Here is a 144,179-nt window from a genome sequence, read left to right on the forward strand (position 1 = left end):
TCACTGCCAAAAAACCATCCCCACCACCATACCACACCACACCACACCACAACCTCCATCGCCACACACCACCACCACCACCACCACCAATATCACTGCCAAAACTACCATCCCCACCACCATACCACACCACCACACCACACCACACCACCACACCAGCACCATAAATCTCTGCCACCTCCACCTGGCTAAAATTTGTCGTGGATATTACAAAACCTTAGATTAATTCCACTCTTGTTGCCTTCTCATGTGCGCCATTTTGTCATGTAAACGCGTTGTATCGACACGCTTCATGTACGTTTTTTGTTTCTGTACATTATTCACGTACACGGACTTGAATTCTGAGATGCACACACGCACACGAACACAGGCGCTCAGAAATACACACACATACACAGAGGAACATACACATGGTAAGAAATATACACACATACGCTTTGAAATACACACACATACATAGACGAACATACACATGGTAAGAAATATACACACATATGCATTGAAATACACACATACACAAACGAACATACACACGCTAAGAAATGTACACACACACTGACGTACATACACACGCTAATATACACACATACGCTTATTAATACACACATACACAGAAGAACATACACACGCTAAGTAATATACACACATACACACAGAACGTACATAAACACGCACAGAAATATACAGACATACAGAGACGAACATACACATACGCTCAAAAGTACAGACACATACACAGACGAACATACACACGCTACGAAATATACACACATACACACACGAACTACACACGGTCAGAAATGTACACACATACTCAGACGAACATACACAAGTTCAAAAATACACTCACATACGTACATACATATTTATCTATCTGTCTTTCTACCTATCTTTATCTATTACTATGACGAATTCTGATATTATTATACACCCGGACGAACACACACACACACACACACACACACACACACACACACACACACACACACACACACACACACACACACACACACGGTCAAAAATACACACCCATTTACGTACACATACACATCTATCTATCTATCTATCTTTGTATCTATCCATCCTCCCTCCTATCTATATACCTATCTGTCTGTCTGTCTGTCTACCTATCCACCCACCCATCTATCTATCTGCCCACTCATCTATTTATCTATCTACCACAACGCCTACCACTATCATAGCAACCACAACAACTACCACAACCATCAGAACCACTCTAACCACCACTACCTACCACAACTACCACAACAGGCTCTGACGAGGAGCTTGCACGTGATGGCGCAGTGGGTGGAGCAGCTGCGGCGTCCATCCGGGAGCAAAATCTATATATTTCCCTGCACCTAGCCGTGGGAAGGGCCCTGGTTCGATCCTGGTGAGGTGGCGCCTGAACAATGCCTATAGGACTGTCCCACGGAAATATTTGCATACATACGGTCTATGGGTCTGCTCGGCCAGATAGACGGAGGTTAAGGGACAACAACAACTACCACAACTACCACCACATTTGCAACCACTCTATAAACAACCACAACCAGTCACTGCTACTACACAACAACCATTACCACAAAAACAACTCCCCATCACAACTACCACTATCCACCACGCCAACCACCACAACCACAACTACCACTATCCTCCACTACCACTACTCCTCCCACCAAAACAACTACCACCACCAATACTACCCCCTACAACTACCACAACCACCACTCCTAGCACCACAACTACCACATCCACCACTCCTAGCACCACAACTACCACATCCACCATTCCTAGCACCACACTACCATAACCACCACGCCTAGCACTACAACTACCACATCCACCACTCCTAGTACCACAACTACCACATCCACCATTCCTAGCACCACAACTACCACCACCACCACTCCTAGCACCATAACTACCACCAGTCCTAGCACCACAACTACCACCAGGTCAACCACAACAACTACGACTACCACCACCACCACCACAACCACCACAAACTAAAACTACCACCACTAGCACAAGATTAGTCCTGAGGTGGAGACGGGCCGAGCGACAGGACAATACCTTCATATAATCTCACGCTGCGGACCTTCCCAAACTGCTCCATAAACACACTATTTTTAACCATTTTCGCGGGAATAGTAGTGAAAAATAGTAGTAATATGTAATAACGGGAAAAATGGGGAATGGGTTATGGGTACTTGGTGAGGGAAAGAGTGTGGAATTATGGCTCATCTTGGTGTGATGTGATGGGTGAAAGACATGTTAAGCAGAAATATATACTGGTGCGTGAGACTGTGACGCAGTGATGATGATGATGATAGTAGTTGTAGTGGTAGTAGTAGTAGTTATAGTAGTAGTAGTAGTAGTAGTAAAAGGATAATAATAATAATTAATAATAATAATGATAATAATAATAATAATAATAATAAAATAATAATAACAACAACAGTAGTAGTAATAATAATAGTAGTAGTAGTAGTAGTAGTAGTAGTAGTAGCAGTAGTAGTAGTAGTAGTAGCAGCAGCAGCAGCAGCAGCAGTAGTAGTAGTAGTAGTAGCAGTAGTAGTAGTAGTAAAATAATATAATAATAATAATAATAATAATAATAATAATAATAATAATAATAATGACAATAATAATAATAATAACAATAATAATAATAATAATAATAATAATCTACCCATCATCCAGTCCATTTTTGCCCCATCAGTAGCGTAGGGACCAGGGGTTAGGTGGCTCAGTACTGAAATTTAAAGATGAGTGTGACCAGTTTTCGTCCCTGAGTAGCATTATGTGAGCAATAAACCTCAACCAACCCTCAGATATCAGCCTTTTTCTACCCCACCCCACTGGAGCGCTTAACCTACTAAATCACCAGGCGTCATTTGGTTATATGGTTACCACCCAGCGTAATAAATGATTTTCTGGTTTACAGGACATTATTTTATTCTCATTCAATGTAGAGTTACCAGAAGACAGCTCTCTCTCTCTCTCTCTCTCTCCATGCTCCTGTAAAGCTGCATGTCGTGTTTATATGCTGTACTATAAACATTATGATAGTGGTAGTTATGGTGAACGGATAGTGGTAATTGTGGTAGCTGCGATTGTGGTAGAGGCAATGGTAATGATAGTGGTAATGATTGTGATATACTTCCTTCACTTTAAATTGGCCCAGATTTTCGTCCTTTCCCAGCTTATTTCATGTAGCTCAGTAGCAGTAAAAGACAATGCTACGGCTCCGCACCCTTCCCATAGCTCTTCTTCTTGACTAGCATCATATTCTAGTGCTATTTTATTTATTACACCTCTGTATTCGAGATGGAGAGATGTCAATTTTAGGCCAAGTTAGAGTGAAAAGAGTATAGCCATGGTTAAGGAGAGTATTCGTAAGCTAAAACGTACAGAGATGAGACTGGTTAGATGGATGTGTAGTGCGTCCTTGAATGACAAGCCTGGGGGAGTTCAAGAGAGCGACTGAAGAGCTGAGGGGAAAAAAGGGACTTGAATGTACTAGTGTTGTGATGAGAAGGGGTAGACTGAGATGGTGGTTGACAACTGGGTACGGAGGATGAGAGGTGTGAACGTTGAGGGTAGAGTTGTGAAAGAGTTGAGAGGAAGAAAGAGACTTTAATGTACTAGTGTTGTGATGAAAAAGGATAGACTGAGATGAAGGATAACAACTGGGTGCGGAGGGTGAGAGGTGTGTACGTTGAGGGTAGAGTTTTGAAAGAGCTGAGAGGAAGAAAGGGACTTGAACGTATTAGTGTTGTGATGAGAAGGGGTAAACTGAGATGGAGGACGACAACTGGGTGCGGAGGGTGAGAAGTGTGAACGCTGAGGGTAGAGTTGAGAGAGGTAGACCGAACAAGACTTGGGATGAGGTGATACAGTGTGGCCTCAGGGTTAAGGGACTGAATAAGGTGGCTGCCAGAGATCGAGCAGCGTGTACAACCACTATTAAATGACCAAGGCCTACGAGTGCATGTTGGAGCCTTTATAAACGAAGCGACGAAGTGATTTTATGATGCTTATTGTGGACTTCATTAACTCTTACAGCCCTATAGTGTGATTCGCATTTACACTTCTACCTGTACAAGATTCTATTTGATTTTGGGTGGGATTCCGGTCAGGGGCTTTCACTGTTTGAGATCTTCCCTAATTTGAATAAAATCGTCTGGTGGCGGCAAGTACATAGAGAGAGAGAGAGAGAGAGAGAGAGAGAGAGAGAGAGAGAGAGAGAGAGAGTAATAACCCTTCCCCACGAGCATTATTAACCCCTTTTAGCTATGTACAGACGGTTTGCCTCAGCTTAGGGGTTTATTTCGATCTGGATGGATTAAATAAAGCAAATAAAACCTCAAATAAAACCTTCAACAACCACTTTACTATTACTCATCCTGCCAAATTTTAACAGATAGTCTGGTAGTTGTTTGAGTAAAGTCATGTGGAGGGGATGGAGAGTGAGAGACTGACTAGGAGAGTGTGTGAGTAAGGTGGAGGGGGAGGCCCAAAGATGAGATGGAGGGATGGAGAATGAGAGACTGACTAGGAGAGTACATATGAGTGAGATGGAGGGGGAGACTAAGGATGAGATGGAGGGATGGAGAATAAGAGACTGACAAGAAGAGTGTATATGAGTGAGGTAGAGGGGAAGACCAAGGATGAGATGGAAGGATGGAGAATGAGAGATTGACTAGGAGAGTGTGTGTGAGTGAGGTTGAGGGGGAGGCCAAGGATGAGATGGAGGGAGGGAGAATGAGAGGCTGACTAGGAGAGTGATGGAAGTGAGGTGGAGGGGGAGAGGGGCAGAGGGAGACCAAGGATGAGATAAAGGGATGGAGTGGAGTGATATATGAAAGGGTGAGGTGTGTGAGTTGGATATGAGTGCAGTCCTGGTATGGTAGTTGTGGTGGTAGCGATGATAGTTGTGGTTGTAGTTGTGGGTGGTAGTTGTGGTGGTATTGATGGCAGTTGTGGTGGTAGTTGTGGGTGGTAGTTAAGGTGGTAGTGAATGGTAGCTCTGGTAGTTGTAAATGGTAGTTGTGGTAGTACTGAACTGTAGCTGTTGTAGTAATGGCAGAATGGCAGTGGTGGTAGTTGTGTATGGTGCGTATGGTAGTTAAGGTGGTAGTAGTGGTAGTGGTGGTAGTTACAGTGGTAGTTGTTGGTTGAAGCGGTGGTCGTTGTAAGTAGGTGTGGTAATTGTGGTAGAGTTGTTGGTGGTAGTGGTAAGTTGTGGTAGTAGTTATGATGGTAGTGATGGTAGCTACTGCAAGGAGAGAAAAGACAAGAAGAAAAATCTAAAAATGGTGAGGTGAGGCAGAGAGTGTGAAGGTATGCGAGGAGAAAAGAAGGAGGGAGGCAGGAGGAAGGAATGCAGGCAGGATGGCAGGCAGGAAGGCAGGCAGGCAGGAAGACAGGCAAGCAAGAAGGCAGGCAGAAAGACAGGCAAGCAAGAAGGCAGGCAGAGAGACAGCAAGCAAGAAGGCAGGCTGAGAGACAAGTAGGTAGGCAGACAGGCAGGAGGGTAGGCAGGAGGGCAGGTAGACAGGCAGAGAGGTAGGTAGGTAAGCAAGCAAGAAGGCAGGCAGAAAGACAGGCAAGCAAGAAGGCAGGCTGAGAGACAGGTAGGTAGGCAGACAGGCAGGAGGGTAGACAGGAGGGCAGGACAGGCAGAGAGGTAGGTACGTAGGCAGACAGGTTGACTGGCAAGCAAGGCAAAGAAAAGGGAAGGAAGGAGAGAGATAAAAATGAAAAATGAAGTTAGAATGACAAGTAGAATGAATAAAAGAAGCAAGTAAAATGGCAAAGGAAGCAGAAGTAGAATTAGAACAGTAGATTTGTCAAGAACGAGACCAGAAAGAAAATTTGGAAGGGTAGAAGGAAGTAGACACACACAGGAAAAAAAAAATGAAAATAATATGGCAGCAAAACGTAGTGAAATATAATAAGTAGAAAATAAATGACAAGAAGGCGAAAATGAAACAAAAATTATGTTATTATTATTATTATTATTATTAAGACCTCCACATTCTGTAGAGTTCTTATTGATACTGTAGATATTATTATTATTATTTTTTTGGGAGGGGGGATAATCTAGAAAGCTGGCATTCCAAGACCGTTTGAGATAGAGACTTGAAATTGTCAGGAGTGATGTATCTTAGTTGCAGGTTTCATTTGGCACATTTTTTCCCCTAGCACTAACGCCGCACTAGCTCCCTCTATGTTATTTTTTCAGTTTTTGCTCTCCTGTGCAGCTAAAACTACTTAACCGAATGCTTTGCAAATGGTGCAGTATGCAGTGGTCACCATTATTAGTGTACCTGGGTATTGTTGCAGTATGTAGTGGCCAACATATACTAGTGCGCCAGGGTATACTAGTGCACCAGGGTATACTAGTGCACCAAGGTATACTAGTGCACCAGGGTATACTAGTGCACCTGGGTATACTAGTGCACCTGGGTATACTACTGCACCAGGGTATACTATAGTCTATTTGATTGACCCGTGCAGCTGAGACGTATGCGGCGAGCAGGGTGTGTTTGATTCGCGGCTGCTGATTGGTCGCCAATGATATCATTGAAGTAAATGCAGGCATGTCCTGTAGTGCAACATGCGGACGTGGAAGTACACCGTGGGTGGATGCAGTGCAACATGCGGACGTGGGAGTACACCGTGGGTGGATATTATAGTGCAACATGCGGACGTAGGTGTACACCGTGGGTGGATATTATAGTACAACATGCGGACGTAGGTGTACACCGTGGGTGGATATTATAGTGCAACATGCGGACGTAGGTGTACACCGTGGGTGGATGCAGTGCAACATGCGGACGTGGAGGTACACCGTGGGTGGATAATTTATTTCAAACGTCACTCATTGTTTTTTGAAACTTTATAATCAACTTTAATTTCCTTTGATAACAGTAAACTTTACAGCTAATTTTGACCTCGTCAGCTTCGGAAATTTTTCCATATTTAATGTGGCAGCTTGTACTGAAGGCAGTAAAAAAATATAAATGTATATATGTTAAAATTAGAAGAGGTGTAGATTTAAACCAGCGGCGGCCAATCAGCAGCCGCGATTCAAACACACCCTACTCGGCTCATGCACCTCAGCTGCACAGGTCAATCAAATAGACTACAGTGCACAAGGGTATACTAGTGCACCGCGGTATAACAGTGCACCAGGGTATACTAGTGCACCAGGGTATACTAGTACACCAGGGTATACTAGTGCACCTGGGTATACTAGTGCACCAGGGTATACCCGTGCACCAGGGTATACTAGTGCACCTGGGTATACTAGTGCACCAGAGTATACTAGTGCACCAGAGTATACTAGTGCACCAGGGTATACCAGTGCACCAGGGTATACTAGTGCACCAGGGTATACTAGTGCACCAAGGTATACTAGTGCACCTGGGTATACTAGTGCACCAGGGTATACTAGTGCACCTAGGTATATCAGTGCACCAGGGTATACTAGTGCACCAGGGTATACTAGTGCACCAAGGTATACTAGTGCACCTGGGTATACTAGTGCACCAGGGTATACTAGTGCACCAGGGTATACTAGTGCACCTAGGTATACTAGTGCACCTGGTATACTACTGCACCAGGGTATACTAGTGCACCTGGGTATGCTAGTGCACCAGGGTATACTAGTGCACCTGGGTATACTAGTGCACCAGGGTATACTAGTGCACCAGGGCATACTAGTGCACCTGGGTATACTAGTGCACCTGGGTATACTACTGCACCAGGGTATACTATAGTCTATTTGATTGACCCGTGCAGCTGAGACGTATGCGGCGAGCAGGGTGTGTTTGATTCGCGGCTGCTGATTGGTCGCCAATGATATCATTGAAGTAAATGCAGGCATGTCCTGTAGTACAACATGCGGACGTGGAAGTACACCGTGGGTGGATGCAGTGCAACATGCGGACGTGGGAGTACACCGTAGGTGGATCTTATAGTGCAACATGCGGACGTAGGTGTACACCGTGGGTGGATATTATAGTACAACATGCGGACGTAGGTGTACACCGTGGGTGGATATTATAGTGCAACATGCGGACGTAGGTGTACACCGTGGGTGGATATTATAGTGCAACATGCGGACGTAGGTGTACACCGTGGGTGGATGCAGTGAAACATGCGGACGTGGAGGTACACCGTAGGTGGCTAATTTATTTCAAACGTCACTCATTGTTTTTTGAAACTTTATAATCAACTTTAATTTTCTTTGATAACAGTAAACTTTACAGCTAATTTTGACCTCGTCAGCTTCGGAAATTTTTCCATATTTAATGTGGCAGCTTGTACTGAAGGCAGTAAAAAAATATAAATGTATATATGTTAAAATTAGAAGAGGTGTAGATTTAAACCAGCGGCGGCCAATCAGCAGCCGCGATTCAAACACACCCTACTCGGCTCATGGACCTCAGCTGCACAGGTCAATCAAATAGACTATTGTGCACAAGGGTATACTAGTGCACCGCGGTATAACAGTGCACCAGGGTATACTAGTGCACCAGGGTATACTAGTACACCAGGGTATACTAGTGCACCTGGGTATACTAGTGCACCAGGGTATACCCGTGCACCAGGGTATACTAGTGCACCTGGGTATACTAGTGCACAAGAGTATACTAGTGCACCAGAGTATACTAGTGCACCAGGGTATACCAGTGCACCAGGGTATACTAGTGCATCTGGGTATACTAGTGCACCAGGGTATACTAGTGCATCTGGGTATATGGGTATACTAGTGCACCCGGGTATACTAGTGCACCTGGGTACTGATACTGACATCCAGCAAATACTTCTGAGATATTGAGGAAAATCACACTTCCTCCAGAGCAGCGATGGCAGCAACACCTGTTCTCTCCACGCCTTCTACACCCGCCTCGGCCTTCGACCCGTTGAGGGGGGCCACCACAGTCAGGGAGCAGTCACCACGAGCCGTAACCATCACAGGGACTGTGAAGTGGTACAACGTGAAGGCGGGGTACGGATTCATCCGGCGCCAGGACACCGGCGCCGATGTATTCGTGCACAGCCTGGGGATCGTTGCACCTGCTTCACCAAGTCTTCAGCGCTCGTTAGGCGAGGGCGAGACGGTGGTGTTCACTCTCCACCAGACACCGAAGGGTCCTGAGGCCAGGGACGTCACCGGGCCGGGAGGTGCAGCCGTGCAGGGCTCTGCCCATGCACGGCGGCGCCCCACGGCCCGAGGGCGCCGGCCCAAGGATCGACGATGTACTGGGGAGATTGACACCATCGTCAGCATGTGCATCGCGACGGCGAGTGCTTTCTGTGGCGGTGACAAGGATGCGTTGCTTATTCTCCTCCCCCAGATCTTTGAGATGAATGGCCTTCCGCGCCTTGTCATCCCCCAGAGCTTCGCCCGTGGTGCACGGCCAGCCCCTCGTCAGGAGCATCGTGCCTCCAAGCTGCAGCCTTCCCAACCCCACACAACACCGCGGAAAAGGCTGCAGCTCGATGCTCCTTTGAACCAACGGACTGCCTCTATCGCCACCACTCCTGCTCAACCCATGGAGACCTCCACCACCACCACCGACAGCCACGGGGAGCCTCCTACACCCCCGCCACAGCGTGCAGCCGACCAGCCTGACCACCAAACTACCACCACGCCACCCTGTGCTTCTCCACCGACACCCAGGAGAGCACAGAGGAAGCGCAAGGCTACCGAGACTGACACCTCCCAGGCAGCTACTTCCGGTTCGACGCCACCGACAGACGACTCACGTACTGACGCTGACCCCACAACTGACATCACCGACTTCAATGACAAGTTAAACGACTACATAGCCAATAACACCGACCAGCTTATCAACAAAGTCCAAAAGAACCTCCGGCTAAGCCGGAACATGGACCTATTTAACTCTCTCACTCAGCAGTTTCCTCTGGACCACCGTTAACTCCGACACTCCACCGACTGGGCTAATATATGGCCCGGCCTGCACTACGGGTGCAGGAAATCTAGGAAAGGAAAGGAAAAAGGAGGAAAATCAAAATGGCCGCCTCATGCCTGAAAGTGCTAAATTGGAAAGTATTTGGCCGACTTTGACCAAACTCGGTGTAAATGTAGGTCATGTGTGAACATGATTTGCATAGTATGAATGACCTTGGCCTTGATCTCAAGGTCGCAGGTCAAGATTCGTAAAAAATTCTGAGCCATACCAAAAGTCCTTCATATTAGGTCTACAATATCAAGAATATTTTCGTCTGGAATGAGGAGTTCTTTGAATATTGCTTCAGCAATTTCAGAAATCTAGTAATTATCATTATTATTATTATTATTATTGGTGTTATTGTATTAGTAGTTATTGTTGTAGTTGTAGTAGTAGTGGTAGTAGTAGTAGTGGTAGTAGTAGTTGTTGTTGTTGTTGTTGTTGGTGGTGGTGTAGTTGTAGTAGTAGTAGTAGTTGTTGTTGTTGTTGTTGGTGGTGGTGTAGTTGTAGTAGTAGTAGTAGTTGTTGTTGTTGTTGTTTCTTGACTCCAGTGTCTAGTCGAGCAGGCCTGTCAACCGCAGGTAAGTAACTGCACCAATTTGGTCGTCCCATAGCTTCCCTACTCCGCTGATGTGTGTGGGTCTTAGGCCCGTATTCTCGTCGGTTGAGGAAGCTCCCTAACATCTTTTCCTATGCAATTTACTTTATTTATTACATCTACTGTCCTCTTCTGTTTTGCATACTCGTAAATCCTTCTAATATCGCCATACTCTACATGAATAACGCACAACAGGATATCAGCCACCCATATCTGAAAACCAATAGCTGAGGAACAGGTGTTAGGGAGCTTCCTTTATGTGTGTTATGCTGTGTGGGTCTCCTCTAGAGGCTGGGTACGTGTCATATGTGAAAGAAATATTAAATCGTAAGAGTCTGGAAGAGAGAGAGAGAGAGAGAGAGAGAGAGAGAGAGAGAGAGAGAGAGAGAGAGAGAGAGAGAGAGAGAGAGGAAAAAGCAAAACAGTTTCAAGTAAAAAAATCCAGGACATAACTAGCAGCATAATTCCACCTTACAAAGAAGAGAAATTAAAGTAAGAGAAAGAAAAGAATCTAGTATAAATACAACAATATCTATCTATCTATCTATTGCTAGACGCCATAATCCTGTAAGGGGTGGCCATTTGACTTTGAGTTATTTGTTTTATAGGAAGGGGCACTAACCCTCCACCAACCCACTTATTGACACGTAGGGAGCACGTATGGTGTGGTTATATGGTTACTACCCAGCGCTATAAATGGTTTCTTGGCTTACAGGAAACCATTTGGCTCGTCACTCAATGTAAAGACACCTGTAAAGGAAAGACACCTGTAAAGGAAAGAAAAGCAATAAGAAGTGACAGGAAAGATGGAAGAAATAGGAAGAGAGGAGGGTAGGCACAGAAAAAGAATGATAAAGACTAAGGAAGAAGTAGGCAGCACTACATCAAGTGAGTGGATGATGGTATATCTTAAAAAATCTTAATTAAATCTTACAACAGCACAGAAATTAACACAAAATTGGAGAGACAGAATTCTCCACTTTGTAACCCCGACTGTAACAGATCTTCTACGTTATGTAAACTGGAATTAATCTGGGGTGGGGAAAAATGGTGATGCATGGTGCGAGTTGCTCTGAAGTTGAGTTGGACGCGCTGATCTTACGAGAGGATTGTGGTGGTGGTACTTGTGGTGGTGGTGGTGGTGGTGGTGGTGGTAGTAGTAGTAGTAGTAGTAGAAATAGTAATAATATAATAATAATAATAATAATAATAATAGTAGTAGTAGTAGTAGTAGTAGTAGTAGTAGTAGCAGCAGATGATGATGATGATGATGATAATGATGATGAAGAAATAGCGATGGTGGTGGTGGTAGTAGTAGTAGAAGTAGTAGTAGTAATGGTAGTAGTAGTAGTAGCAGTAGTAGTAGTAGCAGTAGCAGAAATAGCAATAGCAGTATCTACAACCCTAAGCTAATCAGAACGTGAACCCAGTGGACTGCAGGCTGAAATTCCCCTCCTCCTGCAGTCCACTATCGTCCTTTCTGAGGATAGTGAGGGAGTTGAGGGACGTGTGTATATCCAGGCAGCTCCACCGCCTAGTCATATCGGTGCCACCACGTGAAGGCCTCTGTCTTCACCATCATGGAAGGATAAAAGAGAAGTACAGATGTATTCAAAAGTTCTTGGTACAGAGGCTTTGTAGATGGAAGGGAAAAATGCTTAAGTAACAGGACAGTATGATTACTATTAAAATTTCTTCTCGTCTTCGTGGTGGAGAGGGAGGCCTTCACGTGGTGGCACTGATATAAATGGGTGGTGGAGCTGCCTGGTCATACAAAAGTCCCTCACTTCCCTCCCTATCCCCCAAAAGGACAATGGTGGACTGCAGGAGGAGGACAACTTCAGCCTGCAGTCCACTGGGTTTACATTTCAGATGAACTAAGATTTATTTCTACTACTAACATTATACTACTACTACTACTACTGCTATTACTACTACTACCACCGCTACTACTACTACTACTACAACAGCTACTACTATTACTACCACTACTACTACTACTACTACTACTACTACTACTAACTACTACTACTACTACTACTACTACTACCACTACTACTACTACTACTATTACTATCCACGTCTTCTCTCCTATTACAGCTAATGTCAGTCGATTTTATTTTGCTGAGAGTGAGAAAAGAAACTTGAAATTGTAACTACTGGTACCATCTCTCTCTCTCTCTCTCTCTCTCTCTCTCTCTCTCTCTCTCTCTCTCTCTCCCTTGTTTCCTTCCCTTTCTCTTTTCTTTCCTCTCTCTGTAATAGTCAATAACAATGCTTTGAATTATAATTATGAATAAAACTTTAAATAATCAAAAGCTAAGCAGTATCATTAATCACTAGGAGAATCTATGAAACCTAGAGGCTCAAGGCAAGCGAACACACACACACACACACACACACACACACACACACACACACACACACACACACACACACACACACACACACACACACACATACATATATGCTGTACATAGTTACATACACACATATACATATGCATAGATGCATACATACATACATACGCACGCACGCACACTCACACACACACACACACACACACACACACACACACACACACACACACACACACACGCACACACACACACACACACACAAACTAGCCCCCCAAAGATTTCTGTAACATTACCATAGTTAGCCCTATAATCGTTTTCTTTAACAACGCATGGTGAGGAGGCAGGGTGAGGTAGGAGAGTGAGCAGGCAGGATGAGCAGGAAGAGTGAGGCAGGCAGGGGTGAGGCAGGCAGGGGTGAGGCAGGCAGGGGTGAGCAAGCAAGGGTTAGCAGGCAGGGGTAAGGCAGGCAGGGATGAGGCAGGTAGGGTGAGGCAGGCAGGGGTGAGGCAGCAGGGTGAGGAAGCAAGGGTTAGCAGGAAGGGTGAGGCAGGCAGCGTGAGGCAGGCAGAGGTAAGGCAGGCAGGGTGAGCAGGCAGGGTGAGGCAGGCAGAAGTAGTAGGCAGGGTGCGGCAGGCAGGGATGAGACAGACAGGGTGAGGCAGGCAGGGGTGAGGCAGGCAGAGGTGAGGCAACAAGGGTGAGGCAGTGAGAGAGGACAACACACATACCTTTCAAGTAGCTTAGAAATCTCTTTCTCTCTCTCTCTCTCTCTCTCAGCTTTTCGTATTTTGGTTCTACTTTTTATTTTTTGAAGAGTGAGTGAGAGAGAGAGAGAGAGAGAGAGAGAGAGAGAGAGAGAGAGAGAGACGGACATAAGACAAAGGAAAGACGATAAGGAGTAATGAAATTAAAGTTTATTAACAGATAACAAAGATGATAAATATTTGAGAGAAAAAATAGATAAAAAAGACAATAAATAAAGGAATAAAAATGAGAAATAAATAAATAACTAAATAAAATAACTAAATAAAATAACTAAATAAAATAAGTAAAATAAAATAATGAAATAGAATAAAATAAGAAATAAAAAAGTAAAAAAATTAAATAAAATGAAATAAACTAAAAATAACAAATAAACGAAAATAGAAAAGAATTAAATAAAACAAAGTAAATAAAATAAGTAAAAAAAAAAAAAAAAAGGAAACGAAGGAGCGGAGATAGAAGAGAGTTGATTGAATAAAAGAAATATACAAAAGAAAAAGAATTTAAAATAGGGAGGGAAGGGAGAGGAAGGAGGGATCAAAGAAGGGAAGGAAGTAAATAGAAGAACAAGAAGAATGAGGAGGAGGAGGAGGAGAGGAAGAAGAGGAATAATAATAATATTAATAATAATAATAATAATAATAATGATAATAATACTGTAATAATAATATGAAGAAGAAGAAGAAGAAGAATGAAAAAGGGAATAAAGGAAGAACGAAGATATAAAAGGGAAAGAAGAAGAGGAGGAAGGAGAGGAAGAGGAGGAGGAGAAGGAGGAGGATAAAAAAGAGGGAAGGAAGAGGGATAATAGGAGGCGGAGGTGAAGAAAAAAAAAAGAATAAGAAGCGGAGGTGGAGGAGGAAGAGAAGGAGGAGGAGGAGGAAGAGGAGGAGAAGAAGGAGAAGAAGAAGGAGGAGGAGGAGGAGGAGGAGGAGAAGGAGGAGGAGGATGGGTAATTAAGGCGACCTGGATTGATCTTAATTGTATCTCAAGGAACAGGTGAAGGAGGGAGGAGGAAGGGAGGGAGGGAAGGTAGGAAGGAAGGAAGGAAGGAAGGAATGAAGGAACGAACTAACGAAGGAGGAGGTGCAAGTAAGTAAAAAGGAAAGATTGGTAAGGAAGGAAAGAAGGAGGAAGAGGTATTGGGAAGTAAGGTAGGAAGAGGTTGGGAAGGAAGGAAAGAAGGAAGGAAGGAAACAGGAGGAAGAATAAGATGGGAAGGAAGGAAGGAGGAGGAAGAACGGGATGGGAAGGAGGGAAGAAGGAAAGGAAGGACGTGCACAGTACAAAGGAGTAACAAAGGAAAACAAACAATAACAGACCAACAATTTTTCTTATGACAAGGGGGAATATAACTAAGGAATCTATTAAATAAGTTAAAGACAAGGATAGTAAAGTGAGAAGAGAAGAAGGAGGCAGGAAGGCAGTGAAGAAAGAAAACACAGGCATAGAGGAAGCAGAAATTCTTTAATGTGTGTAACAAGGCAGTCCATGAGATTTTTAAAAGTTACACAAATATCTATACTCCTTTTGGATTTATTTGGCGAATTTTGGCCACTCTCATAACGTCAAAATTAAGTCCTAGTTGCATGATATTTGATGAGGCTCAATTATGGGCTAGAAATGCGTCTCCTTGGTTATTATCAAAATTTATCTTCCAAACCGACCTCACTTGTCCATGAACTGAGCTATAAGGCGCCAAGGATCATCGCCATATTACTATATATATATATATATATATATATATATATATATATATATATATATATATTGTATATATATATATATATATATATATATATATATATATATATATATATATATATATATATATATATATATATAAACAATGTGAGTGAAGGATACTAAAAAGGTGGGCTCTCTCTCACCCACAGCTCCCTCCGGTTCATTCTTGGCAAAAAAAAAATAGATGAATAGATAGATGGATAGATAGATAGACAGATAGATAAATAGATAGATAGATATGATCGCTGGAAACACAATATGGAAATTTTTACTAGGAAAAGGGATGGAAACAATTATTATTCAGTTTGTCCTCTTCCTTATCTCTATTTGCTTATTCATTTCTCTCTCTCTCTCTCTCTCTCCATTCGCCATTCCCTTCTCTTTTTCCATTTCTGTTTTCCAGTTTCTTCTTCCCACTCCCATTTCGCTTCTCTTCCTGTGTATTTTCTTCCCACTCTCTCTCTCTCTCTCTCTCTCTCTCCTTTTCCGTTTCTCCCACTTTTCATTTTTCTTCTCCCATTTCGCTTCTCTCCTGTGAGTTTCCTTGCCATTCTCTCTCTCTCTCTCTCTCTCCCTCAATTCCCCCTCCTTCCATTCCTATTCACTCCATCTCCATTTTTCCCACCAACAACAGGCAGGATGGTGTGCGTCGGAGGCTATCCTGGGTTTAGAACACAGGTGCGTCCCGCGTGGAAAAGTCCGTCCTGGGGGAAAAATAGAGCCTTTAGCCTCCCTCATCCCTCTTGCCTAACTGGCCTTTGAGTGGGATTAAGACAGGACGGAGTGGATGAGAGAGAGAGAGAGAGAGAGAGAGAGAGAGAGAGAGAGAGAGAGAGAGAGAGAGAGAGAGAGAGAGAGGAAAGAAAATCAGGAGGGAGAAAGGACGAGGGTGGGGGTGTGAGAGAGCGTTTTAAAATGTGGAGAGAGAGAGAGAGAGAGAGAGAGAGAGAGAGAGAGAGAGAGAGCAGGAAAAAAGAAAATCAGAGGAGGGAGAAAGGAAAAGGATGAGTGTGGGAGACGTGTAAAAATGTGTCTGTAGGAAGAAAAGAAAACGGAATAACTGATAAAAAACTATAAAACAATAGACCCAACTAAAACTTAATATTTAATTGTATTTGGACGTGGAATTTTTAAGATATGAGGAAGAGAGAAGGAAAATTAAACACATGATAAAGAAAAGACATTCTCGTCGGTTTTGGAAGCTCCCTAACACCTTTTCCTTAGCAATTTATTTTTGGATATCGATGATTAATATCCTTTTGTGCGATATTTATGCAGAGTATGGCGAAGTTTGGATCTATGTAGCAATGAAGAGGACAGTAAGGCGTAATTAAAAAAGAAATCGCTTAGGAGAAGGTGTTAGGGAGCTTCATTAACCAACCAAAATACGGGCCTTGGAAAAAAGTCATAGAACATGGTCTCAGGGATAAGGGGCATAATAGAGGCTGCTAGAGATCGAGCAGTGTGGGAAGCCGCCATTAGGTGACCAAGGCCGACACATAAAAGTTCTGACCCGCTCCCGCCCTCGTCCAGTAGGGCCGCTTTCCCTGTTCATCTTAAAATATCCTAAAATTACTATCCCTCCATCATCAATGCTGAAATGTAACAATTGATTAACACTAGAACATGGTGCTAGTCACGAAGAAGAGCTGTGAAGATGACATACAGCCTTAGTATTGTCTTTTTCCTGCCACTGAGCTGGGTGAAATAAGTTGCAAAAAGAAGAATATCTGGGCCAAGTTAAAATGAATGATCTATAGAAGGAGTATGGCAAAACTTCCTCTCACACCCACCCGCACCAGCAAACATTTAGTGTGGACGGGCCTTTATATTAAGAGATTTCGTTTATCTGAAATCTCTCTCTCTCTCTCTCTCTCTTCTCTGTTTGACCTTTCTACTGTATCCTATAAGCCCCAAACCTGACATTTTCTTTTCTTTCTCTGTTCTTTTCCCGTTTCCTACTTTCTTTTCCTTTCTCTCTCCTTTTTTTTTTTTTTTTAGATGGACTATATAGAGAGACAAAGATATAGATGTGGATGGGTAGACAGACAGATAGATAGATGGGCTAAGAAAGAGAGAGAGAGAGAGAGAGAGAGAGAGAGAGAGAGAGAGAGAGAGAGATGGGGGATTAAACGATGACATAACGTTTATTTGACTATGGAACGTATGTTCAGTGTAATCCCAATCCCTCCCTCCCCCTCCTCTCTCTCTCTCTCTCTCTCTCTCTCTGTCCAATTTCCCCTTTTTCAATCCATTTTTTTTTCCTTTTTTCCCTCCCGCTTCGATTCCTTCATTGAATTTCCTAGTTTTTTATTATTTTTTGTTTCCATGTAAGGTATTATCTGTTGAAAAAGTAAAAATAAAAAATAAGAGGCACGCTCGTTGACCATGCAACCTGCGTCGAGCCATGAAATCGGCAATGTGGGAAGAAATGGACGTGGTGAATGATGGGATGGACAGGATGGGCTGGGATAGGAAATTGTGCCCTGTGAAATGGTGTTCTGGACTGATATTTTGAGTACGATGAAGGTTTACCTGAAAATACTCCCCAGGAAAGTACTGGGGGCTGTAGAAGAGGCGTAGAAAATAAAGAAATGGGTGGGATGGGCTGGTATTGTGATGGGGGTGGGGAGGGGCCATGATGGTTGATGATTTGTGTACATAGAAGGTTTATTTCAAAGTATCAGTCGGCAACAAGAACAAGATAAGCTTGCTTTGCTCTCATACGTCTTACAACGTAGGCAAAAAGTCTGAGCTATTGTAGCAATGTTATATATAATATGAAAATGATATGTGATTTCAAGAAATCTCTCTCTCTCTCTCTCTCTCTCTCTCTCTCTCTCTCTCTCTCTGTGGATTGGAATGTTGTAGAATGCGCCTTATAAATTATCACCGGGAATTAAAAAGTTTTCCTCTCGTAAATGAATAATAACTAAAACGATTCTGCTTCTTCTCTGCGGCAAATCATATTAAAACCTAATTGTACTGAAGAACTAGGTGCCGTTGTCAAATGCGCCTTGTTTATACCTTTAGTTCTGGCGGCGGCCGACAGGTGGAGCTCGTGAGGTTGTTGTCAAAGTTTAAATCTACTGTTTACGTCTGATGCGCTATTTAATGCTCTTTAACTCCACCGAGAAGTGTAAATATACATGTGTTTCCACTTTCAGCAGCATCAATAACATGCCACAATGAGCCACATAGAGGAGTGCACCAAGACCAAATCCGTGTTGAAGGTTCTGGGACCAATAGCGAACCAGGTGAGGGAAAAGTTGTTTAGTGACTACTCCGTGTTTGGTATTAATTATGCGCTTAGTTATCATGGTGTTTGGCAATTCTGGGCTTTTAAACACCCAGCGCAACAGCAGGTTAAAGGACAGTTATAGTAAAATGCTGAATTGGTTATATGATAAATTAGTGGCTGAATATACAGTACAGTATATATCACAACCAGATTATAACCAATTAAAGTTGGAAGTAGTCCTGAATTTTTAATCAATTCAGTAGTGTGCTTACCCCACTCACTGTGAAAAGTCTCCCTTGAGATGAATGGTAGTCATTGGTCTGATAGCTAAAATAAAAGAAGGGCAAACTAGGAAAGCTCATATTCACAGATGTTGAAATGTTTGGTCAATTTTTACATGTTGCCTTTATCCGAATTTTTCATCCAACCTGAGTGTTTCCTGTTGTTTTGGTGTGATTCGATCGATTTTGACCTTTGTTTCTATCACAAGTTGCTAGTTTTTGTTGAACGCCACTAGCGACTTCCAGTGGAAAGGACCAGTCCAAGTCAACAAAAATCACACCAAAAACAACAGAAAACACTCAGGTTGGATGCCTGTTATCACCTGAAACATATTTTTTTGCAGTTCTTCCCCCTCCCTCCAAGAATACTGGGGGACCTGTGGGAAACCGGGGTGTTGGGTGGGGAAAAAACGCAAAAGTGAGTGATTTCTTACTGGAACTGATATCAAAATCAAACGAAAAACACTAAAATCCTTCAGAAAAAAATAATTTTAAGCTTCTTAGGGAGTTCGTGTTTCCTAACTGGGGGGCTTTGCCCCCCCAGACCCCCCAACCCTGGCCGTGCTTCCTAACTGGGGGGCTTTGCCCTCCAGACCCCCCATGACATTAACCAAACCTCATCTAACCTAACCTAACCGGGTGTAAATAAGAAATAATGCATTTACCTAGCAGTTTACAGTTCCTCGTCTGCATCTGAAGAGTCGTCTGTAACTGTAACGGCAACTGGTGACGGGCGGCAGTGCGACACTTTCTGATCCTCACGTAAAATGAGACTTTTGCCTTGATTTGGGTACTTTGTTCCTGTTGAAGGTAAAACACCATGTGATCACACAAAGACAACAGTTTTATCTTCTTGCTGGTAGAACTGTGAAATAGCAGTGAAGTAATAAATTTTGAAGGCTTCCCAGTCTATGGTTGGAGATGAACCGACTTTCAAATCTTGCGAGCCCTAGCATGGGGCATTTGAAATTCTGCTTTGTGATTGGCTGATTCATGTGCCACGCATGCGCTTTATCCACCCACGCGCATAACAGTAAACACGCACCAACGAACACACACAATTGTCTGACCACGGCAGGGAAAATCTCTCTCTCCCATAGAAAATAATAAATGTAATAAATTGCATAACTCATCAACGGTTGAATTAAGATGGAAGTGTCATAGAAGAAAAAATGCATAGAATTGCGTAAAGTATAAGGTGAGTTAGCCAATTTTGTTGTCAGTGAGTTGGGTGTAAGTACGAAATAATACCACCTATCTGTGATTGTGATTGGTGGAAGTAAATCGCGTGTAACTCGTTTATTATCAAATTGTGAGAGAAATGCCATAGAAGAAAGGATTCTTAGAATGACCAATTCTACTAGAAAATGTTAACGAAAAGTCGAAAATCGGATGAGGGCAACGTGTAAAATTTGACCAAAATTTTATAGCTGGGATTATGTTATTGCGTAATCTCCCAGACTGTTTGGCTGGCAGACCCATCAATTGCAGGCATGCAATTACTCCTACAGGGCTGTTAAGTGCAGTGAACTGATGTTCCCTGCAGTGGATAGCACCTTGGCAGAACAAGGTGTGGGAAAATGTGGAGCTTAGGTTCCTGGATGGACTCCATATTTGAGTCTGTGTTTAGTTAGCAGGGGCACCATAGTAGGCTCCATGTCATCCTGTTATTTGGTGGTGTGGTGATCACCCAGCATTATATTTTAATGGTTTCCTGGATTTCAGGAAACCATTGGGATTATCATTCATTGTAGAATCACTTTGAAATGAAAAGAAGATTAATGAAAGTAACAAGGAGGATGGAAGAAGTAGAAAGAGAGGAGGGCAGACTCAGAAAAAAATGATAAAGGTGACAGAAGAAGTTAAGTACAATAGCAAGTGAGTGGATGATGGTTGCCACTGCCTACCACCAGCAAGGATTCAGTAAATTCATCATAGAATAGCAAATTAATTTATAGAGTAATACCCAAATCCATCAGAAAAAACTATTGTGATCCTGGAGTGAGGACCAAAGAATGTTTCTTTTGTGGTTAGGGTATTTCTGATTTGTTGCTGCTTCCTTTTTTCTTTTTTCTTATACCCGGTAACTGTTTTGTTCATATTCCTGAATATATGTTTCTATTTCTTTCATCCCTTTTCTGTAGTTCGTCCTTTCTGCTTGTTCCTGATTATTCATATCTCCATTTTCTTTTTCTTTAGCTATTCTCTTTTGCTTATTAACCATCCACAACTTCCCATTTTCTTATTCTTTAACTATTTCCTTTTGCTGATTTCCAATTCATAGCTCGTTTTTATTTTAGTTTTCATTTATAACAGCTCCAGCATACGTCAGTACTTTGGCCTTGATCACCTAATAACGTCTGTCCGTGCAGCTTTATCTCTAGCAGTCTCTCATTTCATTTTTTCCCTTTCAGGTGGTTGAACTGAGAGGGCGTCAAGGAGTAGAGTGTGATGCTTCAACAATACTCAAACTCCTCAAGCTGTGCAACACACTGAGGGAGTATTGCCTGCTTCTTCCTGCCCGGTTGGCTGAACATGCGAAGATCCTTGGTGATGAGAACCTGGGAGCAGCGGCGAAACGGGGTGAACGAAGACTGGGGAGGGTGGCAGATGCCCTCACTGATGCTACTCGAGATTTGTATGTGAGTAGTACCATAGTACAGTACACAACTTAGTACCATACTGAATACACTTAGTCCTTGTAAATCGCGGCAATTTGGGTCTGGACCACTGCTGTGATTTACGAATTCCGTGATTTTCGAATAATAACTCTTATGTGGAAAGTTAATTTGGGTCTGGACTTTGGCCAACCCGCCCCCACATCACCCTACCGACACCTATCTAGGCCCTATCAAACACACACATACAAATTCAGGAATATTCAGTGCATGTATTAAATAGAAATAAGCCATGTTCAGGTATCTCACCTTAATCCTATGACGAAATTGCTTAAGTGAATGGAGTGGGGTGGTGTTGGGAAGAACTTAGAACCTCTCAGCACTTGTTCTTCCCAAACTCTTTCACCAGCACTTGTTCTTCCCAAACTCTTTCACCAGCTTTGAAAACTTCTCTTCCCTCTCAACATGATGAATGAGCTCCAAACGTTGACTGTACAACAGCTGCAGCAGCTTCCTGACGCCATACTGCTTAGAGCGCTTCATTGGGGGGTCGGGAGGGGCCATGGCAGGTAGGAGGCGGGGGAAAGTTGCACAAAAAAGTCAGGTAACTCTTGTACTCCACGGTGACGGTCTGTAGTGTGTGGACTGGTGGGACAACAACAACAACAACATGGCGGCATTAGTACCCGGTATGCACATATGCCACCAGGGACGCACGCTGATTGGTTGTTGGGTCGTTATTTTCAGTTTGAATGCCGCGGTTTACGGTTCTCCTTGGAAAAGGCCCACTTGGGTGCCTAGATCCGCGATTTTCATGACTTATCAGTGATTTAAGGTTGCCGGCAGTCTGACGGCCACCTAGCTGTGATTTATGAACACGCGATTTACGAGGATTGAGTGTAATTGCTTTACCTTCACCTGACCAAATTTTTGTCCTTTTGCAGCTTAATTCATGCAGCTGAGTGGCAGAAAAAGACAATATTACAGCTCTGCCTCCTTTCCATAACACTTCTTCATTACTGCAATCATATTCTAATGTCTGTGTATTCTAACAAAGTATTAAACATGGAGAGGTGGCAATTTTACCCCAAGTTAGTGTAGGATGGGCATTTTAGGTGTCTGTTGAAGTCCTAGGTTCAGGAATTTGAACCTGGTGGACAGCAGGCTAAAGTTACCCTTCCTCTGCAATACTCCATCCTTTTTTGGGGGAATAGAAAGGGAGTTGAGGTACATCTGCATACCTGGGCAGTAGAGTCATCAGATTATGTTGGTGTGACTATGTAAAGGTGTCCCTCTCCAGCACCTGTATATGGGTAAAGGAAGGATATAAGTGAATATTATTGCTGTTACTTCATCCTTTATTTTTTCAAACAGAAGCCTAAAGGACATGATGCAAAGCTACCAGGTACTCAACCATTACAGATGACAAAAAGCCACTAGGGCCAAGCCAGGTGATGGATGCTCTGAATGATGCTAACTGAGATATTTCTGTGAATACCATAAACTACAGACCTAGAGAACAAGGCCCTAAAAAGAGTCACAAGCTGCACAGCTACTACACCTACAGACCACCTGCACCAAGAAACCAAAGTCTTCAAAGTTAAGGATCATCTAGACATGAGAGGCACACAAATTCTTGCCACAGCCTCCACAGACCCACACCATCCACTGCAGTACATGGCAGCACATCGACACACACCAAGGAACATCAAAACAACACCCAGTACATAGTATTATACACAAATAGTGTCATCTCTACCCTCTTGCCTGCCTCAAACCAGTTTCCAGAAGCATATCCATTCTCATATCAGTTGCCGCTCCATTAAGTCTCTCAAAGACAACACACAGCTGCATGCACGGCTCCCTGATATCCACATTTCTGAATCCTACCTCCCTTGTGAGGACAGGGTCCACCTGGCCAGGCTGAGATGTGGGCATCATCCAACCCTCTTGAGTTATCAGAAGAGGCTAGATGACTCCATTGCTGATGCCTGTCCAGGATGCAACACAGCACCCCATACTATTAAGCTAATTGTGGAAGACTGCATTGCACACAATCACTGATGCCAACAACACAATTTACGCTCCTTGAGAGCTCTATGGAAAGCCTGGTCTTGGCCGCGGCCTTCCTTAGGGACTCAAGGCTGTTCGGTCAGACTGTCTAGGGAACAGCTACTACTACTACAAAGTAAGGAATGTAGCATAACATGCAGGTAATTATAATGACATAATGGTACTAGACCATGGCATTTATAAATGATGTGTGGTCTTACATAGCCACTTAACGATGTTCATGTGAGAAGGGTAAGGGAGGAATGGAAAGCTGTTTGTTATCAATACCATTTTGATTCAGTCTGGAACTAAAATATGGGATTTGAAAAGTTCAAAAATGGGAATGGGAATAGATCTAAGGAAGGAAATGAAAACTTTGGAAGAGTAGCATACCTGGTACTGGGACAAAATGGAGAGAGAGAGCTTGAAAGTATCATTGTAACCTTTATTTTCTACTAGTATACAATTCATGGGGTGAGAAAGGTCAAGATATAAGAATAAGAGAGTTAGGGAAGGAAATGGAAACTTTAGGAATATCAGGACAGAATGGAGGGAGGAATGGAGCGTTTGTCAACATCCTAACTGTATTTCTAACCAAAATATGGGGTGGGAGGAATTCAGAAATAGGAACAGATGGGGTAAGGAAGCAAGTGAAAGCTTGTGACACAGTGAAAAGAAATTCATTATTTGAGCTGACAGAATGAATGTTAGAGAGAGTGGCTGATGAACTGAGTAATGCTGTAATGGATCTGTATGTGAATGAGTAAGGGTAGGAAACGGAAGAATGGTGAACCAGTGAAGAAAATAAAAACTGGAAGGATATTTTTTTTTATCTGAAAGCAGATATTAGCTAGATGTTTTGACAGTTGAATGAGAGATGAGGGACTTTTAGATACTCTGACTGATGCCTCTAACGATCTTTATACGACCAAGGGTTAGGACAGGTTGAGGTAGAGGCACTTTGAGACCTGGGTGCAAAGGAACATTACTAGTCCCTAATCCTTAAGTTTCACAGGCACAGTAAGCCCTCCATCCCATCCCATATCCATCCACTCTCCTGTCTTTCTTCTCCCATCCATATCAGTCATATGACATGTTTTAAAGTGGGGGTGGGGAACCTTTCTGCTATATTAAGGGCCATTAGGATATTTTTAACATCATTCGAGGGCAATACAAAATTATCAACTGAAAATCAACTATAGTCCAGCATATATATATATATATATATATATATATATATATATATATATATATATATATACAGTAAAACCTCTACAATTCGTCATCCTTCAAGTCGGAAACCTCTGCAACTCGGGAAGGCTCCAAAATATTCATTTAAAAAATCTATCTCTATCTATCTATCTATTGCCACAAACAAATCACCTCCACGTCGCCCTGTCCCCTGCCATTTAACTGCCCTGCTCCCAACTCACACCCCCCTCTCTCATATACCTCTCCACCCCATCCCTCCATCTCATCCTCGGCCTCCCCCTCCCTCTTCCCCCCTCCACCTCACTCACATACACTCTCTTCATCAGCCTCTCACCCTCCATCCTCTCCACATGGCCAAACCACCTCAGTGTGTTCCTGATAACGCGTCCTATCACATCCACATTCACACCACAACGCTCCTTTATATCCTCATTCGTCAGCCTGTCTCTCCATGTGACGCCACAGGCTCCTCTTAAATAACTCATTTCCACTGCTCTCACTCTTGACTTGTGTCCTTCCAACAACGTCCAAGCTTCACTTCCATACGTTAGAGTTGGTATCACAATACTGTCATGTAGTAACTTTTTCACCTCCATACTCACTTCCCTGTTTCTTATCACTGCTTTCAAAGAACCAGCAACCTTTCTTCCCTGCTGTACCCTTTCAAGCACTTCACCCTCCAAACCTCCATCCTTACTCATCACACTACCCAAGTACTTAAACGTACTCACATTTTCCAATTCTTCACCATCCAACCTTGCTGTACATTCACTGACTTCACCTCTCTCAAAGACCATCACTTTACTCTTCCCTACTTTCACCTTTAGATTCCGTTTCTTACACACACTCCCAAACTCATCCACCAAGCCTTGCAGCTCCCCTTCGTCTTCACTCAACAACACAGTATCATCTGCAAACAACAGTACAGGAGTTTCCAAACACTATCCTCTCTCACCAGGGCCACTCCAACATCCACTACCCTACCTTGTACCTCTTTTATTAACCCATCCATGTACAGATTGAACAACCATGGAGACATGACACATCCCTGTTTCAACCCAACTTTCAAAGAGAAAAATTCACTTAGTTCACCATCCACATGCACTGCAGCCTTAGCACCATCATACATACTCTTCACAGCATTCAACAACTTCCCATCTACTCCATATATTCTTAATACTTTTCCACAATCCTTGTCTATCCATCCTGTCATATGCTTTCTCCAAATCCATGAAAGCCGCATACAACTTCTTTCCCTTCTCTAGAAACTTCTCCACTAAAGATCTAAGAATGTATATCTGATCTACACAACCTCTTCCCTAAAGCCTCCCTGTTCTTCTCCAACTAATTCCTCTGTTCTTTCTCTAACTCTGTCAATAAGTATCCAACCATACACTTTTCCTATTCTGCTAAGAAGACAAATGCCCCTATGATTACCACACACTTCTTTTTCCCCTTTTCCTTTGTACAAGGGAATAATTATACCTGACTTCCAATCCTTCGGGACTCTACCTTCCTCCCAGGCCAATCTGCACATCTTCCACATCCATTCTATTACTATCTCTCCCCCATGCTTCAACATTTCACCACACACTCCATCAATTCCTGGGGCTTTCCCCAATTTAGCTTTCTTCATTGCTTCCACAACTTCTATCCTACAGATTTCTTCCTGTTTTCTCACCTCCCTTCTTCTCCCAGCCATTCCCCAGCCACTTATACTCACATTACTTCCATCCTCTATGTTCAACAATTCCTTAAAGTGTTCTCTCCATCTGCTCACTTTTTCTTCCTTCTCCACTAGTAATCTACCATTTTTATCTTTCACTCCTCTGCTAACCTCACTTCCACCCTGTCTTACTCTTTTCACCTCTTTCCAGAACATTTTCCTACAGTCCCTCCACTTTACACTCAAATTCCTTCCAAATTCCTCATCCACTCTCTTCTTACTCTCTCTTACTAATATTTTCACCTCTCTCTTTCTTTCTACATATAACTCTCTCTTCCGCCTCTCAACTTCTTCCACGCCCCATTTCTCATCCATTCATTGTATGCTTTCTTCTTCTGTGCCACAGCCTGTCTCACCTCTTCAGTCCACCACGTTGTTCCTTGCACCCCCCTCCGTCTTCTCTTCCTCCCACACACCACATCTCATGCTGCACATATTTCTTCTGTAAATAACCTGCACACACCTTCCACGTCCACCATCTGCTCCAATTCATATTTGCCCAATTGTTCCTCCACTTCTCTCTTATACTCTGCCTTTTTCTCATCCTCTTGTAACCTTTCAACTCTCCTTGCAACTACTTCTTCCTCTCGTCATTCCCTTCTTCTATTCCTCCATCTTACTTGGATCCTAATTCTGGCCACCACCAAGTAATGGTCAAAAAGCCCACTCCTCCAACCTCTATAAGCTCTTGCATCCATTACACATCTTCGCATCCTTTCATCCACACACAATCAGTCATTGCCTTCCTTTCATTCAGTTCACCACCCACCCTTCTCATCACTTGCCATGTGTACCTGTGGATCATTTTATGCCTGAAGAGGGTATTGGCTATTACTAACCCCCTCCCAGCACAAATGTCCACTAACACACTGCCATTCTCATCTATCTCAGCAGGCACACCCCACTCACCAACTATTCCATCCACCTTCACATTCCCTACATTACCATTCATATCACCAATCAAAAACACTCTCTCATTCCTTCCAAACTTTTGCATGCACACTTCCACATTTGTCCAGAACTCTTCTCTCACTCTGCTAGCCCGATCTTGCGTTGGTGCATACGCACACACAATCGCCCACATTTGTATTCCAACTTTCAACTTTACCCACACAATCCTTGACCCAACAGATCCATACTGTCTTATGCTCTTCTTCCGTCTTTTACTCACAAATATACATACTCCTTCCTTTGCCCTCTCATTCTCACCTACTCCTGCACATATACCCCATCCATACTCCCATTCTCTCACACTTTCTCCTCTCCATTTGTTTCAGTTATTCCACATACATCCACTTTCGAACCCTCAAGCACCTGGACACAGTGGCGGCGCCAAGGGGGGGCTTGGGGGGCTGAAGCCCCCCCAATAATGAGCCAAGCCCCCCCATCAGCCCCCCCAATATTGCCAGATTCCAAAGGCGTGCTTAGGCAGGACGTCCCTTATTTGAACTTTCAATTTTGTATTACTATTTACAAATAATACACAAAAGTTGACGAAACGAAGTGTTATAAGTTTAGGAAAAGATTCAAGACAATAGATTAAATCGTGATTATTATTTTTAGCTGTTAGCATTTAGCAAATTCTGAATGATAGTAATTTCACGGAAATTACGGAAAATTTATCAGTTGACTCAACTTCTAAGGAAAACTTCCAGCCTAGTTCTAATACTAAGGGTAACTTATGTTATGATATATTCTGTGAAATTCTTGTAATTCAGATGGTTAGTTTACATATCCTATAATGAAAATGATAAGTGAAAGTAAAATACAGCATTATTTTATTAAACTACATTAGCCATTCTTTTAGTGTATTACGACTGTACGATTATTATCTCGTCTTCAGAAATATAATTGAATGTCGATTATGTCATAATTCGAGGCAGGAAGTTAATAAATTTGAATATATATTTGATTAAAATGAAGTAAAGGATTCACACTGCTATAGGGCCTACATGGTCCTAGGCTCCTAGCCTAGCCCAGCATTCACGAATCGAGTGCACGATGAGCCATTCCTGTTCAATTCCTGTCAGCTACCAGACCAGTCTACCACGCGACGCGGTTGTGTGTAGATCTCCGAGTCTGTTGGCTGTTAATTGCTTAGTGCAGTAGACACTGAATTACTGAGCAGCTGAGCTTATTAGTTGTGGTTTTCGTCTTGCACTGATTTACAGGTATGGTGTAAGTTGATTTTTTTTGTACTTAAAAATGTATATAGGCTACTATAAGATTATAAGAAGCTGTGGAAGGAAGAATAAAATAGTGTGAAAATATCTGGTCTGTTGTAATGCTAATATGCAGTTTTATGCTTCTGTGATCTGTGTGCTTGTTTATGCTGTTTTCCCTGTTTATGAAAGTAACTGATGGTGGTTTATCATATTTGATCATATAGGCCGGGTTGATCATGGAACGCTACCTGTTACCCAAGATTCCCAAGAAGAGGCTGCGAGATGATGATCCTCCTACAGACACACCTGCTGTTAATGAGGACCTGGACAGTGGTGATCGTGATTGTGAGTCTGCAGCCTTACTAGGTGAGGCTAGTGCAGAACCCCAGCCACAAGAGGGCACTTCTCACACCCATGGTGAGAAACTACTACCTGGACCCAAGGACCTGAGCCAGCTTCCAGATAGTGGTCCCACCTGTCCAGACTTGAAGAGATACCCAGCCACAGAATACAGTGGCCAGTCAAGGTCATTCAACAAGAACTGGCGTGATCATCATTCGTGGCTGGAGTACTCCACGACCCTAGATGCTGCATTCTGCTTTGCATGTCGTCATTTCGGTCATGTACACTTAAGCAAATGTGAGAAGTCCTTCACCCATGACGGCTTTCGGAACTGGAAGAAGACAACCTCATCTCTGAAGTCTCATGATAATTCAGCAGGACACAAGTTTTCTATGCAAGCTTAGGCAGAGTTTAAGATGCAGAAAACAACAGGTTCTAGGATCCTACATGCTTTTAATACCAACCATGAAAAAACTGTAAAGGAAAACAGACATTACATTAGAGCAGTAATAGACGTACTGCTCTACACAGCCTGCCAAAATGTTGCCCAAAGAGGTCACAAGGAAGACACTGATTCTGGCAACAAAGGTAACTTCCTGGAACTTCTGGACCTGATTTCCAGGTATGATGACATTGTCAAAAAGAAACTGAGTGGTGGTCCTGGCAATGCTAAATATACGCACCACGATATCCAAAATGAACTGCTCGCCATCATAGCTTCAATAATCAGAGAGGACATCAGCAACGAGGTCCTAAGAGCAGAGCATTTTGCCCTAATGGTGGATGAGACCAAGGATGTCAGCAAACAAGAACAGCTGTCCATTGTGGTGAGGTATCTCCACAAACAGAGCCTTCATGAGGTGTTCCTTGACTTCACAGCAGCCGAGGGTCTGGATGCAGACTCATTGCTCAACAAGATCTTGGAGACCCTGGCCAAATGTGGTATTGACCACAATGCCTGCATTGGCCAGTGCTACGATGGAGCTGCAGTCATGTCAGAGCACATCAGTGATATACAGGAGAGGTTTAGGAGAAAGGTACCACAGGCTGTGTATGTCCACTGTTATGCTCACAGGCTCAACCTTGTGCTCGTTGATTGTGTACACAATATCCAGGCTGCAGCAGAGTTTTTTGTGGCTATACAGAGCTTGTACAAGTTCTTCTCTACGTCAGTAGTACATGAAGAAGGTGCAAAAAGAATTAAATCCCACAAGGCAGCACATAAAGTTGAAGCAACTGTCTGACACAAGATGGACCTCCCAACATGCTGCTTGTCTGGCAGTGAAAAGAACCCTACCTGCCATAGTGACAACCTTGAAACGTCTCATGGAGGGAGACAATGCACACAGAGCCACTGAGGCAAAGGGCCTGTGCATCCTGCTAGATCAGCAATTTGTGACAATTCTGATGGCCATGAAAAAAGTGTTACCGATGACCAAACAACTGTCAAACCACCTCCAGTCACATGACCTTCAGCTGGCCTCTGCAGAGGACTTGATGCAGTCTGTCATGTCTGGACTGACAGAAATGAGGACTGAAGCTGCCTGGAAGGAGTTAGAGGAGGCTGCTGAGGATTTGTGCAAGGTAGTTGGGATACGCACTGAGACTGAGCGTCCAGGTAGACAACGATCTGCTCCCAGACACCTGGATGAATTCATCATAACATCCAGTACAGGTCAGAGGGATGGAGCTATACCAGATGCCAGGAGAAGGACCTTCTATGCCATCATAGATAGAATGCTCAATGAGCTGAGCAGGCGATTTTCATCTGATGCCTGTAATGTTCTGATGGGAGCTGCTGCCTTGAATCCTAAGCACATTACATTTCTGGACAAAAAAGCGCTGTCAGGAATGGCAGCCAATTATGGAGTGGCAGAGGGTGATCTTGCAGTGGAGGTCCACCAATTGACAAGACTAATAGCTAGGAAGAGAGACAATGGCCTGGAAGTGTCCACACCACTTGAGCTCGCAGCCATGCTGGAGCCATACAAGGACGCCTTTATAGATCTGTATAAACTTGTATGCATTGCAGTGACCCTCCCTGTCACCTCAGCTGCCTGTGAGAGGAGCTTCTCATGTCTGAAACTCCTCAAGACATACTTGAGGAACAGCAGTGGCAACAACCGCACCAGCAACCTTGCTGTAATATCAATTAATTCTAGGAGGGCCAAACAGCTGAACATTGATGCCATTATAGACACATTTGCTGCCAGTCACCAGAACAGGCGCATAGTTTTAAAGTAACGTGACAGTCGTTACACCTTGATTTAAAAATTCTTTTGATTCTTCAGATTGTATTAACTTCATAACATAGAATTTTTTTCTGTCATGTTAACTGCTTGCTTACACATGATGTCTAAATTAATTGAGTTAAACTTCAATCTTATGGAATAAACTGGAAATAATAAATGTTATTATGTTGCATATACATTAATCTGAATTTCCTTGCTAGTTTTATGTCTTTCATTTGGCAGAATTTTTGATGAGATAAGAAATGTTATACATTAACACCGCAGTTTCAAAGAGTACAGGTGTCTAAAATGAACCTCAGTACATTCGGATATTATGAATATGTACATACCAATTTTCCATCAACACTTCAGTTTGATGACATTTTGTGAAGCCCCCCCACATTTTACCCCAGCCCCTCCTCAGCCCCCCCAGTGAAAATTTCCTGGCGCCGCCACTGCCTGGACAATCTCTCTTTCACCTCATCATTCGCTCCTCTTACATTCCATGTAGCCATTACCAAGTCCTTTGTCCGGTCCTTGGTCGTCATCGTTTGGTCAGTCCTTGTCCGAGGCTTCTTGTTTGTTTTTTTAGTTAGTTGTTTTCCGGGGAGGGGCACTAACCCTCCACCAACCCTTTTAGTCGCCTTTTACGACAAGCAGGGATACTGGGGGAGTATTCTTGAAAAACCCCCCTACCCCCAAGGAGGAAGAGAGTTGGCAAAATTTCCCCCAAGTCGGTAAGATGCCAAATTGTACAGTAATGTTTAAGTGTTTAGTGATTAGTTCCCTAGTACTGTATACAGTAGAACCTCGGTCCTCGAACACAATCCGTTCTGGAAGGCTGTTCCAGGACCGAACTAATTTTCCCCATAAGAAATAATGTAAATCATTTTAATCCGTTCCAAGACCCCAGATGCTTACCTATTTAAGTTTCAGCACTGGTACCAGTGCTTTCCTTTACGAGGTGACTGTATATTTCTCTTGCCTTTTCACAAATTATATACTCACTAACACTGTCTCCTGCTAACTGTTTCTCATTGATGAAGATAAGCAATAATTTTTCCACTTCTTCAATTATTTTCCGCACTACTTTCCTCTTTTCACTGCCGGTAGCCATACTGGATGAACTTGCTTTCTTTGGAGCCATTATTAGGGGCTAATACTGCACTGAATCAAGAAAAATGTGAAGCACAGCAGGACGACCACGTTGACGAACAACAAAGGTGGACGCGTGACTGTCGGTCGGCCAGCTTCCCTTCGTTCGGCTACGTTCAGGTTGGTCGAGGTCTGATATTTTGGTCGACCTCTGGAGCAAAAATTTCTTGAATTTTTTGGTCGAGGTCCGATTTGTTCGACATGTGAGACGTTCGAGGACCGAGGTTCCACTGTAGTACAAGTGATAAATACATTACAGTAATGGCCTTTATAATGTTAATTGTGCTTTACATAGTGTACAGTGTCAAGAACAGTACAGTATAGGTATGCCCAAAAGTGATCTTGAGCCCCCCTAACACCTCCAAAACTACCAAAAGTCCTCCTCCATGCCTGGAATACACCCTACAACTGCATGGAATCATGGTAAGGCAGCTTTTACAGTCTGTTGTAAAAACTTTTAATTTTTTTTCATTTTTTTCCATTTTTTCCTTTTTTTGTGTGTGTGCTGGGGGGGAACTTAAAGTTCATCCCTACAACTTGGCAAATAGGCCAACTCGGCAAGGCTTGCACATGTATTATGCTGAGTTGTAGAGGTTTCATTGTATATATATATATATATATATATATATATATATATACAGTATATATATATATATATATATATATATATATATATACCGTATTTCGCGGCATATAAGACGCACTTTTTGTCTCAAAGTTACCTTAAAATATCCCCATGTCCCCACGTTAGACTAAGGCAGGTTAGTTAGGCTTCACTGAGAAGAAACTCTTATAAAGATGATCATCTCAATGCTTAGCAAACCACAGGTGTCTTCTACAGTATGCAGACTTGATTTTATTCTTAAAAATAATATACACTAGTGTGTATATGCAGATTTCAGAAACACCCGAGATCAGAAACACATAAAACTTTCGCAGGTTTGTTTACAGCTCAACTGGCTAACATCGTGAAGATATTTAGCGGTTTAGCAATTTTAGCAAGTTTAGCATCCGCACTATTCCAGCAAGCTAACGTACATGATCACTGTCTGCTAACCTTCTGAAAGGCAATCATGACCACTTTGCTTGCCATCCATTCACTGTCGAGCAAAGCAATCATACTGGAGAGATGCTGGCTAGTGAAACTGCCAAGTCATCAAAACAGACTTTCATTCGACGTATGAAAATACAGTAACCCTAATTAGGTCAGTTACTTTTGTGACATTTTGTGAGTGTATATATGCAGCAGATATTAAAACACGCAAGTTCAAAAACACAAAGCATTCACGGTTTGTTTTCAGCTCAACTGGCCAATACCGTCAAGGAGTTTAGCGGTTTAGCAACTTAGCAGTTTAGTGGCTAGCGTACACCCTACTCTAGCAAGCTAACGTGCTCACTGGGGAACTGTCTGCTAACCTTCTGAAAGGCAATCATGACCACTTTGCTTGCCATCCATTAACTAACTAGCAAAGCAATCATGCTGGAGAGATGCTGGCTAGTGAAACTGCCAAGTCACCAAAATATACTTTCGTCACGTATGGAAATTCAGTAACCCTAATTAGGTCAGTTACTTTTGTGACATTTTGTGAGTGTATATATGCAGCAGATATTAAAACATGCAAGTTCAAAAACACAAAGCATTCACGGGATTGTTTTCAGCTCAACTGGCCAATACCGTCAAGGGGTTTAGCGGTTTAGCAACTTAGCAGTTTAGTGTCTAGCGTACACCCTACTCTAGCAAGCTAACGAAGTTGCAGCTTCACTTTTTCAGCCAAGTGAAGTACTTTAGCAATGTCTGTGCAACTCAGGGCACACCCAATTACAGTATTTTGTTATGAAAATAGGATAAAATTCACTGAGTAGCATAACTGATGCAATATCTGAAATAGCAGTGCCTGACGGGCATTCATATCAGCGTCCGCCATTTCTGCTGTATTCTTAGCAGACGAAGCGATCAGAATGATTGACAACGTTCACTCTCTGCATCTCTGCTGCCTAAGCAAAGCTCTCATGATCGGCAATGGGGATCATTTAGGCCGTAACGTCCAAATTTGTTAGGTTAGGTTAGGTTAGGTTGTAAAATCGTTTGCCATTTTGGACGTTACGGCCGAAACGACCAGAATCCTAAGGTGTAGGTGAGAGTTTGGTGTGGGTGTAGTTAAGGAAGTAGAAGTGGGAAGAGTCAGGCTAGGGAACTGATAATCCGCTTATTATAATCCCTTCAGCCCAACAATGTATTTTATAGTGTAGTTTACTCATGCTCGCCATATGATTTTATTCAGTTCAGGAAACATGTACTGAGGAGGTTAATGTGGGCTGTATCAAATGCCCGAAGTCTGAATATCGCCTGTGCTCAGTTAAAACGATTGCCAAGTTAAAATCGTATGAAGTGTGGTATAAGCAATTCAATGGATGGTACTGAGGACCATTTACTGTATGAAAGTGACAGTGAAACAGTGATGATGACCGTGGTGATGACTTCCAGTGATGCTTCAGGACTCGGGGGAAGTAGTGATGAATTCTCAGGATTTGAAGACGAGTGAAATTTTCACCATGTCAGTAATATGAAGTGAATATAGGTTTTAGGTGATCATGACAGATGCAACCATGGAAAATTTAGGATCAATGGTGCTGTACACCTTTAGTCTTGCACTGACGATGTTTGGATGAATAAATTGTTTGAGATGTTTCATGTCCTTAAGTGATGATATTTATATTGAACAACCAAATACATTTTGATGTTTTTGGCATATAATAAAGCCACTGGGTACTCCAAAACGGACTGATGTAAATGTTTCAGAGGTGAGCGAATGTTGCATGGGGTGTGTACGTGTGCGTGTGTGTGTGTGTGTACCATAGCGACTAGGAGGCAGCAGTGTTAAGACAAAAAATGGATGTTTTCACAGTACTCGAATGTTTTGAGATGGATGTCTGTTTTTAGCAAATTCTGGTAAGAGAAATATGCATTTTTAATCGTTGATGCTGGAAGGAAAACAGCTGACAGTAAGGGAGTGATACTGGGAGAAGAGGGTTGAGCCAGTTGTCTAGCGCTTGGGATGCAGCAGTGTTGCTAAGAGATAGTTTCACCATTCTCGACATGTTTTGAGATGAATGTCTGTTTTTAGTAAATTGTGATCAGTGAAGAACGTATTTTTAACTGTTGATGCTGCAAGGGAAACATCGCTGACAGTGAGGAAGTGATACTGAGAGGAAGGGGTAGAGACTGCTGTCTAGCGACTGGGAGGCAGCAGTGTTACTAAGGTGTAGCAATGGATGTTTTCACCATAGTATGTTTTGAAAAGAATGTTTATAGTAAATTATGATCAGTGAAGCATACATTTTTAATTGTTGATGCTGCAAGGCAAACATAGCTGACAGTGAAGGAGTGATACTGAGAGAAGAGAGTAAAAACAGCTGTCTATCCTGTTCCCAAGCAGCCTTGCTAAATTGAACTTTGGTTGTAAAACATTGTAATTTGTGTATTTACAAGTGCTATCTTTTTATATTATTTGTGGAGGTAATTACAGGTTAGTTAGAGTGCATGATTAATGATGGTAGTCGTCTGATATTGTGCTTGAGTCAAGGCAATGTGAGGAAATTCCGTAACAGAGTGTGGAATATGACGGGGTTCTTTTAGGATAAATGAACTGATGTGAACATTCATTGTATTTTATGTTTTCGTCAGTGAATGAAAGAATAGAGTTTATTGACTTCATTTGTGGTTTTAAATTCATAGAATATTAAAAACAGTGTTTATATCAGTTTACTGATACATATTTATCAGCAAAGTTGAGATGGCCTCGTGGTTTGAAGTCACGTTTTGTTAAGACGGGGTTTTGTTTTCTTTTCCTGTATCATTCTTTGTACATAAAAGAAGAAACTAAAGGATGATGAGCAGTACTGAATAGATTCTGAAAGGTGAGTGTTGTATCTAAGTGATAGTGGCTCATATCAGTCACGTTTTGTCAAGAAGGGGCATTGTTTTCTTTTCCTGTACCATTCTTTGTATATAAAAAAAGAAACCAAAGGCTGATGATCAGTAATGAATATATTCTGAAAGGTGAGTGTGTATCTGTGTGGTAATGGCTCTTATCAAGAAACCTTACTGCAGTCTTGGTTGGGGCAAACTTTTTTTTCACAGAACTGCCCTGCCAGAATTAGGGTGCGTCTTTCACAATGCTGCGTCTTACATGCCGCGAAATACGGTATATATATTTATATATATACTATATATATATTCATTTGGAGGACATGCGGGTGGTAGGCGTAAGAGAAGATGCATAAGACAGAGTAAGATGGAGACAGGTGATCCGCTGTGGTGACCCCTAAGGGGAGAGCCGAAAAGAGAAGAAGAAGAATATATTTGTTCATGAGTTTATGAAATTGCATTTATGAATTGCCTCGCGGGCCTTATCAGATGGTCTTGCAGGCCTTATACTTCCCGGAGGCCGGACATTCCCCACCCCTGTTTTAAAGTAATGGTATTTTACTTCATTATGGGGAATGGTCAATGATTGATCTTCTAATAGCCTAAATTATATGCAAAATTTTCTTACCTAAATGTGATGAAGATGCTTACATGCATTATAGTATTGGTATACTGTAATGAGCAATAACCCAGGCTTCTGGAAGACAGGAAAAATGAACATACTCTACCTATATTATTCTTTTAGAAGTACTGTATTGTAAGTAGCAGTGAATATCAAGTATATTCTGTATACATGTATAATTCTTACTTTTGGCCAGTTCACTGCATTGTAAATTCAAGACAATAAGTGCAGATATAGTTTAACAAATTTCATCCCCTAGCATGGTGGAGATGTTTGTGTACGGGAGAACAGTGAGGTGTGGAGCAGCATAATCGAGGCCGCAGAGCACCTGTTGTCGGGCCTTACAGATGCCCTGCTGGCCTGGGATCACTCGCAGCTGCGTCGTCTCACAGTTGCAGCTGACAAAGTGCGCTCATGCCTCACACGATTCCATAAAGTGCACACTCTTGAACATTTGGTTCAGGAGTTTCAGGTACATGATCATCTTTTACCAAGCGTCTTTAATTAGTCATGCCTTTAGTTTACTTTGTAGTTTATTATGTGCAGTATTTAACAGTACTGTACTGATACTCAGTTCACATTCTTATCATTTATTTAGTAATATTATTGCTAAGATGTTTGAGTTGAAATACACATTGGATTTATGTTTGAAATTTAGGCTGCTGTTTTACTATTTGTATAGTATAGTAGGATTAAATGTGTGATACAGATGTTTCTAACTTTACCTCTAAATTATATTGGCTAATTGTGTTGTACCATTTGCTAACTGTTAATGAATCAGTATAAGTCCAGTACAGTATATGTTTTTCTGTAAAATGTGTACCTGGTCCTTTATTACCTTTGTCCCATTTACAGCTGTTGGTGTCAAGTGTGGCCGCATTTGTGGGTCTGGTGAGATGGCGATGTGAGCAGTTGAGTCACAAGAGTCAGCGTGAGAGTATCACTGTGGCATGTCACCAGCTACGTTCTGCCATGACACTCTTGGCTAGAGTTTTTGTGGCTTCCTCCACTAGGGATACTGAAGTAAATGAAGGGAAACACTTGAATAACAAGCATGCTAAGGTGAGACTGTTTTGTTTTGAAATACTGTAGCAGCTTATGATTAAAAGCTACTTTTTGTACTATAGTAACTTTAATGTGTTGTATGTGTGCATTCTTCTCCCATACGATAGTGTAGAACGAATAACTACAGTATTCTTGTGTGTTCACTTAAATTTGTCCTAAAACTGCCATCTCTCTGTCTCATATGCTTAGCTGTAACAAGAGATTGATAATAGAATAAGATGCTGTTCCTGAAGAACAGCAATAATATTGCCTTATTCAAGCTTTGTGATCATTTGTTCATCCTTTCTTTCATTTATAAAGGCTGAAGCATGCTTGCATGTATTGGTCTTGGTCACCATATGGTGACTCTTCATGTTGTGCAATCCATAGCAACCTCTCTGTTCGGTCCCTTATTCCTGAGGTCACATTCTGTGACCTCATTCCTGGTTTTTTTGGTCTGCCTCTTGCAGATTTGACCTCTATGTTCAAAATGTCAAGATTGTAAAATGATGAAAATGTCCACAAGGTTAAGGTGGATGAACTTTAGCCATCTACTAGCAGGGGTACCTGGCATTGCCTGGGTAAAACCCTATGATCATGTTTACCATCATTGCCTGGGACCTAGGTTGACCACTTCCCCTGTGGGAGAAAACCTCCAGAATCACATTTTACCCGTGGAACCCGTGTTCCACCTTGGGCCCATTTCTCCAAGGATATATTCCCCATGGATCTTCCGACTACCCACCCACCCACCCACCAACTCTGCCCACCTCACTGTTCTGTCCAGCCATCCGACCAATTGTAGCTAAGAATGATATGGTTTTAGATGTAAAAACTGTATGGTAATTGACTACCGTGCTTCCACCAGGTGGATGATTATTTCTAATTACTGTATTTCTAATCTTGTCCCTCAGGAGCACCACTTTAACAGCTGGAAAGCACACATTTAAACTTGTCGTAAATAGTTACACCTATTAGAGCTGTTTAGAGGGTTCTATATGCATCCCTTCATTTTCCAGAGAGGACAGACAGACATTCTCTTTTATATATATGTGGATAAACAGTATTTCTTTTGTGATATGAAAAAATACTAATGGGGAAGGAGAGAGTTTGAACTTGCCCCCTCTATTTGTTCATAAGGATGTAAGAACTTATTTTGAAAGGAGCTATTTTCTTAAACTTAATCCTGTGCTACCAAAGCTATGTGAAGCTTAAATGTATTTACCCTTTGGTGAATACTGTACTGTGTCTCTTTAGGAAGTTCCAGAGCATGGCTTTTCTGTTGGGGACAGGAAAGAGAAGAAAAGAATCTCCAAGTATGATATTTCCTCCAGTGTTTCATTCTGTAGGAGTTATGAGGCTGTTTGCTGCACAAGTGCCGAGCGTGAGGGTACCACATTGGTGTTTTAAGTAGGGTAGGTGATATGGCTGTTTGCAGTCAAACTCAGCTCTCAAAATCTTGCCTTAGTTAGCCCAGCTTATTATCATTAAAGCTACAGATCTTTTACCGTAAAGACTTTTCAAAAATTTGAATGAGGAGTGAATGAATATGTGGTTCATTTGCAGGATAGTGTTTACCACTCTCCTGTTTTATTTTGATTTTTTGTTATTTATTTATGTATTAATTTCTATCCTTTCCATCCCATTTATATACCTATAACAGAGTTAGGATGATGATGAAGAGGATAGAATAGTACATCTACTTTTTGCAGGCCAGCCGTGAACTTGTGTTGTGTCGTGTACGAGAGTTGATGAGCACCATAGAGTCTCGGGCTGGACATCAACCCCCAGACACACAGCACAACCATCAGGACCCTGCTGCTTTCACCATCTGTGTGTGTACCTTTCCCATTTTGTGATGTCATGGAATTAGAGAAGTGATTTTACAGTAGAAAATAACACCACATTTCACACAGTCATACTTCTTATCTTGTACTGCACAGAGGTTTCTCATATGTCCTGCATATTAACACACAGCTGCTGTGTTGTCTGATATTGTGTTTGTACCTGGTAACATGAAAAGTGATATATTTCTAAAATCAAGTGTTAAAGTCTTATTGTAAGTCTTTATTAGAAACTATAATACCGTACTGTACAGTAATAATTCATTCATTCTTTCATTCATTCATTTTGTGTTGCCCTATGAGAAGCATAGGAACATGGGCCTAGGCAAGTTGGTCCTGACATTTAAGATGAGAGTGACCAGCCTCAGTCATCCCTGATAGCATTACATGAACAATAAACCCCAACCATCCCTTGGATATAAACTTGCCCAGGCTCAATCTGATTGGAGGGCCTCAGTTACCCACTAAACCACCAGGTGCCATAAATTGGTTATATAGTTACTACCCAGCATAGTAAATGGTTTCCTGGTGTATGGGAAACCATTTGGCTTGTCATTCAGTGTAAAGTCACTTATAGACAGAAGGAAGAGGAAAGAATGAAGGAAAGAAAGACAGAAGAAGGAAGGAAGAGATGAAAGGGCAGTCACCTGAGAGCAGCACTACATCGAGTGAGTGGATGGTGAGTGCCCCCACCTACCACCATGCATTAGTAATAATAATAATAATAATCTATCTATCTATCTATCTATTGCCAGACGCCTCAATCCCGTTTGGGGTGGCCACAAACAAATTGCCTCCACGTCGCCCTGTTCCCTGCCATTTCACTGCCCTGCTCCCAACTCACACCCCCTGGGGGTAGGGGAGTTTTTCAAGAATACTCCCCCAGTATCCCTGCTTGTCGTAAAAGGCGACTAAAAGGGTTGGCGGAGGGTTAGTGCCCCTCCCCGGAAAACAACTAACTAAAAAAACAGACAGTGTGTAATGATAATAATAATAATAATAATAATAATAATAATAATAAGTTGTATATACTGAACTTTGCCACATTCATATACATTTCTGACAAACCAGTACTGTAAGCATACTTGCATAGATTTTGAAGGGTATTTTTCCATGCTTGCATAGGTCAGTATTTTTTGTGTGATGGCTGGCATTCAAGCTCTAATACCTCTGCAGCATTCCATCCAAGTCCTAGAACCCCATTCTCAGGAATTTAGCCTTAGTCTGTCCATGGGGGAAGAGGGGGGGTATCCTTTCCAAATTTACGTCTGTACATCATTTCATTCAAATGCCCTCATGCCCTCTCTGTGTGTCCAGATCATGGCAGGTTACCTATACTTGTAATATTATTAACACACCAAGTGCTCAAGTGTGTTCTTAAGTCTGTGCACATACTTAATTTAGTGCATCATTACACATCTATATGGCTGTTCTTATTGCAGTACAGATATCTTCATTTATTTTCCATATTTCGCTACCGAAAAACGACACTTCTTACAAAGGAAGTATGTAGTTTCCCATTCCTGTAAGGTATACAGTTCCTTTATTATCAGTAGAAACAACAGCATTTGCATCTTCCAGCCATTGCTGGTGCATGATTGAGCTATTTTCTGCAAACCCCTCTGTCCTGATCATGTTCTGCAAGTAGCAGAACTCATCAACTCATGCAAGAGCCACAGCCTGGAAAGCAGTTTCTTCTCATGTTAGTTGGACCACATAATCATTTATGCATATGGCAAATTTACAACTTTTTTATCTTGCAGTCTACTTTTCACACAACTGTACTTTATTTAGGTTTACGTGTACCCACCTTTGTCAGTTACAATGCAAGATGAAGTTACTACCAGCCCGTTTCTCTCGTATGGCACAATACTGTATGTGTAAACGTATATGTGCCATACATTTAATAGCATGTTTATTGTGGTAGGTGGGGGCACCGATCATCCACTCACTCAGTTTAGTGCAGCCTTATGGTCTCTACAGTGAGTGACAAGCCAAATGGTTTTCTGTAACCAAGGAAACCACTTACTCTGCTGGGTGGTAACCTTATAACCAAAATATGGTTCCTGGTGGTTTAGTGGGTATTTAACGTGCTCCAACCGGATTGAGCCTGTGCAGGTTTATATCCAAGGGGTGGTTGGGGTTTATTGCTCACATCATGCCACTCAGGGATGAGTGAGGCTGGTCACTCTCATATTAAATGTAAGGACCCACTTGCCTAGCCTCGGCCTCCTACGCTCCTCATGGGGCAACATAGGATTAGATGATTAGATGATGGATAGTTGGATGGGTCAACTGTAGTTATTCCTATTTCCACAGATTGATAACATTCTAGATCTACTCCTGGCTCAGGATGAGAAAACAAAAAACAAAGATGGCAAAGATGAAAAGAATATGAAAACTGAAGCAGGAGAGGAAGGGTCTGGACTGGAAGAGATGAAGGAAGAGGACAAAGTGGTTACTGAAAAGGGAGACAAGGAATGCCAGAAAAAAAATGAGCTGGCAACAAGGGGAGAAAACAAGAGAGGTGAAAAGGATGACAAGGAGGTCAAGAAGGAAGACAAGCAAAAGAATGAGCAAGAAGCAAAGGGTGAGGACAAGAGAGATGATAAAAGCAGTGGTATGGAGAGCAGGGGTGTGAGTGGAAAGTTGCGACCACTAATGGAGGAAGCCCTTCGTCATAGTCTGGCTGTAGCCTGCTGTGCCACCCGCCATGACCATACTGCTATTATGGCTACCTGTGAATGTGTAAGATAAAGAACTGGTTGTTTATTAGTTATTCTTCAGATCTTGGTGCTGGAAAGGGTTGCCTTCATGTGGTGACACTGATATAACTAGGGGGCTACCCTGTCTGGATATCTGGTTAAACAAACGTCCTTCAAGTACTTCTACATCCCCCAAAAGGAGGAGGATGGACTGCAGGAGAGGGACAACTTAAGCTTGCAGTCCACCAGATTTTCATTTCAGATGAAGCTGAGGGTACGACTACAATTAACACTATTTCAGATCTTCATTAATTTAGGTTTGTTAGTAAAAGTACAAGGTGAATATTTGGGTCTTAAAGGTTTTGCTTAATTTTTGCCCATCTTTTGTTTAGATTTGCGGTGATGTTTGGGACTGGGTTTATTTTATGACATTAGTTGTTGGATATGCTTGTTGAGTAATGAACAGGATGATTAATGGAGTGTAGGGGATTTGTGAATTAGATGTTTTCAGTAGGCCATATAGTGGAAACAACATTTGAAAAGAAATAAGTTGTAACAGCTGTATATATGATATTTCTGGATATAAACATTTTGCGAGTGATGTGTTCACACAGTGCCAGTGGCACAAATAGAACCTGGACAGCTCCACTGCGTAGTCATTCAATCATCTATCATCTCCAAATCCCTTGAAAGGAGGAGGATGTATTGCTGGAGAAGGGTGACTTCATCCTGTTGTCCACTGAGTATAATGTTCAGATAAGTTTGAGGCCTCCTTATTGTGGAGCTGGGGAAAAAAAAAAAAAACTAAGATAAACAGGGAAGGATTATGGAAGGTGGGTGGAGGCATGGTAAGCCATGAAGAAAGTTGAAGGATATGGCAATTGAATGTGGAAGAAAGCTAGGCATGAAAGTTAACGAGGCTAAGGATATTGTGGGGATCAAGTTAGTCAGTTGAATTATGTATGGAGCTATACATGACAGGGATTTGGCACCCCATTTATAATTTGGTAGTCAACATTATGGCTTCATCTGGCTGCCATATGTAAAGTGCATTTATGAAGAAAGCAAAACAATTTTGTGCAAATGCAAGGCACACGAGGTGGAGCCTGGATTGTGGCAGCTTGAATGATATTGTGGTTCATTTAATGGGCATGCTTATGATAGTTGTCTCACTTTTATACTTTCTCTTTTCTTGTTTCTGGATCCTACCTCACCCCTTCTGTAGGTAGGAAAAAGGGTGTAGAGGGTGAAGAGTTTGAAGAGTGTGGAGTGAAAGCAAAGGAAATGGGGCTGTTAAGATATCTGTAAGGGCTCTTGCAGTGAAAAAGACTGAAAATGTAGCATGTATTACCCAGTTTGCTTTACTGTGGATGTACATGATGTAGATCACCAGTATGTTATGCACATTTTTCAGATGGCTCAGACACTGGTAGTAACCAGAATGGGTAGGCTACACCTAACTCCTAGGATGATTTTGATTCTGCAATGTGGAGTTACATGGTGAAACAAACAAACAGATAAGGAAGTAAAGGAGCATTGTGATATTGATGTGAATGTGATTACAATAGAGAAGGGAAATACTCTGAGATGGTTAAGCCATGTGGAGGGGATGGAGAATGAGCTTGACTAGCAGAGTGAACATCAGTGAGGTGGAAGGGGAGGGAGAGATCATAGTTGTGGTGGAGGGATGGAGTGAAGATGTATATGAGAAAGGGGTGTGTGAGCTGTAGGGAGGGCAGGCAAATGACAGAGGACAGGGCAACATGGAGGTGATTTGGTTGTGGCCACCCCATACCAAATGAAGGTGTCAGGCAATTTTTGGAGATATATTTCTTCAACACCATTTCTGTTATGCAGGTCCTCAAGCAACTCAAGACTCTGATTAACCTCGAGCAGCATGCAACCTCTGACCCTGTGGATACCCAGATTGTGCGTGACTCTCTAGCCGACACTACAGAGATCCTGGAGCAACGAGTTAATACCGCACTCATTCGCCTTATTATACAGGTGAGACAAACGGAGAATGGGAAGCAGAAGACGAAAACTAAACTGAGGTGTAAAGAAATGTTACAAGTAGAAAACCAGTCAGAGGGTTGTTTACAGTTTCAGACTGAGAAGGAATGCAGGGCAGGAGACATGACACTCGAACAGGTGAAGAGTGCTGTGAAGCAGAGGGTGGATAGGATACGAAACAATGTGATTCGTGAAAGGTGTGGAGTGAGGAAGTCGGTGGACACCAGAATCGAAGAGAGTGTCTTGAGATGGTATGGTCATGTGGAAAGAATGGATAACAATAGAGTGGTGAAAAAGGTATACCTGAGCGAATTTGAAGGAGGGAGGAGGCGAGGTAGGCCAAGGAGAAGGTGGAGAGATATGGTGTATGAGTGTTTGAGGAAGAGAGGTTTGGAAGTCGGTGAGGCTAGGGAACTGACGAGATCGAGCTGGCAGGATGAATGTTGTGAGGAGAAGTGCATGATCAGGGATTTTGGCACCCCTTGTGAGCATGGCAGCATCCGGATTGACTCAATTAGATACTTTTGTGTGAAGCTGCAGAATGTGGTGAATGCTTTTGGCATATCCAGTAGAGCCAGGATTCCGGGGGCTTGAATGATGAGTGAATGGAAGTGTGGCCTATTGGATCGGGCAAGTTTGTGCTGTGTGGACATTGCTACTCCTCACCCTGCCCTTGGGTGGGAAAGGAGGTCCAGATGATGATGATGATGATGATGATAAAAATAAACTTTAGAAGAACAGCTGTAGGTGTAAAGTAACTTGGATTAAAGGGTTTTTAACAAGCTCATATCACTTTGTAGGATTAAAAAAAAATTATAATTAACCCTTAACTTCAAACCTTATCGATTGACGATCTAATGTCAACAGCAGGCAACTCTTATCCCCGTTGATAATCGATTCAGATCGGTTATCAATTTGGGGACATATAGGTAATTTTTTGCATAAATTCAAGAGTTAAGAAGAAATCAGAGTATGAAAGAAGGATGGAACCAGTATTGTAATACAGTAGTTATAGATTGGGTGGAGTAATATGAGAGGGTGGCCTGTAGTGATGGGAGGAAATTGTTATTTTTATTATTTTTGTTTTTATTCCAGCTGGTAATATACTTTCATTATATTCTTCCTTTTACCGGACTATTTCACTAAACTAGGGAGAGTCTTTTAAAGCTATTGAGGTTAGATATAGCCTTCATTGTCTCCTTTATTGAGAGAGATGTTTCATATGTTGAATGAAAGTGTCTGAGGAGAGCAGGATTATAAATGAGTATGTTCTCTGATTGAAGAGGTTAACAGCCAGATTGGCCAAGCAATTCTCCTAGGCACTACACACCTTTATATGTCACCACTTCAGTGCTTCTGTAATACCCACCATCCTTATCAAACACCTGTACTGTATATCAGAGGGCTGTCTCACTTAGGACTAGGGATGCTCTTGAGAAAGATAAGTAGTCAGTTTTGATGACAATCAATTCATTAAACTGCTCCCTGACCCAGCCTTGGATTGATCTAGCTACTTTTTGAGCAGCAGGCTACTACTGTAACTTTTTTGGTGGATGGTGCGAGTAAGGTAGAGATTTTGTGGGAGTCTTTTTGCTACCACGTTCAGTAAGCCCTAGAATGAAGCATCAAACTGTAGAGTTGGTTGGTGGATAATGAGTTGAATCTTAGTCTGAAAAATGGTAAGGTTGGTTATGATGATTTGTTGTGGCTAACAAGCATGTTAAGGAAATGAATATGTGAAGCTGTTGGCAAGCCTCTAATATATTATGGTTGGCAGTTTAAAAATCATAGTTGGGCTCGACCTTGGAATTAGGCTGGGGAATGGCTGGGAGGTAGAGGGATGTGAGAAGAGAGGAAGAAATCAGTAGGATGGAAGTTGTGGAAGCAATGAAGAAAGTTAAAATGGGAAAAGCCTCAGGAATTGACGGAGTGTGTGGTGAAATGCTGACGCATCGGGGAGAGATAGTAGGAGAATGGATGTGGAAGATGTGCAGATTGGCCTGGGAGGATGGTAGAGTCCTGGAGGATTGGAAGTCAGGTATAATTATACCCCTGTACAAAGGAAGTGGGGAAAAAGAAGTACTGTATGTGGTAATCATAGGGGCATTTGTCTTCTAAGTGTAATAGGAAAAGTATATGGTAGGATACTTATTGACAGAGTTAGGGAAATAACAGAGGAAATAATTTGAGAAGAACAGGGTGGCTTTGGGAAGGGAAGAGGTTGTGTAGATCAGATATTCATTCTTAGATCTTTAGTAGAAAAGTTTCTAGAGAAGGGAAAGAAGTTGTTTGCAGCTATCATGGATTTGGAGAAAGCATATGACAGGGTGGATAGACAAGGATTGTGGAAGGTATTAAGAATATATGGAGTAGATGGGAAGTTGTTGAATGCCGTGAAGAGTATGTACGAGGGTGCTAAGGCTGCAGTGCATGTGGATAGTGAACTGAGTGAATATTTCTATTTGAAGGTTGGATTGAAACAGGGATGTGTCATGTCTCCATGGTTGTTCAATCTGTATATGGATGGGGTTAAAAAAGAGATACAAGGTAGTTCAGTGGATGTTGGAGTGGCCCTAATGAGAAAGGGCAGTGTTTGGAAACTCCCTGTATTGTTGTTTGCAGATGATACTATGTTGTTAAGTGAAGACAAAGGGGAGCTGCAAGGCTTGGTGGATGAGTTTGGAAGAGTATGTAAGAAATGGAATCTGAAGGTGAATGTAGGGAAGAGTAACATTATGGTCTTCGAGGGAAGTGAATGTACAGTGAGGTTGGATGGTGAGGAAATGGAAAATGTGAGTGCATTTAAGTACTTGGGTAGTGTGATGAGTAAGGATGGAAGTTTATAGGGTGAAGTGCTTGAAAGGGTACAAGGAAGAAAAGTTGCTGGTTCCTTGAAAGCAGTGATAAGAAACAGGGAAGTGAGCATGGAAGAGAAAAAGTTGCTATATGACAGTATTGTGATACCAGCCTTAAGGTATGGAAGTGAAGCTTGAACCTTGTTGGATGGACAGAAGTCAAGAGTGAGAGCTGTGGATATGAGTTATTTGAGAGGAGCATGTGGAGTCACACAGAGAGACAGACTGACAAATGAGGAAGTGAAGGATCATTGTGATGTGGATGTGGATGTGATATGAAGTGTTAGGAGAAACACGCTGAGGTGGTTTGGTCATGTGGAGAGGATGGAGAGTGAGAGACTAATGAGGAGAGTGTATGTGAGTGAGGTGGAGGGGGGGAGAGGGAGGGGGAGGCCAAAGATGAGATGGAGGGATGGAATGGAGAGGTATATTAGAGAGGGGGGTGTAAACGGGAGCGGGGCGGTGAAATGGCGGGGGACAGGGCGACATGGAGTTGATTTGTTTATGGCCACCTCTTATGGGATTAAGGTGTCTGGCAGTAGATAGATATACAGATAGACATGTGGTAAGCCTAGGCTTTATATAGTAGCACTGAGTAGGAATGAGTATGGTATTTTTAATCAGACCCATTCCCAGATGTTTTAAAACCTTTAATACGTGGTGGCAATTGGCTGATTTTTGTATTTTTGATAGGTTTTGTGCCCAGGGAAAGCATACATATTTTTTGCTGGTATCTTCTATTCCAGATATTTGCACTCCCCCAGGCCCCTCTGCAGAAGCTGATGGATGCCGTGAACATGCATGAGAGGGAAACAGACAGCAGTAGTCCAAATAATAGCAAGGGGAGTGATGCTGATAGTGAGAGCAGAGAGGCAAATAATAGACAAACAGGAGATACAACCGAAAAGAATATCACAGAGACAAACAATAGAGCAGACAAAGAATCTAACTGTAGAAAAGACATTGACACAGAAGAGAGTCCCTTTGATGCCCTGGTTGCAGATTTTGATCTCCATGTTGACCGCATTTTTCAGGCAGGAGTGCTTGCGATTGCTTGTACCGCTGATTCTAATAGTAAGTGGCATTTTTAACCCTGTCTGTTCGATATGTGTGTATGTGTGTGTTTTATATATTTATTTTTTTTTAATGCTGCATCAGGACAGTTTTATTCAGCTTTGTGGAAACTTCTTATAGTGAAAGGGTAGTAGTAGTAGTAGTAGTAGTAGTAGTAGTAGTAGCAGTAGTAGTAGTAGTAGCAGCAGTAGCCCCATGTTCACCTGAAATGTGAACTCGATGGACTGCAGGCTTAAGTTTTCCTACCCCTGCAGTCCACAACCTGATTTCAGGGATTGGAAAGTATTTGAGGAATGTTTATACAATGTCCTGGCTCCACCTGATAAGTCAAAAAGCCTTCTGCCTCTAGCTTCACACGCACTTACCTTTAACCAGTAGACTGTGCCTTGGGAAAATCCACTGTTTTGCTGATGTGAAAAACTGATTAATTTCAAGTCTTTATTTTTTATTTTATTTATTTTTCTTTTCATACTAGCTCACAGAGAAGATGATGAAGTCTAGGTGTAGCAATTTTTAGGTTCATATATGCCATGGTTTAGCTGCTATACTGTCCTGATGTTAAGTATTATTCACTGAACTCCCTCCAGATTTTTTCATCAAAGACCAGTTTTATGGGTATGAGACAGAAATGGATAGGCTAATATATGAATGTGCAAATTTCAAGGTAAATGTCTAGTACAGTTTTTAGCCTTCACATAACAAGTGCCAAAACAAAATGCAGGAAATTCATTGTTTAGCTTGACTGAATATATGTTACAGTCCTTGGAGCAGCTTATGATACATGTTGGAGTTCTACGTTTAAATATTCTGGACTACAGTATCTTAGCCTCAGGCCCCTGCACCTTGTAAGGGATAATAAGGGATTTGCTGTTACTTTTTATATTTCTATCCTTGAGTGGGAAAGAGAGGTCATGATGATGATAATTTATGATTATTAACCTGCCTTCTCGCTTCTGAATCATCAGAGGTGCGTGTGATACAGACCAGCCTGGGCATACTGGAGTGGCTTGAGGGCTGTCTGGTGCCAGCCATCTTCACTGCTGCCTGTTCACCCTCCCTCCCTCAAGCTTCGGCCTCATCCTCTTCATCATCTTCCACCCAGTCCTCTGCCCCTTCTCACTCACTCATAAAGTCCTCCGTCGTATACACCTCTCACTCTACCACCAAACCCTCCTCCTTGCCTTCCACCCATTCTCTAACCCACACCTCTGCCCAGCCTCCCACTGAATCCTCCTCATCTTCTTGCCACTCCCCCGGCCACACTCATGCCTGCCTTTTAGCTGAGCATTGGGCTGAGGCAGTGGTGCAGCTGGGCGAGTGTCTGGACGCCATAATGGATCCAGCTGCATTCGTCATGGTAGTGTATCCTGTGGTGATGTATTCTTACATATGTATTGTGCTGTACAGTCAGCAAAAAAAGTACTGTATTACAGTACCCCCCCCTGTGGGTAGGGGGGCTTCAAGAATACTCCCCCAGTATCCCTGCTTATCGTACGAGGCGACTGAAAGGGTTGGTGGTGGGTTAGTGCCCCACCCCGTAAAAAGAACTAACTAAAAAAGCGAATAAAGCGCCTCGGACCCGGACAGACCATACGTTGACGACCAAGGAACGGACAAAGGACATTCTTAGGGTGGGAACGTGGAATGTGAGAGGAGTGAATGATGAAGTGAAAGAGAGAGAGATTGTTCAGGTGCTTGAGGATGCAAAAGTGCATATATGTGGATTGACTGAAACTAAATGGAAAGGTGAAAGGATGAGAGAATGGGAATGTGGTTTAGGTATATGTCCGGGAGTCAATGAGAATGAGAGGGCAGGAGAGGGAGTATGTCTGATGATAAACAAGAAGTGGAAGGAGAATATAAAAGAGTATGGAACAGTGTGTGCAAAGATTGTATGGGTGAGGATGAAAGTAGGTATACAAGCATGGGCGATTGTATGTGCGTGTGCCCCGACAGAGGATCGAGTGGCAAGAGTGAAAGATGAGTTTTGGGCGAGAGTAGAAGCATGTATGGACAAGTTTGAGAGGAGCGAGAGAGTGCTGTTGATTGGAGACATGAATGGCAAAGTTGGGAATGTACGAGTGGATGGAGTGGTTGGTCAGTGGGGTGTGCCAGCTGAAGTAGATGGGAATGGAAGTGCTTTGGTGGACATTTGTGCTTGTAAGGGGTTGGCAATAGCCAACACCTACTTTCGTCATAAGATGATCCACTGGTATACATGGAGAGTAATGAGGAGGATGGATGGTGAACTTGTTGAACGAAAGGCAATGATAGACTACGTGTGTGTGGATCAGCGAATGAGAAGACAAGTGTTGGATGCAAGAGTGTGGAGAGGGTAGGGGAATGGAGTCTCGGACCATCACTTAGTGATGGCCAAGGTAGAGCTGCAAAGAAAGTGGTTGAGGAGACGAAGCAGCTCCTGTGAGAAGATTGGAGAAATTGCAAGATAGTGAGAAAATGACAGAGTATAAGAGCATAGTGGAAGAATGATTGGGAAGGTATGAGCTAGAGCAGATGGAAGGGGTGGAAGACGTATGTAAGATATTCACGGAAGAGATAGGCGCAGCGTGTGAGGCGGTTTGTGGAGTGAGGAGGAGATGCAAGGGACAGCATGGTGGAATGATGAGATGAAACGAGCTGTGGAACAAAAGAAGAAGGCATATAGTGAATGGTTAGCGAGTAGAGGTAGGGGAGAAGATGAGAGAGAAGAGAGAGGTATATGTGAGCAGGAGAAGGGAGGTTGAGAGACTGGTGAAGGAGAGTAAGAAGAAAGTGGATGAAGAGTTTGAGAGGAATCTGAGTGTGAAATGGAGGGAGAGTAAGAAATTGTTTTGGAAGGAGGCAAAGAAAGTAAGGCAGTGTGAAAGGGGAAATAGTAGGGGAGTGAAAGATAGGAATAATAGATTGTTGGTGGAGAAGAGAGAGAAATTGAGAAGATGGAAGGAGCACTTTGAGGATTTGTTGAATGTAGAGAGTGAGAGCAGTGCGAGTATAAGTGGTTGGGGAATGGCTGGGAGAAGAAGAGATGAGAGGAGGGAGGAAGAGATCAGTAGGGCTGAAGTAGTGGAAGCGATGAAGAAGATTAAGTTGGGAAAGGCCCCAGGAATTGATGGAGTGTGTGGTGAAATGCTTAGGTATGGGGGTGAGATTGTTGTGGAGTGGATATGGAAGTTGTGTAGATTGGCTTGGGAAGAGGGAAGGGTTCCAGAGGACTGGAAATCAGGTATAATTGTTCCTTTATACAAAGGAAGAAGGGAGAGAGAAGTATGTGGTAACCATAGGGGTATTTGCCTTCTTAGTGTGACTGGTAAAATATATGGTAGAATACTCATTGATTGGGTTAGGTGTGTGACAGAGGAGCTAGTTGGAGAAGAACAAGGTGGATTTAGGAAGGGAAAAGGGTGAGTAGATCAGATATTTGTTCTAAGATGTTTAGTGGAGAAGTATCTAGAGAAGGGAAAGAAAGTGTATGCTGCCTTCATGGACTTGGAGAAAGCTTATGACAGAATAGATAGGCAAAGTATGTGGAAGGTATTAAGAATATATGGAGTGGAGGGAAAGTTGTTGAGTGCTGTGAAGAATATGTACGAAGGAGCTAGGACTACGGTGCGAGTGGATGGTGAGCTGAGTGAGTTCTTTGATCTCAATGTGGGACTGAAACAGGGTTGTGTGATGTCTCCATGGCTGTTTAATATATACATGGATGGGGTTGTAAAGGAGGTTGGAAGCTTCCGGTGTTGCTGTTTGCTGATGATACAGTATTGTTGAGTGAAGATGAATGGGAGTTGCAAGGTTTAGTGAATGAATTTGGGACAGTGTGTAAGAGGAGAAATCTGAAAGTTAATGTAAACAAAAGTAAAGTTATGGTGTTTGAGAGGAATGAAGTCACAGAGTGTGCAGTGAGGTTGGATGGCGAGGATATGGAGAATGTGAGTGCATTCAATTACTTGGGTAGTGAGGTGAGTAAGGATGGAACTTTGGGGGATGAAGTGCGTGAAAGGGTACAGCAGGGAAGGAAGGTTGTTGGTACACTGAAAGCAGTGATGAGAAATAGGGAGGTGAGTATGGAAGTTAAGAAGTCACTGCATGATAGTAATGCAATCCTTACCCTGACGTATGGAAGCGAAGCGTGGACCTTGCAAGAGGGGAACAAGTCAAGAGTGAGAGCAGTGGAAATGAGTTACTTGAGAGGAGCATGTGGAGTGACGTGGAGGGACAGGTTGATGAATGAAGAAGTGAAGGAACGCTGTGGGGTGGATGTGGATGTGGTTGAGAAGATTAGGAGAAATACACTAAGGTGGTTTGGACATGTGAAGAGAATGGAGAATGAAAGACTGACTAAGAGGGTGTATGTAGGTGAGGTGGAGGGAGGGAGAGGGAGAGGTAGACCGAGGATGAGGTGGAGGGATGGAGTTGAGAGGTATATGAGGGAGGGGGGGGTGAGTTGGGGGGAGGGTAGTCAAATGGTGGGTGACAGAGTGACTTGGAGGCGTTTTGTCTGCGGCCACCCTTTGCGGGATTAGGGCGTCAGGCTATAGATAGATAGATAGATAGATATGAATGTTTTGCCTTTGTTGTTGTAACACTTTTGTGCCATTTTCCCTTTTATGATTGTTTTTTGCATATTTGATTGTGTTGCATATATGATTGTGATGTTGTCTGGTTTCTTATTTTAAGATAATTTTTCACACTTAAACAATCACATCAGTGCCAAATTTATTTTAAGATCATGTATGGAAGTGATGCTTGGATCATGTTGGAGGGACAGAAATCAAGAGTGTGAGCAGTGGAAATGAGTTATTTGAGAGGAACATGTGAAGTCACATAGAGAGACTGACAAATGAGGAAGTGAAGGAGCATTGTGGTGTGGATGTGGATTTGGTAGGAAGCATTAGGAGAAACACATTGAGGTGGTTTGGCCATGTGGAGAGGATGGAGAATGAGAGACTAACAAGGAGAGTGTATGTGAGTGAAGTGGAGGGGAGGAGAGGGAGGGGGAGGCCAAGGATGAGATGGAGGGATGGAGTGGAGAGGTATATGAGGGAGGGGAGTGTGAGCTAGGAGCAGGGCAGTGAAATGGCGGGGGACAGGGCGACATGGAGGTGATTTGTGTGTGGCCACCCCTTATGGGACTAAGGCATCTGGCAATTGATAGATCATTTAACCCTTTAACCGCGGGTATTGTTTTGGTCTGACTGTCCTCTCCCGCGGGGGTTTCAGCCAAATGTAAACAAACCTTTAAACCTTAATAACTCTGCACAGAATAAAGCTAGAGAAAAAAATAAGGTACCATTAGAAAGTACTAACCTTCAGCTTTCCATTGATGTAGGTTTCATGACTTTGTTGACTTTCACAGACGGGCAGAGCCGTTAGAAGTGAGGGGTGTGAAATAACTATTTTACGCCCCACACACCAGTACCAAATGCCAACCACTCTCTGATAATAGTAATATAAACATATATGAACACTGCACATACGATAAACACCCACTCTGTGTTCACTGAGGTAGGTAAAAGGCACTTCACTGCGGCTGCGCCCGCACTTCACTGCGGCTGTGCCTCACTTCACTGCGGCGTCACCCGTTCACTGACGTTTCGGGTGATCTTTTCATTATTTCTAACTTCTAATATTATTTTACATATAATCTGGGCAATATACATTATATTTACACTGAACTTATTACTATATTGCGTCACTGTCGCATCACAGAATTACACAAGTGCCGCAGAATTACACAAGTGCCGCAGATTCTCTTATTACAATATCACTTATTATACTGGCCAATATTTACATTTTTTTCTAGGCAAAATATCCCTTATTACTACATTATCCATTATACAGTTATCGGTAAAGCACGTCACTGTCGCATCACTGTATATCACTGTCACTCTCAGTAACTCTGCACAGAATAAATCTAGAGCGAAAAATAAGGTACCATTAGAAAGTACTAACCTTCGGCTTTGCAATGATGTGGGTTTCATGATTTCGTTGACTATCACTGGATGGGCAGTGCCATTAGAAGTGAGCGATCTAAAATCACTATTGTTCGCTCACACACCATTAACTTCGCTCATACACCATTACCAAATGCCAACCTCATTCTGATAATAATACTATAAACATATATGAACACTGCACATACAATAAACACCCACTCTGTGTTCACTGAGGCAGGTAAAAGGCACTGTCATTACCCGCACTTCACTGCCACATCAGTGGTGTTGTAATCACTATTTTTCGCTCACACACCATTACTAAATGCCAACCTCATTCTGATAATAATACTACAAACATATATGAACACTGCACATACGATAAACACCCACTCTGTGTTCACTGAGGCAGGTAAAAGGCACTGTAATTGCCCGCACTTCACTGCCTTTTCAGCGGTGTTGTAATCACTATTTTTCGCTCACACACCATTACCAAATGCCAACCTCATTCTGATAATAATACTATAAACATATATGAACACTGCACATACGATAAACACCCACTCTGTGTTCACTGAGGCAGGTAAAAGGCACTGTAATTGCCTGGACTTCACTGCCACATCAGCAGTGTTGTCACTCACACAGCTGGACAGATACTGATGCGTGTTTGGTCCGGGGTGGGGTGGGGGGCCCAGGGGGTGGGAGGTGGGGCCCCAGGGGGGGGAGGAGGGAGGTGGGGGTCGGCTGGAGTGAAAGAACTTAATAGCTACTCTCCCTTGAAACAATTGGCGCACGGAAAAAACGCGGGGTATTCAAAATATTCACAAACATTCGAGAATGACACCCGCGGTTTGGTCCAGTTTTTGCAATGTCATTCTGGAATGACACCTGCGGTTAAAGGGTTAATAAATAATAGTTTTTTAAAAAATGCATCCCAGTCATAAAATGAGGGTGTGCCCTAATTCATTCTTGCTACCACTAGATTTTAATCACATTAAGAGAGGTGTGGTTGTGAAGAGATTAGAAACTATATCCAGTAACTTCTTTTGCCACAAGATGACTTCTAAGAGCTGAATACAATCGCATGGTGATAGCAAGAGTAAGAAGCATATGTTTTATTGACTTGCAGGGGTTCAGACAAATGTTCACTCAAAATGATGCTGTGTTTCCTATTAAAGAACCTTCAGGCTCGGGTGGCCAAGGTACAGCTTAGATTTTTTATGGTTTGGAATCTTTACCATGTACCAAAACCAGCAACTGTAATAATAGCCTTTTAATTGTTGGAAACTGTCAAAGGGAAATAGAAGTACTGGATGTATATAGTTATAAGATTTGTAATACTGTCAGTCTGACCTTGCACTCTAATTTTGTCTAATGTGGCTGATATTGTAGGAAAGTACCAAGCATATAGCCATATTTCACACATATGGAAATATTTCCCTGGATCAGTAATAGCCAACTGCCTGCTACTGTCTTTCAGTATGTCAGGTAATTTTGTATTGCTTGAAATTCAGGTTGGTGCCATGTATAACTCATGTAATGACAGTGAACAAACTTGTTAAGTTCTGTGCTGGTAGACAGTTTGATGTGAATTTTATGCTTCAGAAAGCAAAGCCATTTTCTGAGTATTGTGTGTAAATATTTACGGATGGTGAAACAAAAAAAAAAAAATGTTTTCTTTACTAATGTTTCGCAGTTTGTTCAGCTTCTCTTCTTTATATTTAACAAGAGTGGAAAGATGTAGTGGTAGGTGGGGGCGCTCACCATCCACTCATTCAATGTAGTGCTGCTCTCGGGTGTCTGCCCTGTCCTTTCCTCCATCCTTCTCTCCTTCCATCGTTTTCTATCTTTCCTTCATTCTTTCCTTGTCCTTCTGCTTATGGGTGACTTTACACTCCCTTTTCTGTCTTTCATTCCTTCATTCTTTCCTCTTTCTTCTGCCTATGGGTGACTCTACACTGAGTGACAAACCAAATGGTTTCCTGTACACCAGGAAACTATTTACTACGCTGGGTGGTAACCATATAACCAAATTTTGGCGCCTGGTGGTTTAGTGGGTAATTATTGTGCTCCAATCCGATTGAGCTGGTGAAGGTTTATATACAAGGGATGGTTGGGGTTTATTGCTCACGTAATGCCACTCGGGGATGAGTGAAGTTGGTCACTCTCATCTTAAATGTCAGGACCAACTGCCTAGCCCCGGGCTCCTACGCTCCTCATGGGGCAACGTAGGATTGGATGATGGATGGATGGATGGAAAGATGTCTAATAATCATACTTAATATACTACAGTACTCGAAAGTACTGCATTTGTATCGCACTGGTGGTAACCTACAAATGAGGAAATTGGAAAATCACCTATATAGATAGGAATGGAACTTCAGGAGGCAATTTTTCAGTAATGCAGCTTCCAGCAATTGTTGAAAAATAATTAACTGGTTCTGTCATGTGGTTTAGCTTCCAGTCCTTAGAAAGCATCATCTGTATCACATGCGACCTCAGTATGCAGATTCCATATGAGGAAGCATGGTATCATTTTTATGTGTGGATGATATTGTTGTGTTGATAACAAGACAGGTAAATAGAAGGTCACATATTGAGAATTTTATATATGAGGGTAGGTGTAATACAGTGATTCTTTGTATATTACAGATGAGAATAAAGACATAAATGTATCTTGTAGGAGTTGCAGTACAGTGACACCTTTTGCTGCAGGTGACTCAACAGGAGGTGCATCGTATGTGGGCAGAGCTGAGGGAGGGACTGTACACCCAGGACATGGAGTGGGTGGGGCAACAGGCAGCATTGGTGATGGCGCTGACATCTCGAGTCGTACACCTACACCACAGTCAGTGTAGTCAGGATGGCAGTGGGAGATTCCTAACTGATGAACAGGTTCAAGATCTGCTTAAAGGTGAGTAGGTTTTAGTTAGAAGAAGGAGCCAAGATTTTGAAGCCTTGTGTTATGTGTGTCTGTGTGTCTGATTTCGGGCATACACTTGACTTCCTATTCCCTAAGGTCCAGCAGTCCATGAGCAAGCCATATTCCTTCACTTGCAATCAATTTGGCACAAAGGCCCACCATTCATTGTTGTATACATACCATGGCTGGTACTGATGAGGAGCCTACACATGATGGCACTATGCACCCTGGGTGGAGCAGCCTTTGTGTGCACCCAGGAACAAACCTCCTCATATTTCCCTGCACCTCATTATGGGAAGTGCTCTGGCTTGACCCTAATAAGGTGCTGTCTACCACAGGGGAGGAGCTGGATCCCTGCATGGTGTATGTGCTGTACTGTATCTGTAGGAGAGAACTACAGAAGCAGTTGTTTACCTGTGGTTGATAGGTCTGTTCAGCCAGACAGACTGGAATTTAGCAGTTACAACAACACACCATGATTGTTTTATTCAAGTATGGTGTGCTGCTATTTGCAGGGGTATTTCTATACCATGACAGTGGTCTTATAGACTGTCAAGACTGTGTTAGTAAAATTCAAACTAGTCCTTGCTTGAACTTGGAATTGAACTTGCTTCCTTTCAGACAACAGACTTCATCTGTAACCACTTGCCCATCACCTCCTGTTTCACCACCATGTGTGTGTTCTAATGAGTGTGGCTGCAGTTGCTTTCTCATTGAATGACAGATGCAAGAATTTGACACAAATGGGTAAATTTAGGTGGGGGGCAAGATTTCAAAGCATTTGCTGATGTGTGAATGATAGATGGCTTATTTCACTAAGTTTAATGTAAGTTCTCCTGCTGTTGAACTTTCCTCTCTCTCCCTTTTTGTGTGTGTGTGTGTGTATGTGGATCCTAACTTACTTTAACTTTTAAGAGAATTAGGATTAGGATGATATTAATGGTGGCAACAATGACACTAACGATATTACTTTTGTCTTCTCTCACCTCTTTTTATTTGTGCATGTTCAGCTGTACAGGAGGTGAAAATCAAGTTGTCTTCCTTGTTTGCTGCACCCACGGACCTCTCTCGTCACCGCAGTCTCCTGAAGCGTGTGCAGCTGTGTCTCACCCTGCTGTCACGCCTCTCTCACTCTCTCAACCCTAGCTATGAAGAACTGATTGAACAGACTCGCAGTGAGGAGATCCAGGGAAGCTGCCTACCACCCAAGCTAACTAGTACGACACTTCTCTACCCTTCTTGTTTATCTCCCCATCTTTTCTACACCGGATCCCAGTACTTCCCTCCATCCTTGTCTCCCTTCTCCCTCTTCATCCTCTCTACCTCCCTTATCCCTCCCCATCCATCTTGCTGCCCTTCCTTTCTTGCTTCTCCTCATCCTCCCCACCTCCTCTCATTCTCTCTTCTCATTTTGCAATATAGATTACAATATATGTTCAACATTCCATCTTCATTCATACTAGAAGAGGGTCCAGATTGGCCTGAATCTTTTAAATCTTCTAATTAATATAACCAGGTTTATTAAATGTGGGCATAGCTGTTTCTTCCAAGGCAGTGTTTTGGTTTAATATTGATCAGAGTAACTTATAGATAAACTTCCAGCAAGATATTACATACAATACTTTGCTATTTATACCATATACTGTAGTGTGTCCTAGTTTGGCTGTTACCATTATCTTTACTGTCCCAGGAGGAAAGGTCAGAACTGTAGAAAATGATAAGTGAGAGTATTCTAAAGTAAAAATTTTGTTAATATGTCCATGATTCACAGTGGTTATATGAGCACCGTACAGTATACAAGTTAACACAGTGTTGCATTTGTTGCCTTGATTTACTACATTATCAGGTGATGTATAATGTGTGCATCCCCAGAGTGTGAGCGTGACCAACTGCTGACATCAAACATCAAGGACATCCCCCTGGACCTAGCTACTCTCACCCCCGCCCCCACCACTCCTCGGCCAGCCTTGCGGCCACCCCCTCACCCATCCCCTCGCCCCTCTCCGGCCCCCCACCCCAGGCCACTTCGGAGGTCTCTGCGGTCGACTTCCAAGCTTGGAGAACTGAGGCCATTTGCCGGGAATGCTAGCCTCACTGGTAATGTATCTGAAAATTTTGTTTTTACTAGCTCCTGACCATCCCCATTTGCTGATCTTGTTTCAGAGTGTCAGTGACACAGAGAGTAGACAAACATGCACTCCCAAACACATTTTTCTAACTGTATGGATCACTGCATGACATGCACCTAACACACCATGCAATGTATGCTACTATGACATGGGGATTGGCACCAGCAAGAGCATACAACTGAAAAACTTTGCCCCACATGCCTAGTGGTGGACTGTCAAAGAGTTGTGGCATGGGCCCTTTCAGCATTCTCTTGTCTGGGCTCGAGGCTATGCACGCAGGGCCTCTACTGTGTCTCTGCCTTTTATTTTTCCAACTATAGAATTGGGAGGCTGCAGGGGTCAAGCATAATGAAATGCCATCATTAAGTGTCCAAGACTGATGCATGCAAGCATGTTGGAGTGTTTAAATGAAATGAGGCAATGATTGTTGTTTGTGTGCATTTAACAACCTGTACCCAGGAAACCATTTATGATGTTGGATGAAAGCCTTATAACCCGATATGCATCTGGTGGTGTAGTGAGTTAAGGCTCTCCAACTGGATGTGGTCCTTAATTGTTTTGCATCCAAGGGGTGATTGGGGTTTGTTGCTTACACAGTTCCAGTCAGAGGCTGGTAAATAGTCACCCTCACCTTAAACGTCAGGACTGAATAGTCCCGCCTCAGGTCTCTAGGTTTCTAATGGGGAAACAAAAAAGTTTGGATGATAGATAGTGTTTATGTAAGTGTTCATGTAGCATCTGTTAACCTTTTACTATGATTATGTAATATTTTGTTTTATGTGATTCTGCATATGAAGTGTGGCTGCAGAGGAAGGATGAGATGTCATATGAAAGGTATAAGGAAAAGAGGAATAGAGCGAGAAGGGCTGTGCGTGATGCTAAAGTGGCAGCAGATGAGAGGTGGGGTATGCGGCTGACAGAGAATTTTCAACAGAATAAGAAAATGTTTTGGAAGGAGGTGAAAAGGGTGCGAAAGGGAGAGTCCGGGAAGGAAGAACGAGTAAAAGCAGAGGATGGAAGGATGTTAATTGAGATGGATGCAGTAAGGAAGAGATGGGCAGAGTATTTTGAAAGATTGTTAAATGTAGAGGAGGAAAGGGTGGCTGAGATTGTGGCGGATGGAAGGGTGCAAGGAATAAATGTGTTGGGAGAGTTGAATGATTCTTTGATCACGAAGGAGGAAGTGGAGAAGGCAGTAAAGGAGATGAAAACAGGGAAAGCTGCAGGTATGGATGGGTGTGCTGTGGAATGCCTGAAGGGTGGTGGAGTGACTATTGTTGACTGGTTAGTAAGATTGTTGAATGTGTGCTTTGAGAAAGGTATGGTGCCAATTGACTGGGCAAGTGCTTGTGTGGTCCCGTTGTATAAAGGCAAGGGTGATAAGTATGAATGTACTAGCTTTAGGGGTATAAGTCTGTTGAGTGTTGTAGGTAAGGTGTATGGTAGAGTGTTAATTATGAGAGTTAGAGAGGGTACAGAGGGAGTGATTAGTGATGAGCAGTGTGGCTTTAGGAGAGGGAGGGGATGCGTTGATCAAGTGTTTGCTGTGAGACAAGTGTGTGAAAAGTATTTAGCGAAAGGCAAGGATGTATTTTGGGCATTTATGGATTTAGAGAAAGCGTATGATAGAATTGATAGGGAGGCTTTGTGGACTGTTTTAAGATTGTATGGACTTGATGGTAGGTTACTAAAAGGGGTGAAAAGTTTTTATGTAAATAGTAGAGCGTGTGTAAGAGTGGGAAATGCATTGAGTGATAGTTTCCCGTGAGAGTGGGGCTGCGACAGGGATGTGTGATGTCGCCTTGGTTGTTTAATATTTACATGGATGGTGTTGTAAGGGAGGTGAATGCAAGAGTTTTAGGTGGTCTGAGTCTGGTAAATGTTGATGGAGGAGAGTGGAATCTGAAGCAGCTGCTGTTTGCAGATGATACTGCACTGGTGGCTGATTCAGAGGAGAGATTGAGACAGTTGGTAGAGGAGTTTGGAAGGGTGTGTGAAAGGAGGAAATTGAAAGTAAATGAGAATAAGAGTAAAGTGATGAAGTGTACGAGGTTGATAGATGGTAGGGGGATGAATATAGTTTTGAATGGTGAGTTGCTTGTGGAGGTAGATTGTTTTAAATATCTAGGGTCACATGTTGCTGTGGATGGAAGAATAGATGCAGAAGTGAAGTTTAGAATAAATGAAGTAGGAAAGGTGCTGGGAGGAATGAAAAAAGTGTTTAAATGTCGTTCGCTTAGAATGGATGTAAAGAGAAGGCTGTATGAGGGTGTTGTGGTACCGACTGCATTATATGGGGCTGAAACATGGAATATGGGTGTAGCAGAGAGGAAAAGTTTGAATGTAATGGAGATGAGATGTCTGAGGAGTATGTGTGGAGTGACGCGTATGGATCGAGTGCGAAATGATGAAGTGTGAAGGAGAACTGGAGTTGTTCGGGAGATGGCTGGTAGAGTTGAGCAGAGGGTGTTGCAATGGTTTGGGCATATGGAGAGAATGGATAATGAGCGATTGGTGAAAAAGATAACTAGATCTGATGTGAGAGGTGTAAGGCTGAGAGGAAGACCACGAATAGGATGGATGGACAGTGTGAAGAGAGCGCTGGATGCAAGAGGGATGTCTGTTGAGCAAGGAAGGGTGGCTGTGCATGACAGAAATAAATGGAGAGAAATTGTGAATGAATAAGTGATGACGCAGCCTTTAGGGGATATTCTCCCGCATTTGGTCTGATCAGCTAGTCAGGTCAGGTGCGGGTAAGGGGATGGGTCTATAATGATGTGGCAGGGGTAAACCAGTTCTGCTGTCGGGCCCTGCTGCGGATGTCACTGATTGCATTGCGCAGTTGAACCTTGTGCGGTGTGGTGCAGTGAGGATCTGTCCGTTCTCCCCTTTGGGGCTAAGATGCGAATAAATGTGTTTGAATGGATGAGTAAATGGAGAGTGAGTCGTCCTGTCTTGGCTACCTCCCTTTCCTTGGGGGAAGCAGCCTAGGTATATAGATAGATAGATAGACAGAATGATGTTAGCAGGAAAGGGATTAATGCTGTATCAAACCTATCTGAACCCTGGAATTTAAAAAGCTGAATATGCATGTAATTGCATGACAGTAGTAGGAATCTCTGAGGTTAGGGTTTCAAGTGTTTGCTCAGTATAATCCCTTCAGTATGAGAGGCCTTCTTTGAGGTGGACCAAATTGTTCTTGGACGCAAAAATAAATGTTGTTATATTGAATGTGCTATTGCAGACTGTTTCTGACCTGCGAACTGTGATAGCTCATTCTGGAGTAGAAATAATTATATCATTGGGTGGACAGAATTAAAAAGAAAAATAGGCCAATTCATTGGTAGTGAAAAGGCTAAAGTGTGAAATGTTTCTTCAGTTAATATTTTAAAATGATTATACTGTACTGTGATTGAGTGATTTTTTTTTTTTCCTTCAAATTATTACTTTACCCAATACAGGGCTTTCATTTTTGTCATTTTGCCATTAGATGACCAAGGCTGGTGCACGCAAGCATATTGTAGGCTTTATAAACGATACAATATGATGTAGGGCACTTCTCAGGTTGTTTTTGTACTTTAAAGAAACTGGTAATTGTATGTACCGTAATATATCAGCACCAGTATAATATTATTATGTTCTGCTTGTAAGAGGATACAAGTAGTTACTCAGCAATGACAAATGAAAATACCTCAGTTCTTGGACATTGTAAACAAATAGTCCTTGTTGTAACTGTTGGGGGTGTTTTTCAAAATGCTACAGTGTTCAATACAGTGAGTACTGCAAAGGAGAAATTGGCAAGTCTGCTGTATGGGTAGCAAAAAAATTAAATGAACAATTTTCTTGCAAAGAAGAGCATAGAAAAAAACATCATATAGCAAGAATATGCAGTATTTATAGTGCTGGGGAGGGATGCCTTCATGTGGTGGAATTAATATATATACTGTAATTGGATGGCCCCACTGCCTGGTCATACAAATATCCCTCACCTCCATCCCTATCTCCCAGAGAGGATGGTGGACTGTAGGAGGAGGGAAACTTCAGCTAGTAGTCCATTGAGTTTATATCCAGATGGGTGTAGGGCCAGAACAACAACAGTAACTGTTTATATAACAACGCGTGCTAACTGTGAATGGATAATACCGTCTACCAACCCTTTATGTACTATGACAGGTGAGATGTCTATGTATGGGGCTGGTGCAGGAGGTGGTGAGAGCATAGCATGGGAGACCAGCATGGACATCACCCGCTTCCTCAGTCGCTCCACCAACCTACTCGCAGCATCATCATCTCATGCCACAAGGAGGAGTCTCATGCTCAAGGCTAGTACTCTATTCTGTTAGCACCTTATCTTGAATCGATTAATGTATCTTACAGTATATTCTTGTCATTTCTAAACAGTTTTACCTAGTTTACGATGGCACCCAAGAAGTGAAGAGATGACTAAAGGCTGCATCTAATCCCTTCAGTTTGAAAGATCCCTCTGAAGCCAGTTTAAATCATCTAAAAGTTTGAAGAATAAATTGAGAAATACTTAGTGCTGTCAATGAAGGGGCTTAGAGTAGCCTTATGGTAAGATAAACCCTTTCAGTGTGATGTGATTTTTTTTGGTCTGTGTTTGTTAGTTACCTCACCACAAATATATTAAGAATAACTTATGGGTATAAAGGTTAATGAAAACTGTTTCTAACCTCTCCAGTCTGGATAATCTCATCCAGGTAGCAGAAATGACATAAAATGATAATTGAAGTAAAAGGTTAATTCTCTTACATAATTTTTGCTTCAGAGTCTTTGTGAGTAGCAACTTGTATGCACTGAAGAGTGGAAGTTACTGTAACACTAAAGTAAGAGCTGGATTGGCTATGGGATGTTGGCTTTTTTTTTTTTTTACACCTGGCAAGATAGACAAACCAGTGTTTATGAAATGAAGAGTGGAGGTAGTAGTAGTAGTAGTAGTTGTTCCCTAGGCAGTCTGGCCGAACAGACCCGAGTCCCTTAGGAAGGCCATGGCCGAGACCGGGCTTTCCCACAGAGCTCTCAAAGAGTGTATGTTGTGTTGTTGGCGTAGGTGATTGTGTGCAATGCAGTCTTCTATAATGTGCTTAATAGTATGGGATGCTGTGTTGCATTCTGGACAGGCATCAGCGACGGAGTCATCCAGCCTCTTCTGGTAGCTTAACCCGCTGCGTCCCGTCGACGTTCTTTAACGTCCACACGTTTTGTCACTGCCAATCCCGTTGACGTACATAAACGCGAAAAAATTGCAAGGTCCCTAATTTGCACAATTTTCAATTTTCGCGAGTGACTTTTGGTACGTATACACATGACACCTTCCTCTACAAGATCCCAGGCAGGGACAATGCCTTACCCAGCATGACCTCCTCCCCCCCCCTGCATGCCATTGTCTCAGCAATTCACCTGTTATCAGTGACCTGTCCAGTATAGCCATGTCATTCCATGGTACGAAATTCAGGGCCAGAGTGATTCCCCAATCAATGACAATGTGGAGGACAAACTTAGAGGAAGAAACAGTTAGAAATGATGATCAGGTAATGTGGCAAAAAAAGGTCAGGTATTAGTGAGTGAAACAATGCTTATAATGCCTATATTACTGCTTGAAAACCAATATACTCTCGTACTACATATAAATTCGTACCAAGTAAATAAATAAATACTGTTTATGAGTGGTGTGAAATAGTTATCCTCCCATAGAACTCATTTTCTTTGATGCCAGCCTGATAGAAAACCCAGTAAGGTAAGGAGGTACTCCTACCTGTATGGAGTATTTTAAACTTCAGGTGAGTGATTTCTCTATGAATTTTTGATGTTTCTCACCAAAAGCAAGGTTTGAACCAAAAAAATTTTTTTCCTAAAATGGTCGGGATCGGGGGAGTCAGTGGTGGAAAAGTGGTCAGGATGGGGCGGGTTAAGAGGGCTGGATGGTGCCCACATCTCAAGAAGAGTGGAGGTAGATGTGGTGGGATGCATAAGGAAGTTCTTTGAGGTGTCTTTGCTATGTGGAGTAATTGGACAGTGAAACATTGACTATACTCACCTTACTGTAAGAGTCAAAAATTGCCATATGTGCATCATGAGTTTTCAGTTGTAACAATATTTAACACTAGAATATGATGCTAGTCATGAAGAAGTGTTATGGAAAGGAGGTAGAGCTGTAGCATTATCTTATAGTATCTACTGTTGAACTACCTGTTCATGAGATGAGCTGGCAGAGGATGAAAATCTGAGTGAAGTTAAGGTGAAAGAAGGAAAGGAGGGATAATGAGTGGGGTGGCTGAGAGGAGAATAAGAGGTAGGCTAAAGAAGGTTGTGGTGTATGGTACTGCATGTTCGGGGTGATGAAATATGGGAAGAGGAGTTCATTGTGTATAAGAACAAATGGCTAGAGGTCCTTTTGTCTTACAGTTTGAAGTATCACATAATAAACAGATGGATAAGATTTTCCTTTAAGAAAGGAAAATCAAATAGTTTCGGTCAGTGAGAGGTAAATTGTTATTTCAGTATTTAGCCAGTTACTGTTTTGGATGACTTTTAACTTGTTTTATATAGTCTGCTCCATTCAGTAATCCTGCTATATAATTTTTGTGCAGGTAAAGGACATCAACTTGGATCCAACTGGGGCTCTGACTGTAAGACAGGAATCAGCGGAGAAAGGTAAACATTTTGTTTTATTATTGTGGAGTGGGGCTGAAGAGGGATACCATTATGTGATGGCACCAATTTAACCATTAAAATATACTGCCTGGTTATACAGTTACTCAATTGTTCCTCAGCTCCCCTCCTTTCCCTTGAAAAGATGATGATGGGAAGTTTAAAATGAGGAATCAGCACCAACAGGTTTGCATCCAAGTGATCTGAGGGTCACAACAACAGGAAGAACATTGCAAAGTAATTGATATTCCATGCTGTCATTTTTTTGATGACGAAGTCTAATCTATGTGAGTGATGTCACAGTTCTTGTAATTGTAAGAGTAAATGAGTGCCAAGCACTAGTGAATTCCTTAGGAAGAGTTGGCACTTTTGAGAAGCAAATGACCAGATTGTCTATCTATAACAAGACACCTTAATCCTGTAAGGAGTTATTATGGTCATCATTATTTTGTGGTAGGTGGGGGCGCTCACCATCCACTCACTCGATGTAGTGTAGCTCTCAGGTGCCTGCCTTTTCCTCTGCTCCATCCTTCTTTCCTTCCATCATCTTATGTCTTTCTTTCCTTCATTCTTTCCTCATCCTTCTTCCTACGGGTGACTTTACACTTCCTCTCCTGTCTTTATTTCCTTCATTCTTTCTTCTTCCTTCTGCCTGTGGATGACTCTACACTGAGCAACAAGCCAAATGGTTTCCTGTACGCCGGGAAACCATTTACTCTGCTGGGTGGTAACCATATAACCAAATTTTGGTGCTGGTGGTTTAGTGGATAATTATGGCGCTCCAATCGGATTGAGCCGGAGAAGATTTATATCCAAGGAATGGTTGGAGTTTATTGCTCACGTAATGGCACTGAGGGATGAGCGAGGCTGGTTACTCTCATCTTGAATGTCAGGACCAACGTGCCTAGCCCCGGGCTCCTACGCTTCTCGTGGGGCAATGTAGGATGGGATGATGATGGATGATGGATTATTTTTATTATCATAGAGTGGTGAAAAAGGTACAGTATATCTGAGCAAATTTGAAGGAGGGAGGAGGCAAGGTTGGCCAAGGAGAAGGTGGAGGGATATGCTGGATGAATGTGTGAGGAAGAGAAGTATGGAAGTCAGTGAGGCTAGGGGACTGACGAGATCGAACTGGCTGGATGAATGTTGTGAGAAGTGCATGATCAGGGATTTGGTACCCTTTTTTAACATGGAAGCATTCAGATTGACTCTATTGACTCTATCAGTTTATGTGAAGCTACAGAATGTGGTGAAAGTTTTTGGTGTATCAGATAGAACCAGGATTCTGAGGGCATAAATGATGAGTGAATGGAAGCTTGGCCCATTGAAGTGGGCAGACTTGGACTGTCTTGATGTTGCTACTCCTCACCCTGTCCTGGGATGAGAAAGGAGGTCTGGATGATGATGATGATGATGATTACCATATTATTATTATTATTGTGCTCACCATCCACTCACTCGATGTAGTGCTGCTCTTGGGTGATTGCCCTTTCCTCTCTTCCTTCCTCTTCTGTCTTTCTTTCCTTCATTCTTTCCTCTTCCTTCTGTCTGCAGGTGACTCTACACTGAGTAACAAGCCAAATGATTTCCTGTACACCAGGAAGCCATTTACTACACTGGGTGGTAACCATATAACCAAATTATGGCACCCGTTGGTTTAGTGGGTAATTAAGATGCTCTAATCAGATTGAGCTTGTGCAGGTTTATATCCAAGAGGTGGTTGGGGTTTATTGCTCTCATAATGCAACTCAACAATGAGTGAGGCTAATTAAGATGCTCTGATCAGATTGAGCTTGTGCAGGTTTATATCCAAGGGGTGGTTGGGGTTTATTGCTCATAATGCAGCTCAGCAATGAGTGAGGCTGGTCACTCTCATCTTAAATGTCAGGACCAACTTGCCTAACCCTGGGCTCTTATGCTCCTCATGGGGCAACATAAGATTAGATGATGATAGAATGACTGAATTATTATCATTATTATTATTATTAGTTAGTTTAAATCCCAACTGTTATCATTCATCTTTAATTCCTCTATTGATGCTTTCATTTACTTGCCTTAACATTGACTACTGGGCATGCTGTGTGATATGACTCATAGTGTTATGCTTCCTCCTCTGTTGTTTATGGATCCTACCCCATCCCATCACTTAGGTGGGTACATTGTTAGTGATGAGAATAATTACATCCTTGAGTGGCAGTACATGAGCTACAGACTGCAACCACCTCTCAGAAGTAGACCCTTATGGAACACATATGGTTCAAGTCTCCTACCTCCCAGATGACGGAGCACCTGAGAAATAATATTAGGGCAACAGGGCTAATGCAGTATATCAGTGCACAGAGATGGGAATGATCTGATGGATGTGTAGTGCATCCTTGAATGACAGGCCAAGGGGGGTTAGAAATGCAAATAAAGAGTTGAGAGGAAGGATGGGACATGAATGTACAGTATTATTGATGTGATGAAAAGGGTAGATTGACATGGTCTGGGTATGTGGAGAGGATGCAGGATGAGAGCTATGTGTGTATTATGGATTTAATGAAAATAAATTGAGATGGTTTGGGCTTGTGGAGAGGATGGAAGATGACAGCTGGGTGCAGGGGATGAGAGGTATGAATGTTGAGGGTAGAGCTGCTACAGGTAGACTGAAAAGATCTGGGATGTGGTCATAGAATGTGACCTCAGAGATAAGGTACTGAATATAGAGGCTGCTAGAAATCGAGCAGTGTGGAGAACCGCCAGTAGGTGATCAAGGCCAATGCATGCAAACACATGGGAGATTTTATAAAGAAAATGAAATGAAACAAATAAACAGCATGAAAACCTACCCTTGATCTCCCTTCTTGTATTAGTCTACTGTTCCATAAAGGGGAAAATACTGCCCAAGTGTGACTGGGAGCAGAATGTATTAATTTATAAACCAAAATGGTCAACATATTATGGAACCTTATTGTCAGAAGCTAGTTGTTTTGTAATGTACTGAACAGTTTTTTTGTAGTAAAGGTTATATAAATTCAAAAGTGGGTAGTGTTTACTGTATATCTGTTCTGTTTCTGTTGATGTGTTAATTCTTTAGTCTGATGACATTTTTTTTAACAACCTTGAGACGGTTATTGGTATTACTTTTTTCAGTATATGAGAAATGTAACAGTGGTTATATTTATCTTTTACTGGCTCCTCCACCACAAAATAATATCCCCTCAAATGAACAAATTTGTCAGGGCCATTGAGAATCTATAAACCAGTAGAATACATCACCTGATTTAGAGTGTTAATTATTGCACTTGTCCAGCTATTAAAGTTTAATATTACTGTATTTTATTTATTTATTTTTTAACTGCTTTGTCACATAAATGGCCATATGGTATTCAGATATAGGTACAGGTACTTGGTATTATATATGACTGTTGTATGTTATATTATTGTCAATATACTTCACCAGGTGATAAATGTGAACCAGGAACTGAAGCTGTAAAGAGAGATGTTTCCAACATGGCTGATGTGTCCGAACTGATTGCTCAACACTCCAGTCCACCTTCACCCTCACCCTCACACCAGTCCCTCACACATCATCTCTCAGGTCAGTATGAATTGTGATGGCTGTAGCACTAGTTGCAACCATATTATCATTTTTGAATTCATACAGTGACTTAGTATTTTGACCCTGCCCTAAGGTGGGAAAGAGGTCCAGATGATGATGATGATACTGTACTACATGGGACTCTGTATTGACTGTCATCGAGCTTTAGCAGTGAGTTATGAGTATAACGCACATCTTACCGTTGGAGTTGCAGACGACTGTTTCTAACTCTTTCACCACGAAGGTTTTCTCCTGTGTTTAAAACTGTCTGGCAGCAGTAATGAAACTGAAGGGTCTTTATTGTACTGATGGGGCTAAAATAATAGATTTGATTTACTTTCTCACTTCATTTCCTTTACTTACCTAGATCAGTAAATTTATACTGTGCTATTTATTTTTTTATGCATAATGTTTTCTAGATCTTACCTTCAGTAGGAAAGATGATGATGATGATGATGATGATGATGATGATGTTGATGTTGATGAATGTTTCTCTTAGGTATCCTGGAGACCTTAACCTCAGTAGCTGGTAGCTTCTCCTCTCCTCCATCTGGGCAGAAGAGGAAGTACCCATGGACGACATTCCAAGACCAAGACAAGGAAAACACCTCATCGTCACCTCCAGGTCTCAGGGGCATCAAGCTTCAGGATGTATCGTTCAACCCTCAGTTCCCAGAAATATCTCCTGGCCAGATGAGAGAGGTGTTTAAAGAGCATATGGATCAGCAGAGTGAAATAGTTGCAAGTTCAGAGATGGAGGAGATACCTAGGAAAGTAGCCAAGAGTCCAGATGGAAGGAGGAGTGAGGGTGGAACTGAGAATGTAGCTGGGGAGGCAGGTGACTATATGGAAATTTGGAAAGACTTCACTGCCATCTTAGAGAGCAAGACACCAGGCAAGACCAAGGCATTCAACTTCATCAGTAACTTCAGTCCTCCCATGTCCCTTCCTCTGCAACCCTCCTTTGTAAGAGAAGCTAAGTCCAGTACAGCTGACCTGAGTGATACCCCTTTCCTTAACCTTGACCCTAAACTGAAGCAAACTTTCAGCAGCTCAACCGATCTCCTTGGTCCTGCCTCTGACACTTCCGCCAGCCACGGCAGTACGTTTGGAAGTTTATCCTCGGCCTGTGTCACAACCCCTCAGCGTCTCCAAGACCTCCAGTTAGTTCAGCATCGACTCCAGAAGCTAAAGGAGGCAATACAGTAGAGATGAAATTTACATCTTCAGAGGAGGGATATATTTTATTATTTCTTGCTTATACCGGGTGATTCCGTAAAGTTTAGGAAAGCATCAAGTAGCAAAAGAATTAATGGAAGCTAAATCTAACTCCTTCATTTGTAATAATTTCTCCTGAGCTACTTAAAACATCACCTTGAGACAGCAAGAATAAAACAGCAACATATACAGTATTGTAGATTGAACAGGTTAAGATCATATTTAAATCTGTCCAGAGTGTATTCCAGGATAAAGTCCGTCCATTAGATACTACAGTGGCATAGTACTTAGTTAAAGGGTTGTCCACAGTGTTAACCCCTTCAGTTTTAATTTGTCCTCTACATTAAATATAATCTTTCCAAGGCAGAATAATTAAAATTTACTGCAAATCATTGTACTGATGAGAAAAAATGGAGATTGTTTCCAGTACCTTCACTGTGAGAAGTCTTAGCACAGCTGAGTACAGTACCGTAATATAATTCAAAGGTACGTAGTTAGAATAAAATATAAGATGTTACTGAATGAAAGGAGTTAATACAATGGGATACTTACTGGCAGATAGAATGCTATCCACTCTGTTAAGGGCAGGTGCTTTGTGCCTAAATCTGTACAATAGTGATCTTTCTCATTGTAACTACACATCCCAGCTGCATGGCTGGACAGTGAATTGTGTTGTGAACTTTTGATGGTAAAAGAATACTTTTACACTAGTTTCTGTGATTCATGACTTATTTTATGACATTTTGATTATACTTGTGTGAGAATCTGTTTTAGCGATCTGTATTAATTGAGTACTGTGCAGTAGCTGTTTTCATCAGGTAAGTAATATGTAATGTAGTATACTTTTAGGAGTTATTTTCAGTAAGATATGAATCATTTACTTTATGAGATCCTATAGTTTTGCCAACCATGCACTCAAAGTAGCACTGCTTTCAGGTGACTGCAGTGACAAACTAAATGGTTTCACTTAGTCCAGGAAACAGTTCAGTTTACTATATTGAATAATAACCACATGACTAAACGGATGTCTGGTGGTCCGGTGAGCTAAGTCCTTCCCGCTGGATGAGGCCCATAAGGGTTTATATCCTAGGAATGGATTGGGTTTATCACTCACATAATGTCACTCAGGTGCAAATGAATGGCCACTAGCCCTAAGTGTTTCAAATAGGTAGTCTAGCCTTGGGTTCGTATATTCCTGACGGAGCAGTAAAAACTTAATGTTGGATAGAATTGAATAGGATGAAGATAAGCATTGAAATGCAAAAGCAGCCTTGTGGTCAAACGTTTATTTGACAACTTCATAACAGTTGGGTCAGATAAATTTTACTGTTAAAGGACATTTAGTGATTAGTAGTAGATCATGCCTGATGGAGTGAAGATCATATGTTGTGCACATCAGTCTAAATCCTGAAGAGACAGTTCGAAGGAGATTTGTGTAATGTTACCTGAAGTGTTGTCTATTCACATATCTTTAAATGAAGTATAACTTGCTAGGAAAAAAGAAAAATGATATACGAAGCTTTCATTTATTGTTTCAAGACGTCTTCATCATAAAATGAATTAGTAGACATAAGCTCAGTATTCAACTTTCTCGTAGGGAGTTATACATCATATTAGGAACACTCTTGTCATTTTTTTTTTCATACTTTTAAATGTTGTGGTTTATGGGCCTAACCTTGAGTTCTGCAGCTTACATGGAATAATGTGGAACTTTCTTTTGCTGCTTTTATTAAATGAAAAAGAAGTGAGACTACATGTAGGTTTAAAATTACTGCCATTCTTGCCACACTGTCCTTTCTCACGCCATTCCCTTATTCATTCTTTTTACATTGTACCTGAAATGCTGTTAATAATGAATATTCATATGCACTAAATTGATTACCTGTACCTGCACCTCTTTTTTACGTATAAAGTTATCTTTCTATACGGTAATATGCTGTAGTTTTACTGTTGCCGTACAATTCTGAGAAAATATTATGAGGAATTTTTATCATTGGTTAAAAATCACACATCTGTCTGGTCATCATCCAAGCCTGTGTATTAGCATACAGTAATGTTAAAAATTGAAAAATCAGTGACTTAAATTTTTCTTACTGTGCTATTTTCATTATCAAAAGAGCAGAAGAACCATGTCCTTTAAGCTCATCTTGACCTTTGATTTAATCAGGAATAAGAGTTATGTGTCTTGGTATCACACTGTTGAGTGGTTGAAATGGAAGTAATAGCACTCACTCACTGATGCTTTGTTTATTGTGAAGATGCAGTAGTATTAGCCCAGCATGGACCCTAGTCAGGTAGAGGGTTCAAGTCAGGCCATAACTTTTATCTTCACAGTAAACACATCATCAAAGTATGGGTATAATTTTTTCCTGTAAAAATTACATTAATCACTGCTGTTAGTCAGGCTGAGGAAAGGAGAAAGGTAAGAAGGTGGACATGCCTTGTGTGTATCTGTTTAGGGATATGAAGGCCCCATATCCCTGCACTTACAGAATGCTTTAAGCTGTCATGTTTAGTCTTGAGCTACAATTGAGCTCTAGTTTTTGCTCACCACCTACACCTTGCCCCTGGGTGAAGGGAAATTGCAGCCAGGTTTCACAGTGAAGGAAAGCCCATTGTTAAGTGTTAAGGTGATACAGTAGTTTCAAGCTTTGTTGAACTGGTTAACCTGTGGATTGCGCAGTTGCCTTTTTTTATCCCACCCCGTTGTGCACAAAAAATTAAATGTTTTTTTTTCTTTTAGTTTTTGTTTATTATAAACTTGAAGTTAAACATCCAGGGCATCATCTGGGGGAAAAAAAAAAAAAAAAAAAAAAAAAAAAATAAAAAAAAAAATCTCATCTCCATCTTTGCATAGTGCCATGCGTACGTTTGCGTAGTGATGGAGTAGTTAGTGGTGAGGCACGGCCAGCACAGCCTGAGCTGTGGCCCGCAACACGATGCTTCCCAGCCTGAGCTGTGGCTCGCAATCCGCGGGTTGAGGAACAGTAGACATTGACAGTGTTAGCTATTCATTGTGGAAATACATAAAATTGAAAAGAGAAAAAGAAAGAAAGAAAAAAAAGTGACTACAGCTTCTCTCCAGCCATAAGTAGATTAGAGGTTGAACAGAAACTATGGTTCATGATTGTACTTCCTGCAGTACAGTAGAGGAAGGAGACTGAACATGGGGTTCCCTTCCTTCCTTTCTCCTCAGAGTTATATCCTAATGAAATGAGATGGTAGGACATGGTGGCTGCCTACCTTGTTCGATCATGGGGAAATTGGGTAAAGATGACTGAACGAGTATGTGTAGGATGGCATACTGTAAATTTTTGTTAACTGTAATTATATTCATAACTTTTGTACATTACAAATAGAAATTCATAGGTATTGTGCTTCAGCATTTGTCATGCTATTGATAAAGTTCCTGTCTTTGAACTATCTGATAATAATTTGTAGTATTGTGACATTGTAAAGTTCCCATGCATAACACATTCTGATGGGTTCCTCACTTTGTTGTATTGTGTGTCTGCCATTTACAATGCACGTCTTTGATAACATGAACTAATATATTTTCATTTTTGACTAAATCATCGTGTACTGTAGTGTATGTCTGAAAATTTCATACATATGAAATAATAATGAAGCGAAGCACAGTTTTGCTGCAGTCACCCTACCCATACTGACATCCAGTCACAGCCTCTCAATTCTGTGTGAATGAAGCACTTTTTGCCTTCTTGACAGTGATTGTGTTAGAATTTCAGGGAGGATATTGGACTGTGTACAGTCAAGCTATAGTTAAAAAAAGAAAAATATCTTGTTCCCTCAGTTTTTTTCCGGCTCTGGAACCCTGTCTCACTCCACCTTGTGATGGGAAAAGAAGTGAAAGATGATGATGATGATGATGATGGTGATTTTATGGTAAATTTGATGGCAGTCTAACTGCATGTAATGCATATAGACTTAAAACCAAGGTTTTTTTTTTGGTTAATCGTTCATACAGTGTTCCAGAGGGGCAAGTAACTTGATCTCCTTCACATTGAATGTTAGGACTATGTAGCCTACTATCCAGATGAAAGGGGACAAAATATAATTGGATGATGGTACAGTAATAATGTGTGACCATTAGATGTATGTAATATTATTAAAGTTTCCAATAAACTCCTTAAAATGAATTGATGAACATAAACAGTAACAAAATTAAGATATATTTTTATATATATTTTTATTGATGTTGGAATTATAGGTATTTTAGAATAAGGTATAATTTTATCTGTGAAACGAATATTATCTTTGGGCAGCTATTCTAGCATAATACTTATTTTTAACTCAGTACTTAATGTCTCTCTGGTGTAATTAACCCCTTAAATTTGATTACATCATTTTAATTTTATTTTTACTACCATCAGTTTATTCCATTTAATTTAAGAGAGACTTTCCAAACTGGAGGGATTAAATAGAGCCTTCCTTTGTCCCTTTAGCAATAGAGTTCTCTTTTAAGTGGAATAAAGTGGGCTGGTAGCAGTTAGAGTTTACAAAAAGTGCACTCAGGCTGGAGGGGTTAAGATAATTTGTAGCCAACTAGAATATGATGCTTTTGTGTTGTACATGTGCCCAGTGTCATTTAGCAGAGATTTCAACCCTTTGTACAAGTGACCTTTGTCAGCCTAAGTGATACCTTGACATCAAGCAGAATAAAATCAATAAAATTATGAATTATTATTGTCTTTCCAAAAGGATTAAAGTAGGTTTTATGATATAATGTGGTTTAAAAAATGGATGATATATACAACAATGATATAAATTTCAGAGTTTGATTATTTCGGAGTTTGATTATCCACTTATGGTAGTTGGGGATGCTCACCATCCACTCACTCGATGTAGTGCTGCTTTGGGTGCCTGCCCTTTCCTCTCTCCTTCCTTCCTCCTCTGTCTTTCCTTCATTCTTTCCACTTCCTTCTGCCTGTCGGTGACTTTACTGTACATTCCCTCTTCTATCCTTCATTTTTTTCTCTTCTTTCTGCCTATGGGTGACTACACTGAGTGACAAGCCAAATGGTTTCCTGTACACCAGGAAACCATTTACAGTGATGGGTGGTAACCATATAAACAAATTATGGCACCTGGTATTTTAGTAGGTAATAAAGGCTCTCCAATGGGATTGAGCCTGTGCTGGTTTATATCCAAGGGGTGTTTGGGGTTTATTGCTCACAAAATGCCACTCAGGGATGAGTGAGGCTGGTCACTCTCATGTTAAATGTCAGGACCAACTTACCTCGCCCTGGACTCCTACGCTTCTCATGGTGTGGCAACACAAGATTGGATGATGCATGGATGGGTGGATGGATGATTCTCCACATCCCTTACATTTAGTTCTCTCCCACTTTTTTGTTCATTAGAATCTCTTTGATGTTACTATCTTATGCCTGCATTACCTCTATACAGTAGGGTGTTATGTCCCCACGAAGCATATCAGAAGTCGTTAGGGTCATAGAGGGTTTATAGCAGACAAGTTGGGATCTGTCATGATGAGTTTTTCCCAGTTTTATATTCCTTCAAATCTTTAATGTTACTGTCTTATGTTTACTTCTTCCCAGTAGGGTATGCATATCTGATTATAGTGGGTCATAGAAGGTCTTTAGTAGGCAAGTTGGGTCAGGTTCGGAGGTTAGTTAACAGATTTTTATCGTGAGTTATAAATCAAGTGCATGGATTTTGAGAGAATGAAACCCTAGGTTAACACTACCCATGCATATGGGGAGGTCACTGTATACTGTACAGTATTTTCTGATTACTGATAGGCCATTCCGTTTACTGAAGTTTACTGAGCCTGAATCAGGACAGCGCCCCACTGTGGCAAGGTGTGGGTATGTGTGTGGAGGTTTGGTGCCTCGATGGGTGTCACAATGGCACATAGTAGGGTCCACATCACCTCATTATTTGGTTACATGGTTACCACCCAATGTTGTACAGTAAATGGTTTCCTGAGTTACAGGAACTCATTAAGCTTGGCACTGAGTACAGAATCGCCTAAGGAAGAATTAGGTCACCACCACCAACCACAAACCTGAATAGTAATACTGTAGAGAAGAAAGGCAAATGTGCAGAGGGCCGTCCCATGTCGGGTGTAGCAGTTCTGAAAATGCGCCCCATCTCAGATTTGTTTTACTGTGTTAAAAATTCTTTTGATTCTCAATATAAGTTCTGCAAAATTTTTTCATGAGGTTCTTTCAATGCAGGGGTTACACAATGAATGCTGAATTATTTGTGCCATATAGAGGTACCTCTTCTTAACGTGACAGCGTTCGGATTTACTCTCGGATACGTTAATGTGAAGCCACAGAATGTGGTGAACGTTTTTTGGTGTATCAGATAGAGCCAAGATTCTGGGGGCTTGAATGATGATTGCATGGAAGCGTGGCCCATTGGACTGGACACACTTGGGCTGTCTGGAGGTCGCTACTCCTCGCCCTGCCCTGGGGTGGGAAAGGTGGTCCGGATGATGATGATGATATAGAGGTAGTCAGCATTCCTCAGTAACAAACCTTGCTGCTGTAAAATATTGAATCTAGTGTCAAAGTTTATTGTAGGTTTCATAAATCACATTACTAGAACCCAGGAAGTGTTAGGATTTTGCACAAAATATCCCTAAACTTGAGTTCAAATTTCATACCGATTTTCAGGAAGCAACTTGTAAAACATTTTTGCTTTGTATCTAAAGACTCCGTGAGCTCTCGCCTATATGCCACAAATATGTGTATTCGTGTTGGTTCAGGAAGCTACCAAACACATTTTCCTAAGTAACTTATTTTGCCTATTACCTTTTACAGTCCATCTCCAATTACAGAAATCATTCTAATACTGTCATACTCTGCACTGCTAACGTACAATCGGCTATTACCCTGCCATATCCAATAATAATAATAATAATAATAATAATAATAATAATAAAAAAAAAAAACTAAGGAAGAGATACTATGAAGCCTACCTAGCTACCTACCTGCCTGTCTACCTGTCTTCCCACTGTGCATACCTACCCACCTGTTACAGTGCCTACCTACCGACCTACTTATCTACCACGGTGTTTACCTACCTATCTACCACAATGTTATACCTACCTACCTTCCTACCACAGTGTTATACTTACCTACCTTCCTACCACAGTGTTATACTTACCTACCTTCCTACCACAGTGTTATACCTACCTAAGTAGCTACCACAGTGCCTACCTACCTACCTTCATACCTACCTATCTGCCTCATTGCCTACCTATTTGCCTACCTACCTACCTGAAACTGTTAATACCGCTACAACTCTATCATTCAATACATCCTTCAAATGATATTATTGAGAGATGAGTAAGACTTTTAAAGAGATACAGATAGAGCATAAAGTTAGTATGACGTTGTAAATTTTAATAAAGTTATACAGTAATTTCTTTTGACTTTTAAATACATATAAGACAGTGAACCACAACCGAACGCACAAAAATGGCGAAGGAAATTTTGAAGAGGTCAAATAATTTCTTCAAGTTCCAATAATTTTTGCTGCTGCTCGAAGGAAAAATCTTTCATTTGAGCACCTCACAAAGGGAAAGAATTTTTAAAGAATACCAGTTTAATTAAGGATTTCCTTCCTATACCTCTACAAGGGAAGGAAATGTTTAGGAATACAGCAGTGTCATGAACGAGTGTGTGTGTGTGTGTGTGTGTGTGTGTGTGTGTGTTTTAATATAAAAGAAACTACCCAGCACTTACTAGTCCATTCAGAAGTGATGGAGTTATGGTAATGTTGGTAGTTGGTGGTGGTGGTAATGGTGGTAGCAGGTGTGGTGGTGGTAATGGTGGTAGTAGGTGGTGGTGGTGGTAATGGTGGTAGTTGCTGGTGGTGGTGGTGGTGTTGGTTGTAGTTGGTGGTGGTGATGATAATGATGGTAGTTGGTGGTGGTGGTGATGGTAATGGTGGTAGTTGGTGGTGGCGGCAGTAATGATGGTGGTGTGGTGGTGGTTGTAGTTGTTGTTGTTGTTGTTGGTAGTTGTTGTTGGTGGTAGTTGTAATGTTGGTAGTTGGTGGTGGTGGTGGTAATGGTGTTAGTTGCTGTTGTTGTTGGTGGTAGTGGTAATGGTGGTAGTTGGTGGTGGTGGTAATGGTGGAGTTGGTGGTGGTGATGGTAATGGTAGTGATGGTAATGATGGCAGTTGATGGTGGTGGTGGTGATGGTGGTGGTAATGATGGTAGTTGGTGGTAATAACTGCGGTGGTGATAATCCTGTTTGAGATCATACACCATTAATTTTGGTGTAATCATCATCATCGTCCCATAGATAATCTGCATGTGTGTGTGTGTGTGTGTGTGTGTGTGTGTGTGTGTGTAAAAATGTCCTCAAATTATCGAATACTCTAGAAAGCCAGAGAGATTGGATGAAAGGGAGGGGCGGGAGGAGGGAGGGGTCGAGGGAAGGCAGGAGGAGAGAGGGGGTAGAGGGGAGGGAGGAGGGAGGGGTCGAGGGAAGGCAGGAGGAGAGAGGGGGTAGAGGGGAGGGAGGAGGGAGGGGGTTATGGAGGGGATGGAGGAGAAAAGGGGGGAAGGTGGGAGAAGGGATGAAGGGGGAGGGAGGATGGAGGGGGAGGGGGATGGAGGAAGCGTGCTTTTCAGGGAGGAATGAAGGGAAGGAGATTTCAAGAGGTGGAAGGACAAGGAGGGGAAAGGAAGGAAAGGAAATTGAGGATAAGGAAGAAAGGAAAGAGGAAGGGGGATGGAGAAAAGGAGGGGAGGAAGAAGGGGTGTGAAGGGAGGGAGGTAGTGGTAATAGACAAAACAGTGGAGGGGGGTGGAAAACTAGTGGGGGGATGGAGGGAGGGAGAAAGAAAACAAATGAAAAGAAAGAATTTTGGGGGAGATGGAATTAGCCGGCTTTTCATCAGTCTGGCTTGAACCGTGGCTGGTGAAGGTTGTCTATGATTTTGGTAAGTTATTTTCCCTTCTATTAATTTGCTTTCATGAAGATATTGATTTTGGTGTGTACTGTAAACACTCCTAAGTAGTTTTAAAGCCATCTCAATTAACTGAAATAGTAATAGCTGACAATAGAGGGGCAACAGAGCTGTGTGTGGTGTGTGTGTGGAGCTTGGGATGGTTGTGTGCGAGTGTGTGGAGTTTGGGGTGGGATGATTGTGTGTGTGTGTGTGTGTGTGTGTGTTCTTACCTAATTGTTCTTACCTAATTGTATCTTTACAGGAATGAGTCAAGCTCGTATTGTCCCGTGTCTTAGACCATATTTATCGTACATATCCTTAAATTTGTGAATTGTTTTGGCACACACTATTTCATTCGGTAGTGCATTCCATTGATCAATTGCTCTGTTTGGGAAACTGAATTTCCTTACGTCTTTATCACCTCTCTTCTTATGCAGTTTTTTGCAGTGTCCTCTTGCTGATGCTTTCCCATATGTTAAGTAATCATTTATGTCTATTTTCTCCTTTCCTGATATGCACTTATATAGCATTATCATGTCTCCTCTTTTCCTTCTCTCCTGTAGTGTTGGTAGATTCAGTTTATTTAGTCTTTCTTCGTAGCTTAGGTCCCTTAAGCTTGGTATCCATCTTGTAGCGGCCCTTTGAACTTTTTCAATCTTGTCTATATGCTTTTTGAGATGAGGACTCCAGACTATTGATGCATATTCCAGGGTTGGTCTAATGAATGATGTTATTATCCTTCTTAGCATGTCTTCATTTATGTATGTGAATGCTATTCTCATATTTGCAAGCAGTGTATACATGTTCCGTACCTTCTCGCTGATGTGGTCAGCCGGAGATAGTCTGTTATTGATAATCACACCTAGGTCTTTCTCTCTTTCTGATGTGTATAGGGTTTTATTTCCTAACTTATAATCCCAATCAGGTCTTTTTCCACTTTTACCAAACTTGATTACATGACACTTGTCCACATTGAATTCCATTTGCCATGTACTACTCCATTCATGAAGTTTATTTAATTCTTCTTGTAGCTCCCTACAAGAGTCTGTGCTAGTAATTCTCCTTTGTATTTTTGCATCATCTGCAAACATATTCAGATAGCTGTCATTTCCAGTGTTGTGTGTGTGTGTGTGTGTGTGTGTGTGTGTGTGTGTGTGTGTGTGTGTGTGTGTGTGTGTGTGTGTGTGTGTGTGTGTGTGTGTGTGTGTGTGTGTGTGTGTGTGTGTGTGTGTGTGTGTGTGTGTGTGTGTGTGGAGTTTGGGGTGGTATGATGTGTGTGTGTGTGGAGTTTGGCGTGGGGTGGGGTGTGGTGTGGAGTTTGGCGTGGGGTGGGGTGTGGTGTGGAGTTTGGAGTGGGGTAGGGTGTGCGCGTGGAGTTTGGAGTGGGGTAGGGTGTGCGTGTGGAGTTTGGGGTGGGGTGGGGTGTGCCTGTGGAGTTTGGTGGTGTGTGGGTGCGTGCGTGCGTGCGTGTGCGTGTGCGTGTGATGTCCAATGTGGATGAGATGAGGTAAAATAAATATGTAAGTGCAGTGAAATAGAAACATGATGTGGCCCATTTCACTGGGCATGTGAAGTGGATAGAGGATAACTGTGGAGGGTGAGAGGTGTGATCGTTGAGAGTAGAGAGGAAGGGGTGGATTGAGATGGTTTGGGAATGTGGAGAGGATGGAGGATGGCAACTGTGTGCAGTGTGTGAAAGTGAATGTTGAGGGTAGAGGTGAAAAAGGATAGACTGAGAAGGGGTAGATTGGAATGGTTTCGGTGGAAGGATGGGACTTGAATGTATTAGTGTCGTGATGAGTCGATCGAGATTGTTTGGGAAAGTGGAGGGGATGGAGAATGACAACTGGGTGCAGAGAGTGAAATGTGTGAACGTTGAGGGAAGAGTTGAGAGGAAGATTGACAGACCTGGGATGGTCATAGTGTGACCGCAGGGTTAAGGGGCTGAACAGAGAAGCTATTTGAGATCAAGCAGCATGGAGAGCTGCCACTAGGTGACCTAGGCCGATGTATACAAACAACTTGGAGTCTTTAAAAATGGACCAATGAAGGAAATGTTGCCTAGTTCTCCCTCTATTTCTGAACTGTGCCTCATCCCATCCATTGGTGGGAAAAGAGGCTGAGATGTGGATTTAACTACTTCTCTTAATGTGTTTTCTCTATCCATGCTTTCTGCATCCTGCCTCGACCCATCATTAAGTGGAAAAAATCGAAATGAAGGAAAACTAAGATTGCCACTAGATAATTCACTTTTTGCATTAGCTTAACTTGCTTACGGAAGTCTCATTCTACTGTTTAACAGATGCATTGGTTACTATGCAGATTTTGGTGTGAATATTTTTTGCTGAGAAACTTGTTTACTAGAGTCCCTAACTCAGTTGTGGGTTCATGTTTATCTGCAAGTGAATCTGGGAAACTTCAGGCGGAAATTACCCTTCTGTAGTCCACCGTCCTCCTTTTGAGGGATAGGTACATACTTGTATGGCAAGAATATTAACTTATTCGCCGAGATGGATGGGTTAGATATGGACTTGTGTTCTGTCCTTCAGCATAAGCTTTAACTTGTGTTGAGGTAGCACTGTCATTATAGTTAATGAGTTCTAATGCATATTTGTACTTCAGTGCAGTTGGTGGGGAGGGACAGCTGGATAGCAGAGGAGGCCACCCCTACTGGGATGGTGTTTGGTGGTTGACATCCACCACCACCACCACCACCACCACCACCACCACCACCACATTTGATATGGGGTAGCAACTCAGCTGGATACTAAAATAGTGAGTTCTCTTAAATGTGTAATAGCTACTTAATGATTGAGATGGCAGTATGTTGAAATATGCATTGATGGGCCTCGTGGAGTGTACTGTATATCAACCCTGACACAGACAGAGGGCTGGTACTACAATCCCAGACAGATCATCTTTTCATACTGAACAATCTAGACCAACATACCCTTATCCCACACCAAACCCTCTTCCTCTCATCATCCCCAGATATCACCTTCTGCTCCCCAAACCTAGCCCCCACTACATCCTGGAGAGTGGTCAAAACCCTAGGTTCTGATCACCTCCCAATCACCACCACCACCAAAACCAGGATCACCCCAGCTGGCCACAAACACACATACAACAGTTATAAGAGAGCCAACTGGGAGGCCTTTGTAAATGAAACAGAACAACATTTCGAAACACTAAACAGTACACCCATCACAAACATCAACACCGCTGTGCACACTTTCAATACAATTATACAAAACGCAGACAAAAGACACATCCCTAGAGGCAACAGGAAGAGAGACAACCCCAACTTCACACCAAAAATTCAAGGCCTCATCAGACAACGGGACACACTGCGACTCTCCCCAACACCCCATACGCAAGACACCGTACAACAAATACAAGAACTCAACACTCAAACAATAAAATATCAGAACAGCAAACATTAAACTGGAAAAATTACCTCCAAACACTTGGCCACAAAACAAACATCAGCAAACTCTATAAAACACTAAACAGCGTCACACTTTCCAACAGCAACACCACACAATCACACACTGCCATCACAGCAACAGACACCATACCCTTAAATAAACAACAAGCAAACACTCTCATCAATCACTTTTCACAAGTCAGCCATCTAACCCCCATCCGAAAGACCGACGTATCATCCGACGTAAGAGACAGTTCCCCACAGACCCAGACTACGCACCTTTCACTTACAACCAGACGAAGCAAATCATTAACAATCTCAAACACTCATCCTCCTGTGGACCAGACAACAAAAGCAACATTCACCTTACAGTAAACACCTTTGACCACAAGGCATACAAGCACTCACCAACATATTAAACTACAGCTACTCACACAATATAATACCCAGCATCTGGAAGCATGGCATTATCATCACTATCTCTAAACCCAACAAAGACCCCACGTTACCTTCCTCACACCATCCCATCACACTCCTCTGCACCCCCTCTAAAGTCACTGAACGACTGGTACTACAACTAGTCACACCTCAAATTCCCCTAGCCCAATCACAACATGGCTTTAGGCCACTACACTCCACAAACACCCTTCTTACAGACCTTACACAGAGAGTTTTCGATGGCATGAATTCAGCTAGGCCACCACAGAGAACACTCCTAATCACACTAGACATCAGCAAAGCTTTTGATGCCATCCCCCGCCACAACCTCACAAACAAAATACTCAACACAAACATGTACAATAACACAAAAAGATGGCTGGCAAACTACTTAGCAGGCAGATGTGCACACGTAACATTTGCCGGCCAGTCTTCTAACATCAGAAACTTCACAAACGGCGTCCCTCAAGGATCTGTTTTGTCCCCTACACTCTTTAACCTATACATGGACGTCATACCCACACCCCACACACCACCGATACACATAGCTTCCTATGCAGATGATATAACATTTACATGTACGCACCAAAACGCAAACACAGCTGCACACATCATTCAACCTTACCTCAACACAGTACACGAATGGTTCACCACAAACAGGCTCAAAATAGCCCCAGTCAAATCTACAGTGACCCTTCTCACAAACTGGACAGCAGAACACAGTCACATCCCACACCTCACCATAAACAAACAAACACACACACACACACACACACACACACACACACACACACACACACACACGCACGCACGCACGCACGCGCGCGCGCACACACACACACACACACACACACACACACACACACACACACACACACACACACACACACACACACACACACACACACACACACACACACACACACACACACACACACACACACACACAATCCTTGGTGTAACATACAATACATCAATGTCATTTAAACAAGACATCACAGACATTAAAAATAAAATAACACCAAGACTCAATGCTTTGAGGTCACTTTCCCATACAACATTTGGACACAACAAAGAAACCACCTCCACAGTATACAAACAATACATACGTTCAGTGATGAATTATGCAAGCCCTGCCTCGGCTTCTAACCTCACCAAAACACACAACACTCTACAGGCCATACAGAACAAGGCCCTAAAAATAATCACAGGCTGCACAGCTACTACACCCACAGACCACCTACATCAAGAAACCAAAGTCCTCAAAGTCAAGGATCACCTAGACATGAGAGGCACCCAGTTTCTTGCTGCAGCCTCCACATACCCACAACATCCACTATATTACATGGCAGCACATCCACCCACACCAAGGAACATCAAAACAACACCCAGCACACGATACCATTCACAAATACTGTCATCTCTCCCCCCTCATCCACCTCAGACCAGCTTCCAGAAGCATATCCACACCCAGATCACTCGCCGCTCCATTCAGTCACTTAAAGACAACACACAGCTGCATGCACGGCCTTCTGACATCCACCCTTCTGAATCCTATCTACCCCGTGAGGTCAGGGTCCACCTGGCCAGGCTGAGATGTGGGCACCATCCAGCCCTCTTAAGCCATGTCCAGACGAGCAGGCCTGATCGGCGGGCATGCCCGGTATCGGGCAAATATGACGGGCAAACCATGGAAATACCCGATCTCCCATTTAGCGAAATCACCAGGCGGAGCCCGGTGGCTTGAGGAGCTACAACGCTGCCAGACGAAAGTTAACGTTGCGTATCTATAGAAGGGTTGGCTTCCATTTTCACGTCGTTCTAACACAGTTCACATCTTGCAATGTCTAACCGGGAGACCTGTAGTGAGGCGCCCACTATTTGCTGGTCAAAAGCACTTACAACTAAGTTAATACAACTTTATCGTGAAAATCCATGCTTATGGAATGTAAAATCACCGTCTTATAAGAACAGAGATAAACGCATAGCAGCACTGAAGGCCATTGCTGCTGAGATTAGGGAACATGGTGCTTCCGTTACAACGGATGATATTACAAAGAAAATAGACACTCTACGTAATCAGTATGGGCGTGAATCAAAGAAAATTAAGCTTTCAAGGAAGTCAGGAGCTGGGAGTGAGGATGTTTATAGCCCCTAGTTATGGTGTTTTAAGGATTTGTCATGCCTCACTGATACTTACATCATAAGACCTTCGGTGTCAAACATGGACAGCCGCGACAATACCAAGGATCAGACTACAGACATGGTTTCTGATACTGAGGTACGTATGCCTCTCTCTCTCTCTCTCTCTCTCTCTATATATATATATATATATATATATATATACTGTATAATGTATGTATATGTATATCTATCTCTATCTAAATCTCATTCTCTGCCTCAATCTCTATCTCTTTATCGCCATCTCATTACCTCTTTATCTCTATCTCTCTATTTCTATATCTATATCTCTATCGAAATTTCTTTATCTCTGTCTCTGTATCTATCTCTGTCTCTGTCGAAATCACTGTTTCTATCTGTCTATCTTTCATCTCTGTATATCTCTATCCCTCAGCTCTATCTGTCTTTCTATATTTCTAAATGTCTTTGTATGAAATTACGAATATGGTACGTATATTATGAGTTAAAATCACTCAACGGCTCGGATATCTCCCACCCCCTCCCACACACGGAAGGATCAGCAAGGAAGTGAGTAGTCTGAATTGTTAAATACGCAACTCATCTACATCGAGTATTATGCGGAGAATATATTACAATGGAGTATCGGTACCCAAGTACAACAGTGGGAATATATCTCCAAAAGAGCACTTGAACCTGATAACAGACGTAAATGTCACGAACAAGTACGTCTTTCAGCCCTCCTTCCCCAGTATTTGGTGTAAAATATTTACGGGAGAATTTAAAATGACATATTGTCATTTAAATACTGAATAGATTATTGTACATGATATTCAGTTAGCTTATACTGCGTATTTATGATGGCCACATACCTAATGCATTTGTGCTCTTTGTTCGGTGCCAGAAATGTGGTTAATCGACCCAAAAAATGAGATAGATAGATAGATAGATAGATAGATAGATAGAGAGAGAGAGAGAGAGAGAGAGAGAGGGGTGAGGGGGAAAGGAAACATAATACAAGTCACTCGAAATGTGGATTGAAGCAGAGTTTTGTGGAATTAGGATCCACCCCCCTTCCCCTCAAACTTCACTCCTCGCTCTCCATATCCCTGACGTCAGATGCACTGTTGCCAGCCCTGATAACCGTAATACAGTATTATCTTTCGCTCTGTAGGGGTGGGCGGGCTTTTCTTTTATGTGTGACTTGAGACGAGTTGGCAGAAGGATAACACGGACTAGGTTCAGAAAATTTGATTACAGCATATGAATTATGTGTATGCACCCCGACTGGTGCAGATGCCCTGTGTATGTATCAAACAACGATAGGCTGTACAGTGCACTAACAAGGCAATAAAAGGAACATTGTGTCAAGTGATACTCGTATTTGTTTGTGTACAGTAGGTCTCGTACCGTAAGTCAAGCACCTTAACTCGATATATCAACATATCACAGTGTCATTACAAATTAAGTAGTGTTTAATAAATATAAATCTCACCTGCAAGTAATCATCCTTGAGTACCTCGTATATGGCCCGACAGGTTTCAGGGATTATGCAGGACAAGCTCTGTTTAGATATGCGTGTAGTGTACTGCAGTGCCGAGTACATACACCCAGTTGCTAGAAATCTCAGCGTTGGCCTCCAACCTAGCTTCTGCTGTTATGCTGTGTCTCATGTTTGTGTCTTCTTTTCTGATGTATGGCTCCACCTTTGCTAGGAGTGTATAGAAAGTGCTTACACTCATTCGCATGTAGTTTGTAAAGTCTTGTTCATAGCCAAGTTGTAGTTCTTGTAGTAGTGTTGTATGGCTTCCATAAACATCTCTTCTATTGAGCCGTTCTTTGCACCAAAGTCTCTTCTTTTTCTTATTTTTCTTTATAAGCAAACCAATAATTATGCTACACAATACTGTCTTCTTCTCAGTAACACTGGGCACCATGTTTCTCGTACCGCACTCGACAACCAACTGGCATCGTCGGGCACGCCCTCCAATTCATCGACTCGGCCGTGTGGACAACATTCACGGGCATGCCCGACAGAATTTGCCCGTCGACCGCGCTGTCCGCCGGGCACGCCCGCTCGTCTGGACATGGCTTTAAGCAACCAGAAGAGGCTGGATGACTCCATCGCTGATGCCTGCCCAGGATGCAACACAGCACCCCATACTATTAAATTACATTATGGAAGACTGCATTGCACACAATCACCTACGCCAACAACACAACATACACTCTTTGAGAGCTCTGTGGGAAAGCCCGGTCTCGGCCATGGCCTTCCTAAGGGGCTCGGGGCTGTTCGGCCAGACTGCCTAGGGAACAACTACTACTACTACTACTACTACATCAACCCGTATAGTTTTCATCAAATCATGCAATGGTACTAGCTTTGCCAATTGTCAATTGGTTGCAAAACTTTCCTCAGTAGATGCTGGAAAGTTAGATTGCACTAAAACCTATAGCTAAATAGCATAGACAGCTAAAGTTGCAAGAGTAGTCTTACTGAAATTTATATACTCAGACTTGCTAAGTAGAAATATCAACAGCTGGTGTGAAATACAGTAATTAAATAAGAAAGCTGACAACGACATCTAGATATCATAATTCACCCGTTCCACGTTGTGTATAATGTATTCTTAATTTTTTCCACATATTTTTAATAAGCTTTGGAGACTTGGAACAAATTAGCCATTGTTACCCCTTCAGTAAAGAAAATATCCCCTAAGCTGGATAAAACCATTGGGTGTTGGCAGGAGTGAATTCAGGCAAGTGACAGGATTCCAGGGGCTGAACCAGTCAGCTTGACACCCCTGCATTTGAAAGGGATAGTAAAGCCTTGTGTTCCATGTGATTTTGTGATTTTCTAAGATGCATTGGTATATTTAGCTTCTTCACTCGGATTTAGATTTTATTAGTACTATTTTAGGACTATTCTCTTTACCATAAACCATTTAAAATGGAAAAGACAACCTTCCTTAACCCTATCAAAGCCATACATCCTCCCTAAGTTGTAAAATGCCCGGTGGTAGCAAGAATAAAGCCCAAAATATATCGCCATGGAAGAGGTGCTAGGGGAACCTTAAGAATACGAGCCCATCAGAGCCATAGGTCTTCTCTAAGTTGTAAAATTGCCTGGTAGTAGCAAGAATAAATTCCAAAATAAATCACCAAGGAGGAGGTACGATACGAGTTAACGAATTAGAAGGATGTTTGAATTCATCCCTAGGCCCATTTGAAATTTGAACTAGGTAGATTGCAGGCTTAAGTTGCTCCTCTCCTGTAGTTCACCATCCTCCTTTCCGGGGATAGGGAAGTAGTTAAGGATGTTTCTATAATCAGGCAGTAAAGCAGCTGTGTTATATTAGACCCAGCACAAAAAATAAAAATCGTTCTGCCAGTGACTTTCTCCCTCTGCCTGTGACGATTTTCCTTCTGCCTTTGACTTTTTCCTTCTTCCTGTTACCACTTTTCCTTCTGCCTGTGACTGTTTTTCCTTCTGCCTGTGACTGTTTCTCCTTCTGCCTGTGACTGTTTCTCCTTCTGCCTGTGACTGTTTCTCCTTCTGCCTGTGACTGTTTCTCCTTCTGCCTGTGACTGTTTCTCCTTCTGCCTGTGACTGTCTCTCCTTCTGCCTGTGACTGTTTCCCTTCTGCCTGTGACTGTTTCTCCTTTTGCCTGTGACTCTCCTTCTGTGACTGATTTTCCTTCTGGCTGTGACCTCTCAATGACAGTCTTTTAAACGCAGTGTCCAGGCATCTTTCAATGAATGGATCTTGACTTTGTTCAGGTTTTGTTTGGATTTTTTTTTTATACTGTTCTAGCTTCCTCGTATGATCGACTTTAATATACTGTCTCTAGGATAACTTCAGTACAGACAGATATAGATATAAAGCACACAGTACGGTGGCTTATCTTTAGTTGTATTAGTAATGTTTACAGTTTTGTCTCCCTTAAAAATTTGGCCATTGTCTTTGTCACCGTCGTTTAGTGGGTTAAGATTCTTCCATTGGCTGATGTTTGGAATTTTAGTTGGTGTGTTTGCTATTATCTAATATTTATTGTAGGTGCCTGGTGGTCTAGTGGGTTAAGGTGGTCCAGCCAGGTGTGCTTTGGAATATTTGGTCTTTTCACGTGGGGCGAACCCGAAAGGTCTGTAAGTGGTACTCCTTGGTGTCTCTCTCTCTCTCTCTCTCTCTCTCTCTCTCTCTCTCTCTCGCTCTCTCTCTCTCTAAGGAAAGCTTATATATCTCCTCGTGCAGAGCTCTGAGCAATTACATTATGATGAGCAATTACCTTATGAAATAGAGTTGTTCAGCCTGAAATTTTTTGACATGTCAGCTCTTCCATCAGCTGACTGTTAGGCGATTTTCAGTTTTGGCTATTAGGAGGCATTTTAGCGACTTTGAAATACAGTAAAGTGTTGCTCAGTTTGAAAAAATCGAGTTTAATTGACATGTCAGCTTTTTCCAGTTGACTGTTTAGCAATTTTCAATTTTGGCCATAAGGAGGCATTTCGATAAAGCAATTTCACATTGTACGAGTTTCAAAGAGAGGCGTATAAATTGGCTGCAGTACTTTTGCTGCAGGTCAGTGAAGGTAGTGTTTTATTGTTTAGGGATTGATTTTAAACTGATCTTTACATGATCCAGTTGGCAGGTGTTTGAATACACGAGGTGTGTTTGTATGTGTTTAGATTAGGTTAGTGTGTTTAGGTGCCTGGTGTGTTTAGTGGCTTTGGATGGCTGGTGGTCCAGTGGGTTTGGGTGCTTAGTGCCTCAGCAATCACAGCTTAGTATTTCAGTTTTGGGAGTGGTTCAGTTTCATGACTTGGAAAAAAATAAATTAATGTCTTTCTATATTTGCAGGAGGAGAGTTGACTTCTAACAAGATGGTGAAAGATGGTATAAAGACAGCAAGATCAACCCAGATGTGTATAAGAAAATGCATTGTTCCAAGATGTTTGGTAATGTGTTAAAACTGCATCTCTTTTTGCATTAACTTGGCCTAAGATTACCATGCTAGTCACGAAGAAGTACTTTGGGAAGGGTTTAACTTTCTCCTAGAATTACCGTCTTTCAATCTCATTTAGCTATGACTGTAGATTAGAATTAGTGATGCTAGTTACGAAGTGCTGTGGAAAGGATGTAGAGCCATTGCTGTCTATTTTTTGTTTCAGAGGCAATGACGTAAGCTTCCAAAGGATAAATCTTGGCCAAGTTAGGGTGAAAGAATGATGGTTGTATATACAGAGTCCTCGTTTATGTGATAGTCAAGAAGTACAGTGGAAAGTTAGTGAAAGAATTAGTTATATATTCAGAAGTCCTCGTTTCCTTTTTTTTTTTTTTTTTTTTTTTTTGTAATTCACTCATTTTGTCCCCAGGCTCGTTTATACGCTAATCATGAAGGGCTGAATTATTTTGTCCCCAGGCTTATCTGAGCTTGAACATGGTAGACTGCAGGCTGAATTTGCCCTTCTCCTATAGTCCGCCATTATTCTTTGGGAAGATAGTGAGTTATATGACTAATAACCAACGATTCATGAAGGCAACGCTGTCCAGTGCCCATAAAGTGAGTTAATATGACTTGTAACCAAGGAGACTCCTGTAGTCCACCAATATCCTTAGGAAGGATACGGAGGGAAATGAAGGTCGTTTTGTTTCACGGGATTGTGAACTGAGGGACTAGTTGTTGATCAACCCCAGTCTGTCTGGCCAAGCTGACCCATCAACCACAAACATGCAACAACCCCTTACAGGGCCACCCCGCGCAGTGAACCAATGTTTTCTTGCGTCAGACAGCGCCCTGCAACAGCAAGGCGCAGGGAAAAGTGTTGAGGTTTGGTTACTGGGTGGATGCTGCATTTGTATCTCTCCACCCAATTAACATGGGCACCATTACAGGGTCCACATCACTCCAATATCTGGGTATATGGTTACCACCCAGGATTATAAATGGTTTTGGACTGAAGAAAAAATTAAGCTTGGCACTCATTGTAGAACCACTTGAAGTGAAAAAAAAACTAAAAAGTGACAGGAAGGAAAGAGGGAAGTAGGAAGAGAGGACAGACACAAACAGAATGATAGAGGTAAAGGAAGAAGTAGGGAGAGCCACATAGTGAATGGCCCCACCACTTATCACCTGAGGGACTACTAACCAAGGAGACTCAGAAGTCTCTTGTGCCTATAGTCTTATTTCTTTACCACACTATGACTAATAACCAAAGAGACTGTGCCTCCTCATGAAGGCAACCCCTTCCATTCCTTAAGTTTGTTATAGCATGCTTTCAAACCTGACAGATCCCTATTCCCTTTTCTCTGTTGATGGCAGTAGGTAGTCAGATTGGAGGGTTAAGACTAGTAAACAAAAGTGATGGTATTTAGGGCTGGTGGCGGTACTGTCAACCCAGAGGGGGTGTGTCCATGTGCGGTTTGCCATAATGGTGTGGGAAGTAACTCCATCTTGAGCAGTGTTTGTGCTAAGTGGATGCATAAGAGAAGTAGTGGTATTAGAGGTAGACTGCGAAAAAAAAAAAAATTAGTGTGTGTGGTGTGTTTGGGAGAACATACAGAGATTGTTAGGCATGAAAGGATTGATCTTGCTGGTGAGTCTCTTTGAGTGTGGAGTAAGGTGCTGGAGGTGGGGCTGGTGTTAGCCGTGGATAGGGTGAGGAGTGGCAGGAGGAAGTCCAGGAAGCTGTCGCCTCCTGACATTGACAGAGCTCTCCCTCAGTGCTAAGAGATCTTTGTATGCAGCATAATTTATATATTCGGAGTGTCATGCTGTACGGTAGTGAGACCTGGGCAGTAAAGAAAGACAATATTCGTAGGCTCAGACGTACAGAAATGACAATGATTAGATGGATGTGTAGTATGTCCTTGAATGATAGGTCTGGGAAGGGATGTTAAGATTGCAATTGAAGAGCTGAGAGGAAGGAAGGGACTTGAATGTACAGTATTATAGTGATGAGGGGTATAGTGAGATGATTTAGGCATGTGGAGAAGATGGAAAGTGACAGCTGGATGTGGAGGGTGAAAAGCGTGAATGTTGAGGGTAGACTTGAGAGGTAGACCAAAGAAAGACCTGGGATGAAGTCACAGAGAGACATCAGGGATGAAAGACTGAACAGGGAGGCTGCCAGAGATCGAGTAGCATGGAGAGTTGCCATTAAGTGACCAAGGACTACGGACGCAAGCATGTTGGAGCCTTTATAAGCGATACGAAACTAAACAAAGTAACCAAGGAGGCAAATTCGTACTTCGTGACTAAGAATTATCAAACAATGCAACCCCCTTCCCCCGCCTTTATTTTTTATTTTTTTTATTTTTTTTTTCAGATGAAAAGTGTGCCTATAAAGCTTAGTAAGGGTAAAAAATGTTCATTATCAGATGTATGAAAGGAATACTGTTTAGGCCATACCTGTGACGTTAAACGAGGACATCTGTATATGCACTGGCTATGTATTTGTGGATGTGGGAGCATTTCTTGGCCATTCATATTGCCAGACCCTTTGATTTTGCAGCAGTTCACTTAGATTTTAGTATATTACGGCCCACATGATCCCACATCCATACTTATATACATATGTGCTGACCATAATATAGTTTCATTTCAATAAATGATTGTTTTATTATAAATGTTTTAATACTTTATCTAGTGGAGTACTCTATTTTTCGCCTTTGACTTTTTTTTTTTTAAATATGAAAAATAACTTTATTTTGACAAGACAGTCGTACAATTTCTAATATTTTGGAGATAATAAAAAAAATGATTTTAAAAGTCTTACGTTAGGTGCTTTGCCGATGAGTGAAGTATAATTGCGACTTAATCAAAGTACAAAACACGTAACCCGAGAACTGCAGCTAAAAAGAAGAAGAAGAAGAAAAAAAAAAAAAAAATCCATGCTCCTGGTGCAGACAAAAAATTTTTGAGTCTTCTCAACATTTTGATTAATGACACAGTGATGCAGCTTGTCAGTTTTTATTCCTCTGACTGCAATTGTTGCATCTTTTATTCATTATTGTCGCTACGTCAATTGTCACTGTTACTGTAAACTGTCTGCTTGCATCCCTCCACCACTGGCGGCTGCGTAGCACCCGTCTAGCAGTAAACTCTCGTTCCTTTCCTGTCCAGCTTTATAATGCAAGAGTTAATTGTTACTCCCAGTCCTTCATGTATGCAACAGGTCAGCTCTGGAACTGCCCTCGTCTTATTTCCTACTGCCTATGACCCTCTAGTTTTTTAAACGGTGTGTCCAAGCATCTGAGAATTAACGTATCTTGAATATAGCACATGGCTTTCTATTTTTTGTTGGAGGGAATAATATTGCAGGCTTTCTGTCTAGCCTTTGGTTACTTCCTTATATTATTATTTTGTTAAATTTAAATCTATGGGAATGCTGACTATAAATTAGCTGCTACAGTGTTCATCTATCATATTGGACTTCCTCAAAGACCAGTTGCATGGGTATGAAATGGCCGAGTAGGCCAGGAACAACATATATACTGATTTTACATGTACTTTATATTATTAGCTGCCTGCTTGAACCAGACCACGAGTGATAAATTTAAATTTCAGCTTGTCTCGGTTTAGACGTAATCTGCAGGAAGCTGCTCACAACAACATAAGCAAACCCAGTATTTTTGCTTTTTTTTTTTTTTAAGGGAACAAAGTCTTAAAGACGAGAAATGCTACTTGTTGTTACATATATAACTTGTGGCCTTATTTGTCACTGGAGTGAAGTTTTTATTAATTTTTTTTAAGGATTCTTTTAACGTTGAATGTTATGCCGGCATTCCACATGAATCTAGTCAGAGATGATAGGTCATTCTATTGTTTTTTGCTCCAAAAAAAGGAACTGGGAGACTGAGGATGAGATGGAGGGATGGAGTGGAGAGGATAGTGAGAGAGAATACTAGGACAATGTATGTGAGGTGGAGGGGGAGACTGAGAATGAGATGGAGGGATGGAGTGGAGGGGTATACTCGTATGAGAGGAGGAACTGTAAGTTGGGGGAATGAAGTTTAACTAGAAGAGTCTACGACTAAGAGTGAGATGGAGGGATGGAGTGGAGACTAAACGAGAGAGGAGGGTGTAAGTTGGAGGATGGAGAGACTAACTGGGAGTGTGAAGTGGAGACGGAGGATGAGATGGAGAGATGGGGTAGATAGGTCTATGAGAGAGGGGAATGTAAGTTGTGGGTGTGGAAAATGCGAGACTAAGTGTATGCCAGTGAGGTGGAGGGATGAAGTAAAGAGGGGTGTGAGCAAGGGGGAGGGCAGTGAAATGGAAGGGGACAGAACAACATGAGGTGATTTATTTGTGGCCACCCCTTACGGGATTAAGGTGCTTGGCTATAGATGTAGATAGCTTGTCCACACTTGCACATTTTTATAGTAATATGGCCATGAGTTATATATTTTTAAAGATTTATTTGCTGATATTATACTCTGAACTTTAACTTTGCCTGAAATTTTAATCTTTCCGGCCTGAATTACGATTTGTGATGATAGAATCTTAAAACATGATGCTAGTGACAAACATACTATGAAAAGGATTTTGAGCCATAACATTGCCCTTCTTTGCCTCGAGTTATGTGACACAGCTGGAAAAGAATGAAAAATTGGGCAAAGTTAGTGAAGGGTATAGTATTCATACGTTCAGTGGAATGATTGGTGGATATTTAACATGCATCAGAACCATTGAATGTTAGTATATTTGAACCCCTTCAGTACCGTGATGTCTTTTCTGTTTATTGTTGTTACATCCCAGATGATTTTATTCAGGTTTATTCTTGCTGCTGCCATTTTTTTTTATTCAGCTTAAGATGGATTTCTCACACCATCCATATTGTCCTGCATAGTCTCCTGGCTCTGGCCTACCCTGCACTCTTGCTATACCCAGTCATGCCCTCCCATGTCTGCCCTACCCCTCCAATATGAAAAGTTACCTCTTGTTATACCTTGCCCTGCCCTATCCCTTCAGAGTCACCCCCTTAAGCTGAATAAAATTTTGTGGCGTCAGCAGGAATAAAATGTCCTTGTACTAAAGGGTTAATTGGCCCTACTCAGTCCTTTGATATGCCATTTTGACAAATATTCCTGCATTGCTCATTGTATAACTTATTTGAGTAATTGATACTGAAACTGTGGCATGTCAGATGAGTAGGTTCGATTTTGTATGTACGAAAATATTTTGTACTGATGTTTAACATGCATTAATGCAAACACAGGCTGCAAGGTTGCACAGAGTGTTTAGCAATGCATGTTAACAAAGCCCTTCTCATGCTTTGTTGTATGCCATGTGTATTTGTACAGCTCTGATCGGCATTAGCTGAGCAATACAAGACATGGTACATGGCAAACTGATGACCAGGGCACGCTCTTGGGGTCTTCCCCATCTCGATAAATGGGCCACGAAAATACGGACTGACAACCCTCACAGCTTGAGTTACCAGTCCGTATTTCTCTGGCCCATTTATCGAGATAGGTTATTTTTTGACCACCACTCAAATGTATATTCAGTGGAAATAAAACCAATGTCTTCTACTACAATGCCTTTTTTTGTACATATTATACAATTGAAATGTTGACTTTGAAAGTATTAAATACCAATAGACATTGTACAGTATATATACAGTATATGTGAACGGTAAGAAGGAGAGATCACTTCGTACCATATACAGAAGTCTGTTGTGGATGGGCAGATGACTAGGAACTTGAAAAAATTTTGGACTCAGAAAAATTTTGGGACTTACAAAATATCTCGAACATATAGAAGACAGAAAACACGACTTATGGACTTACTATCGGCAACACGACTTAGGGACTTTGTAAATTATCGACAACACGACTTATGGACTTAGAAATATATCGGCAACACGACTTATGGACCTAGAAATATATCGGCATTCAGAAAACATGAAGCAGGACTTATCAACATGCAAAAGCTAATCATGAACATATGTTCAGAAAAGATACAATTCTGCTTGTGGTATGATAATTATAGAAGCTATGAAATGAACTTAAAATATATATATATACATATATAAAGCATTGCATAAAGACCAAGGCAAAGGAGAGAAGATGAGAGCAGGACCAGTTCCAGGGCAGAGGAAGGACAGTTACAGCAGGACATAGCAGGGGAGGATAAGGGAAGGGTTCAGGGCAGGTCAGAGGCAGGAGAGTAAGAGATGACAGGACGGGAAGGGCAGGACAGGGGCGACGTGGCAGGCCATAGCAAGGGTGCAGGGGAGGGCATGGCTGTGTATTGCGAGGGCGCCAGGGAAGTTGTGGCAGGGCATAGCAAGGGTGCAGAGGAGGGAAGGACAGGACAAAGGTGGCATGGCAGGGATGGGATGTCGGGACACTGATGGAAGGACAGGACAGATAAGGGATGGCAGGACAGGTAAGGGATGGCAGGAAGAGCATGGCAGGGGAGACGTGGCAGGGGAGACGTGGCAGGGGAGACGTGGCAGGGGAGACGTGGCAGGGGTGGGGGGTTTGGGCAGGGCTGTGTATTGAAATAGTGCAATGGAGGACATGCTGTGTATTGCAAAAGTGGCAGGGGGTAAGGAATGGCATCCAAGTACTTAAGTAGTGTGATGATTAAGGATGGAAGGCTGTGCTTGAAAAGGCACAGCAGGGTAGAAAGGTTGCTGGATCACTGAAAGCTGTGAAAAATGAATAAGAAAGTGAGCATGGAAGTGAAGCTTGGATCTTGCTGGAAGGACACAAGTCATGAGTGAGAGCAGAGGAAATGATGTGAGGAGTGTGTGGAGTTTTATGGACAGACAGGGAGACAGACAAATGAGGAAGTAAAGAAGCACTGTGTTAGAAGAAATACTTTGAGATGGTTTGGCCATGTAGAAGATGGAAAATGAGACTGATTAGAAGAGTGTGAGTGAGTGAGGTGGAGGGGAGAGGAGGAGGGGGAGACCAAGGCTGAGTTGGAAGGATGGAGTGAAGGTATTTATGAGGGAGACAGGTGGAACTGAACATGGAAGTGAAGCCTGGATCCTGTTGGAAGGACACATGCCAAGAGTGACAGCAGAAGAAATGAAGTAGGATTGTGTAGAGTTTTACAAACAGACTGAAAGACAAATGAGGAAGTATAGAAGCATTGTGGTGCTGTTAGGAGAAATACTTTCAGATGGTTTGGCCATGTAGAGAAGATAGAGAATGAAAGTCTGACTAGACGTGTATGTGAATGAAGTGGAGGGGGATACCAACTATGAGATGGAAGGATGGAGTGGAGAAATTTATGAGGGAGTGGGGTGGAAGTGAATATGGATGCGAAGCTTGGGTCCTGTTGGAAGTACAAAAGTCATGAAAGCAGTGGAAATGATGTAAGGAGTGTGTGGAGTTTTATGGACAGACAAACAAATGAGGAAGTAATGAAGCACTGTGATGCTGTTAGGAGAAATACAGTACTCTGAGATGGACTGGCAATGTAGAAAGGATGGAGAATGAGAGACTGACTAGAAGAGCGTATGTGAGTGAGATGGAGGGGAGAAGAGGACGGGGAGACCAAGGCTGATATGGATGAATGGAGTGGAAAGATATATGAGGGAGGGGGGTTGCACTGGAGTGAGGGCAGTCAAATGGCAGAGGATAGTGTGGCATGGAGTCATTTTGTTTGAGGCCACTTCTTTTGGGACTGAAGTGTCTGGTAACAGATAGATAGACAAGAGACAGAGAAAGGTAAAAATCTCTGCTTCCTAAAATGAGTGAACTTTATGCATTACTGGAACCAAATGCAAGAGATATTTGATTAAAAAATAATGCAAACAATGGATGCAAACAAGGAATCACTATAAAGTAACAAGGGGTTATGGGAAACATAAAATGATGCAGGGTAGACATCGAATGCTGACTGAGCCGTTCACCACATCAATCATCATAAAGATAATCATCATAATCAATATTATGATCATCAACTGCCATTATTATTATACTCATCATTGCAATCATAATCATCATCATCCTAACCTCTTCTTCCCACATAAGGATGGGTTAGGTATGGTCCAAAAAACAAGGACAAAACACATGGAATCAAACATGTTTTATATGGACCACCCTGTATTTCTTTTAGCATCTGTGGGATATAACCAGGACTTACTGCATTTGTTTGTGATGTACAGTGTTACGGAACAGAGAAAAATAATGTACACTTTAAGTGAGAATACTAAAAATCACTACTGTCCCGTAAAGTTCCAGGTTCAAAACAAAAGAGTTAGGTAAAATTACAAGTTAAAGTTTAATGCTCAAAGTAACAACAAAACATTGAGAACTCATAAGGATAATGTAATGGCAAATAAACAGGTTAAATATATGGTTAACTGCAATAGCCTCTATTAACACGAAATTAGCAAGAGTAAATTTATCTAAGTCAGCCCTGATAAAATGAGATACCAGATAATACTCAGTGAATGCCAGATAAATTATTACAGATACAAACTATTATCAAAAATGACTGACATAACCCAACATTAATCAAAAACCTCACTAGGCCTAAGAATCAACCTCATGCTACACAGTACAAGAACAAAATGCAACAACACGTATACTCAAATCACACAGCTGCTAGATGGTTGGAGACTTCCTGAGAAATTCACAATAATAATAACTGTACAGGGGAGGACAGAGATGTGAACAAAATGAGGAGCAGATCTAAGTGGCAATGATGCAGAGACTGAGCTCATTATATAGGGGCTGGCAGAGCTTGATACAACTTGTAAGAGGGACGCGCAAATGAAGCCATGGGGACAGAGAGCTGAAAATCCCGCACTGTATAACAGAGAGAACGACTTACTCTACTATAACGGTAGAAGGGGGGGACTGAGGCAGAACACGCTCGTGATCAAACATGCAGCATACTGAGCGTTAAAATTACACAAAGGATGATGAAATCATAGGCTATGTAACAACAGGCATGTGCAAAAGTATGCCAACAATACTCTGCCAGTACTAAGTTGTATTTCGTATTTATCACTATTCCCCAAATGACAAGCGAGTAACATTCCTCCTCATATTCTTTCTGATTCTTGGAACAGACACCTTCATATGGTAAGGATCTGATATTGAAACTGTCAGGTTATACTAACAGTCTTCAGTTACCTTACAATCCCCCTAAAGGTGGATGGTGGACTTAGAAAGAATGATAACTGGTCTGCAGTCCTTACTACAGAAAATATATCAAACAACATCTTCCATTGCTACAGCCGGCAGAGAAGTGTCGACATATTTTTGCTCATGCTAAGAACAGGACTCTTGGTACACATTTTATAGCCTGTGGCACCTTACAGCTGGCCAGTTGTCTCTAACCTTAGTCATTTTGCTTGAATCTGTTGAAGATATCTTCTTGCAGAGCTGACAGCAGAATGTAATGAAACTGGTTGTTTGACATGACTACTACTCAAAGTGAACATTCCGTGACTGCACTGTGTGACAAGCCAAGTGGCTTCTTGCAACTCAAAAATGCTCAGTATGCTAACCTGAAGTGTTTGAACTGGAACAACTGGGCAAAACAGAGGCTATAAAAATCTGTCCACAGCACATCTAGTAATATACCTTACCAATAAAAATAATAATGCTAATAATCAGTCAATAATTACATGCATAATTCAATGAGGTATGTTTTAGGTGGCATAGGAGGCTTGCTAAGAAATTATGTTAAGAAATTAGTCACAAAGAAAACAAACCACTATCATTGAACTAACACCAGACACTGTTCAACTGAGAGAAATACTGTACTAGCATCAAGAGCATAAAAAAGGACATGGGTAACTCTTCTATCACAAAATTCTTGCAATATCATCTATCTAGCTAACACTTATCTTGCAATCTATCTGCTATCTACAGTATGTGTATCCGTGTAATGTTTATCTATCTGTGTAAGCTACTGGTTTGTCTAGCAATCTGTCTACAATCTGTGTATCTGTAATGATTATCTGTCTATCTGTGTACTTGTCTCTGTCTGTCTGTCAACTTGAAATAATGCTGAGTAGATGCAACAGCTTAGCAAGGAGACATGCTAATCATGATGAGGTGCAATGGAAAGTTGTCAAAACTGTCTGCTACTGGTATACCTGGGGAATTTACTTACTAAACTCTTGTTACTCTAACCTGGCATAAAATTACCGTCTCAACAATAGTTTATCAAGCAGAATGCTAGTCATAAAGAAGTGCAATGGGACGAATGTAGACCTGTAGCACTGTGTTATTCTATCACTGACATACAAGATGAGAAAGAGAGAGAGAGAGAGAGAGAGAGAGAGAGAGAGAGAGAGAGAGAGAGAGAGAGAGAGAGAGAGAGAGAGAGAGAGAGAGAGAGAGAGAGAGAGAGAGAGAGAGAGAAACTGGGCCAAGTTAAGGTGCAAGAACTATGGCAATTCCAGCATAGACTAATTTATGTAAATACATTAAAAATAATGATCATTATTATCCTTACACCCTCAAGCATCATTCTCAGTTGAAAAAAAAAAAAATTTGGTGTTAGCTGGAATAAAGACAATTGCTCTTCCACTTACGAACATCTGAGCTACGAACTATTGTTGTTGAAATTAAAGACCAGTTTGAGATTTTATTAGGCTTTGTGGTTACTGTGGTTTGTAGTTGCCAGCCTGATAGTGCCAGAGATTGATTCCTGCCACTGCATCATCCTATCCTATCATCATCGTTGTCATCGTCATCGTTGTCGTCATCAATTAGCAAGTATAATGAGTACCTAGATTAACTGGCCTTGTATACACTATTGGTAAAATGATCTAGTTATGGAGCCTTGCACTGTCACTGAGCTTAATTATCATCATTAGGCATTATCATCATCATCAGCCCTACCTCCTATTCCCATCCAAGGACAGGGTGAGGAACTCTAAATCAAAATTTCCTAAGGTGAGCAACTTCTAATATACTCTCTCCACCTCAACTTGGCTTAAAAGTGATCTGAAAAGGATGCAGAGCCACAGTATTGCTATCCCTGTCTTACTCTGTTTCTGGGCGATGGGGATTAGGCTGCCAAAGACAAAAATCTCCACCAAGTCAAGGTGGACGAACCAAAAAATTTCTAACTCACATTTCAGAAGGGTGCTGGTAGCTGTAGCCATAGTTGTAGCTGGAGTGGAAGTTGAGCTGTAGATGAAATTTGAAGACTGGTGGCCGAGGGGAACCTCTCTGGAGCAGTCAGAGGTATTTCCCCAGAGGTTAGAGGCCACTGTGTAGTGAGGAGCCTGCAGCACCAACACCAACGTGGCACCATCACCCATCGCAGCATCGCCACCCATCGCAGCATCCTCACCCACTGCAGCATCGTCATCCATTGCAGCATCGTCACCCATTGCAACATCCTCACCCATCACAGCACTGTCACCAATTGCAGCATCGCCACCAACTGTAGGATCCTCATTCATCGCAGCAATGCCACCCATCGTAGCATCCTCACTCATCGCAGCATCGTCACCCATCGATCGCTATATCACTAACTCCATCGGCAGTAGCAACACCAACACAGCAGCAACAGGAACAGCAACATAAGTAGCACAGGCAGCCCCTGAAAATATGGCAATATTTTAATAGACATTCTCAGGTCTGTTGATAATTTAACCCTATGTCTGTGGAGGAGTTCAATACAGATCTTAATTAACCCCTATAATACTGGTGCTGGAGTGGCACTACTTGGCTGGAGGGAGGGCTGCTTGAATAACATTTATCAATCTCATCCCTGTCCCCCAGCAGGAGAATGGTGGACTACAGAAGGGTAGCTTTGGCCTGCAGTCCACTGAGTTCATGTTCTGCAACTACTACAATTACTAGTACACGAGACCTAAGATGAACTGATCCATTTTACATTATTTGTCTGATTCATTTCTCTCATTATAATCCCTCACGTACTTCCTTATTCCCAGTAAGGAAAATGATGGACTGCAACAGAACGAGGCAGTCCTACGGCACTGCATTATTTACTTAACTCTTCTTGACTAGCATTGTTCTTGCATTAGTCTTTTGTTACAACTCAGCACTGAATATGGAGATGTGGAAGTTTAAACAGATAGGTAGTAGGAAACAGGGCTGTAGATAGATATAATTCTTGCACAGTGATGGCTGTCTCCTAATATGAATACAACAGTCTGGTGGTGGGAAGTATAAACTACAGGACATCATCAGAAGGTTCCATACTACAGGATTCATAAGTACAATAAAAGTTGACATACCCCAAAAAAGAGAGAAAAAAAGAAAATCCTGCACCTTTTCCAGTCCCTTGTAGGATGAGGTAGTGTTTTAAATAAAATAATTAACAACTGGAATAATGATACTACTACTACTACTACTGGGAACTATTTTGTCTCGACAGCATGCCAAATGGACCACACCCTCCCCACATCACTCAAGCCCTTGGAATCCTGATACCACCACACAGGCATAACTATCCACACATATATGCACTTCATAATACGCATCCAATTATCCATCCACCACCTATCAAGTTAAAAACGTGCTCTCAACCCCAGTCATGTACTCCCCCATACAAAACTCCTCCTCTCATTTTTATATACTCCAATCATCTTTATCTACTCAAATGCTTTAAGGGGTAAATCTGCCAGGTCTCTCCCCCCCCTCCCCTTTTATAGAGTGCTGTGGCCTCAATCCTGTAAGAGGTGGCCACAAATAAATCGCCTCCATGTCACCCTGTCCCCTGTCATTCCACTGCCCTCCCATCTCACATTCCCCTCTCATATACCTCTCCATTTCTCCATCACATCCTCAGTCTCCCCCTCCCTCTCCCTCAACTCCCTATTCCAAAAACGGAGGATGGTGGACTGTAGGAGAAGGGTAACTCCTAATTTCCCGTCCAGATGGGCTTGGGGCCACAGCAAGAACAGTCAGTCAGACACTTCCCAGAGAGTGAAGGGAGATGGTTGGTGTTACCGTAATTTGGCAGTTGTTTGGTATTACTGGGGCAGCTGGCTGGCATTAATGAAGCAGCTGGTTGGTTTAATGAGGCAGCTGGTTGGTATTAATGAGGCAGCTGGTTGGTATTAATGAGGCAGCTGCTTGGTATTAATGAGGCAGCTGGTTGGTATTAATGAGGCAGCTGGTTGGTATAAATCTGGCTTTCTTCTTCCCCCTTCCTCCTCTCTGCAGGCAGTTTCCATTACTGAGTGAACACCCGCACCTGAAAAGTACATTACACATTAGTCTTTTCCTCCCAAACCTTGATTAATAAAATTATCTGGTCGGTTCCTACACAATATCATCTGGGCACAAGAAGAGTTAAATTACATGGCAGTACCTAATATGAAATGTCTTTAAAAAATATTAATAATCTATCTATAGCCAGACGCCATAATCCCTTATGGGGTGGCCATATTACTTTGAGTTATATGTTTTATGGGGAGGGGCACTAACCCTCCACCAACCCACTTCTTGACACGTAGGGAGCACGTATGGTGTGGTTATATGGTTACCACTCAGCGTTGTAAATGGTTTCTTGGCTTACAGGAAACCATTTGGCTTGTCACTCAATGGAAAGCCACCTGTAACGGAAAGAAAAGCAATAAGAAGTGACAGGAAAGATGGGAGAAATAGGAAGAGAGGAAGGTAGGCGCAGAAAAAGAATGATAAAGGCTAAGGAAGAAGTAGGCAGCACTACATCAAGTGAGTGGATGATGGTCGCCACCACCTACCACTGTATAATCTATCTATATACCTAGGCTGCTTCCCCCAAGGAAAGGGAGGTAGCCGAGACAGAACGACACACTCCCCACATACTCATCCATTCAAACACATTCATTCGCATCTATAATAATAATAATAATAATAATAATAATAATAATAATAATAATAATAATGATAATAATAATAATAATAATAATAAAAGAACAGTCTGCAGTCCACCAGGTTTACATGCTGGATGAACCTTGGGTGACAAGAACAAAATCCATATACAGTAAACACTGCCCACAGTTTACATTTTAAAGAGGCAAAACATTTTCACCATATGCTGAATTACTCTGCCCTTCAGGACAAAGAAAGAAATCAGACTCTACCACATTCAGGACCAGCCACAGCACTCTATAAAAGGGGAGAGGGGGGGGAGAGACCTGGCAGATTTACCCCTTAAAGCATTTGAGGTTAAAAAAAAATATTTATTTAATTTACTTTTAATCATATTGGAAATACAATTATTTACTGGACCGTAGCCTATATAACGAAGGAGGAGAGGGACTTTTCGGCTAATTTTCTTCCTCTCCTACCGTACCTGCCACATATTCCTTACTTTCCTTCTTTTCCCCTCCTTTTCTATACGTTATTGTATTGTACTGATCCCAGGATGAAGTGAAAGGACGGGTGGTGAGCTGAGGGAAGGCAGTAAGCTGAGGGAGAGGCAGTGAGCTGAGGTAGAGGCAGTGAGCTGAGGGAGAGCAAGTGGGCTAAGGGAGAAGCAGTGAGCTGAAGGAGAGACAGTGAGCTGAGGGAAAGACAGTGAGCTGAGGGAGAGACAGTGAGCCCAGGGTGAGGCAGAGAGCTGAGTGAGAGGCAGTGAGCTAAGGGAAGGCAGCCAGATTGCGGAGAAGAGGGTGGCTGTCTACAGATCTGATATAAATCAATTACAACGATATAAAGGTATAATATAACACAATAAATCGCTAAAGAGGAGGTGTTGCGAAGCCTTCTACATCATATAAGATTATCTACCTATCTATCTATCTATCTATCTACAGCCAGACACCATAGTTCCGTAAAGGCTGGCCGTTTGTCTTTATTTAATTTACGGGAAGAGACACTAACCCTCCGCCAACCCACTTATTGGCACGTAGGGAACACGTGTGGATTGGTTATATAGTTACCACCCAGCGTTGTAAATGGTTTCCCGGCTAACAGGAAGTCATTAGGCTTGTCACTTAATGTAAAGCCACCTAAAAAGAAAAAGAGTAATAAAGAGTGACAGGAAAGATGGGAAAAATAAGAAGAGGAGGGCAAACACAGAAAAGAATGATAAAGGTGAAGGGAGAAGTAGGCAGCACTACATCAAGTGAGTGGATGATGGTCGCCAGCACCGGCCCGTTATCATCTACGAATACGGCTCAAATATAAGACAGCATGCATCAATAACAGAAGAAAATGAGGTGGTCTACAGAGAAAATCGCCAAGACTTGGGTGTTACGAAGCCTCCCTTGCCACGTAAAATCTGACCTCTAATATGGACCGTTTGAAGAATAAATCGCTAAGGGAGAGGTGTTACGAGGCATGTAATGCGACCTACGATACAGTACCCCTATGTAATTGCCAGTCATACCCTACCACACAGCTCCACAGGCTGTTCACGATACAGGAACAACTCACCCACTACCACAGCTCCCATCCTGCCTTAGATTCATCCATTCTTGGTCACTTGCATATCAGTCTATTTTGTGTTAATATACCGTGATTTTCTTAACATATACTCAACCCTAAATGAAGGAAAAACCCCGAGGAAAAGCTTTCATCACTCGTACCTTCTTCACAACACGGCGTCAATACAAACTAATCCTAATCATACCTTTCCCCCTGGCTTAAATTAACCATATTTTTCCACATGCATATTAACCTATTCTAAATTAATACACCATGGCTTTTCTGCACATATTTTTACCTATAATGAAGAAAACCTCTGCGGAGACTCTTCAACACCTTCCCCCTCCGCAGGATGATGAAAACTGAATGCTCATCAAAAATTCGATAGGTTTCTCAGAGGCCTAACTATTCCATACCTTACACCTAACGCCTAACCGGCAACTCAACCAGATGATAAAAGAAAACGGATATTTAAGAGAGAAAGTGAGATTAAACCATTGAACAAGGTGGACTGTGTTATATTTTATTCCTGTTATTTTCAGAGAATTCTGTCAACTTTGGATATACCTCTAGTGTGGGGGTAAATAAACACTATATCTAACCCATTTAATTTAGAAGTTTTGTATATCTATCTATCTACAGTATCTATCTTTGTCAGTCTGTCTATCTATCATGCAGTTTAATAGGTTTTACCAAAGATGAATAAAGCTGTTGGGCGAAATCGAGAATAAATGAGACGTCGTCGTGAGACGACAGAAGCTTGTACTGTGACATCAAGTAATTTTGCAAACAATCTATCTATATATATACCTAGGCTGCTTCCCCCAAAGAAAGGGAGGTAGCCGAGACAGGACGACACACTCCAAATTTACCCATCCAAACACACACATTATTTTCAGACAAGAGTTAAGGAATTCCCTGTTTTTCTTACACAGTGTTTCAAATTTTATTCCTGTCATCCCATGTGATTTTGTTTGGATGTAGAAAGATTTTTTGAAATGGAGGTTTTAGTTAAAGCTTTCACTATATTTACTCTGGCTTTAGAATCTTTGTAAATATGACTCAGATCCTTGGTAAACATCGCGTAGCATCCAGTCAGACACGAAGGTTGCTGGAGCTGCCCTAGGGGTCTGGTTTAGTTCTCTCTCTCTCTCTCTCTTTCTCTTTTCATGCAAGGAAGAAGGAACCAAAGGCCAGGAGCCCGCAGACCGTTCCTTCCCCACAAAAAAACAAAACAAAAACAAAACAAAACAAAAACAATATAAAAAAGAGCCAAATTCAAGATGCGTTCATTTCCTGGTTACAGTGAGTGACTTCTGTACAAAATGAGTGACTCAAAGACTACTGAGATGGTAGGTCGGCCCTTGCCTCTTGCAGTCCGACTATTAATGCACACCGGGAAATTTATTAGGTTTATACATTGCTGAATAAAAAAGGTAATCAGACCCCAATCACATCTTGACGTCAGAATTCAACAGTTAACTATCTGTGTTGCATATGTACCAAAATTAATTACCTCGGGATTACGAGTTTGTTATAGCTGGAATCGGCGCGTCTGTTTGGTAAAGAACTGCCAAAAAATGAAATCCATTCTCCAAACCGGAACACTGACTCTGTGTGTGAGTAAATAAGTGAGGGACACACTATGTACTGGACTGTCCCGGTGGCATATTCCCGAAGTCTGATGGAGTTCGGCACCTGACCCGATTTAGGTTAGGTTACGTTAGGTTGACCTGGGTTAGGAAAGGTTAGTTTACACAATATAGTAGTTTTTTTTTTTTTTTTTTTTTTTTTTTTTTTGCCAGGAAATACACTAAGAACAGTTAGAAGAGAATCATGTGGTTAGTTAGGAACTACGACCCGAGCGTCACCCACACCTCGCAGCCTCGAGTAAGTGATGACTAGCAATAGACACTGGGAATATGCGTCCCGGTGCATGCAGGAAAACGAATGGTAACACATTTTTATCTCCAGGGGAAAGGAAGGTGACGTGGAAGGTTTCTTGTATATTTTCCTCGTCCTTTCTGCAATGACATAACCAGGATAATTGTACTCTTATAACTCCGATTTCTTTTTTCCAGGAAGAACGAGATACATGGAAAGTTTTGCTCCCTTCTTTCCTAGTCCTTCCTACAGAAAAAAAACCCAGCCCCTGCACTTCTTAAAGGCTATGTCAAAGCTGAATAAAATCGATGGTTACAGCGCGTTTATTTCCATCTAAGTAAAGAGTAAGAAGATGTAAAAGACTTAGTTAAGGAAGCATAAAAGATAAACGTAATGAATAAATCGCTATGAAAGAAATGTTACGGAGTTTCAAGTACCATTTAACGATCAAATACATACGTCAGGGAAAGAGCTAGGCAGTCATTTCCCTGAGGCCTAATTACCCCTGTCATTTCCCTTGGGCATAGTTACCCCTGTCATTTCCCTGAGCCCTAATTACCCTTGTCATTTCCCTGAGGCCTAATTACGCCTGTCACTTCCTTGAGTCATAATTACCCATAATTTCCCTGAGGCCTAATTACCCCTGTCATTTCCCTGAGTCATAATTACCCCTGTCATTTCCCTGAGTCATAATTACCCCTGTCATTTCCCTGAGGCATAATTACCCCTGTCATTTCCCTGAGGCATAATTACCCCTGTCATTTCCTTCAATAATTAACTCCCTCCTATGACTCACTCCACCGAATATAATCCTCTGGTGCAACGCTAGAGTATTCCCAACCATTAGGGGGTTCATGATGGCAGTATTGACACTCTCGGCTGTATAAAATCGCCTGGCTTGGCTGGGATAGGGACCTAGAGTTGGCCTGGTCATGAGAGGGTTTACCTGAAAGTCGTGACACCAAGTTTAATTTTGACCTTTTTATATCCCATTAATTAATTAATTAATTTAGTGACTGTCTCTGGGTTACTTGAATTTCGATAACCTTTGGATATACCATAGGCTTTGTTATTCCCTTCAGTTCAATGACACACATTTTAGTTTAGTAGTAGTAGTAGTAGTGGTAGTAGCAGTGGTAATAGTAGTAGTAGTAGTAGTAGTAGTAGTAGTAGTGGTAGTAGCAGTAGTAATAGTAGTAGTAGTAGTAGTAGTAGTAGTAGTAGTCGTCTTCCTCATCCCCTTCACTTTGATGGCTTACATTTTAGTTTAATCTTGTCACTATAGTCTGTCTGTTTTTATCTGAGAGAACTACGCTACCCAAACAACCCATATACCAAGTCGTGGATTCTTGGAATTAGGTACGAGTCTCCTTGGTCACTAGTCAAATTTACCCTTAAACCTGACTACACTAGACCATCAAATTAGTTAGAAAGGGGTTACGGATCTGTTAGATGAAAATAAAAGCGCCATTAAGCGAGTCTGTGGTAGAGATGAGGCTGGTTTTGTGTTTGCAGAAATACTTTGAGATGCTTTGACCATGTGGAGAGGATGGAGAATAAGAGACTGACTAGAAGAGGGTATGTGAGTGAGGTGACGGGGGGGGGGAAGGGGAGGGGAAGACCAAGCATGAGGTGCAGGGATGGAATGGAGAAATATTTTTGAGAGGTGAAGGGGTGTGAGTTGAAGGGAGGACAGACAAAATGCAAGAGGACAGGGTGACATAGGGACAACTTACTGGTGACCACTTATTACAAAATAAATAGATAGATAGATAGATAGATAGATAGACAGGGACGCAATAAAACAAACCTTACACGAATTACGAGACCAAAAATCATCATGGCTTTTTTCTGCAGCCACCGGAACAGGCAAATATAGGGTGTGTCCCTCACTGTGAAACTCACTCACTCGCTCAGTGACTTGCTCACTTGCTGAAACACTGTATCGTTTTGAAGGATGAGGTCCAGTGTGTGTGTGTGTGTGTGTGTGTGTGTGTGTGTGTGTGTGTGTGTGTGTGTGTGTGTAATTCACCGGGTCGGTCAGGATCACGTGATGGTTGTGATCATCAGCATTTTACCCTCCCTGAAGAGAGCTGAGAGCTAATGTAGTCCTATCTAAGGGCAAAGCCTTGACCCTCACACATGCACACACCCATTCTCTTGCTCAAGGAGGACAGTGACCACCCACATCGTCAGTGAAACTTTTCACATCCCGAGCAAGGCGTGAACCCCCGTCTTAGCAGATGCTAAGTGAGAGTATTACCACTGTGTGTGTGTGTGTGTGTGTGTGTTTAAGGATGGGGTATACACACATTCAAACATACGTATGTCCAATACACACATGCATATTTACATACTGACAGAAATGCACTATACCAAAAAACTAGTAGACTGTGTACCGTGTCGTGCCAGAACAGCAGCAAATATTACACAGAAGGGCAGGTCAAAGCACTGCATACATAATACTTACATACACAGACATGCACGAGAAAACTATGCCGCGTATCTATGTCATGGTAACAGCCGTGAAGATAACACAGAAGGCCAGTGCAAAATACATAAATACATACATACATACATGCATACATACACACACGCAAAAATATCGGACATAGGATGGAGGCTAGGGTTCGTTTTTATAAAAGTTCCTATATATTTATGATGTTAGGTAGTTATATGGGTGAAATTAAAAGTATGTACTATTGCGTATACGAATATCCATCCACATTATGGCGATAAATAACGGGACTGTGAACAATAACTTTTGAAATCCAGTGAGGTGATATTCAAGACACTGTATAATTTTCAGAATAATGTGTAAGAGTTTCAGAATTTTACGTATTAAAAATAAAGAAAGAATGGAGCGATATTCCTGACCCCAGCTCCACAAGAACGTAAGCTTGGGAGAGTTTATAAATACGGCTCCTGTTGGTAAGTCTGTCTGAGGATATGGCCTCGGGATCGACCCATCGCCTCGTAGGTAAAATTAGTCACAACATCCACAGCAGCCAAGAAGAAGGTAACATCGGCTCTGCCTCTCTCCTGACGAGTTTATTCAGCTTAGCAGTGACTTTTCCCGAGGGTGGCTGTTTTTCTTCCTATCTCTTTCTGATTTTACTTGGCTTAAGAGTGACTTCGCGGAGGTAGCTCTTATTATCCCCGTCTCATTATTATGTTATTAGGCTTAGCAGTGACTTTTCCCGGATGTTGCTTTTTTTCCCTCTGTTTTTGATTTTATTCGGCCTAAGAGAGACTTTCCGCGGAGGTAAATTTTATTCCCCCTTCCTCTCAGTGATTTTATTCTGCTCAGGAGAGACTTTTCCCAGGGGTAGCTTTTATTTTCTCCGCCAAGGAAGTTATGTGTTTGCCGGTGTTTGTTTGTTTGTCTGTTAGCAACAGACAAACGGATTTTGATGAAATTTTGTGGAAGGATGGGCCATGGGCAAAGGAAGAAATGATTAAATTTTGGGGCGGATCCGGATCCGGAGTATCCCCAAAATGTCTCCAAAAGATCTCAATGAATTTCAATGAAATTTTGTAGAAAGGTGGACCATGGACCAAGAAAGAATTTATTAAATTTTGGGACAGATCTGGATCCTACATCCACGGATCTGGATCCGATCTTTTTTAATGGCAATGGTATTGGCGGAGGTATGGGCTCTCTGAGTGCTTTCTAGTTTTCGCTAGGTTCTGACCCATTTACTTGGCTCTGCAGAAGGTGTTCGCGGAGACAGCTTATATTCTTCCTTTCTCTCAATGATTTTATTCAGCTTTCGTGACGTTTTTTTCAAACCTTCGGTCAGGGGACACCTTTCGTGTTTCACCCCGGCTATCTCCACAATATCTTATTCAGCTCAAGTGAGGCTTTTACAAGAGGAGGAATTAGATATAGCCTTTGTTAACTCTCTTTTAGTCGGGACAACTCTAGTGCTCTGTTCCAATTAACGCCAGACGGTTTTGTACAGCTGAGTGAGTCATAGGAGGTTAAAAGTACTCATACCGTCATCGTCAGCTCTTTCACGGTATTGACAACTCTAGAATACAGGAATAAAGAATTAAAATATACGAAGAAGTAGGGATGGCAGTGCGCCCCAAACCACCGGAACAAGACTGAGGCAGGAAAACGACGTGTATAATTTTGATCCCAAAGAGCTGACTATACTACATTTACTCAAACTTGGCCAAGATTCTTGTCCTTTTGCAGCTTATTTCACGTAGATTAGTGACAGAAAAAGACACTGCTGCTCTTTTCCATCCTTCCCATAGCACTTTTTCGTGACTAGCACCATATTTTAGTATTAATTTTATGTTACAGTTCAGATTTCAAGGCGGAACGATGGCAAATTTAGGCCAACTTAGCGACAAAACATCACAGAATATTTTCTTAATCCTGTAATGCCACAAGGGAAGTAGGCTGGTCATCTACCCTTAAGTGTACTGGACTACCCTAGCCTAGCCCCGGGACCCTACGCCTCCAGGGGTTTGATACGGGATTCGTTAAGTAACACAGCTAATTATATTTTTCTCATTTCAGGGATCATGTTATTTCTGCGCTGCTTAATACTGGTGTTGTCGATACGGGCAGGTAAGGAGAGAGAGAGAGAGAGAGAGAGAGAGAGAGAGAGAGAGAGAGAGAGAGAGAGAGAGAGAGAGAGAGAGAGAGAGAGAGAGAGAGAGAGAGAGAGAGAGAGAGAGAGAGTACCGCATCATCAATTAATCACATATTTAAACGTGTAATTTTCTTCCATTTGAATAATTAACGGCACTATGAAATCAAGAGATACACACACACACACACACACACACACACACACACACACACACACACACACACACACACACACAAACAGGTAAAAAAAAATCTGGAAATAACATAAAGAGTTGATAAAGACATAAGGGATAATTTTTTCCGATTTGCATAAGAATGTACACCGATATGGGCATGTGTGTGTGTGTGTGTGTGTGTGTGTGTGTGTGTGTGTGTGTGTGTGTTACATGTCTGTGCAAGGGCATGTGTATGTGTGCGTATGTATAGCGTATATGTGTCTATGTGTATGAGTATGTGTATCTATAATATCAGTATGTGCATATGTAGGTGCGAGGATCATCATACAATACACGTGTTTATGCAGCAGTGTTCAGACAAATTACCTGCGCTACATACAGTAATACATATTCATTCGCCATATCGCTACTCTGTCCTTCTGAGTAATTTGCTGCGAGATAACGTGAATAACAAGGACTTGCGTTCCTCGGGACGTAGCCTTCCCACTACTACAAAAGTGACCTCTATTCTTCACCCCCACACTCCACAATCCATGCACCTAGACACCTGGGGACACATGTAGTGGGGAGAGGAAGGATTGTTGAGTATTAAGGTCTCTTATTAAATGTTCTAGGTGATGTAGATACTGAGTTAACAAGCAATTTCTGGAGATGTTCCTGGTTACAATGAGGGGTGAACCAAACTGAACTCCAGGCTCTAAGAGTTAATAATTCAGCAAATACAGACGAACTACCTTCCCTATAAGTATGAGGGAATGATGTCTCTTTTGCTTTATATGCATTATTTTACAGATACTTTTAAGGCAAATGCTCAGATGAAGTTGCATCCATTGTAGCACCTCTCCACATCTTTCCCCATGCTACACGGGCATCAAGTAGCGCTCATGACTGGACTGGCACACTGTCATATTGCAAAATTTCTGCGTATCAGCTTTCCCTCATTCTCCAAATCGCTTTATTTGGAATTCCCTTCCGAAAATTAGGTCACCCCCCCCAAAAAAAAAAAAAAAAAAAAAAACTTCACCGTACTGTACAGCATTTCAAGTCCAACTGTTACAAATGAAAAAAAAAAAAAAAAGATGGAGGACAGCTGTTGTTCTGTGTATGGACTATTTTTCTTCATTTAATTTGCTTCTCCTTCCTCTGTTTATCTTCTGTAAAAAAAATGATCTTGCAGATTTAGTAATACCTGCTCCTTAGCGATTTATTTTGCCTATTACATCTCGATATCCTTTGGAATATTATTGATGCAATCTTTGTTGAGACTGGAATAAATAACATACAAGAGAATGCTTAGGTGTAATACGTACAAGTAATCGGTAAGAAAGAGTATTCCGAAGCCTCCAAAATCACCAGAAATTGGTCATCAATGCCATATCATTATTACTATCATACGTCTTATACACAAGAGGAATGAACACTCCAAATTAGCAACACCCATCTGATCTAAAGCCCGAATATTTGACTTTGCCCTGCGACCTTGACCTTCGATGCAGTACTCTCAAAGTCATATCATTTTTGCCTAACCCTTAACACTTCCAACAAATTTGGTTCTAATTGGATCAAAACTGTTCGAGTCAGTTTTGTCAAGCGACTTTGACATTTGACCTTTCCCTGTGACCGTGACCTCAAGCTAATTGTTCTCAAAATCGATAATCTTTATGCTTGTTTTACCCTGACTCCTTCCACAAAGTTGACTTGACATCGGAAGAAAAACTCCTCTCGCTTCGTAAGTGCGGGTGTAATAACCCTCACAAGAAATAATGCAGGATCTAACCTTCACTTGGCGCAGACTTCTGTCCCCTTGCAGCTTCTTTCACGTAGCTCAGTGGCAAAGTAAGACAATGCTGTGGCTCCTCATCCTTTCCAAAGCAAATCTTTGTGACCAGCACCGCATTCTAGTGTTAGGGTATTGTTACAATTCAGCACTTGCGATGGAAGGGTGACAATTTTCGGCCAAGTTAGAATAAAAGGTCTACATTCTTGAGAATCTTAGTGCACTGGTATTACATTTTCGACACGATTAAATGTTTTTGCCATACCTGATCTGAAAACATTTATCGGATCATATTGACAATCGTAAATAATACATCATAACAATAAGAAAATTAATTAAAAATGTAATTGGATTCATAAGGTTGTTCAAAAACATTACATCTTCAATACAACTGGCACTGGAAATTTGGAGATGTGGAATTTTGTTTCCTAGGTAACAAGAGGACTTAAATAGTTATTTTTTGCTCTAAAATACTGAGGAGAAAGTGAAATGCAGAGTGGATATAAAGGGGGACCTACTTCACAGTTGATAGATTCTCTCTCTCTCTCTCTCTCTCTCTCTCTCTCTCTCTCTCTCTCTCTCTCTCTCTCTCTCTCTTTTCTATACTTAATCCCGCTTCTTCCCTTCCTTCCTTCACCCTCTTCCCTCTTCCCTACTTAATTCTTCTTTTCTCCTTTTCTCATCCAACTGTGTTTGATAAGCAATAATTATCTAAACATCAAAAATAGTTTGCTGAATAATTTCAAGTGGGATTAGTTCAAGTGAAATATATATACACATTCACTCAACAAGTATTATGTCATGCTTTCTCTAAGTGCAACAGGTAGTTCTTCTCTGGTCACACACTACCTACAAAATGACATGAAATACTTAACAAAACTAGCGTGAATGTCTAACAGTACGGTACTTCCTTTCTTAGTCATACATTTTTTTTTTTTTTGACTTCCCATTACCTCTAAAAGCATGCAATGGTGACTGGAGAGCAGTACCAAACCATGAAAACTTTAGAGGGAGAGTGTGGGAAAGTCTCCCGCAAAAGCTGGAACCACTGGATTTCAAAGGACGGAGGGAACATCCAAATTGTGCACATTACGTTCCTTGACGCACTGCCCTTGGTCACTTCAAATGTATGTATACGTTGCCCGACGAGGAGGCAGGGCCGGATTAAGCTTAATAGGGGCCTGAGGCACAGATCAGCTTGGGGGCCCCCACCCCTAAATATATATGTACAGTAAGTAACAAGAACAAAATATAAATAAATTGCTTGTTACTACTGTTTATTCAAAAACTAAAGTCCACAACTTTTGGTAACTTAAACACTTTTCTTTCTTTCTAGAAAATCCTTCAGTGATATCAAAATTCAACCAACCCCAAATGTATATGTAAATAACAAGAAAAAAAAAAAATGCTTGTTACTATTATTTAGTCAAAAAACAAAGTCCACAACCGTTGGTAACTTAAACACTTTTCTTTCTTTCTAGAAAATTCTTCAGTGATATCAAAATTCAACCAACCCTAAATGTATATGTAAATAACAAAAAACAAAAATTAAATTAATTGCTTGTTACTATTGTTAATTCAAAAATCAAAGTCCATAACTATTGGTAACTTAAACACTTTTCTAGCTTTCTTTCCAGAAAATTCTTCAATGATATCATCAAAATTTGATGACATATATTTTTATCATTAGAATCTGGGGGCTCCTTCGAGTCTGGGGGCCTGAAGCCATTGCCTCAAGTGCCTCATTTTTAATCCGGCCCTGCGCGGAGGAGTTAATTACTTCGTGTAGTCGATATAGATTGATCGTAGGCCTCCTTCTAACTCTTCAGGGACTGGTTTGATGACCTGGATGAAGATTGAGCATGATGGTGTGGAACAAAATGAACAACCCTACCTGTACGGGGCTCCTGGTATCCTGCCTGCTCTTACACAGGTCAGTGGCGAAGCTGGGGGTATCATGGTTAGCACAGCCAGTCTGCAGCAGGAAAAATCCGAGTTCAGTTTCCACACTGGTCAGATTCTTAGACAAAGTTTGGTTCCTTCTTGTCTTGGAAGTATACTTGGGGACCTGGATGTAAATTCGATTGTAGGATATCTTCTAGGGGAAGAAGGTTACCTACTATAACTGACTGGCTTAATGACTCTCGTGAAGTAATAGGCATTAATCCCAAGCCTTCTCCTTTAATCTTAACACAAAAGTAAATTGCCAACCTTCACAGCAGTATGCATATCGGCAGGTACTGTAACATTATGGATCTTTTTAATCTCTTCACTATGGCAACATTTTTTTTTTCATTTAGATCAGGCTGCCATGAAACGGTCTAAAGCAACGTAGGAAATCTCTTCAGTCGTGAGGGGCTTACTGTAATTAAGGCCGTATTTGCTAGACACCATTCCAAACATTAATTATGTTTCTGTCTCCATCCTACCAAGTCTACAGAATCATTTCTTGGTTGAATTTTGCTCAAACTGCCATAATTCTACAAACGCACAAGATGACGGACACACGCACTCACATGAATCACGGACACACGTACTCACATGAATCACGGAGACATGTACCCATATGAATCAGTGTCTGGCGCACTTGCACGTACTATTGTCAATAAAAAACCTGTTTCACCTATTCTTCTCTCCATGGACTTATCTCTTACATCTATAACAAATGATACTGACAATACTAATCTGTGGCCAGGTAGTCATCACTGTCAGTCACACTTCACCAAACTGATTTTCAGAGTACAGGAAAAGCACCTTAGACACTGTTGCTGAGATTTCTATAACAATGCTTGATAGTTGCTGGCAGTTAGGAGGGTGGACAGCATCATTGCCACCTACAGGCCTAACTACTAATCACTCATTCATTTGTAGTAGTACCATACACCATAGATTGCAACTTGGTAAAATATGCTCAAAGAGTGGCTCTTGCATAGTCATTGTCATACGCAGTCCCACAGCCGCCTAAGGAATCCCAATAGTGAAATTGGCCATGGTACAGCTGATGTTTTTCATAGACTGGAAGCTAAAACAAGTATCAAAAACAGCTAATTAGAGTACCTCCCAGAAGATGCTGGAAGCTAAAGAAGAGAGGAACCTGTACTGTACACAGGAAAAATCATCCAATACATTACCATTACGCCTGGAATAGAACTCAGGACTCTCAGGTGAGAGTCAGGCAGCATACCACTACACCACGACCAGGTAAAAGTTATCTCACATTGTCACAATCTTGTATCCAATGTCCCTCCACCCCCACTGTGGGCCTGAAGAGGATGAGATAACCCCCTGGCACTCGGGCAATTAGATACTTGGGGTAGATTAAAAGCATCTACTTGCCCGAGTGCCAGGGGGTTATCTCATCCTCTTCATGCCCTCAGTGGGGGCGGAGGGACATTGTTTACGAGATTGTGACAATGTGAGTTAACTCTTACCTGGTCGTGATGTAGCGGTATGCTGCCTGGCTCTCACCTGAGAGTCCCGGGTTCGATTCCCTGCATAGTGGTAAAATATTGGATGCTGGAAGCTGTTGGCCCCCCCCAAAAAAAAAAAAAAAAAAATCTCAAATGTTAATGAGATTTGTAACAATGAGAATCCCAGTTTTTATTTTGGCTATTTACCTTTGGCTGAGTTTCCTGCCAAAGAGAGATGATTTTGTGCTTAGTTACCAAGCTTGTGGCCTCATATCAGTGGTATGGTAGTAGCTCCTGGGGTTTATGGTGTAGTCAAGAGGCGTATAACCTAAGCCTTCATTTTCTTCCTATTCTTCCCCAGGTAACGCTGTGTGCGCGTATTAACATCAAGTTTTACGATTTCTGGATCCCTCTCTTCAGCTATGGCAGGGATGAAGAGGAGTTCTTTGTTAGTAAGTATTAATAGCGATAGTATTCATCCTCTCAGGCATCTATGTCTCACTCTTAACTGGAAAAAAATAATAATCTGATGTTAGTAGGAACAGAATAGTTTTACTTAAGTTGTCCTAACATTGCGAAGCTTATCCATGGCAGTATTTAACAGGAAATCAGACTGACCTGATCATGGGTGAATAGTCCAACAACTGAAGAAGAAAGTATATCCCCAACATTTCAATGACAAATATCCCACTGTCCGTGAATGAATAAAAGCACACCCTGCAAAGATTCTGTCCCGACCCCACATGCGGGTAACCTGGCAACACTGTGTGTGCTTATTAAATTCAAAGACTGAATCAGGCTCACTCGCGATACTTTCTTGCGATACGAGAAACACGGCATCAGTGTGTGTACACACACTGATGCCGTGTTTCTTGTATTGCATGTCTGGTTGGCTCAGCAAGAGTGCTTGCCTGACGTACACTCGTTGTTGAGCTACAGTTTCTGCTCATCTCAACCCTTACCCTGGCTTAAAGGCAGTCGTGGCCAGGGTTCCACACCAGAAGAAGAACTGTTATTGTTGCCCTAAATTTTTCTGTTATGTATGTGTAACACTGTCATTGCAATCTGATCCTTGTGTAGTCTAGCAAAGCTCCGGGCTACCACGATTCTAAAGGTCATATACTTAAACCTTAATTTGCAAAGTAGAATGCAACCCCCTTATTTTTGACGGTCATTTATGGAACTCCTGTGGTTAATTGGTAAAGTCGCCTGCATCCCATATTGTAGAATGCAGTCAGCAAGCATATGGGAAGGCCAATTACGTCTGGTCATCGTTACACACTTCAAAATTCATCGGCAAAAATTTGGGGTCTGCATCCCACTTCACGATTTCAGGTTGAGGCATTCGATCCTACACTTCACACTGAGTCGTTTTTCTATGTGTTAGCTAAGTGTGTCTTCCCTCCAGCCAGATGGTAGCGGTGGAAGTTGAGCAGAAGCATTGGTGCATGAGTGTTGGCAAAGAGAGTCACTGTAAATTTTCTTCTCATGGGGCACGTGTTGGCTTAGTGGTTAGAGATATGATCATCAGTATAAAACGATGCTGGGAACAGTCTGATGATTATCGCTAAAAGAGACTATAGTATCTTCCACGTGACCCACCATCGTGTCATAAAACCACCCTTTGCTAATGCCGTCACACCAGTCCTGCATAAGGCAGTCCTAGTATGGAAGGTTACCATCAGTACCCAGGTTGTGGCATGTGAAAGCGTGTGGGAACTTACTGAATGAACTGTCAAATCTCTGCTCAGATTCTGACATATAAAAATTTCACACACGATATCCATTCACTTGAATAAAATATCCTTGCAGATCTGGCAGTACATAGTACGATAATATACAAGTGCTGTGGCAGAAATTTTGTCAAAGAATTCATTGCCGTGGAGCCGTACATGTGGCAAAGTCTGTGTATTGCTTTCAACCCTACTAACACCACCGTCACTGTGGCACTCAATGGAGAGGTAAGGCATCATTATCATCAATCATCATCAACGTCGTCATCGTCTTCATCGCCATCATATCATCAATCATCATCATTATCGTCGTCTTCATCGTCATCATATCATCATCATCATTATTCAAGGGGAGCTGATGGTGCATTGGTTAACATGTCCAACTCACAACTGGCTGATCAGATTTTTTATAGTTTTTTTTTTTTCTCATCCAGCAGTAAAACTGGGGACGTGGTTGCTACTTCAGTTATTGCACTGTATTCTAGAAGAAGATTGAGAATAAGAAGAGCTGATTGTTTGCCTCAGCCTGCTGCTGATTGGAGGCTGATTATTAAACTTTCCTCTGATTCCGCATATTTAAAAAATCGCCACACCTCAGTCGGTCCCAGGCACCTCAGGGAGATGGGAATAAATCTTGAAATATTTGCAAGCAGCTGGCAGTGCATGGAAAAGGCTTTGAATCTGTTCACACCATATGGGCTATTGTGAACCATATGTTGCCGTCCGTGTTGGTTCTGTTTTTCTTCTTTCACCCTAATATTGCTCCGTACACAGAGTTTATTGGACGCTCGAGCAAAAGGTTAAGTGGTTTATGTATCTGATTTGACTTGTCAGTCTTAACAAGGTCATAGAAAACTACTGGGTGAAATTTCAACAAACTTAGTTTAGTAACTGAGGATCATCAGAATAATAGGTTATTACTGCTTGCCTACCGAGGCAATAATGCAATCACCTTCGTCTGTGTGTCTGTCTGTTCCAATAATATCTCAAAATCAAGTGGGCAAATTGTATCCAAACTCTGTGGACAGTATCCAGGGATATATTTCTTGTTTGTTATTAATTATGGCAAAGCTGTGATGATATGCCTCCAATTGCCAGAGAATTTTGCAAGAAAAAAAGTACACTATGAAATTTTCTTTGAGTCTGACATTATTCACCATTTTCTATCATTCTCTCAACGAAGAGAATGGCTATTTTAAGTGTAACAATAAGAAAGTCTTCAAAGGCCTGTTGTGCTCAGTGACCTTCACCAACATAATGCCCCTGACTTCAAGCTTCAGAATGCTATCGTGATATTTAACTTAGTAGGAGTAAACAGCGAAATCCTAAGACTTTTCTCGATTTTGGCAAAGCTGTGATGATATGCCTTGGATTGCCAGAAAAATAATGACCTAGTTTTTTACTGATGGCGGGCGATATGTATTCGTGGGCAAATGCTTTCGCTTTTATTCGTTTGGTAGGGGAAAAAGTCTTAAGTCAAGGATCGAATAAAATTGCACAGTTTAACCCGATTTCAACCAATCTTCATCGAAGGGTTGAAGGACAAGAAAGGGTGAAATGATTCAGTTTGGAGAACAATAGACTGAAGATAAAGGTCACAGGGCAAGCTCAAACATTTGACCTTTAAACTCAGCTTTAATTTAAAACAAAAGATCAAATGCCAAGGCCATAGGGTAGGGTCAGATTAAACACTCGATCCAATCTGAACCATATGTGTACTCACTGGATGGGTTAATTGTCAGGTAAGTATGAAGTGATTCGATTTTGAGGGCAATCAGTCAAAGATCAGGGGAACAGGGAAGGGTGAAGTGACTGGCCTAATACCTCTTGGCACGGTCAGTGCTCACCTGTCATGTCCGAGCTTAATGCTCATCAGTTCCAAAGCACTGTGACAAATCAAGTTATAATAGTAGTTCAGAAGAGGGAAGGTGCATCAAGTCATCATGCTTACAAGATAATTTTCCAACAATTTGTTATTACCATACCCCCCAAAACAGATGCACATTTATTGTATAAACGGGCGTTTAGATACAGTAGATCGATATTGCACTCTCTGAATGTTTCTTCTTGTTATTGAAGTGTGTTCCTATAATGCAATGGAAGCATTACATGTACAGCCTGGTAATTCATTAAGGAAAACAAAAAAACTAAAGTAGCACCCAGGAAGTGTATCACCTGTGCCTTAAATTGGCTTAGGGCCTAATCATTACAATTTGCCTTGTGCTTCTGATCTTCAACTGATTGTTCTAAAAAACGAATTACCTCATTCTTGCCTAAAGCTCAACCCTGTTAACAAGTTTGGTCCAAATGGGATCAAAGCTTTTTGAGTCAACCTTGGCCTGTGGCCTCAAACTTTGACCCATTGTTCTCAAAAACAACATATCAACCAGTTGACTGACATCCAACTCTTAAACCGAATTTGGTCCAGGTCATTTAAGGAATAAAAAAAAAAAAAAAAAATGTTCCTACAGACACACACAGATCGAACCTGAACCTTACTTGTGACCTTGAAGTTTGCCTTATTGTTCTTAAAACTGAAGAAAATTTCGTTCTTGGCCTGCCCTCACTTCTTCCATCAAGTTTGGTTTAAATCGAATCAAATGAGTTTCCTTGACCTTTCATGTGACCTTGTCCTTTGATCTTGTCTTGTGACCTTGGCCTTTGATTATTCTCAAACTCAAATCCCTTCTTTATTGCATTACCTTCAACAGTTCCACCGTGTTTGGTCTAAGTCGGATAAAAACTGTTCAAATTGACACATGGCCAGCCTTACATTTGACCTTGTCTGGTGATCTTGACCATCGACTGATTGCTCTTAAAATCAAATGTCTTCGTTCTTACCCTGTCCTTAACCCTTGTACGTATGGCCTAAATCGGACAAAATTCATATAAGCTGACCTCTCCATTTGACCTGTTGTTCTAAAAAACAATAGATCATCTCCTGGGATTACTCAGAACCTTCCATCAGGGTTCGTCAAATGAGATAAAAACTGTTTTGAGTGTTTTGTTCACAAACACACACAAACACACACACACACACACACATACACACACACACACACACACACACACACACACACAGACACAGACACAGACAGACAGACAGACAGACAGACAGACACACACACACACACACACACACACACACACACACACACACACACACACACTTCGAATGAAACATTATCCTGCCGCACTACATGAGCGCAGATGTTGCGGTTGAAAACAATGGAAAAATGAGCATAAAATATAGGCTGCATCCAGCCAAGACAACATATATTGCTCTCGAGACTTACGCAGAACAGTGTGCTGGAACCTACTCGCTCAGTAACCATAAACACATTTTCCGCTTTATTCATAGCAATGTTGTGCACAGTACACCTCTGAACTGTCTGCTTGCATCTCTCCACCTCTACGACGGGCACATAGCACCCGTCTAGCAACAAACTCCCATCTCTTTGCTGTCCAGCTCTCTAATGCAAGAGTTAACCATTACTCTCAGTCCTTCATTTATGTAACAGGTCAGCTCCGGAACTGTCTCCCTCTATCTGTATTTCCTACCTTCTATGATCTCCAATCTTTCAATCGCAGTGTGTCCAGGCATCTTGAAATGAATGGATCTTGAATTTGGCTCTCTTTTGTATTGTTTTTGTTTCTTTCTTGGAAGGAATGTTCATGCGGGCTCAGCCTTTGGTTCCTTCTTCCTTGCGTAAAAAAAAACACACACACAACAGTCAGTTGCAAATATATCTTCAGTGACAAGCGATAGCAGAGCTGTACAATCAAAGATAAAAGTCATGTCGCTGTTTTTCCGAGGATTAGTGAAACATATGGAGCATTTTGAGAGCTCTGCCACAGTTACATATTCGTGGTTGGCTAGCCTGACTTCCTCAAGTTTCATTTCCTATCGACTGGTGATGGGATGATAGTATACATTAACCCAGGAAATTCCGAGGCCATAACATCGATCCCCGAAAACTGCCGCGTCCAAGGAACGAAATGTGACCCATATTAGGTCAGGTGATGATCACCTGGTTGTTACATCCTACATCTTAGCACAAATCATCAAGCAGACCTAGTATGTACGTACTTTGGTATGGAGGAGGAAAGTAGTATGCCTCCAACTACTAGGAAGAGGAGAGGGGGAAGGATCTACCTTTCTTTTGGGGACGAGAATCGTGAACAGAGAGTGAAAATATTCGGTGTAAGCAGAACCGTAGATGGGTGGATTAGGCAATTTCGGGAGGAAGGCACAATGAAGAGTGGTCATCGTTCAGGTGGCCCTCGCGTTAACACACCACTACAGGACCATGAAATCATCAGAACAATGGAAGTCAGCACTTACAAGCAGTGCTTACACCATAAGAGACGAACTGGACCTATAACGAAGCACATAAAAATTTGTGCGTAGACTTTCGTCTTCTGGGATTAGTGTTTGAATCGCAGACTGTAGGAGCAATTTCGCCTCTCAAAATATTTGCTCATCATTATACAATAACTCTACCCTCATACTCTCAAGCAAGAGATCATAGCTGAGGCAGGCAAGACCAGAGGTAGCTACAATAGTCAGGTTGTGGAAAGGAGGCATATTGAGGTGGCTAAGTAAATTCGTGCTGGCCCGAGCATCACTATCAAGAGGGCAGATGCATCTTATGTTATCGATGACTCGTCGGAATATCTGCGGAAACTCGATTCCATCCTTGGGGATGAAACTAAGTTCAGGAAACTAGACCAAGTCCCAACAGAAGGACTGAAGAAGAAATTAAACAAGATCATTGAAGTCAATAATGCGAGCACCAATGGAATTAAGCTGAACAAAACAAACGGGGACTACCGACCTGGATTCTGTTACAGTAATGTAAAAACTCATTAATGTGGTAACAAGCTCCGCTCCATAATTTCGCAAATTCCTACTCCCACATACCACCTCGCGAAAAAACTAGGAACGCTACTCATACTTTAAGTACCCTCAAAATAAAGCCTCTCTTCAGCTACAGATTCTCTGGATATTCTCAGGACGATTGACACTTATGGAAGTATGGCTGCTCTTGATGTGGAGTAACTTTCACGAATGTAACAGTGGACCGAATGATTAAGTACATCCTTGATAGAGTGTACAGGAGTGAAGACACCCCGACCTTGAACATACTGAAAACATATTGAGTGAACTACTGGAGTGCTGCACGAAGGAAGTCCTTTTCGTCAGTCCAAAAGGTACTCGTTACTGACAAGAGGATGGAGCTGCAATGGGGTCGCCTTTGGAGGTCCTTTTTGCCAACTTCTTCATGGGAAAACATCGAGGACCAGATATTTGCTGAGGTGGAGAAACCCGATATATACTACGGATACATCGATAATATATTAATGAAGGTGAAAGAAGAGAATGAGAAGTCCTTCGATGTCGTCTTCAGGAGTTGTCTGGATTACGTTTCATAGTGTAGAAAAGCAAAAGTAGGACTATACCCTTCCTTGAAGTATTAGTTAGCAAACATGAAACATTATTCAGTACCACTGTTAATGTGAAGGCTAGCAAAATGAGACACTGCCTCAGTGGTGACAGTGAGTACCTCCAAAGATACAAAGACTCCACTACAGGTGCTTACATCCGTAGGGCACTAACCCACGGTAGCAGCTGGAAACAGCTATTCAAGAAATTCAGAGAGCTTCCCAAGTATTGATCAATAATGGATTTGCCAATAAGGACACTCAATGAGTAACGAGAAGAATTATTATGAAGTGGTACACTGACGACATGAATAATAGGTTACCACCAGAGGACATGAAACTGTACAACCGATCGATATTTTCCAGCACTTATAAAAAGGATGAAAGAATCATAAAGCAACTCATCAAACGGAATATTAAATCAACCGATCCCAGTGGAATAGTCAGGCTAATTGTTTACTGCAAAAGTAAGCGGGCTAGCCAACTACTTCTAAGGAGCAGCCCAAGTCCGGAGGAGGACGCCCTTCAGCATTCACATGTATGTAGGTACATTTGTACAGTACAAAAGGGAAATGTGCATCCCTCCCTTCCACCTCTATAGTATGACGACGATGAAGCAAGGGAGCAGCCAAAGAAATGCGGGGGCGCCTAGGAACCCCATGCGGCAGGAGCACCGTGCCAATATCATCAAGGAGGACCTTGAAAGGAAAACTGAATTTCTGGCTAGCTCTAGCGACAACTGCTGGCTCCCTATACATGAGGAATTGTATATCAAGGAACTTAACACTTCAATAAATGTCCAAGGCCAAGATTTACAAGCATTATCAAGCATGAGGAGATCTGAACCAAGCCAGAACACAGGTCCAAGTAGATGACATCAGCAGCCGCCGGAACCCATCAGCCAATCAGAGTACAGGAACCTAATTAAACTTCACCTCTGATTCACTGCCTAGGTATTAAGGACCCTCACCGACCATTGCTAACCATTCCTACCAGGACTACAACCCTAGTAAGAGTTTCCCTTAACTGAACAAGTCTGGAGAGCCGAAATCCCAGAATTTGAAGTTAAACAACTATATAAGAGATGACACCACAACCAGGCACATGGCCGCCTACAAAGATCATTGCTAGGCTTCAGGGAGAAGCAAAACGAGTCATCAGACAAGAAAAAAGCATTGCAGAAAAGTTATGTAATGCAGAATTTGCAATCACGTTTAATATATATATATATATATATATATATATATATATATATATATATATATATATATATATATATATATATATATATATATATATATATATATATATATATATATATATATATATATATATATATATATATATATATATATATATATATATATATATATATATATATATATATATATATATATATATGCCAGACGCCTCAATCCCGTTTGGGGTGGCCACAAACAAATCGCCTCCAAGTCGCCCTGTCCCCCGCCATTTCACTGCCCTGCTCCCAACTCACCCTCGCTCTCTCATATACCTCTCCACCCCATCCCTCCATCTCATCCTCGGCCTCCCCCTCCCTCTTCCCCCTCCACTTCACTCACATACACTCTCTTCGTCAGTCTTTCACCCTCCATTCTCTCCACATGGCCAAACCACCTCAGTGTGTTCCTCATAACGCTTCCTATCACATCCACATCAACACCACAACGCTCCTTTATATCCTCATTCGTCAGCCTGTCTCTCCATGTGACTCCACAGGCTCCTCTTAAATAACTCATTTCCACTGCTCTCACTCGTGACTTGTGTCCTTCCAACAACGTCCAAGCTTCACTTCCGTACGTTAGAGTTGGCATCACAATACTGTCATGTAGTAACTTTTTCACTTCCATGCTCACTTCCCTGTTTCTTAACACTGCTTTCAAAGAACCAGCAACCTTTCCTCCCTGCTGAACCCTTTCAAGCACTTCACCCTCCAAACCTCCATCCTTACACATCACACTACCCAAGTACTTAAACGTACTCACATTTTCCAATTTCTCACTATCCAACCTCGCTGTACATTCACTGACTTCACCTCTCTCAAAGACCATCACTTTACTTTTCCCTACATTCACCTTTAGATTCCGTTTCTTACACACTCCCCCAAACTCATCCACCAAGCCTTGCAGCTCCCCTTCGTCTTCACTCAACAACACAGTATCATCTGCAAACAGCAGAACAGGGAGTTTCCAAACACTATCCTCTCTCACCAGGGCCACTCCAAAATATATATATATATATATATATATATATATATATATATATATATATATATATATATATATATATATATCTGTCTATCTATCTATCCATCTGTCTCTCTCTCTGTCTCTGTCTGTCTGTCTGTCTGTATGTCTCTCTATATGTGTATATAGAGGACCCTCTGTGGTACAGTGGTAAAGTGTGCGTTTTCGTACACACTGCAGAATGAGAGTTAGCGCCCCGCCAGGGTGATAAACTGATAATGATATATATATATATATATATATATATATATATATATATATATATATATATATATATATATATATACATATATATATATATATATATATATATATATATATATATATATATATACATACATATATATATATATATATATATATATATATATATATATATATATATATATATATATATATATATATATATATATATATCATTATCAACAGCATCAACCATTGCAAGTTCACTGCTGAACAGAGTCCTCCCCGAACCTTCTCCACAAATTCCTTGCCAGAGCCAATCTTTGCCATGTTTTGTCTGCAGACTTCTCTATCTCATATCTCCACCTCCTGTCTGGCCATTTTCTGCTGCACTTATAATCTCTTGGAGTCCAGTCAGTCAGCCATGTGCTCCATCAATCATCCCTGATTCTTGCTACATGACCTGCCCACCTCCATCTCTGTTTTTTTTTATAACTTTCATAACGTCGTCAACTTTGATCTGGTCTCTCACCCAAGTTAATCTTTTCCTGTCTCTTCCATTGCTCTTTGAGAACGGATTAGTAGATTTTTCACTGTTTTTGTCAGTTTCCAGGTCTCACAACAGTACGTTATATACATTTCTTTTCATACCAACTGGCATGCTACAGTAATTTTCGTGATGTCTCTGTGTTTACTGAGAGCTTTCCATTCACCTGTAATGAGTCTTTACTTTGCTATAATGGCCTTTCTTTAGTTTCATTGCTTGCCCCATGTAATTGTACTTCTCGACTTCTTCAATAATTTCTTTGCTAGTAAATACTCGGTATACCGAACCCTCTTTTAACGAATTTCGGTTTTAGTGACCATCTTGAGCTGGTCAAACGTTATATTCATTTAATGAATTTTGTTTGGTAGAAGAACGGATGCGTGGGAAACACCGACCAGGATGGCGTCCCTGCACACACACACACACACACACACACACACACACACACACACACACACACACACACACACACACACACACACACACACACACACACACACACACATTCCTCCACATCTCGCAGAACGCCGCATCACTCTCTGGGTGACCAGCATCGTGAAAGGGGCCTTAAATAGATCATTTATTGAGACAAAGGGCCATTTAGACCTAGTTGTATGATATTGTATACAACTGTATGGCAGACCAATGCTCTATATTTAACAATCTTTGTTTGGCAAAAGCCCGAACGCCTTGGAAATTACGGCAGAGCATGGCGTTTGGCTTTAACGAACTTCCACATTAATGTCAAGGGTCTGGTAACGCTCAGTTCGATATATCGAGGGTGTATTGCATTCTGATTATGCTCTTTGGTGTATTTGGATTCAACATTAGTTTTACTCCGGTTCACTTTTAGCCATTCTTGAAGGCTGTCTATTTATGTCATTCAACATTTCTTGCAATGTCTCTGCCGTTTTTGAAATTAGGACAATGTCATCTGCAAATCTTAAATGGTTTAGGTTTCCTCCATCTATGTTTACTCCTTTGTTCTCCCAGTTTAGCTTTCTGAAAATACTTTCTAGACATGCTGTAACTAATTCTGGAGAAACTGTATCTCCCAAACGCACACCTTTCTCAATCTTATTTTTATTCTAAGTCTTTATGCAATTTAATTGTAGCAGTTCCCTCTTTGTATATATTTTCGAGCAGTTTTACAATGTTCTCATTTAGTCCTTGTTCCCGCAAAGAATTTATAATCGCAATGTGCTCCACTGAGTTGAAAGCCTTTTTGTAATCAACAGAACCTAAGCACAGTGGTTTATTTATTATATTCTGTAGTTTTCTCAGTTAGCAGATTCACAGTGTGTAAATGATCAGTTGTCGAATACCCACTTCGGAATCCTGCCTGTTCACGACGTTGGTTTTCTTCCAAATTCGTTGTTATTCTGTTCGTAAGGACTTAAGAGAAGAGTTTGAAAATAACTGGTAATAAGTTAATGGGTCATTAGTTAGTAAAATTTTTGTAGTCGCCTTTTTTGTGAGGCAATGTAACTATTGCATTACACCATGTTTTGGGAATCTTCCTCTTTTTGAAACATTGAATAAATATGTGGGCGAGCCTAGTTTGTACTACTACTCCTGCATCCGACAGTAAATCTGCTACTATTCCAACTCGTCATGGGGCCTTCCCTCTTTTTGTGTGAGTGTGTATATAGAAATGTGATAGTGTGAAGGATGCAGGTGGTAGATTATTAACCCATGAAGATGAAGTAAGGACCAGATGGAAAGAATATTTTGAAAGCCTGATGATTGGGAACAGAGAGAGAAGAGCAGCTATAAACATGATTGGTTTTGGGGATGTGCAGAGAAGGAATGCAGCACCAGGAGACGTGACACTCGCACAGGCGAAGAGTGCTGTGAAGCAGCTGAAAAATGAGAAAGCAGCTGGGGTTGATGAGGTGTATGCAGAGATGCTTAAGTGTAGTGGAGAGAGTGGAATGAAGTGCTTGTTGGATATATGTAAGAAGGCGTGGATGAGTGAAACTGGGTCTGCAGAGTGGAAAAAGGCTGTGATTATACCCCTGTACAAAAATAAAGGTGAGCGAAGTGAGTGCAAGAATTATCGTGGCATATGTTTATTGCGTGTGATAGGGAAGGTATATGGAAGAATTAGTATACAGAAAGTAAGAGAGATATCAGAAGTCCTAGTGAGTGATGAACAGGGTGACTTTGGGAGTGGGAGAGGATGTGTGGATCAAGTGTTTGCAGTGAGACAGATAGCAGAGGAGGCTTGTGAGAAGGACCATAAGGTGTTTATGGCATTCATGGATCTGAAAAAAGAATACGACAAAGTACACAGACAGGGATTGTGGAAAGTTTTGCGCATGTACGGTGTAGGTGGTAAGCTGCTAGGTGCTGTCAAGAGTTTTTATGATGGTAGTGAAGCATGTATAAGAGTTAATGGGCATCTAAGTCAATGGTTCACGATCGGTGTGGGTGTGCGACACCATGTCTCCATGGTTGTTCAATATATATGTAGATGGGGTGATAGGAGAAGTAAAAACACGAGTAATGGAGAGAGGGATGGCGTTGGTAATGAATGGTGATGGATGGAATTTCTCAAATTCGTGGTATGCTGATGATGCTGTACTGCTTGCAAGTACCGGACAAGAACTTGGTAGGCTAGTGCCGAGTTTTTCTGATGTCTGTGAGCGTCGTGCCTTGAGAGTAAATGTAGAAAAGCGTAAAGTGATGGATACCGAGAAAGCAGGTGACTCCCAGTGTGATGTTACAGTGAATGGAGAGAGACTGGAATTGGTGAGACAATTAAAATACCTGGGTACAATGATGGAAAAGAGAGGAAAATGTGCAAAAGAAGTTGAAAGTAGAATGACACAAGGAAGAAAGGTAGCTGGTGCTATGACGGCCTTGATAAGGAACAGAGGCTTGAGTGTTGCAGATGCACGAGGCTTACATGAGGGAGTGTTAGTGCCAACTTTAACGTATGGATATGAGACTATGGTGTGGCATGAAAATGAAAAGTCAAGAGTAAGATCAGTGGAGCTGGGACTGCTAAGGAATGTATGTGGAGTGCAGAGGGTGGATAGGATACGAAATAATGTGATTCGTGAAAGGTGTGGAGTGAGGAAATCGATGGACACCAGAATCGAAGACAGTGTCATGTGAGGAGAATGGATAACAATAAAGTGGTGAAAAAGGTATATCTGAGAGAATTTGAAGGAGGGAGGAGGCAAGGTAGGCCAAGGAGAAGCTGGAGAGATATGGTAGATGAGTGTGTGAGGAAGAGAGGTTTGGAAGTCGGTGAGGCTAGGGACCTGACAAGAGATCGAGCTGGCTGGATGAATGTTGTGAGGAGAAGTGTATGATCAGGGATTTTGGCACCCTTTATAACGTGGCGGCGTCCAGATTGACTCAATCGGATACGTTTATGTGACGCTACAGAACGTGGTGAATGTTTTTGGCGTATCCGATGGAGCCAGAATTCCGGGGGCTTGAATGATGAGTGAATGGAAGCGTGGCCCTTTAGACTGGGCAAATTTGGGCTATCTGGACATTGCTACTCCTCACCCTGCCGTTGGGTGGGAAAGGAGGTCCGGATGATGATGATGATGATGATGTATATATATATATATATATATATATATATATATATATATATATATATATCACTAATTATATGTATGAAGTTAGGAACGTATAGCGAGTTAGTTGATTTTTTGCTGTTCTTTCTGTATTTCCAGTCTAACTTCCAGACATATTACAGTTACCCTTCTGTTTTCATGGTATATAAGGACGATCAAATGTTTTCATTTCCCTAATAAATAAATGAAGAAAGAATAAAATAAAAGAATAAATATTTACTACTGTGCGATAACTTTATTTAGACCTGGAGGGCAGGGATCAGGGAAAATATAAATGTGCCACAACCAAAAAAAGTTTATAACTATTGTAGTTGATAGTCATTAATCGTAATCCATCTTCTTTATCATCCAGCACCATTCCTCGCCAACACCACGGAGGTCCATGTTGTGGCTGTTAAGGAAAAGATTCTTCATCATTATCCTCACCAATTTTGTAACCGTCAACATCATCGTTTTTCTATCTATCTATTGCCAGACGCCTCAATCCCGTTTGGGGTGGCCACAAACAAATCGCCTCCAAGTCGCCCTGTCCCCCGCCATTTCACTCCCCTGCTCCCAACTCACACCCCCCTCTCTCATATACCTCTCCACCCCATCTCTCCATCTCATCCTCGGCCTCCCCCTCCCTCTTTCCCCCTCCACCTCACTCACATACACTCTCTTCGTCAGTCTTTCACCCTCCATCCTCTCCACATGGCCAAACCACCTCAGTGTGTTCCTCATAACGCTTCCTATCACATCCACATCAACACCACAACGCTCCTATATATCATCGTTTTTATTATCATCATTATTATCATCTTGATCGATATTGTTATAATCATCATCACCATCATCGTTATTTCCGATTTTGCTATCATCATCATCATCATCATCATCATCATCATCATTATCATCATCATCATCATTCGGGGATAGTCGGTGGAACTTTGATTGCCGCATCCACCTCTCATGTAGATGAGCATCCCACCCTCACTGATGTCCATCACAACTTATTTATTTCATTTTTATGCCTTGCCATTATATGAGTCACACTGGTAAAGAAAATAGAGTATATGAAATAAGCTTTATATTCTAGGAAAATACAACGGTAATTCAGTTTTAAATTAACTGATCAAAAACAGTGTTTTGATAAATATTTTGTATGCATTTCTGATACAGCACTATCAACAATAGTAATATAAAGGATACTGCTGCTTATGGATAGATCGGTAGATAGATATAGATAGATAAAGAAGACGGAAACAAAGATACTAGAAGCCTGCAAAAAATGTAATCATTTGCTGATCAGCTGCATATTTTATATATATAAAATGCCAAACTATTACAGTCTGAAGGCACTAACCAACTAGTAGCAATGGAAGTTTAACTTATGAATGACCCTTTTCAGCAGCGTTGTAAATGAAGAAACGGACCTAATAACTTTATACACGTATATTTTTTATAATTTAAAGGTTGGTGAATACGACACTGAAGATACTGAGGAGGTGGTGATGCCTGACAACGGGACTCTTGTCATTGGACAGCACTTCTACTTCAGGGATGATGAGCTACAATTTATGAGTGAGAGGTTTATGGCAGAAATCGCGGACTTGCGATTGTATGATCAGGAGCTGACTCAGGAAGACATGAAGCTGTACATGAACTGCTCAGATCCAGGTCCTAACACACCTGAACCACTTCTTACTTTAAACAGTGACCAGCTGGAAGTTAAAGGGCAGGCATTGCTTACCACCATCCCAGAAGAGGACGTTTGTGCTCAAACCAATGTTGTTTTTTTTAACTTGGTGCTGAATTTCACAAATACTATAGAATGGTGTTCAAAATTAGGGGGCTCCTTGCCCCTACCTGAAGACTGGAAATCAGACGGTCTGCTCTATGATCAGTTTTTAACATTTTCCAAGAGCGACAAGATGGTATCTGCCTACTGGCTTGGGATTGAAGGAAGCAACGAAACAGGAAATTGGCTAAAACTGACTGATAGAACTCCACTTCTGTGGAAAAACGATTTTTTTTATGAAAAACCCACCAAGCGAGAAGAATGTGTCGGCGTTATTAAAGCATATTCCTACTTTCCTGTTTGGGAGCCTGCCAATTGTGGGAGGAAGAAGTATGTTGCCTGCAGTTTCACCTCACCACTCACTCTGGAACTACGCGGGCTGTGTCCCGAATCGAGACTTGATACTTCTTACATCTCTGGGTACAAGAACAGGACTATCGAATATACAGGACAGACTCACACGTATATTGTGCAAAATGATGGGTTGTGGGCAATGAAAAGCCACAAATACAAAGGACTGGAGGCCATTATGGAGTCTAAAACGGTCCGTGACACCCCCATGGGACGCCATCAATGGTTCATCAGTGGGGACATTTGCACCCACGTGAAGGTGAGCTCACACGTTGTAATATATTGTGTCTTATTTCAGATTAGTATCAACTGTAGAACTGGAATAAAGTTACTTATACTTGTATATGGAAATAGGTAATCACTTTTCAAAGTATGGCCATAATTCTTCTATTGGAATCTTTTTTAGACAATTTTAATATCCATCCCCAAACATCCTACAGACTTAGAGATAACGTGTATACCCTCAGATATTACTGTTTCGATGTTAACACCAAAATATCTATTCAGTAATTATGCTAAGGCTATCTTATTTATGCCGAGTGTGATACTGTTGCTGTTTGCCTGGTAAAATAAATATATTTTAGTGATGGACCCATCACTGACATTTTATGTTTCTCTTTGGTCTATATATCTAGGCATAATTTTACATTACTACTAGGATAGAAGCCAAAGATAAAGTCCTAGCAAAATATGATTAGCATTTTCTCAGTGGGGTTATGTATTTAAAAATAGGTGTTAACATATGTTGGTGTATATATTATTCTCTTGTAAATTACTTGGCATATGTATCGCACTTCAAGATTTGCAAACTAGTCAGGAATCTGTGCCACCAACAAACGCTGAAGAAAATGTTGAAATTATTCTAGAGTGCTTTATTGTCTGGGAGTAACATTAAATATTCAGGAAATAACATTCTCTTCTCTGATGTGCGTGACCAGGAGCGAAATTCAGCCATATTTAATAATGCCCCAAGACTGTTGTGATATGGATATCAGCAACTCGGCAAAGTATTCTCTTACGTGGATCACAGCCACAAGCTCTCTCAGCCATTAACCCGTCCTATGCCGGCGACGTACATGTATGTCGGCCCCTATATATGCGGACAGAGCCAGTGATGTACATGTATGTTGGCGATTTGATATATTTGCCAAAATTTGAAAATTCAAATTAGAAGCCAAAAAATCGGCTGGGATATTCCTGCGCCTCTCTAGGCCTTCCTATCATTTATATACCCAACAAGAGTGTCCTTGGCTCGAATAGCTTAGTTACCGTTGAAGAAAATGAAGATCTCCTACCTCAACTTGCTGGGTGTTGGCGGCGGCCAATAAAGTCTACGGGAGTTACTCCGAAGTTTTCAGCTCCCTGCTCAGGGAGAATCGACCTCAAAATCCACCTAAATGGCTTCTGTGAGTACTTTTGTGGTTGTTCTCCACGTTTTCTCATCATTTCTAACCTATCTAGCAAAAAAAGTCAAAAGTTGGCCAGAGCCATGGCTCCATGAGGGGCCAAAGTCTGCTGGCATGTGGTGGGTTAATAACCATTACAAAATGTCTTCTTATAGTCCAAGAATGAATGAATTAAAGCTGTAGCAGCGAGAAGAAACTATATATTTATATCCTGTTCCTCAAACTGATTTATGCCATGACAAATAAGCGGAGACTACACATCCCCAGAGAAAGGGCTGGGGGATGGAGTTATCCCCGTACCCTGAAGATTGGGTCTATGAATGTGCGTGGATGTAGTACAATTGAGGCTAAAAGGGAGGAGATTGGGAGAATGTTTCTGAGAAGAAAGTTGGATGTGTTAGCTTTGAGTGAAACCAAGATGAAAGGGAAGGGGGAATCTATGTTTGGAAGTGTGAATGGAAGATTGTTAGGTGTTGATAGAGGAAGGGCAAGAGAAGGTGTGGCCTTGTTAGTGAGTCCGGAAGTACAGCAGTGTGTGATTGAATGGAAGGAGGTGTCATCGAGACTGATGTGGGTGAAAGCGAAATTTGAACGTGAGTTGTGGGTGTTTGTGAGTGCATATGGGCCTGGTAGTGAAAGGGATGAAGAAGAGAGGAAGTCTTTCTGGAATGATGTTGATGAGTGTCTGCAGAGTTTTGGAGAGAATGTGAATGTGGTAATGATGGGAGATCTGAATGCTAGAGTGGGAAATGTAGCAGTTGAAGGCGTAGTTGGTATGCATGGTGTGCCTGGAAGAAATGAAAATGGGGAACGAATGATAGCGATGTGTGTTGAGCGAGAGATGGTGATTGGGAATACGCTGTTTAAGAAGAAAGATATTTATAAGTATACATGGGTGAGACAGGAGGGTGGAAGGGTTGTTGATAGAGCCTTGATGGACTATGTGGTTGTGTCTAGGAATGTAATAGGAAGATTGTTGGATGTGAGAGTTCTGAGAGGGGAGGGTGGAGGTATGTCTGACCACTACCTGGAGGAGGGAAAGTTAAGAGTAGGTAAGAGATGGGTGAGAGCTAGGAGGGTTAGGTGTGGCAGGGAGGTTTTGAAAGTGAGTGAGTTGGATAAAAGAGAGAAAAAGATAGAGTATCAGGAGAAATTGAAAGACGAGTGGAACGCAGTGAAAGATCGGGAAAATGGCAGCGTGGAGGAGGAATGGCAGTTGTTCAAGAGTGCTGTAGTGGGGCATGCAGAAGAGGTGTGTGGTGTGAGACTTGTGGGTGGTGGTGTAAGAAAAGGAAGTGAATGGTGGTGCGAGGAAGTAAGTATGGCTGTGGCTGAGAAGAGACGTGCATATGAAGTGTGGCTGCAGAGGAAGGATGAGATGTCATATGAAAGGTATAAGGAAAAGAGAAATAGAGCGAGAAGGGCTGTGCATGATGCTAAAGTGGCAGCAGATGAGAGGTGGGGTAGGCGGCTGACAGAGAATTTTCAACAGAATAAGAAAATGTTTTGGAAGGAGGTGAAAAGGGTGCGAAAGGGAGAGTTTGGGAAGGAAGAACGAGTAAAAGCAGAGGATGGAAGGATGTTAATTGAGATGGATGCAGTAAGGAAGAGATGGGCAGAGTATTTTGAAAGATTGTTAAATGTAGAGGAGGAAAGGGTGGCTGAGATTGTGGCGGATAGAAGGGTGCAAGGAATAAATGTGTTGGGAGAGTTGAATGATTCTTTGATCACGAAGGAGGAAGTGGAGAAGGCAGTAAAGGAGATGAAAACAGGGAAAGCTGCAGGTATGGATGGGTGTGCTGTGGAATGCCTGAAGGGTGGTGGAGTGACTATTGTTGACTGGTTAGTAAGATTGTTGAATGTGTGCTTTGAGAAAGGTATGGTGCCAATTGACTGGGCAAGTGCTTGTGTGGTCCCGTTGTATAAAGGCAAGGGTGATAAGTATGAATGTACTAGCTTTAGGGGTATAAGTCTGTTGAGTGTTGTAGGTAAAGTGTATGGTAGAGTGTTAATTATGAGAGTTATAGAGGGTACAGAGGGAGTGATTAGTGATGAGCAGTGTGGCTTTAGGAGAGGGAGGGGATGCGTTGATCAGGTGTTTGCTGTGAGACAAGTGTGTGAAAAGTATTTAGCGAAAGGCAAGGATGTGTTTTGGGCATTTATGGATTTAGAGAAAGCGTATGATAGAATTGATAGGAAGGCTTTGTGGACTGTTTTAAGATTGTATGGACTTGATGGTAGGTTACTAAAAGGGGTGAAAAGTTTTTATGTAAATAGTAGAGCGTGTGTAAGAGTGGGAAATGCTGTGAGTGATTGGTTTCCCGTGAGAGTGGGGCTGCGACAGGGATGTGTGATGTCGCCTTGGTTGTTTAATATTTACATGGATGGTGTTGTAAGGGAGGTGAATGCAAGAGTTTTAGGTGGTCTGAGTCTGGTAAATGTTGATGGAGGAGAGTGGAATCTGAAGCAGCTGCTGTTTGCAGATGATACTGCACTGGTGACTGATTCAGAGGAGAGATTGAGACAGTTGGTAGAGGAGTTTGGAAGGGTGTGTGAAAGGAGGAAATTGAAAGTAAATGAGAATAAGAGTAAAGTGATGAAGTGTACGAGGTTGATAGATGGTAGGGGGATGAATATAGTTTTGAATGGTGAGTTGCTTGAGGAGGTAGATTGTTTTAAATATCTAGGGTCACATGTTGCTGTGGATGGAAGAATAGATGCTGAAGTGAAGTTTAGAATAAATGAAGTAGGAAAGGTGCTGGGAGGAATGAAAAAAGTGTTTAAATGTCGTTCGCTTAGAATGGATGTAAAGAGAAGGCTGTATGAGGGTGTTGTGGTACCGACTGCATTATATGGGGCTGAAACATGGAATATGGGTGTAGCAGAGAGGAAAAGTTTGAATGTAATGGAGATGAGGTGTCTGAGGAGTATGTGTGGAGTGACGCGTATGGATCGAGTGCGAAATGATGAAGTGCGAAGGAGAACTGGAGTTGTTCAGGAGATGGCTGGTAGAGTTGAGCAGAGGGTGTTGCAATGGTTTGGGCATATGGAGAGAATGGATAATGAGCGATTGGTGAAAAAGATAAGTAGATCTGATGTGAGAGGTGTAAGGCTGAGAGGAAGACCACGAATAGGATGGATGGACAGTGTGAAGAGAGCGCTGGATGCGAGAGGGATGTCTGTTGAGGAAGGAAGAGTGGCTGTGCGTGACAGAAATAAATGGAGAGAAATTGTGAATGAATAAGTGATGACGCAGCCTTTAGGGGATATTCTCCCGCATTTGGTCTGATCAGCTAGTCAGGTCAGGTGCGGGTAAGGGGATGGGTCTGTTATGATGTGGCAGGGGTAAACCAGTTCTGCTGTCGGGCCCTGCTGCGGATGTCACTGATTGCATTGCGCAGTTGACCCTTGAGCGGTGTGATGCGGTGAGGATCTGTCCGTTCTCCCCTTTGGAGCTAAGATGCGAATGAATGTGTTTGAATGGATGAGTAAATGGAGAGTGAGTCGTCCTGTCTCGGCTACCTCCCTTTCCTTGGGGGAAGCAGCCTAGGTATATAGATAGATAGAATTTTTTTTTTAGCTAGTTTGCTAATCCTTACCAAAACGGGATACTAAAAAATGTCAGTATATAAGCATTCTACTGCTAGATTTTTTCCCAGTAACACAAAATGTTTCTGTGTTACCCTGAAAATTTCGTAAGTATCATAAGAAGGATTGTAGCATGTAAAAAGTATGCTAGGCATTGGGAACCCATTAAGGTATCTGACTAAAGACAGATATTGATGAGTGTAAATGCCTTTCGTGTTGTGCAGGTGCAGCTGGTACTATAAATTCCTTGCTGTGATGTGCAGGTGCAACTTGTACTAACTGTTTGTGGGGAGGACCAGTACACCTGTGATGACGGCTCCTGTATCCAACTCGAGCAACGATGCAACAAGCTACTAGACTGCCCAGACCACAGTGATGAGAGAGAGTGCCATGTCCTTCTCCCAGCACCAGGGTATTCACCTACGACACCACCCCCATCAGCCTTACCTGGTCAGCTTCCTGTTAATATCAGCCTGCAGATCACCACAGTCAGGCAAGTAGAATGGCTGGTTAAGAAGGAGGCGGTGGTGGCTTAGCTTAATGTCTGTCAACTCCGTGAGAGTCATTAATATTTACATTTAAGTTTTGCTAATTCCCCGAGATTGTGACATGCAATTGTTCAACTTGCATTCAGGTGAATGCCTAAAATAAACACGACTCTAGCGAAAGGTATAGTGGTCTGCCAGAAAAACTGAACCAGGGATTTTTCGGTTGCAGACAGTGTTTCCGATGACACAACAACCGTTACCACACCATTAGTCAGGGTTCCCCACTAAAGACTTGGTGGTTGCTTGAAGCTTCCTCGGAGCACACGAATAACATTATTATCGTAAATTATTACAAGTACAGCACAGAAAGCTTCGATCTACCAACTACAGGTCTTCACTGGGTGTGAAACCCTGCCTGTTAAATTCCCTACAGCCAGGTGTTGAGGCAGAGGGTCCGCAGAAGCTATGGCTCCTCAGTGTACCTGGTGATGTGGGATTACAATGTCTCTCATGGTGACGGTCTTACCACAGGCTTGAGTTCCATACCCAGAACGTGACTGAAAGTATACATATAGATATGAAAAAAACAGTAGCACAGGTGGGGTTGAATAGTATGTGGAATAACCAATATTGCTTGCAAAGTCCTCAAAAGGTCAATTTTTTAACAATCCAAATATATATATATATATAACAAATATACCCACCAGGTAATGAATGTCACAGCCAAGCTATGTATGGCATCCTGTTCACAGCAGGTATACCAACAACGTATAAGATCCTCTGGCTTTCCTTCAGCAGTCATCGTCCGTGGTATCGGACTTTTGCACCAAATGTGAATCGATAATTTTTTGATCGACTGTACATATCCCGAGATTTGACTCACTAACTTCAGGAGGTGATTCTCCTGCTGATTTTAAGATAAAAAAATACTCTGACATTCGAGCCTGCAAAACGAAGGAGGGACAAACTCTCTGATTCCCATGGGTATTCATGCTGTTATGGATTATGAGCTTGCACTTCGAAAAAGGGTGTGGCATGTCTCTCCTGATATTTCCAATGAAGGATGTGTGTTCTATTGGATACATGTTATATGGAAAAGGAACCAGGCCCTGAAACTACTGACAGCTTACATGAACGACAGTGGCACATACAAATACCACTGTCAGCTTGTGTTTGCACTGACTACCCCCAGTCCATATCACTACAGAATTTTAGGAATTATAAGAGCTTGTTGTGACTGCCCCACTCCAAGAGTTGGGTAAATATATCCAGGAAACCTGGATAACTATTAAGCTGTGGGAAACTTCTTCGTGGTCTGTTTATAAGATACTACTAACAACGATTCTGAGCGTTGGCACCGAAGTTAACATCTACGGAAAACCTGATATGACTGTAGATTATACCTGCTAATTAATCTTCTGTTCGGAGAATAAAAATTTGTTACACTTTAGGTTGCCATAACTGCTGAAAAAATCAAAACAACAATAATCTTACAGGAAGATGCAGTTTCATCTGCAAAAACAATGGGAACACTTCGAATGGGGATGTGCAATTGCCCTGCAGCTTTTGAGTGAATGTTCCTACATAGCTTTACCTCCAACTGTCTACACTACACTACATACACACTAGATAACACACCTATTTCCATCCCTCCTTAGTAATGGCCACTGCGTTGTTATCAGCAAATCTGGTGGTATCTCGAATTGCCACCACCGGCGGGGTAGGGCTGGTGGCACAAGGCCTCCTGGTCACAGTCAAGTGACTGTGCCAATAGGGGTTGTTGCAAACGCTGCTCTTGCTCATCAGTGGAGATGCGCAGGCTTGGCCGTATATTTCGCCAGTACCCCTGCAGTTGACACTGTTTTGAAATTCACTTCAGCTAATTTTGATTATGCATTATATAAACTTAATTATCTAGATATCAAATATATCTGTATAGTTTATCACTCCCCCAACGCTTCTTTAGAACCCATCGTATTTGACACCATATCCACACAGATGACTAACCTTAACCTCACCCTTAGCTCTGAAATTACCGTTTTGGGTGACTAACGTCCATAGTGTAGAACGGTTATTGCATTCTGCCAGCAATGACGATACTGGTCTCTGAGGCAAATTGTTAGCAGAATCGTTTAATCTCACGCATTTGGTAAAACAACCAATCAGAATACCAGATAATCCTGACCATAACGCATATCTCTTGGACCTGTTCCTGACAAACAATCCAGATCAGTACAGGATAGAAGTACTGTACTGTCGCCACTTGGATCCTTCGAACACAATCTCATCAAAACCTCATTACTCGGCTGCCCCAAACCTCCCCGTTCTGAACTAGTCAGGGTGACCAGATGGCACTTTGATAGGGCAGACCGGGATGGATTTAGAAATTATCTTGCTGATATTCCATGGCAGTCTTTCTTCTCCAGTGACATCAGTTCTACCCAGTCCCATAGTAATGACTTAATACAAGCTGGTATGGAGTTGTTCATACCCAGTCAGTAGTTAACTAATAGACCGGACTCCCTAAAATGGTCTGACAGCAACTGTGCCAGAGCAGCGACCCAAAAGTCCTTAGTATATATAACATTTCCTTAAAAGCAAAATCATCTGAATCAATCAATTTAAAATTGCTAGAGACCATGCAAAAGCAGTAATAAATCTCGCTAAAGCATATAAGTTTTACTTAAAATCAAAATCATCTGAAACAATCAATTTAAAATTGCTAGAGACCATGCAAAAGCAGCAATAAATTTCGCTAAATCAAACTTTCTTCACAACCATGCATCCAAACTATTAAATAATCCCAGTGACAATAGAATATTCTGGTCAACTCTCAACTCTCAGTTCTTTCAGTAATAACTTTAACAAGTCATCACCCATTCCCCTCTAAAATATGATGGTAATACTATAAATGACCCGCATGGTAAAGCGAACATCCTTGCCAGTACATTTGCCGGAAATTCTGCCTTAGGGGAAGTCAGCCAGAACGTCCCTGTACTGGAATTTGACTCTCCCCAAATTGCTCCACTTAAGATACAGACTAGATGCGGTACGTAAAATCCATTCTGGACAATGTACCAACCACTAAAGCTCCAGGCCCAGATGGAATTCCTCAAGTTGTTTTGAAATATTGTTCCCCTGAACTTGCTCTTGCTCTAGTTAAATTATTCTGACTATGTATACGAACTTCTTCATTCCCGAATTCTTGGAAAGAAACCAATATCCACCCAATTCCGAAGAAAGTAAGTTCCACTGACCCGTCTGATTACAGACCAATAGCTATCACATCTTCTCTTGGTAAAGTATTTGAGATTGTAATTAATAAGCACATTGTTAAACATCTTGAATCCAACAACTAAATTAGTCATGGACAGGTTTTCGCCATGAAAGACCCATTTGTGATATATTCAGTCTCCTGAATCATACCATCCATCAATCAACTGACCAACGTGGAGAGACTCATGCAGTAGCCCTTGATATTTCTAAAGCTTTTGACATAGTGTGGCATCATGTCCTGCTATCCAAACTCCCTTGCTATGGCCTATCATCTTTTGTTCCTCTGATTTCCTCATATTTCAGAGAGTAAAAGTGGTAAAAGAGTAACAGTAGATGATGTATATTCCAATTTCCACTCGATTAATGCCATCCTACCACAAGGATCAGTTCTGGCTCCAACCCTATTCCTGATTCATATTAATGACCCCTATCTGTCACCCATAATCCCATTCTTTCATATGCAGATGACCAAACACTTCACAGTTCATTCACACTTAAACACCTGTTCACAAAGTTTAATTATCTCTAACTCACAACTCAGTACAGCAATCTCCTTAAATCAAGACTTATCTAAGGTCACCGAATGGGGACAAAATAACGTATCATTTAATGCTAGGAAAACCAAATATATGCAGTCTGCCAATAGACAGATAATGCCTGATATCTATATTACCTTCAGTGTTACTAATATTTCTGTCTCTAAAAGTATTGAAATTCATGATGTTTTACTTATCAGTACTCTCACCTGGACCTCTGCTGTTCGATCACTTGCTAAAACTGCTTCAAAGAAACTTGAATTATTGTACAGAGACCGTACCTCCTTCACTGACGAGCAGTTAGTTATAATATACAAGAGCCATTGGCACTCCCTGCTGGAATATTGCTCACCCTTGTAGAATGGATGTGGAGAGGTGGCACTAAGACAACTGGACAAAATTCAGAACAAAGCTATTAAAATCATTAATAACCGTACTACTGCAAATGAACTACCTCCCCTACAGGTAAGAAGGAATGTTGCCTCCTTTGCATTATTTTACAGATACTTTTATGGCGAATGCTCAGACGATGTTACATCCATTGTGTACACCTTCCCTTACGCCAGCGTTTCTTAACCTTTTCCGACCTCAGCATCCCCCCCCCCCATGTAATAAGGTATCAGTCCAGCACCCCTATACATCTGGTACCTGGGACTACAGTTGCTTCGCTACTGCAGGATTAAAGTGAAGTGCTGTCTAACAGTTTATTTTATTCCTCAAAAAAAAAAAAAAAAAAATCAAGGACGCCAATTCTAAGCAAAATCAATTAAAAAAAAAAAAAACTGCAGCATTTTTCAGCACCCCCTAAAATTGATTTC

At 41.8% G+C, this 144,179-nt stretch overlaps 1 protein-coding gene across 1 annotated transcript; it reads left to right on the top strand.

The window, feature by feature from the left end:
• Positions 1 to 18,622: 18,622 nt before the first annotated feature.
• Positions 18,623 to 71,015, top strand: LOC145390876 (uncharacterized). The gene is made up of 18 exons (XM_080265618.1): positions 18,623 to 18,718; positions 21,398 to 21,625; positions 37,294 to 37,506; positions 37,890 to 38,096; positions 39,791 to 39,913; positions 41,850 to 41,904; positions 42,333 to 42,670; positions 44,485 to 44,634; positions 48,260 to 48,569; positions 49,535 to 49,611; positions 49,786 to 49,926; positions 57,218 to 57,416; positions 58,436 to 58,642; positions 59,298 to 59,522; positions 63,728 to 63,876; positions 66,163 to 66,226; positions 69,669 to 69,806; positions 70,306 to 71,015. The coding sequence occupies exons 1-18, from the start codon at positions 18,650 to 18,652 to the stop codon at positions 71,013 to 71,015; spliced, it is 3,603 nt and encodes a 1,200-aa protein (XP_080121744.1). The 5' UTR covers positions 18,623 to 18,649.
• Positions 71,016 to 144,179: the final 73,164 nt, after the last annotated feature.

Source organism: Coenobita brevimanus, chromosome 2, assembly GCF_032717465.1.
Source record: "Coenobita brevimanus isolate Jiangsu-jjx chromosome 2, ASM3271746v2, whole genome shotgun sequence".
In the NCBI taxonomy this organism is placed as follows: Eukaryota; Metazoa; Arthropoda; class Malacostraca; order Decapoda; family Coenobitidae; genus Coenobita; species Coenobita brevimanus.

Bases quoted from the DNA above. Each gene is read 5' to 3' on its own strand.
- LOC145390876 (XM_080265618.1), top strand. From the start codon at position 18,650: ATGAGCCACATAGAGGAGTGCACCAAGACCAAATCCGTGTTGAAGGTT. The intron at 49,612-49,785 runs GCCTGTTCACCC...ACCTCTGCCCAG, and splicing joins TGCCAGCCATCTTCACTGCT to CCTCCCACTGAATCCTCCTC. The intron at 58,643-59,297 runs GTACGACACTTC...GTGCATCCCCAG, and splicing joins CCTACCACCCAAGCTAACTA to AGTGTGAGCGTGACCAACTG.